At 41.9% G+C, this 143,318-nt stretch overlaps 6 protein-coding genes and 1 long non-coding RNA gene across 21 annotated transcripts in view; 3 read left to right on the top strand and 4 right to left on the bottom strand.

Annotated features, from left to right (window-relative positions):
- Positions 1 to 32,678: 32,678 nt before the first annotated feature.
- LOC311490394 (elongation factor 2b-like) lies at positions 32,679 to 39,251 on the top strand. Its single transcript, XM_084547845.1, has 13 exons — positions 32,679 to 32,764; positions 33,950 to 34,164; positions 34,530 to 34,711; positions 35,189 to 35,400; positions 35,635 to 35,813; positions 35,939 to 36,044; positions 36,338 to 36,590; positions 36,765 to 36,960; positions 37,062 to 37,428; positions 37,528 to 37,881; positions 37,975 to 38,157; positions 38,338 to 38,470; positions 38,879 to 39,251. Exons 1-13 carry the CDS (start codon positions 32,762 to 32,764, stop codon positions 39,070 to 39,072), a joined length of 2,577 nt encoding a protein of 858 aa, XP_084403971.1. The 5' UTR covers positions 32,679 to 32,761; the 3' UTR covers positions 39,073 to 39,251.
- Positions 39,252 to 42,854: 3,603 nt separating this feature from the next.
- Positions 42,855 to 48,446, top strand: hmg20b (high mobility group 20B). Of its 2 annotated transcripts, none has more exons than XM_084547650.1 (9): positions 42,855 to 42,896; positions 43,219 to 43,386; positions 45,340 to 45,540; positions 45,800 to 45,920; positions 46,058 to 46,107; positions 46,197 to 46,263; positions 46,351 to 46,566; positions 46,700 to 46,832; positions 47,757 to 48,446. In XM_084547650.1, the coding sequence occupies exons 2-9, from the start codon at positions 43,306 to 43,308 to the stop codon at positions 47,767 to 47,769; spliced, it is 882 nt and encodes a 293-aa protein (XP_084403776.1). In that variant the 5' UTR covers positions 42,855 to 42,896; positions 43,219 to 43,305; the 3' UTR covers positions 47,770 to 48,446. The 2 variants fall into 2 exon arrangements, with proteins under 2 accessions (XP_084403776.1, XP_084403775.1); XM_084547649.1 differs by having other exon boundaries at positions 46,055 to 46,107.
- A 1,431-nt stretch (positions 48,447 to 49,877) lies between these two features.
- On the top strand, positions 49,878 to 91,282 carry unc13a (unc-13 homolog A (C. elegans); the record flags this gene model as incomplete). Its single annotated transcript, XM_084548801.1, has 42 exons — positions 49,878 to 49,988; positions 55,314 to 55,343; positions 55,428 to 55,527; positions 56,935 to 57,052; positions 58,156 to 58,279; positions 58,879 to 58,949; positions 59,182 to 59,236; positions 59,909 to 59,938; positions 60,494 to 60,689; positions 61,872 to 61,991; positions 63,380 to 64,192; positions 65,137 to 65,230; positions 66,128 to 66,174; positions 66,318 to 66,396; positions 68,045 to 68,119; positions 68,240 to 68,459; positions 69,466 to 69,693; positions 69,947 to 70,088; positions 70,372 to 70,541; positions 70,708 to 70,823; positions 72,412 to 72,575; positions 72,678 to 72,831; positions 72,999 to 73,067; positions 73,418 to 73,507; positions 73,743 to 73,877; positions 75,201 to 75,322; positions 75,402 to 75,487; positions 77,125 to 77,251; positions 77,363 to 77,459; positions 78,143 to 78,286; positions 78,434 to 78,511; positions 78,629 to 78,706; positions 78,860 to 78,948; positions 79,028 to 79,174; positions 79,695 to 79,818; positions 84,206 to 84,262; positions 84,417 to 84,497; positions 85,252 to 85,399; positions 86,208 to 86,264; positions 90,233 to 90,325; positions 90,741 to 90,900; positions 90,994 to 91,282. Exons 1-42 carry the CDS (start codon positions 49,967 to 49,969, stop codon positions 91,280 to 91,282), a joined length of 5,439 nt encoding a protein of 1,812 aa, XP_084404927.1. The 5' UTR covers positions 49,878 to 49,966.
- On the bottom strand, positions 79,069 to 81,207 carry LOC311490985. The gene is made up of 3 exons (XR_014699170.1): positions 80,851 to 81,207; positions 80,298 to 80,383; positions 79,069 to 79,202 (listed from the first exon to the last, which is right to left on the bottom strand). It is a non-coding gene; the product is annotated as an uncharacterized lncRNA (long non-coding RNA).
- Positions 91,283 to 95,363: 4,081 nt separating the features above from the next.
- Positions 95,364 to 109,654, bottom strand: LOC311491060 (unconventional myosin-Va). Its single transcript, XM_084548910.1, has 35 exons — positions 109,542 to 109,654; positions 108,793 to 108,903; positions 108,529 to 108,697; positions 107,983 to 108,127; positions 107,684 to 107,840; positions 107,457 to 107,600; positions 107,275 to 107,356; positions 106,877 to 106,984; positions 106,681 to 106,793; positions 106,329 to 106,597; positions 106,167 to 106,248; positions 103,950 to 104,090; positions 103,679 to 103,810; positions 103,476 to 103,559; positions 103,272 to 103,388; positions 103,086 to 103,183; positions 102,892 to 102,978; positions 102,261 to 102,581; positions 101,851 to 102,007; positions 101,477 to 101,716; positions 101,177 to 101,383; positions 100,988 to 101,081; positions 100,726 to 100,874; positions 100,418 to 100,633; positions 100,222 to 100,322; positions 100,020 to 100,134; positions 99,693 to 99,798; positions 98,640 to 98,753; positions 97,712 to 97,863; positions 97,380 to 97,469; positions 97,146 to 97,278; positions 96,771 to 97,062; positions 96,235 to 96,409; positions 96,061 to 96,141; positions 95,364 to 95,971 (listed from the first exon to the last, which is right to left on the bottom strand). The coding sequence occupies exons 1-35, from the start codon at positions 109,566 to 109,568 to the stop codon at positions 95,810 to 95,812; spliced, it is 4,971 nt and encodes a 1,656-aa protein (XP_084405036.1). The 5' UTR covers positions 109,569 to 109,654; the 3' UTR covers positions 95,364 to 95,809.
- Positions 109,655 to 109,871: 217 nt separating this feature from the next.
- Positions 109,872 to 118,799, bottom strand: mbd3b (methyl-CpG binding domain protein 3b). 4 transcript variants are annotated; one of them, XM_084548914.1, is made up of 7 exons: positions 118,740 to 118,799; positions 115,787 to 115,946; positions 114,632 to 114,769; positions 114,291 to 114,381; positions 113,823 to 114,000; positions 111,968 to 112,120; positions 109,872 to 111,164 (listed from the first exon to the last, which is right to left on the bottom strand). In XM_084548914.1, the coding sequence occupies exons 1-6, from the start codon at positions 118,751 to 118,753 to the stop codon at positions 111,973 to 111,975; spliced, it is 729 nt and encodes a 242-aa protein (XP_084405040.1). In that variant the 5' UTR covers positions 118,754 to 118,799; the 3' UTR covers positions 109,872 to 111,164; positions 111,968 to 111,972. The 4 variants fall into 4 exon arrangements, with proteins under 4 accessions (XP_084405040.1, XP_084405037.1, XP_084405039.1 ...); XM_084548911.1 differs by lacking the exon at positions 118,740 to 118,799 and adding an exon at positions 117,049 to 117,428; XM_084548913.1 differs by lacking the exon at positions 118,740 to 118,799 and adding an exon at positions 117,145 to 117,428.
- Positions 118,800 to 121,491: 2,692 nt separating this feature from the next.
- The window catches only part of tcf3b (transcription factor 3b), a 25,235-nt gene continuing 3,408 nt past the window's right edge, over positions 121,492 to 143,318 (bottom strand). The window contains exons 2-21 of one of the 11 annotated variants that reach the window (XM_084548789.1): positions 143,218 to 143,314; positions 141,376 to 141,448; positions 136,218 to 136,291; positions 135,464 to 135,539; positions 134,916 to 134,956; positions 134,540 to 134,672; positions 134,066 to 134,112; positions 129,885 to 129,984; positions 129,665 to 129,765; positions 129,344 to 129,467; positions 129,134 to 129,192; positions 128,559 to 128,634; positions 128,038 to 128,102; positions 127,640 to 127,828; positions 126,946 to 127,057; positions 126,605 to 126,752; positions 126,232 to 126,285; positions 125,372 to 125,607; positions 125,102 to 125,253; positions 121,492 to 124,998 (exon numbers count right to left, since the gene is read on the bottom strand). In XM_084548789.1, the coding sequence (XP_084404915.1) occupies positions 125,108 to 125,253; positions 125,372 to 125,607; positions 126,232 to 126,285; positions 126,605 to 126,752; positions 126,946 to 127,057; positions 127,640 to 127,828; positions 128,038 to 128,102; positions 128,559 to 128,634; positions 129,134 to 129,192; positions 129,344 to 129,467; positions 129,665 to 129,765; positions 129,885 to 129,984; positions 134,066 to 134,112; positions 134,540 to 134,672; positions 134,916 to 134,956; positions 135,464 to 135,539; positions 136,218 to 136,291; positions 141,376 to 141,448; positions 143,218 to 143,292 (1,929 nt within the window). In that variant the 5' untranslated portion in view covers positions 143,293 to 143,314 and the 3' untranslated portion in view covers positions 121,492 to 124,998; positions 125,102 to 125,107. The remainder of the gene's footprint in view (positions 124,999 to 125,101; positions 125,254 to 125,371; positions 125,608 to 126,231; positions 126,286 to 126,604; positions 126,753 to 126,945; positions 127,058 to 127,639; positions 127,829 to 128,037; positions 128,103 to 128,558; positions 128,635 to 129,133; positions 129,193 to 129,343; positions 129,468 to 129,664; positions 129,766 to 129,884; positions 129,985 to 134,065; positions 134,113 to 134,539; positions 134,673 to 134,915; positions 134,957 to 135,463; positions 135,540 to 136,217; positions 136,292 to 141,375; positions 141,449 to 143,217; positions 143,315 to 143,318) is intronic. The other 10 variants (XM_084548793.1, XM_084548794.1, XM_084548796.1 and 7 more) reach the window with 10 other exon arrangements.

The following is a 143,318-nucleotide window of genomic DNA, read 5'->3' as shown; positions in this document are numbered from 1 at the left end:
TCTGCTGAGAGGTTGAACATTTTAAACATCTATGGAGCGTGACTCGTTTTTGGAATCACCCTCTATTCTTCAGTCCCAGAGGTTGCAGCTTGGTTCACACTGAATAAAATATTCTGAATGTGTAGACCAGCCAGTTGAGGTTGCACAACTTGCGGTGATTGATTTGAATGCTACACTACCCTTTTAATATTCACGCACTATGTAATTACTAACTACATGGCGCACACAGTGTTCTCCATGGAGGTGTAGCAAAAGAAGTACATAGTTTGAGACTAAGAGTCAGTGTTTGACCTGTTCTTCTGATCCTTACTGAGCAGAGGAATGCCTGTACGCCTCTCAGCATTGATGATTCTCCATGAAAAGCTACTGGTCTCAAACATATGGAGTATCTTTATACGTTTGGTCCATTGCTTTTACTGTCACTTTTTTCTAAGTACCAATCACCTGCATCAAGGCCATTTGTACTATCAGCATGTTTATCCTGTAAAGCCTGCGAGGCAGTCCACAGAAAGCAGTTCAGGGTCAGCCTCATTCCAGTAACAACTGGCCTACAGCCAAATGACTCCCCATTAAAATTTATACTGAGTTAAAGCTGAAGTCTGAAAACAAGGAAAATAGCTTATAGCTACTACTGTATCATAAGATGTTTGAAACGAGTGTTTTAAGTCAGTCACATTACCCCGTTAAACAGAGGTTTGTCAGTAGAGGGCGCTCTAAGTCTCACATCAGTAACTGATGCTAGTTTGAGCATGAAGAAGTATATGCTTGTGCGGTAACGCTAATGTGTTTTCTCAGAAAATAAACATGTGCACAAGAGTGAACAACGTCTCATTCTCAAAGGTGTATGCAAATAAGCATGCAAAGATCATAAAATAATAGTGAACTAGCGCCATGCAGAGAACTGTTTAGTTTGCGCATTATTCTTAATAGACCTAGTATTCCCAGGCGGTAGCCCGCGAAAAGAAAACACAGCACATCCCCGGTGTGTTTTTTTTTTTTTAGTATGTCTGACCTACATTTCGCCAGTCTTCCTTTTTTTTTTGTTTTCTGTGGGTAGCTACGTACACCCAAAAATCATTTCACATAGTACTCTGCCTTCAGCAACTCAGTTTGGCTACAGAAGAGATCTTTTCCTATATTTATATTATTATTATATAGCGGCGTGCGCTGCATATGGATAGACCGAGCAAGTGGATAGATTCAAATGACGGATGAATCATAGGACCGGTAACAAGTCAGGGCTAACACAGAAATGTTGAAATGGACAGCTGAGAGAAAATGGAGCAACTTTTAAACCCTCTAGCAATAAAAGCTGAGAAATGCCTGTAGGGAAGGACATAAAGTACTGACAAACTCACAAGGCAGCAGAAAGACTTTGAGCTCTTGTATTTGTTACAGCACTGAGTCTATGACTCTTTACTTTGACTGTAAAAGGACTGAGTGATTTTCTTTCACTCTCTCAGTATGCGCTCAAGTCAGGGTTCATAGTAAATTTAAGAGTCCTACTGGTCATACATTTCTCTTACGAGAAAAAATATCATCAGTGTGCTGCCATGACAGGAGTTTACCAGCAAACTAACAAACATAGCAGCATGCATTTAACTACAACTACCATTCATGTCATGCCGTCTGATCAGTGCTCATTTAAGTTCCCCCTGGGGACCGGAAGTAGTAGTAGAAGGTTGCGCGACACCCTCGGTGTTGACCTTTCTCTGAATCCTAATGAGAGCCTAACAACACACTCTCTGGAACACAGAGCTACACCTCATTAGCTGGTGCACAAACACAGACTCAGCAGAGGCCAAGTTGACTTTTTCAGCCATGGATGGGATATTTAAGAGGGTATGACACATAGCGTGTTAATGCCATGTGGTCTTCATCAAAAGCTCCTGAGGTGAAAGAAACCCCATGCAGCTAAATCGATTATCTATACATGTATATGGCAACAAACTGGGCAGTTCACGAAAAAAGCAGGGTGTACTATAAAATATGTAGGAGACACTGGGTCTTCATTCGTTCACTAAGAAAGCAGAAACATATGGTGTCTGGTGCTCAATGTGATCTCACACACACTTTTAATTACACCATGGATTGTCCCGCTTCATTTCTATTTCTTTTAGCTGTTTCTTTCTTTTCTCTTTTCTTAATATATATATATATATATTAGGGCCGGGACTCGATTAAAAAAATTAATCTAATTAATTAGAGGCTTTGTAATTAATTAATCGCATTTTAATCGCATATAAATATTTGACCTGAGAACAGTGAGAAGTAATTTTTTTCATATGGATTTTTAGTATACCATTGAATAATGACTAAATTTCCCATCCACGGGGCCAACCAAAGCGGTCTCATCAGCTTCTTCTTTCATGTTCACTGTGGTTTGTTGTTGTCTGAAGTAATGAACAGTGTTGCCAACTCCTCAGGAAAGGAAAGTAGCTATTGGCTGTCCTAAAAGTCGCTAGAAGTCGCTAAATGACGTCATCGGCTAATTTGCATAATTTACCTTTTGGATGTAATTGTGATGGACGCTGTATTATTAACGCGCCTCCTTTATCCGGGCTTGGTATTGGCAAAATGACTCTAAAGAGACACTCTGGCACAGTAACTTAAGTTTTTTTTTTAATTTTTTTTTTAGTTTTCTTAAGTTTGGTTTAGTTTCTAGCCTACAAGTCACAGGCACAGAAGAACATGAGCATTTTTTGCCATAACTAGAATATTTTTAACATTTTTTGTACAAACGGTTTTTACTTGACAAAATTAACAATCTAAATGGATTATTATTTTATTATTTATTTTAGTGTGACAGTGAAGAAACATTTACATCCCGCTCTGTAAACCAGGGCGCGATCAGCGGCAGCTTTGCGCATGCGTCATTCGTTTGCAGTCTGGACGCGGTGGCGTGGTTCTCCCTCTCTGCTCTGACCGCTGCTGCGCGGGGCTACTGTGAGACTGACCGCCTGTGAGTGCTTTGGGACGGGAGCACCCGCTGCTTGTTGAGGACACTGGTAATGAACGCTAGTTGGTGCTCCAGTATAATCGGTCCGCCGAAACTCATCCAGTGAGAAACGTTCCGCGGTGCAAAAATAAGTGTGATTAAAATGCGTTAAAAAAATTAACGCGTTATTTCTGTGTAATTAATTAATCTTAATTAACGCGTTAAAGTCCCGGCCCTAATATATATATATATATAAATCCCTTATCTATTCATTTAAATGTTAATCCCTTATTTATGGGCATGTAACTGCTGGGAATTGTGTTCCTAATAAATAAATACACACTGTCCTTTCACACGCCCTCCAGGCTTTGATTTACTCAGGCCGTAACTAATCAGTCACCCAAAGCAGCAATTTAACTTTGCGGAAACTGGTTTTATTCCCCACATATGAATTTGTCACATTTAAGATTTCAGTCTCATCTCAATCCAGTCAACCCATACACGATATGAGTGGCCTCGTTTTGTTGTTTTTTGTTTTCTGATCTTGTTACGCAGTCACACCTATGCCATAAAATGCTCATCATTTATACTTTTCTAATTCAATTTATACCTGCAAAAGAATGTGCTCACCGCTATAACTATGGCGAAGTCTCATGAGTGCTGAGCAATGCCATAGAGTTAGAATCAGAGGCTGACTCTCTTCCCAGCATCAAGCTTTTATGTAATAGCCCCATTTTTACATTTCGCTGCTCTCATTCTGACAGATTTTCTGCCTACTAGGTTTTTTTTGCGGAGTTCACGTATTGCTGCTGTGATCTAAGCAAAAAGGGGACATTTATTCCTTTTCCATATGGCAGACTTTGGTGATTCATTTTACTGCTGCCTACACAGAGAGCACAGGACTGAAGCATATTCTTTTGCAAGAGGGTGAAACTAATGATGGTGGCAACACAAATTCCAGAAAGATTTAATGATATATTCATCAATCCTACTGGTGCTTCTCAGTAAAATTCCTCTGTACTTGCAGCCTCTTTGTTTGCTTGAGTCACTCAAATGTCTTGGCAGCTTTGCTCCCCGCATGATGCCCGTATTCTGCAGGCGCCACGGAGAGATAAGTTTCAAGAATCCTGATTTCTTTTATTGTCCCTGAGGGTAAACAAGTCAGCGTCAAGCAACTCCTCTTTGAACCTGAAATCCCTGCAGATTACCAAGGGAGGCTGGATGGTGTTCAGCGAGCGCCCCGAAAATAGATCAGAAACTTCCCCAGGTAAGTCGGAGGTTACATTCACCAGGAAGTCTTGGGTTCATCGTGAAAAGTCGGTATGTAAGGAGAGCACATGAGAATCCCACATGCGATTCGTGACAAAATTTGTTTGTGGCATGACACGTGCTCAGTTGAATGTGGGAAAAAAAATTATATATTTGGCGGAAGTCATCTTGTCCAGTCCAGCATACACAAGACAGCATACTGCAGATACTCATTTGGGGGGAACAGTGAACAGTAAACAGTGATGTTGCGACAAGGGACACAACTTTGAGGACACAAACTACAACTTTGCCTCGTACCACCCAATTCACCATGCTGATAGCGGACCCGGACCTTTTGGTGAACTCTGATGGATCGGCCAGATTGCCGATGCGAAAGGAAAGGTCATTGGAATTTATAAAAAACTTGAATGGCTGTACAAAAATTCAAGGCAATCCATCAAATTGTCAAGTTGTCAATACATTTCGCTGAAAGCCAAACATGTCAAGAACCTGGTGGTGCTCGACAAGCCAGTCATTGCTATCCCTGAAGATAAAACACCTTTACTTGCGAAATTCCAGTGACCTGCATTAATTTCACAACAAGTCTTTGATTACCTGCAGCAGCCCTGGCGACGGACTGAGCCACATTGGCTGTTGCTGTCTCTGACCTTTCTCTACTGATGATGATCTGGTCCAGCCTTGAGAAACAATAAATAAACTGAAATACCAGCCAGTGATTCAAGCTTTATCTGTTCTTTCTTTCCGTGTTACGACGCTCAGGTCAGCACGCACACACAAAAAACCCTTTAGATACACCAAGCCAAAACGGGACAGATCCTGTCACCCATGTCTGGGGCCATTATTATTATCACACACACCAGGCTACGCTGTGGGGGGAGGAGAGGGGGAAGGCAGGGGAAAATGTCAGATCAATCTCATATGCCTGGAGGTGTGGTTGTCAGGTATGAAACTCAAATTCTTTACATCTTGTCATTTTGTCATCATGTATAAATGCTTAATAAATAAATGTTCAACATGATTATACTGATAAAAAGACAATTAGGTTCGCATATTTACAGCCATGCTAGCGGCATAGCTTTGTAGGCAGTAAAGGACGACCGCGGCGCTGCCTCATGTCGCCTGTGTCTTAACGCAGCGTAAAGACCTGAATCATACTGATAAGTTGGTCTTCAGTGTCTTCCTTCCAGGCAATAGTATTTGTGTGTTGAAATTTTTAGATGAGATAAAGATGAAAAATGAGAAGAGCCTCTGTGTGTTCCTCCTTTGCCATTTCTTTGCTTTGGTTACTTCCATTTCTCATCTTGTGCACTAGTTTGCTGAGCTGAACGGTTAACAATGATTTCTCTCACCAGTTTGCACTGCCACCAGTTCACCACGCTGAAGCAGCCAAAAACCTGCCAACAGGGGTCCGACTAATAAGATAAGTTAAGATAATCCTTTAATTTATCCCACAGTGGCGACATTTGCAGTGTTACAGCAGCATATACACTACTTAAAAAGTCTCCACCTGGATTTAACTAAGCAAATAGGTACAAGCCTCCTATTGAATAGTCACTGCATGGGTGATTATCTTTCAGCTGGCAACAAGTTATTTAACCCCAACTGATGCAATGAATAGCTTCTCATTTCTTAAACAACCATGTTGAAAGACACATCCTGTGGTCGTGGAAAAGATGTTAGTCTGAGAAGGGTCAAATCATTGGCATGCATCAAGCAGAGAAAACATCTAAGGAGATTGAAGAAACTACTAAAATTGGGTTAAGAACTGTCCAACGCATTATTAAAAACTGGAAGGATAGTGGGGAACCATCGCATCAGGGTAAGAAGAGAGGCAGATGAAGTGATGCACCCATCATGCCTAGTGTCACTGTACAAGCCTGTGGGGGCAGTGCTATGATCTGGGGTTGCTGCAGTTGCTCAGGTCTAGGTTCAGCAACATTATGTGTCCAAAGAATGAGGTCAGCTGACTACCTGAATATACTGAATGACCAGGTTATTACATCAATGGATTTTTTTTCTTCTCTGATGTTCACGGGCATATTCCAAGATGACAATGCCAGGATTCATGGGGCTCAGATTGTGAAAGAGTGGTTCAGGGAGCATGAGACATCATTTTCACACATGGATTGGCCACCACAGAGTCCAGACCTTAACCCCATTAAGAATCTTTGGGATGTGCTGGAGAAGGCTTTGCACAGTGGTCAGACTCTCCCGTCTTGGTGAAAAATGAATGCAACACTGGATGGAAATAAATCTTATGAAATTGCAGAAGCTTATCGACACAATGCCACAGCGAATGCGTGCTGTAATCAAAGCTAAAGGTGGTCCAATTAAATATTAGAGTGTGTGGCTTCCATCCTCCGATTAGCCACCACCTCCACCTTAAGAGGGCAGCCCAGAACAGACCCAGCTTTCTTTTTTACCAACATTACACAGAAACTGGAGCCACAGACACTCACCAATTGGCCTATGAACCTTTAGCTTGGTGTGTCACAGCTCTATGGCTGTCTTGGTGGGATGATCTACTACTTTGATCATAAATATATAAATATAAGACCTATGAGTACCTATTGGTACCATGAAAATTGCTCCTAACCATAGGCTGTCAGGAGAAAATCCCATTTATTTTCATTATTTTTTTTTTTTACACTAGCAGTCATATCATCAATCAGCTGAGCTGAATTTTGTAAAAGGATCTGAGGTGTAAGGCACCGCTGTTGCGGCTGCACCATCATCACTCTGTTGCATCATCAGCATCATTAAAAACATCATCGTACACCAAGGGGCGCCTCAGGCGCTCACAGGTGCCATAATGATGCTGTACTCAGCAAGTGAATATCCCTTAGCGCTCTGTACCAAAGTACTTAAATCAGAACCAGTTTGATGCAACGGTGATTAAATTCAACTTTTTGCAAGCACAGAATATGTGAAAAGTTGTCCGTTTGATTCTGTGAACATTTAAAATGATCGTCAAATTATCCCTCAAACAGCGAGTGCACCGTTTAAAAAAAATAAATGTAATTGTGAAAAGAAGTAGTAACTCGTGAGATTTCTACAACAGCAACTGAATGTAATGCAGGCATCATGGATGTATACAAATACAGCACTGTAGCGCTGCAGAGTTCCTTTGTATTAACAGGTGTATACAGCACAATTAATGGAAGCTGAACATTCGAAGGCCATTTTCAGTCCTTCTTATTTGTCCCCAGTGTATATAGACATTGCGCTAAGACCTACGTTGACCTATGTTGAATCTAGTTTGCATTGTGGTGAACGAATGTGCGACTTGTTCTTAAAGTGCTTCCAGCCTTCGGGCATATGAATCACTAATGTCCTCTCATACAACTGATCTTTACAACTGAAAGACAAGAGGGTCATTCAATTTATACGGGTGCAGTCAATATTGAGCTGGCCGACCTTTGACTGAACGTTGTTTTCAGCCGTTCGGATGAGGTTTTTCTGGTCCTTCAGCTTCTTTGTGGGGTTTCAGAAATAAAGATAGATTCACAAGTCAAAATTCTCCAGAGGAAGAAAGCCCTGCAATGTAGGTCAGGCACTGAATGCTGTGAATGAAATTGCCGTCATCCTCTTGAGACTCAGTACAAATCTATCTATCTCAGCTGTGTTATTACTGCAGCTACGATCCATTGTCAGCACACAATCAGGCGTACTTATACTTGTCATGCATGTCACTATCATTGAGCAGGTAAAAACAGAAGTTGGCGTCGAAAAGGAAACTAAATGTAACATACAAATCCATTCCTAACGGGAGAATAATATGTCTATGAAAAGGCTAATGTATAAATAAATATAACACAAACACAGACCTGCTGAAACATTTCACGGGGGGTAAAAATTGAGCACACGAGTCAACTGAGTTTGCCCTTGTTGCGGATTTGTTTGTTATCTCTTAGGAGACACTTCACAGAATGCTGAGACGGCGCCTGGAGAGCGCTCTGTTTTATCTTCAGTTGCCGAGAGAAACCAGATCAGCCAACTGCGCTGTGCAGTGCGCTAACTGGGGAGCTCCGGAGCTCACTTGCTGGAAAGATGAAACAAGGTCACCTCAAAAAATGATTTTTGATGTGAATGGAGATTAAGACAGAAACCTTGTCAGACACCGTGTGATGTTCATATTACTCACCACCACAAGCTGATTCAGTTCGCAGTGTTTCATTGAGAACTCAGCTACAACATGCAGTGTATCAATATCTATGCAAAGGTGAGGGCTGCAACTACCAGTGACTTGGTTACTGAGTAAAATGTTCAGCATTTTCTCATTGAATTATATGAAAAATCCATCACAATTTCTAAAAAACATACATTTTTAGTCTGATATAATGGACAAGGAAAGCAAATATCCAACATTTTAGTTGTTGTTTGCAGTTTTATCTCATTGATATTAACCATCACTGTCCACTCTGGGCTGAATGAAGTTACTGCTGATTTCAACCAAAGCCTAAGGACATCTTTGGCAATTTTTTGCAGGATGTAATGGAACAGGAAGGAGCAGCTGATATAAAAGCTCTAGGCGATTCAAAACACTCTTCCAACACTGCACCAAAATCCAACTTTACCTCGTCCTGATGGTGTGCAGAAAATCTTGAGACCTTTAAAATGTACGGCGTGAGTGTAAATGGCATAAAAACATAAAGACGACACCTTGTTTGAGTTCTCCGGCATTCAGACAAAGTAGCAGCTCAAGGACTGTTTTATGTTACCAAACCCTGACTGTAACTATGGAAACCAACGGTTTTGGTTAAGCGAGCAGGGCTGATCCAGTGTGATGGATTACCATTTGAGTTGTTGACTCATTTCACCGAAATCTACTAATCATTTAATTGAGTAAACATTAAGACTCAGCGTATAGCCTGTACCCATATCACAAATTCAAGCTCTGTCAAAAGAGTTGTGAGTTGTTTATGTATGCTAATTAATACAAACAAAAGAGGCCAAAGAAAGTTAATGAAAAACTCTTATCCATTGTATTTGTCATATCCAGCGCTGTGGCACCAGCATCTCTGTGTTTTGGGCATTTCCTGTATTATTCATCTGTCATTTCAGATGTCTTCACTTCCCACTTGTGTTTGCTGCCGCGCCCTGAAGTAGCTCACCTGTTCCCCTTGTATTTAGTCTCTACGTTCCCATCCCACTTTGCCAGTTTATCACTTTTTTGATCTGTTCCATGTGATTTTGGGCTTTGTCTGTTTCTTTCTAATAAACACTACCTATCCACCACTTGGGTAGTGCAACTGAGTCCTCCTTTTAACAGTTCCTCCTTTCAGTATTACAATAAAATAAATCCTGGAGTCCTTCTTGAGCAACAGGAACAGCTTGAAGCACACGACTGCAGTTAATGCTCTATTAAAGAAAAGAGAGAGCAGCTTGACAGCAAATAGTCCCTCGCCCTCCTCTTCCTTCTTTGTCTGATCTGCACTTCATGAAAATGTGGAAATTACTTTCCCATGCAAATGAGATATTTGAAGATTGAGGTTGAGAGAAAGAAAAGAGGCGCAGCATGAGAGCAGGCAGAGGGGAGGGCTGCAAGGCTGATCAGGGAAATAACTACGCTTTAGACACAATAGCAAAACATTAAACAATCAGAAAGCTTTTGTTTTCTAAAGTTAGCATTGACAGCATTCAATTATCCTGTCTTGTTTGTTGGGTTGTGTTCAAACATTTAAGATGCAATGATGCCTGGCGGCAGCTGATTTAATGTTGCAGGGGATCACCAGAATTTCCCTCCAGCAAAAAATAAAAATTAATGAAAAGTTTGTCCCCTTTATTTGTGCTTTTCATTATATTCTCAGGTATAGTCAGTTTTGTGTGTGTGTAGCTTGTAGGCTCAGTAGTACTGTTTACAAATGCAGCTCCTTGCCTGCATGCCAGCGTGACTGCAAGCTATCTCTTCCGCTGTGACACTCAGCTTCTCAAAGATAGTGAAAAATACAAAGGATTACCAGTCAATATTATATATATATATATATATATATAAAACCCTTCATCTTCCAAAGCTGGGAACGCTTTCTCTCAAAGACAAATTTCTTGTCTTTTGATCTGAAGAGTCTGCTCAGCTGGTGGTTCCAGCTGTGTGTGTACAAAGTGACACAGCAGTTGTTTTAATGTAACCCATAAACTGTGTTCCTGCGATGTGTTTGAATACTCTGTCTCTTTCTACCAGGGCAGCTTTTGTGAAAATTCAGAAACTAAAGGCTTTATTAGCTGTTAATCAGTAACTCAGTGGAAATCCATTACTTAGAGAACCTTTGGGTGGCCAGGCCTGTGTCTTTGTTAAGTGATTTTGCACAATCTGGCCTGTAATTATCATTTATATTAATCATCATCCTTTAGTTTCTTATAAATATGTTCAGATTTGCTGCTTAGAAAGACAGGATTTTGAGAGGGAGACTATTATTTACTATCGTACATTTTGGACCGTTTCCCTTCAAGGAGCATAACTACTTTGGAAGGCACTCACAAGATTGCAACCAACCACTGTGATCATGAATCACTCAATGAATTTGACTTAACAGTGAAATGCCTTTTCAGAGCTGGATGTGTTTGTTGTCTTTCATTTGCATGTTAATATATCAGTATGTAAAACATAAACGCTAACAATAGTTGATCATCAGTGCAGTCATCAGGTCTCTGAATTAAATTTCCCCTCTGAGCTTCCTATTCAAATTGATGCTAAAAGGAGCTAGCTGCATCCTGAAGACCTTCATGCTTTGCTGACTTTCTTAGGAAGTTTCGCTCAAATTTGTTTTTGTTGGCTGTTACTAAGCAGCAGAAGAATGAAGCTAATTCTCAAGTGCCAAAATGTGCTGTTTCTGGAGTGGCCACTCGAGGCTGGCTCTAAAAGTCCATCCCCATAAAACGTCCACAATGTATAAAAACAGTTTTTTCCATCTTTGTCTACAATCCAAGGTTCCTGAGTCTGACCGGCTGAAAACAATAGGGGACACAGCGTCGGCACTTATAGGGCCACACAGCATAATGGAATGATCTGCCCAAGGAAATCATGTTATTTTAGTTTTAATGGAGATTTTCATAAAGTTTCAATTGTTTTTATTGTTTTTATTAACTTTGTTATATGTGTATGTTAAAAATTGCAGATTTTTATGTCTTTTTTCTTTGGTAAGCCCTCTGATGGTAACATAAATGTCACTAAACCGGTTGATGAACGCCCACATTTTGAAAGAAAACTGAGCTATTGTAAAGACACTGTACAAAAGAGATAATTAGGGACAAGACAGCGAGGGAAGGATTGACACAGATTACAATGATCGGACAGTGTCATTTGCATCAACAAATTAGTTTTCTGTAATGGTGTGAAATTACCACATCACTTTTCCAGAGCATGAACAGCTTTAGATATGTTATGGCCAGCAATCATACTGTATGACCTGATATATGGAAGCTTAGTGTTGACACAAAGGGGAAATCTGTGTCTATGAAAACGCTTCGATAAATGCAATTATGTTGTGCGTTCTGAAGAATGCGCTGCACAACCAGAGACTGGTGCCCGGGATGCCAATCCATCTTCTTAATGCTCCGGATCCATTATCCTCCTCTGCTCTTAGCAGAGGCATGTGATTGCCTTGGAATATTAGCATTTTCCATCAGTCTTTTTTTTGTAGTGTGCTTGCAGTGTGAAGAGTGTTGCTTTCTGTAACATAGTTCCACAAACTAAGAATGAAATTGAAGACCTGACACGGCTTTTAGACTCAAGCGTATGTCCAGACAAGTCAAACTGACACTGTTTGAGAAGTAATTATTGCACAGAGCACAGAACAAAGCATTGAAACTGGAGTGAAACAACTGACAAGACAGTTCCTGGTGAGTTCAGTCAGAAGCTGAGGCGAACTCAGATACACTTCCACAGCAAGCCCTCTCCCCTGGAAGTGACATTTACACAGTATACAACAAATTTCCAACTGTAAATACAGTTTGATGTCTTGTATTAATGTGTAGCAAGTAGCAAACTTGTTTATATACCAGTAAAATACAATATCTGTATATATATCTGTAGCAGAGCAGTATTTTCTCATAGTCACGTTAGGTTACGTAAAGATTGTCTTCTTGATGTAATACAGAAAATGTCCAAATCCTTAGACATGATTATCACCGTTTAAACAAACGAACCAAAATGTTTTTTATAGCAGAAGCCACAGATGGGGGTCTTGATATGATCCGAGCCCGTGGAGTAGAGCTTGCACACCCACCATCCACCGCCATGACGCCATTCTTTATTTACAAAGGATGAACTTGACTGTGAACGTAATCCAGGCAGCGAATATGTTTGTCAGCACAGACAATTCAATGACATATAATGTGAGCTGGAGGAGACTCGGTTTGTCTCTAGGTAGTGTGTTGCTACCCCGCTCACAGCTCACATCTGCTGGGTTGGCGCGTTGTTTTGTTGGAGGGGGAAATGTTGCAGAACAAAATACCAGCTTCGCTTTCAGTCTGAATGCACATTCACAGAAAAATCGACAGACACACAGTTGCATTGGACAAGAACAGACAAAGATCCTATTTTATTTGCTCCAGCAATTGTCGACAAATTTGTTTTGGTTTTTGTGTGTTCTTCTGTTTAAAATGCCAAAGAACTGATCGCTGTAATCACTCTTGAGTCATTCTGCGATGATGTGATTTATCTTGAGAGTAAATATAAATGTCAATGGCAATGTCATTATAGTAAACAAAAAACTTGCAGCACTCTATTTTCTCCGGTCGCACTGGAATCCAAAATGGCCACTGTCATCCCTGTCTGAAAGTTAACTGTGATGGCCAATTTCTTCCGTTCCTAATGCATCACATCCCATGACCCTGGAAAGCTGTATTTAACCTTTCCCCATGTTAGACCCAACTGTGACGAACTCACTCTGTCGTGATTCAGAGTGAGGGTGTTAATTAAACCTTGCTTGAACTGACGGCGTCCGATTGCTGCCATGTTTGACCGATACGCTGTCAGAGTGGGCACATAGTCGATGGCCGTCACGGTGTCTAGGGATCAAAGACATTACCATTAATCAACAGTTTGGCTGTGCCGCTCCCAGAGAGTCCACTTCTGGCTGACACACCACAATTTCATCAGAAGGGGTTGTTGTGAATAATATTCATTATGGAAAGGAATGGAGGAATGGAACTGCGATGGCTGGTGAGAGGACTCTAATTTAACCTGGTGTTAACGTGTTCATCATCTGAAGTGAAACACTGCCGTAGTAGGAACATGTAAATCTGGGTGTCTAGCAATTTCATTTCTCATAGTGGTTGGCAAAAGCAAATTGAAATGTCTACACAAAGTAAAGGCTTGTACTGGATGTTATTTACTATTCATAGAAATCTACAGTCCTTGGTAAGTCTCTTATACAATTGCTATTTAGCTTGTCAAGGATGGTGCTTGCACAGATGCTGGCTGGCTGCCTGTCTGGTTGAAAATTGGACCCTCTGGCAAGGATAATGTTTGAGACCTGCTATCCGCTGCACACCAATCAGGTATAACGTTATGATCACTGACAGGTGAAGTAACTAACACTGACCATCTTGTGAAAATAAAATGTTCTTCTGGAGACTTTTGGACCTGGTATTCATGTGGAATGTTACTTAGACATTTAGCACCCCCACCTAGACCAGACCAGGCACCCCCCTATAGCAATGGCACACACAAAAACAGTTTAGGAACAACCCAAAAAAAAACATGAAAAACAGCACAAGGTGTTGACCTGGCCTCCTAATTCACTAGATCCCAAACTGATCAAGTGTCTATGGGATGATCTACAGAGGCCCCTCCCCTCAACCCAAAGGCCCCCACTAACAACATCCTGTTGCCAGACACCACAGGACACCCTCAGAAGGACCATGTCCATTCTCTGATGAGACACAACTGTTTCGGAGGCACAAGGGAGACTACGCAGTATTAGGAACATGGTCATAATGTTATGCCTGATCGGAGTAAATACAAGTTTTCCCAAAAAGAGAATCACGGATGCTAAAAAACATACTGTAATGGTGTTATAGTAAAATTCACAGGACAGTTAAGATTGAACCCAAAAGGACAATCAGTGAGTTTGTCAGACACACTGTTCTTGACTTCAGCTGAATTCAATCAGTATTTTACATAATCAATAGAAATGATGATTGTCGGTAATTTCTTTGACATTCATTGAGATGTGTTCCTATTTCAGTACTTAAACCATTTTATTCTACATGTTTTTGGTTAAAAACGAATGCAAACATGCCAGTGGCACAAATGGAAAACGTCTTGGACCCCCTGCTGTTTGTTTACTCAGCTAAGAGGAGAGCTGTGAACTCAGCCGAGTCTCGCCGATCTGGAAGGCTTAAATTTCCTTGCAAGACTTGTATCTCTTCAGCATTTAATATGGTGTATCCTCAAATTCTGGTAAAAAAAAAAAAAAAAAAAATTTAAAAAGCTGCTGACCCATTTTAGTCACTGTATAACTATTGAAGGATGGATTTTTTCCAAGCAACTGCACGGCAGTGTTTTGCAAAAAGAAGCCAACTTCAATCTTGATTTGCACAGCAGCAATGCTTCTGATTGCTCAGGATGTCTGGTTTTCTGCATGGCGTAGTGACCAGTCTAAAATCAGAATGGGAAATGCAACACAGCTGCAAGTGACACAAGCCATCAACGTGGAAATCAAAATCACTAGAGTGAAATCACCACTACAGGAGCAAATATCTCAGAGAATGTCTCAGCCATGTTGCACAAAAGCTGAATGCAATGAAATGAGGCCAAACAGCTCTTTGGTAGCAGAGATTATATCCAAATGCGCAGTCTATAAAATTACCTAATGATCGTTATTACCTACTGATCTTATGTAGGATGCAAACGTTTCTCCAAACATCATTATTTTTGTGGCAGAAGACATATTTCCTTTCCCCTCTTGGTTATAAACCATCAACTTGCAGCATTCTGCCTGTCTGCTTTCATTGCGCTGCATCTCAAAATAACTCCTGTCGTGCGGCTTTTGATTTCCTTCATCTTGCCGTGGTCTACTCACTATCATCGGCAAAGGCGAGGAAGTTTCAGCTGCTTGCACAAAATGGATTTCTGCTTTGAAGATTGTAATTTTGAACACTCAACCAACTCAGTTTTTTTGGGGGGGGGGACTTACATCCAAAACCTTGGTGTTTTCTCAGATAGTGTGAGAATGAGCTGTTTTAAAATCCATGGTGGAAGCCTTGATAGAAGCGGGGTTTTGCATGTTGTAGCGAGCACGGAAAAAAAGTACTTAAACTACTTAAAATGGCACTTTAACTTTAGGTCTGTTCAATTTTGGCCAGGGATATTTTCTATTTCTTTCTCTACTTTCTACTTTTGAATTGAAATGCAATTAAATGCATTTTTCCAGATATTAAAAGAGCTTGAGTTTACAATATTCATGTCTGTGTCTATTATTTGATTCAGTCGTCACTAAAATTCATTTAAATTAAAAAATGTTGCTTTTTGGGGCAAATATTGTTATACGATTATAATGCGATTAATCGAGATTAATTGATTACAAAGCCTCTAATCAATTAGATAATTTTTTTAATCGAGTCCCACACCTAGTTAAAGTTTAACACAGTTTAAGTAGAATAAGACATCTGTTCCAAGAGTGCATGTGTTCGGAGGATTGCGCATGTGAAATTGGTTCACCGCTGCTTTGGTCGCAATTTGTGCAAAACGGACTTGGTAAACGGCTAAAGAGTCCCTTTCTTGTGTGACATTTTCCTTGAGGTTGATGGATGAAAGTACTGGAGCAGCAATCTCTTTAGTAATTCAAGCACACTGCCGCCTTATTCAGTACAACGATGGGGAGAAGTGATGAGCGTCCCTCGTACTTTGCTGGCAAACAAATTGCTGCTGCTTTTCAAAGCGTGTAAAGTTCAGTACAATAAACCCAAAGAAAGATTTATTGAGCGAAATGTCTCCTGCTAGAATATTAAAACCATCAGGAGACATAAAATTACTCTGGGTCTTAAAATGTGTCAATGGCTCGATTAAATCTTCCGCTCATTTAGTCGTATGACTCTTTGAAGCACTTTTTAAAATTCAGTTTTAACCATGACAGCACATGTCGTCTTATGCACGGATAAATAGATACACTGCGAGTAGCCTCCATATCAGTCCACGATGGAGAGCAGTTTGCCCAGTGTCCTCCTGGCCCTCACTGACACAAGCATCTCCAACTCACCGCCAATAACGTGTCCAGCCTTTCGGATCAATTTGTTGATCCTACTTATGTCTGTGTTGCTGGTACTGCTCCCCCAACAAACCACAGCAAAGTACAAAATTATTCTTTCATCGATTGTCTGTCGAAGCACATTGGCCGAGGATGTTATTAGATCTTGGCAGAGGTCTGCTACCTGAGTGCGTGTACCATGCGATTCTGAGATGCACTGTGACCATCAGAGAGAAGCAGTTGGAGGTGGGGCCCCCTGCTCTGTGCTAATCAGTAACACAACATTGAGACCAATACTGAGAAATGAAAAACAACAGTGCGCCTGTCAGGAGTGAAAACGAAAGGTCGGGCTGAGTGGGGGTGTAAGAGTCTTGATTTAATTAGCCAGCTCCTCCAAGAGTTTTTGGTATGATGAGCAAAAAAAAAAAAGAAAAAAAGAAAAAAACTGAGCATGATGTTGAAAATGTGTCGTATTTCTGTTCCCTCTTTTGTGTGGGTGTATGTCTTGTGTTTTTTTTTTCTTACATAATTAGCTCCATAAGAAGCAGACAGACCTATAACCAACTCCATCATACAAAATTAGCGGATATATCCAATAACACGGCACTGGAAAGTCTGTTGTGACACAGCTATTCGCACATGTTAAATTAATCATGCTGCCATTAAAAAAAAAAAAAAGATTCGTATTGGCAGCCGGATAATGGCCAGTAATTTTCTTTTATCATCCTTGTTTTTCAGTTTGCCTGCTAATGGGGAAATGGAGAAATTACCTCGGAGCGCATTGCCCCTCATTCAGATAGCTGTCTGACTGCTAAATCAATTTATCCTGCTATAAGGAGAGAGCAATCAAACCTTTATTTGCTTCATGATGATTCTATCTGCTGTCCTCTATGTCTAGTATTTGCTACAAACCATTTTTTCCAATAATTTATTATCATGTTCACCATTAGAGGCAAGAGCACTTAAATTTCAAAATGACGTTTTGATGTGATAACAGGAGGCTCTCCAAGAGGACCAAAGAGGACCCTTCATGGGTATGTGATGGGAGGGCAAATGGTCAGCGCAGAATTTCAGCAGATGCAAAGTTAAGCAGCTCCAGTCGGATTTCACATTTGTTTTTTCTCTTATTTTCATACCAAGGAAACCTATAGGCTAGATAGAAGGGGGTCCCTAGAGGGGGTTGTTGTCAATACGCCTAAAAGTAGTTATCCGGTGGGCCGCCTTTATCTCCCTTTTTTTTCCTTCTTCAAGGGGCCCCAAACAATTGCTTGGTTTGCCTGTCCTAATGGTGCACCCCTGAGTTTTACCACCTTTAATAAACATTCATTCATTATCTGTAACCGCTTGTCCTCATGGATGTTGCTGGGAGCTGGAGCCTAATCCCAGCGAAAGGGGGGGAACTCCTTGGACAGGTTGCCAGACTATCACAGTCTAACACAAAGAGAAAAACAACCATTCACACTCACATGCACGCCAACGGGCAATTTAGAATCACCAATTAACCTGTCTTTGGACTTTTGGAGGAAGCTAGAGAAACCCCACAGAAGCACAGGGAGAACATGTAGACTCCACACAGAGAAGCCTTATTATTCCACATTAAAGGAACAGATTGCCTCCAAATCAAACATAACATGTTTTTCCTCCGGCCTGTGGTGCATTGCATCCATTTAGATCATTTTGGTTTGAGTTGCAAACTGCACAGACATATGCATGAGGTCTGTGACAGCATGACAGAACGTAATCATCATCTGGCTGAGTAGTAAGGTCAGCTAAACTCATGGTGCTAGACGATCAGGCAGGATGCCTTAGATCCAAACAAATCTCAACAAGGTAGCTATGATGCACAACTGGGAAGACCTATCGTGCTCACCTACACTAATTTGTAGATGAGGGTGAAAAATTGCAACAGAACAACAGAGCTAGGCGGACATAAAATAGTACCCACACCAACCTGCTCAACACAACTTCCGTCTATTTCCTAGAGTGACAGTGTCACGATTTCTGTAAAGAGGATTTCCAAATGTTAACACTATGATCACTATTCTTAAGTGCAATAGAATTACTTGACATAAATGGGTCAAACACATAAATTATGACAGTTTCTCAGTAATACTGTATTATGTCACCAAGTTAGAAGTGTAAATGGTCAAAGATTGTAGTCTGTAAAAGGCTGTTATCAGTTTATGTCGTTTATGATAGCACCGCTGTCCATGTGCAGTATTCTGACTTACTGTTTGTTTAGTTGGTGGAGATAAATTTTACAACTGTGTCATATAACAACAGCGTGTCCTGAAAACAGGAGGTGGTTAGGCATTTAAAGTCCTTCAGCAAACAAACTCATCCAATTAAACTATAACTTTTTACAGTGAAACGTGTCAGGGAACTGTTTATTGAGATGTTTACATCGTAATATATTGTAGTTGTGGGCAGATATGCATTCTGAAATGTTAATGAATTTGCACCTTTCTTAAAACTGTTCATATCATTTCAACAGGGCTCTCATTGCCATCTGTTAACAGCTATATCATAAAGTGTTATGGAATGAAAAAATAAAATGTTTATACACTTCTTAATTTGGGTTTTACTGGAGAATATTATATGTGGCAATACGTCATAAAAGTGGTGAGAGCCAGTGATAAGCAGGATGAGTACAGTGATAAATAGACAAGATGAATCATGACTCAGATATTGCAGCTCAAAATGGCAATCCATTCTTTGTCGGGCAGACAGATGTTCTCTTGGGTATGCTCTCAACAGAAAGAACAAAGCACAGCAGCGTAATAAATAACACGCAGGAAGCAATACAAACAATTGCACAATACAAATTAACTTGCAAATGAAGCTCCTCCATCGTGCACAAAGACAGAGCAGAGATGGCGAGCACACGAGATGCAGCAGCACCAACAGTGGCAGGGAGTGAATGAAAGCATGAAAACCTTTCAGAAATCAGGTTAGTGAAATGTGATGGGATGTGGCCGGTTTGCTGTCAACTGGCACGGCACAATGTGACATCGAAGCCCCTTTCATCGTCAACAAAACTGGCTTAAATTCAACGTGTCAGCAGCTTTCAGTTTGTCATGAATACTTAACCCCGGCTCCTAAGCTGCCTTTTAGATTTGTCTTTGTTGGCACTGAATACACTGTGATGACCCACCGCAAACGCAACAGATACCACACACAACGTTCATCAAACTGACGTGGCATCCAAGGAGTTCCTTTACCGGGTTGTTTTCAGCTCTATATATTCCGCTAACTAATATTTCTCCATGAATTTTTTATTTTTTTTTTCAAAAGTAAACAAAACTTCCTCCAACGATCAACTCTTTAAGAGCTGATCAGAGCAAACAAATGCTGCAGCATGCCAGCAATGTTGCTTAGCAACAGAAGATGTAAGTAGTTTAGTGTATAAAGGTAAGCAAGTGCAAAGTGACATTTTTCTAAAGTGAACGTGAATGTCATGTAGCCAACCATGCTGCGTTTCAGTAAAGCTTTTCTACCGGTATCATTTTCTAAAAGAGCATAGAGTGTCCTAGAACTGGGCGATGGGCTCACTTTCAAATGTCATTGTCTTTTTTTGTTTGCGATAAGTCACTGAATACCCGCAAACCAAAAAAAAAGTGAGAACATGCAATATGTCTGCTATTGCCACTGACTGCTACTACCTTCATGATCAGCAGCTGCATGGCATAAAAGCTTTGTAAACCGCTGTTATATTTTCCTGAATCTCCTCTGCCTTCCCCGACTGTTTCTCTGTTTCCGTCTCTCTCTTGTCTCTGATCTTGTCCTCTGGTAAAGTCAGGCATGTCTTTTCTGTATCCTCATCCTGTTGGATTTTAACAGGCCTGTCAAATATCTAGCTAGGGATTTTCCTCCGTTCTCGTAACAGAACTTATTTGTCATGAAGGCATGCTTTAGTCAAGGTGAAGCACATGTGTACAACACGATGAAAACACAAATCATATCAGACACTTACTCACTGTTGGGTTTCTGTGTGTTGTGGTGCTAAATGAAAACAACAGCTACTGAATTTTCAATCACAGGCTCCAGTTTCTTGATCTGTGAGTGGGAAGCATTGTCAGAAACATTAATAAAATATGCTATCTATAAATTACCAAACCCAATTAAATTGGGAGAACATACAAACTGTGTCGTCCATGCAGAAATGTGACTTGGAAAGTAGTGCATGACACCATGATGTGCTTTAACAAGGCTACTGGTTATTTTAATGATGGAAAAGGTTTAGAGAGTCTGTATGTGTAACACACACAGGGTTACGGTCATGATGACTGTCAGATGTCAGCTATGATTGTTGGAGATAGTAAATACTTGCATACTCACTGGTAATGTTGCTGCTCTGTATGAGAATGAAACATGCAAGTGTTTGCGTGAGCTTTGAGCACTCGTCCTGGATCAACTATCCTTATTTGAGGTTCTTCTGAATAATATGCACCAGATTCACTGGACATTCAAAAAGACTGTTGGGCCGAAACATTGCCCATAGTTTATTTTAAGAGACTGCATGTAAATGAATTGCTTAATTAAATCAGTACATACCAGACTGAGGCTTTTTGGGTCACTATTCAACAGCAGACTGGTCCCTGATGTCTGCAGCTTCCCTTTTAGCACATACTAATTATAAAATATAATTACTAAAAAAAATAAATCTGAACAATAATAATTATATATATAAACACTTCAGTTTGAGTCCAATTGTTGGTTAAACCAAGCGAACACAAGTTTTCACACTATTTTTTATTTTTGGTCCAAGCAGGACAACGATGGACATGAAGTCAGCAAATTATCAATGAATGTAATGAGCTAAATTAAACTATTTGTATTCAGGTGTAGCAGTCGATGGCACTTAAGCAGGCAAGATGATAATTATGGTACTGACCTTTAAAGAGAGTTATGATTTAATACGTCCCAACACATGTTCCATCAGTGTGGTTCTATGGGTCAAGCTTATTTTGTTCTTTTAATTTATTCAAGAGATTCAGCGAAGCAAGGAGTTGCACCTGACGCCACGTGAATGGCAATAATCAGGCTGAGTTGCAGCTTCCCATAAATGCTCATTTTTACATGAATCGTGTGTGAGTGTAAATGTGTGGAACAACCATTTTGCCAACTGTGTCAGCATTTATTTCCAGCTGAGCTTTCGGTCCGGCCGGTCTTGGACTTTCTTTTCTTCCCGGTAAGCTTTTATCAAAGCTTGAAATTCACATATGTGCACAACTGGAATTACCCTCAGCCCTGGACACATGGACATTTTCAAAGTTTGGCCTCAACAGGTCGTACTCTTTGCAGCAAAATGGAGATAATGCTGATTGCCCATGTAACTACTCATGTCTAGGACTTCAGAGTTAGCAGGACACACATTAATGGGAAATGCACTGGGTTGATATAAACTAGAACCCTCAGTCCCTATCCTCAACACCCTGTACTTTTCTCTGAATCAGATTAATTCAATGGTTGTTGTGTGCACATTCACAGGTACACTGCAACCAGAAACCAACAACAGGCAATTCATCCTGTTCTTAATGGTAGGGTATTATCGTGAAATAGGAGGGACATTCTTGCCTGGATGTCAATGCGAGACAGAGCTGGAAGTGTTCCTGTTTGGTGATTGTGAGGAAGACACAGTGAAAATAAAGATAATAAAGATAGTCCTGAAGAGCAACAATACTGGAACATGACACATCAGTGGATGAAAGAAACCTATTTTCCAAAGGAAAGCTTCTTGGTGTGGCTGAAGGCTGAAAAGTGCCAAAAAGAACCTTCCACGGGAGGAGTTACAGTTTCTGAAAAATACGTTAATAAAAAATGACAACAGCTTGCAATCGTATTAGAGTGTGTCACACATTGTGATATGGTTACATGCTTCCCATAAATAATCAGACTTGGGCCGAGGCCAAACCCGCACCCCTGCTGGTTACCACTTTGGTGTGAAAAATCCTTTTGGCCTATGCATAACCAGCTTTGACTTTAGGCGGACTGAAAGGAGGTCTTGTGAAAGCAAAATACATTCATTTACAACTTGTCACCATTTCAACTTCTCACTTGCTGGTTTACCCTAGTCAAAAAGACACTTAATAAACACTTAGTAAGTACTTCCCGACCTCCATGACTGCAGCTTTGAATGCCTAATAAAAGTGAAAATATAATTTACTTGCTTAATGGTGGAGTCCTTTTTCCAATACCTCATTTAATCTTCTTTTCTAAGATAAATGGCCCAGCAGCAGATTATAAGGGTAATCAGTTTGAAATCAAAGATTTAACTGAGAAGACAGGTCACGCTGGAGGAAAACAAATCTCTATCCATCTTGTTAATGAATATAATACCTGATTCAGCCCTGAATTCTTGTCTTACCTGTATGCCCCTGGAAAGTTCTTAACAACGGGTTTCTGCAGTGCTAAATCACAATAATGATTAAATTCAGACTAATTATTACAAATTATTAATGTATAAGTCACAATGTTTATATTTCACTACAACATACAGTAATGGAAGCAATAGTTCCTAACCTCACCTGAAAACACATCTGGAGCCGAAGCAGATCCCTGCAACTGAGCAAGGACCAGTTAGACCGCAGAGGACTATAAATATCCCATCACAAGTGAAAAATATATTTGCATATTTAATTTTCAAATTTTTTGGAGTGAGCAGGAGTGCTTCCCTTCAAGGAGCCATCCCTCAGGCACAGAGCAGCTACACGAATCACTGAAGACAAAACACTCAAAGATGAATAATCTGTGTATGTTGGTGTAAAGAAAATGGTCAAAACGCCACTACACTGTTGTTCAAACACCTCAAATTAGTATCCTCTTGTGGATGTGGAATTAATGATTGTCCCTTAGACAGAAAGGACAGCATTGGTTCATTGTTCAAACAACTTCAGCGTCTTCAGGGTTGCTGGGGTGGGTGGACTCATGTGAAAAGACTCTGGACACCAGAGACCAGAGTTTGTGTCTTATCTCCTACCAAAGGTCACTGTCTGCTTCCTTTCTGCCACAGAGGCCTGTTCCCTAACCTTCACAAAGTAGTTTAGTTACACAAGTCTGAAAATAAAAAATGACAAGCACTGTGTGTATTCCTTATATTCCTTAAATCTTGTTTGCTGTTGTGTCTGGTAAATGGCCTCTTTGGTCATTTAGTATGAGGATATGCGGTTTCCGTGGTTGAACTGGACGATTAAATGAGTCCCCAAGGCTGTGGTGAAGCATTTACATTTAATTAAATACGCTCATGTAATTGATATTTGTGTTTTGATATGTTTTTGGGCCGTTTTGCCTGTATTTCATAGTCTTAATGGAGACAGGCTTACTTGATACACCAGATGTTTGTTACACAGAGCCATCTGGGAAGTCGTCCTTGGAAACTGTTTGGAAAGGGCAGGCATATAATACATGGCAGGTATTGGGATTAACTTTCTGCCTGTCACTGTCTATCACAAACTAACTCCAACCAAACAGGTTAACAAAACATATGATGAAAGAGAGCACTGAAGACGTACGTTTTGCCGCCTGAGGAGCTTTGGAAGCTACTTAGCAGTCATTGTAGCTGTGTAGTTTGCATATCTGTAGACAATTCTTCCTATCTTTGGAAGGACTGTTTGCACATAAAAGGCACTCTTATGAGTTATCTGTCATCACACCTATAGCTGCCGGTAGTCCCTCACAGGATGCTGATTGGTCTCTGTGGATCGGCCACAAATGTGTAGCTTAAAGCTTGGCAAGCTGGAGCTGGAGGGACAGGAAGAACATGCAAACTCCACACAGAAAGGCCCCAGTCGGCTGGTGGATTCAAACCCAGAACCTTCTTGCTGTGAGGCATCAACCACCGTGCCGCCCTATGGTAGAGCAACCACAAAGAATTACTGTTGTGACAGAAGACATGCACTAGTTGTTAAGTTGTGTACATCTCTCCCCCTTGGCAAGATAACTAAGCGGGTATAAATGAAAGAGCAACATTTCCACTTTATCATTATTATGGCTGAGGTGACATTGAGCAAAGCCCCTATAATGCTTCAGCGCGGCTGTTCAGTGGCCAACAGTTCAACTAGTGTGTATATTTGTGTGAGAGCACTGTTCTTTGCAAAATGTCCTTTTTACTACAAAATAAAAGTAGCATGGGTGTGGAACAGAGATCAGTCACTGAGACATATAACAAACTACTGCAGGTTACAGCAATTTGTCCACGCTGCACATCAGCAGGGTCAGAGCAGTCGGTGCAAGAAACAGCGAGTTGTTTTTAGCTCACCGTCTGAAACTGTTGTCTGTCGGAAGCGGAGCCCTCAAGCAATTTGCTGTCTATTGATCCTGTGTCAACCACGCTGACAAACTCACTTTACTCAGATCACATGCATCTAGGAGTACTGCAAGCATATAATCTCAAGAAACATATTCATATAGTTCACATTTAATAATCCATTACCCATAACCTCTTCTCATTTGCAGCATCTAGGTTGCCTGAAGCCTATCCCAGGTAGAGAATGGCAATTTAATGTGAGGTGGTTCCTTGCCCTGTATAATAATGTAGATTACATGCTTGAAGAAGCAGCACCTGACGGACACCGGTATTACCAAAGCTGTCCTTAAGCTGACTACAAGCACTTTTGAAAGGTGTTTGATGCAGCTGTGATGGCCACAACTCAAAATATTCCAGCCCCTGCACAGCCATGTCCTTCTTTCTGCTTCTAGGTCAAATACAGTTTCGCCATCCTGCCTCTCCTTCATGTCTTTGTTTTCTTACTGGCACATACAGTATATCTGCTTTACTGTACCGTATAAAGTACGGGTGGCAGAGCACAAACATGTACATACAATACATCTGTGACTGTATGATTCCAATTAAGTCATGACTGATGACCTCCTGAGGGTGTGATTTATCATAACCTACAAGAGGGATTCTGTGTTCATTTCTTTCCACTTATATTAAACAAAAACTATTATATCACACACTGTATTTAGAAGTCTTGCACATTTGTTATTTTCTTATTTTGGGATTATTGCAATTATTTTTTTTTTCCTCAGGAAACTGTGCACAGTCGGGCAAGTCAATTCAAAACAGCTTCCTTGAAACAAGTCTAATGACATAGTGCATTTGGTTCTCGACAAGATCATTTATTTGTGGTGTGGGAAAAAGTCAGGTTTAATCATGTAATCAAAATAAAAAGACTTTCTGGCGTCTCCTTTTTGCAGTCTGAAACCTGCATTTAGACCAACTCTTATTTTCTAAAATAAAAAATAATAATTAATAGAAAATACCATCATTTGGGATGCAGTGTTATAGCAGCGACTGTCATGGAATAGATCACTACTGCCATTTCAGAACCAAGAACACTGCTGCTTTGTGTGTGTGCGTTGTAATTTGGGCACACCTGTTAAGTTATTGTTATTTACTGACCTCCGCCCTGACGTTGGTTAGACCTGTACAAAACTCAGATTATAACTCCAACCCTTGAAGTTTCCATATGCACCGTAATCTCTGGTAATAATAAAGGGAAATAAAGACATTGGTGAATGAGGAAATACATGACTTAACCAAGGTGCTTATACTTAAACATGATCACATGCTGATATGTTATTTGATGACAGAATCACACTAGTCCTCTCATATTAAATAATTTAATTTGTTAATTTATTTATTATTTAGTTAGTTAAGAGCTACAAGGATACAAAGTTTTGAAAGGTTATTAAAGGACAGACTTCACTTACGGTGCTCGTTTCTTTCCAGGAGATCAGTAGGAGGTGTTTAATGTGACTCAGGACGTACAGTATTGTGTGTTGTTGACACTACCAAAGGAATGCGGACAAATGTCAGACCACCTCCGAATGTGGTCAGAGATTGGATCTGTCCCAGGTGTGTTCATACCTGCACTTAACGCTGGTCACTTTCAGGTTCTCTAGGACAGTCGAATAAAACCTCCTCATAAAATTATAAAACTTTATCTTTTGTTATGAATAACTAACCTAGTATTTTTTTTCTTTTGGCATGACAATATCACAAGCTAAATCCACTTCTTCTGACCAGTGTGCCTGTGGTTCTTTTAAAAATAATTTAATATTAAAAAGATATTAGGCCTCTCTTTGTGATCCTAATATGGTCACATGTAGCTTCAAAAACTAGTGGGGTTAGTTGTGGCATGTTTTCAAGAGAAATAAAGAAAATAAATTGTCTTGTTGTGCAGTTGTAATTTCTACGGTCATTAAATGAATTGGTTTGGACTTGTCTTCACAAAAGGGGGGGGGGGGGGGGGGGGGGGGGTGTATTGCATGGTTTATGCAGTCTATTGTGTCTGCTTACTGTTTGTCATAATGATACTTTGAAGAAGCTCCGGGGGACATGAAGCTTGTGATCTCTGTATGAGCAACAGTTCTTGTCGAGACACTTCAAATGCTATTTAAATGTGTTTTAGGTCCCTAGGCAGATCATTTCAACAGTGGTGATGATGATGTATGCACTATAGCAGCAATGTTATCTTTAGTTTTGTGTTTTGTCTGACTGTTATTTGTGAATATGCTGCTCTTTGTTATTTTGTAGGACTTAAATTGAAGATTAACATAAACTAATGCATAAAATATGGTTTCCTTGAAAGGCCTACTCTCAATAAGTTGTTGAGTTGTTAAAAGGCCACTGATGTATGCGCTGTTCTGGCTGTCTGGTGAGGACTAAATGACAACGAGGATCAAGGCAAGAGAGCGAGGGTTGGGAGGCCAAGTCGGGATGAAGCACAGATGTTGAAGACTTTCAGGTCTGAATTCATTTTTGAAAGTGACTCTTTCTGTCACTTTAAGTACAAGCATAACATGAAGACTTCTTAGCAAAACAACTTTGAATTTTAACAAGACACGCTGATGGGGAGACTCCTGTTGTGGGAGAAATCATACCCCTCTAAAAGTCCAGTGTCACTTCAATCTATAGTCAATTACTCATGCTGAGCTGCCTGCCCTTTCTTCCTGTCAGTTGTTCTCAGATTTGTCAGCACACCGAGAGCCATAGTGCTCTGTGCTAGGTGGACAGATCAGGTGTGTTAAATGAGAACATTGTACACAGTTTACTTCCTGAGCCCGCAGGTTATTAACTTTGTGCGTAATTGTTTTCTATTTCTGACCTTTTGTTCTCCCGGCATATGAATCACAGAATATTTTTATGCATCTTAACAAGGACATGGTTTGAGACGTAGTGACGAAGTGTGTCACTGGGATTTGTCACATAGGGAAGAATCTGTAATGTGAATCTTCAGGTATACTGCTCTTCCTTGTGTTATCATTGTAAGGCAAAGAAAAATAGATTTCAGCAGTGTGTGAATGGAGATGAGCACAATGCATCCCTTAACACGCATGCACAATAAGGTTGGTCATGGACAGGGCTGACTTTCAAACATTCAATGGGAGACTGAATGTGGAACCTACGAGGTTGCTTCTGAACGGTAACAAGTGTATGAGAGAAACAAAAATATAGTAAGACACTCTTATATTTTTAGGTACAAAAAAATAATTACAAATGTTATTAATGCCTGCATGCTTCTTCACACATCCTTGGACATTCGATGTTTATATGTTCACAACAGCACATTCGCTTGCCAGTTCATTGGGTACACTAGCGAAAATGAATACATTCTAATATAACAGTCCTGCATTAAGTCATGGCTTCATAATATCCAGCATTTATTCAAAATAACTGAGGGAACTGTTGATTTAACTCCTTTGGCGGCGCCAATGCACATGTGAAATGCGTATCACAATTTGTGCTGCACATCTTTATCATCACATATATACATAGAAAATTATTGTGCACCACATCTAGCACTCGACCTGTGGTACAGAATGAGTTGAAATGCTTGCCTTTGATGCAGCCCGGTTGTAAAAATCCTGACACACACTCTTCCGAATTAAATTTGAAGTTACGGTCAATGCCGACTTGAGCAGAATACAAGCAGCTACTATAAAGCCAGCGCTGTCGGGAGACACGATGACTAAGTCTTGTGAATACATCAGATGGTTAACAAGACTATCCTTCACCATACATCACTCGTGTTTTGGATCATTCATATACAAAGTGAAAAGAGCAGAAGAAACCATTCCGCCTTCATTAAGGCCGCAGGTTACTTGGAAGGACGCAGATTACCTGTCTCTTGATGCTTGCATGGTTTATGTGAGGAACAATGATTTAAAATCTAAAGCAAATATAAAAGGACTTTCGCTTGTAAACAATTTAGTATGGTAAATTCAGCCAAAATCTTTGGCCACAGCAAGGAAATATGTAGTCCATACTAACAGATGCACAAATAGAGTGTTATTGTTTATCCTTAAGAGAACAACGGTATGTTAATAAATCCATTACTCAAATAGCGCACGAAAGGTGCATTCGTGACATTCATATAAATTGTTCAGTTCTGTGGTTTTTAATATCATTAGATATAGGCTTATATTGCATTCATTCATTCATCTTCTGTAACCGCTTGTCCTGTGATGGGTCGCGGGGTCGCGGGGGGCGCTGGAGCCTATCCCAGCTGTCATTGGGCGAGATGACACATGCACACCTATAGCCAATTTAGAATCACCAATGATCCTAATGAGCATGTCTTTGGATGGAGGAAGCCAGAGAGAACCCACGCAGACACAGGGACAACATGCAAACTCCACACAGAAAGGATTCGAACCCGGGACCTTCTTGCTGTGAGGCATCAGTGCTAACCACCTCACCACTGTGCCGCCCCAGGCTTATATTTATCTATTGATAATATACGTAGTTATGTATATTATGCACACACGTACAATTTTGTCTTAGTGATGTATTTCTGACATGAGGTGAGGAAGGTCCATCCACTTGAAGAGCCTGGGAGTTACTATTCACAAAGGACCTGCATTTTTACTTGAGCACAGGTTTTATCTACTAGAAAACTTTTGTCAAGAACAATTTTCATCATTCGTGTTCTCTTGTTCATTGTCACTGATAGTCTAAAACAAACATGTCATTTGAAGGTAAACAGAAAAGCTCTCATGCTTATTTTGTTTTTTCTTTCAACTCATTTTCTCCATTCAGATGGAAATATAGAAGAATAAACAGAAGAATACGATTCAGATATACAGCAAAGGTTACACTGAGCAATGAAATTCTTACTTGGAGAGTTCCCTTCACACAACTAAAATAAAATAATTGACGTGAACTTACTCTAAGCATAGAAAATAAATAAAGTGGTAGGACGTTCAGAATATGCAAATATTGTTTAGGTCGTACACACATGCAAAAGAGTTTCTTATTTGGTGACCAGCTGCTAGCTAAATGGGCCATCATCCAGGATAAAACCAGGGTATTTTGTATCATGTTGTTAAAATAACAGCAGCGGTGTTGACTAATTTGCATAAATACAAATTATTTCAACACAACATACAGCGCTTACTTTTACTTCTACGTGAGTGAATTTGTGAGGGAAAAAAACATACTTTTACATGGACACATTAATCAAGCTGGATTTATTTATTATTGTTTATATTTATGTAGTCCATTTCTTTATTTGATTGTTGGTCATGCACTTCATGACAGGATTTTCACTTTACCTGAACGTGACTAATAATATGTTCCACCTTAAGATGGTCTTCCTCAAGTCAAAGTGAAGAAGTGATCATTTTATATTTCCTTCAAAGTTATCTGGCTTACTCTTGCTATAAATGGAATTATTTCATAATTGGAAACGGGTCGACATTTATGACACAGTAAATTCCATAGATTATTTCGAAATCCAGTCAGTTTTGTTTGTTATGTACATATATACAAGAAATCGGTTCTCTGCATTTAACCCATCCAAGTGAGCACACACTGAGCAGTGGGCAGCCATGCCAGGCTCCTAGGGAGCAGTTTGTGGACATTTCAGCCATGGACAAAGAGTGGATCGAAACCAGAGCTGCTTATCTAACCACTAAACCACAGTTTATTATTTACTGTAAGTTATAAGCGTAATCATCTTCTATACCCGTTTAGTCCTGTTAAGGGTCACGGGGGTCTGCTGGAGCCTATCCCAGCTGTCATCGGGCGAGAGGCAGGGGTACACCCTGGACAGGTCGCCAGTCCATCGCAGGGCCAACACAGAGACAGACAACCATTCACACTCACATGCACACCTACGGCCAATTTAGAATCACCAATTAACCTAATGAGCATGTCTTTGGACGGTGGGAGGAAGCCGGAGTACCCGGAGAGAACCCACGCAGACACAGGGAGAACATGCAAACTCCACACAGAAAGGCCAGCCGGCCCATGGATTCGAACCGGAGACCTTCTTGCTGTGAGGCATCAGTGCTAACCACCTCGCCACTGTGCCGCTCGGTATTCTTACTTGAAAGAGTTTTAATCCAACCCAGCGATAAACTGGCGACCTGTCCAGGGTGTACCCCACCTCTCGCCTCTCGCAACTCTTCACAGGACAAGCGGTTACAGAAGATGAATGAATGAATGAATGAATGAGTTATAATCCACAGCTACTATACCCACACAAAATTATATTCAGAGGGATATAGAAGACCAGCTCAATGTAATCACTTCTCATTTGGTTTAGGGTAACATTGTAGAAGGCGTAAGATGAATAGTATGATAGTACAGCTGATTTGTATTTTATGTGACTTCACAAGAACACACACCCTCATACTAACCCCAAAACTGGAACTGAGCTGCCATCTGCTGGAATAATCCAGCAACGAGTCATATTCAATAAAACAGACTGCCCACCAGGTGGCCCACCAGAAAAAAGACCAAGATATGCTTTAAACGCAAACGAGTCAAAGGTATTTAAATAATGTTAAACTACATTTTTTACCCTTTGTAAGACATGTAAGACATGATAGATTAGTGCAAAAGTTCTCTTTTAAAGTCAACAATAATGTTCCTTAGTGACCTCCATGTACTAGTCTATTTATTTGAGATTCGCATTGATTCATGTTTACAAAGTAAACAGGCCTATTTTAGACATGCAGACTGCAATATGACCTAGAGATATTCTGACAAAAGACATTCCACTCCTAAATTGTGCTAAAACTTCCTCACTTAATTTAGGTATAGGGTGAGCTAGGCAGACAGCCAGGGCACCAGAAGGTTTCAGGTGCATGATTATTTTTTAAAAAAGTCTGTCCCTCCAGTGCATCACCAGATTGTTGAAAATCTGCTCACACTGCAGTCAGCGCCTGATGAACGCATTGTAAAGGACACTGTGCTGGGTGCTGACTGTCACATACAGTATACTGCTGTCTGCAGCTTTTCCATCCCTGTGGTTCTTGTCCACGTTGCTGTGTAATAACCAGGTTACTCATGGTGCAAACATTATTATTCTGTCAATGCAGTGCCTTTCAGCTGCCAGATAAATTTAGATTTTTGAAGGGGTCACCATAACTTTTGTAATTCTATTTTATGGTTAAAGCCTATACATTACATAACTTGAGTCAGTGTGTATGTAAAGATACCAAGTGGCATGGCACAGAAGACCGTTAATAATACAGTTAATAAATTGTCTTTTGATAAATAATAAAGAATAATATATTTATTATTGTAACATATTCGAAACTGTTGAGTTTCTTTTAGAAACTAAAATAGGGGTAAAGGCTAAAGTGCTTTATTTGTCATTATACAATGTATAATACACTATACATCATACAGCGAAATTGAAAATGACAGCGGACACACAATATATAATCCTTAATCATGCATTCACTTTTTAAAACACAGTTCAGTTACTGCAAATTAGATATGATGATGTTATTGATCCCCAGACGTATTAAATGAAAAAAATATACACGGAAGCAACATCTTATACCTACCAGCAGAGGACCCCTGAGCAAAAAAAACAAACAAAAACAAAACAACAACAACAAAAACTCATTCATGACTAGGCTTATTGACCTTTTGGATGTAATTTAAATATTGGGTTTGCTAACACACAACAAGGTGCACTTTTAGAATAGCAAAACCACACAAAGACATATCAAAAAAAATAAAAATAAATCAAAATCCCATTTGTTTTAGTTTTTTCGATTAAACAGAAATCTCTCTTCTTAATTTCAAAATATTTTTAAATAGTATTTTTTTTAAAATAACTGGTAATTCACATGCGCGTTGCACATTATTTTATTTTTTTATTAGAATAAAAACTTCGTGCTTGTCTTTTTGTAAAGGTTAGCTTCAGCAGCGAACTAAACAGCGTGCTGCGCAACATTCGGTCACGTTCATTGGTCACGTTACGTGGGGACGCGCGCGGTATAAAACCCTGTTTTCTGACGTCAGCGGCCTCTTCCCTGCCTATGACCTCGTGAGGTGGGCAGTGTAAAATTTCGTGTCTCTTTTCGCCATCAAGAGTATCCGAAACCATCCGGCAAAATGGTGAGTTGATAATACTTCTGTGACTAATAAATGAACGTTTGGTTAGAAATTACACCATTAACCTTCGATACTGATGTGATTATGCGAATATTGTAAGGATGCTCTGCCACTTGCATGTCATTGTCTGGTTTTTGCTCCGATCAAAATGGCAACCATTTTGTCATCCGTACAGCTAGCCATAACGGGCCACAAAGCCTAAGGCGTAGCCGTTTTGATCTGTCAAGGGTTTCTTTGCCTCCTAATGTATCGCATTCGTTACAATAGAAAATTTACAAAGTACAGACAGTCCTTTTAAGAAAGGTTGAACTGTCTAACTTGGGGTGGGGATGCTATGTTCGCTGACGTTGATAAGGATGGCTTCTTGCGCTAACGGTGGCAGTTATGACGAGCATTGTCCTACGTAATTGTTGCGAAACGGATACTTGAGTCGCTTTTGGAAAATATTAGCCATTAGCCGTTGTGGGACGAGTGAAATGTCCAATATGGGGGGTTTAAGTTTGTTTAGAGTTTCAGGAATCATATGCCGGTAGATCGGCTCTGCCGGCGTTAGCATTAGCAAGTTCCAAAGTCTGTACACGTGGCCTGTTCATGCCGACATATAATGCTGGTTTAGATCGGCTGTTATTAATCATCTGTTGGCTACTTTGTCATTTTTAGTCAATATATCTTTGTCGTGAAGTGGATATAGTGTTGCTCCTTGGCTACGGCTGATTAATTTTAAGTTGGACGTAAACGCCGAGAACGTCATGTTTGATGATGGCGGACACTGAGAGCAGAGCAGCTGAGTTTACCTGACGTCAGCAAGAATTTTAGATGGATGAGGGTGCGGTTACCGTAAGAAAGGGATGATTAAGACACGCAAATCTCAAATCAGATTATCTAAATGGACAACTTTACTGATCCCTTTGGGAGGTTCCCACAGGGAAATTGTCATTTCCATCAATCTCAAGTAAGATGATCTAAATGTTAAGACTCACAGGAAGTGCATTTTTAACAACGTGGTTGTAGAGGGTTTGAAATGTCAATACCTTCCTGACATGTTAATGCCCATTGCAATTTTCAAGAGTTACCAAAGAATACTAACAAGTTTGATCATGTAGACATTTTTTTTTTTCAGATTTGTTTTAAAGAGTGCCACATTAAAATGCTTTGTTTGAATGCTCTAATCTGATCTTGTCCCCTCAGGTGAACTTCACTGTAGACCAGATCCGGGGCATCATGGACAAGAAGGCCAACATCCGTAACATGTCCGTGATTGCTCACGTTGATCACGGAAAGTCGACGTTGACGGATTCGCTGGTGTCGAAGGCTGGCATCATCGCCTCGGCTCGTGCTGGAGAGACGCGTTTCACTGACACGCGCAAAGACGAGCAGGAGCGTTGCATTACCATCAAGTCCACGTAAGCATCTTGTTGTGTTTCTGACTGCACGCTTCTGTCGCTCATTCTGGTAGTAAGATGGAAGTTATTTGATAATGTGAGTGTAGTGTAATGTAAGTCAGTATGAAGGAGCAGCTCTAGTGCAGAGTTTTTGTGGCAGGTGTCCAGTTTAAAAATATCTTTGTTCTGCGGTTTCCTCACACGCCATTATTCAGCTAGAGTACAGTTTATTTTGACTAATCTTGTTTTTTGTTAAACATTTGGTTTGGTGAACAAATGCAGATGTTAAACAGATATTTATAAATCAACTAGTTAAATCTAGTGCTTTATAAACAAAAAATTGGATCAATGTCTGGTGTTGCATAACGTGTTTTCCTCACCCACAGAGCTATCTCTCTGTACTACGAGCTGGCTGAGAACGACTTGGCCTTCATTAAGCAGAGCAGGGACGGCTCTGGCTTTTTGATCAACCTGATCGACTCTCCAGGGCACGTCGACTTCTCTTCTGAGGTGACGGCTGCTCTCCGTGTCACTGATGGAGCCCTGGTTGTTGTGGACTGCGTGTCAGGTGAGGACTGACCTGAGCATGCTTTAAAAGCTCTCCCGTGTTCACCTTTTAACCTGTACAGCCTAAGTTTAAAAACAAAACAAGAAATTTAGCAGAAAACAGAGGGAAGTTGCACTGAGAGCCGAGTTTCCATTAGAGTTGTCTGTCAATATAAGGAAACAAGCCAGCCATGCAAGTGAGCGAGTTAACGAGGCTGAAAGCAAAAATCCATATGATGGAAATTAGTTGTTAAAAATCAACAGCAGTACAGCAGGTGCACAGAGAAAAACGGGAAGCGTCATGGTAAGGAACAGATTTTGAGTAGTTCAGTTAGTTTCCTTACTTTAAATTGTACACATGCTTGAAGGTGATGTGAAAGCATTATCCTCGATACTATGTTAACCATAGTAAAGCTCATTGTTCTGCTGATGTGTAATAAGGTTCGTAACTTAAACTGCTATCCCACGGGCTAAATGTCTCATTGTGTATTCCAACCAGGTGTGTGTGTGCAGACCGAGACCGTGCTCCGTCAGGCCATCTGTGAGCGTATCAAGCCAGTCCTGATGATGAACAAGATGGACCGTGCCTTGTTGGAGTTGCAGCTTACAACTGAAGACCTTTACCAGACCTTCCAGCGTATCGTTGAGTCCGTCAACGTCATCATTTCCACTTACGGAGAGGATGAGGATCAACCAATGGGTAACATCCAGGTGAGTGGCAGCCTGAACGTTGAAGTGCTACACATGTGGCAGTATTGACGCAAGATCAGTTGAATCTGATTTGCTCTGGGCAATAAATTTCAGTTTAAGTGATCCACACCAAAACCATAGACAATCATATTTTTTTTATTTAGTTTTTTCCAAATAATATAATGAGTGATATTATATATAATAAACATTTAATGAAAAAGGCATATGTGCTGATGTGGTTGTGATCTTTTCTAGATCGATCCAGTCATTGGAACCGTTGGCTTTGGATCTGGACTCCATGGCTGGGCTTTCACTCTGAAGCAGTTTGCTGAGATGTACGCAGCCAAGTTTGCTGCCAAGGGCAACACCCAGATGACAGCAGAGGAGCGCTGCAAGAAGGTGGAGGACATGATGAAGAAGCTGTGGGGTGACAGGTGAGTTACTAAGACAGAAGGCATGGTTACCAAAAGCAGTGTTGCACAGACGGTGTGTATTAACTAACATAGATATCGGCATTCCTCTAACTCTGTGGGTTAATATTTTGCCTTTGCTATTTTAGGTTCTATGATACGGATACTGGAAAGTTTTCCAAGTCTCAAAATGGACCTGATGGCAAGAAGTTGCCCCGCACCTTTTGTGCTCTTGTCCTGGACCCCATCTTCAAGGTAATGAGACTTTACTGTACCCCTAGCGGTATTTCAGTACATTTAGAAGATGAGGGCGCAATGTTACAAGGACTGCGTTCTATAATTTTTTTATTTATTTTTTTTTACATAAAGTAAAATACAGTAGCTCTTTAAGCCTGCAAATGATGAACTGATCATTCTTCACTTTGACCTGACTATCCAGTGATGATAACCTTCAGCCTGAGCAGGCACATAGTCCAGTGTATTCGTTAACATCCTGACCATACTTGAGATAAATTGCTTTCTGATGGCTGACATTCATTTCCTTCCAGGTGTTTGATGCCATCATGAACTTCAAGAAGGAAGAAACTGCCAAACTGATCGAGAAGATGGACATCAAGTTGGATGCTGAGGACAAGGACAAGGAGGGCAAACCTCTCCTGAAGGCTGTCATGCGTCGCTGGCTGCCTGCTGGAGAAGCCCTTCTCCAGATGATCACCATCCATCTGCCTTCCCCTGTCACTGCCCAGAAGTACCGTTGTGAGCTGCTCTATGAAGGACCTGGAGATGATGAAGCTGCCATGGGTATGAAGCAGTTGTTGTTTTTTCACTCATGCACAGGAATATAAGGGTTAGACATACATTGCATGCATAATGGAAATAATTGCCAATGGTGTGACCAGGGAATTTTAGAAAACCAGATATGGCTTAAATTTGTCGTTGGTTCTTGTAATAATACTGACTAAATTGGTCACCCAGGTATCAAGAACTGCGACCCCAAGGCTCCCCTGATGATGTACATTTCCAAGATGGTCCCCACCAGTGACAAGGGTCGCTTCTATGCATTTGGGCGTGTGTTTTCTGGGTCTGTGTCCACTGGCCTGAAAGTACGCATCATGGGACCAAACTTTGTCCCTGGAAAGAAGGAGGACCTTTACTTGAAGCCAATTCAGAGGTTGGTTTCAACGTCTGGCGTGTTGAACTATTACAAGGGGTGAATTTATCGGGTGCTGGTCACAATTGAATTGTCTGATCTCTTAATCTTGCTTCTTACAGGACCATTTTGATGATGGGCCGTTACGTTGAGCCCATTGAGGATGTGCCTTGTGGTAACATCGTTGGTCTGGTTGGTGTGGACCAGTTCCTTGTCAAGACAGGAACAATCACCACCTATGAGCAGGCACATAACATGAAAGTGATGAAGTTCAGTGTCAGCCCTGTGGTGAGAGTTGCTGTGGAGGCCAAAAACCCTGCCGACCTTCCCAAGCTGGTGGAGGGTTTGAAGCGTTTGTCCAAGTCTGATCCTATGGTACAGTGCATCATTGAGGAATCTGGAGAGCACATCGTTGCTGGAGCTGGAGAGCTGCATCTGGAGATCTGTCTGAAGGATTTGGAGGAAGATCATGCCTGCATTCCAATTAAGGTGATTAATTGAGGCTCTTAAGAAGGATTCATCGACTTACATTTCATACATTTCCGAAGTGATGGACAGTTGTGCTTTAACACTGTGTTTTCTTTTCAGAAATCCGAACCCGTTGTGTCCTACAGGGAGACTGTCAGCGTAGAATCAAGTGTCATGTGTCTGTCCAAGTCACCCAACAAGCACAACCGTCTGTTCATGAGGGCCCGTCCCTTCGAAGACGGCCTGGCTGAAGCCATTGAGAAGGGTGACGTTGCACCTCGCCAGGAGCTCAAGACCCGTGCCCGTTTCCTGGCCGACCACTTTGAGTGGGACGTCGGTGAGGCCAGAAAGATCTGGTGCTTCGGACCTGACGGAAATGGCCCCAACATGCTGGTGGATGTTACCAAGGGAGTGCAGTACCTGAATGAGATCAAGGACAGCGTTGTGGCTGGTTTCCAGTGGGCCGTCAAGGAGGTGAGAGCATGAAGTATGCAGCAAAGTGCTTTTACTAGTTATCAATAAATGTAGTTTGATTCTCAAATGGTTTGCTTTCTGAATGTCGTTTAGGGTGTCCTCTGTGAGGAGAACATGCGTGCCATTCGCTTCGACGTCCATGATGTGACCCTGCACACAGATGCCATTCATCGTGGTGGTGGTCAGATTATCCCCACCGCCCGCAGAGTTCTGTATGCTTGCGAGCTCACAGCCGAGCCCAGAATGATGGAGCCCGTCTACCTGGTGGAGATCCAGGTATGTGCCACCTTTTTATTTCCCAATTACCCTGTAAAACTTGTTCAGCGGGTTTGCCGCTCCTTCTAGCGTTTTGCAGGGCACAGAGGTTTAGCTATCAAAATTTATACTTGACAAAGCCAACTAAATTGTCAATTTCCAAACTTGACCGTTTCTCTCAATATCATGTCTACTCGACAGTGTCCTGAGGGTGCAATTGGTGGAATCTACGGTGTGTTGACCAGGAGACGTGGTCATGTGTTTGAGGAGTCCAGGGTCATGGGAACACCCATGTATGTCATCAAGGCCTACCTGCCTGTCATGGAGTCCTTCGGTAAGTCCTTCTGAGAAGAGCGAGATATTTGCTCTAAAGCCAGTGCTATGTGTGTTTAACTTCATTCCTGCATGCCAACACGTTATCTGATAGTTTGGAGAATTACATTGATTGTCTCACTTGAAGTGTGTTTATATAGGATTGCTGCTTTTAAAACATAATCCCTATTGTACTATGTACTGCAGTCTCAATGTACAACACTCATTCTACACAATGTGGTCAGGGCTGCCCTCTCGTGGGTGTCTTATTTGGTCATTATGTGCAAAAAAGGATTCTTATACTGCATGCACATGGTCACATCTGTTGTACATGGGGTTAAATGCATTCTTTCCCACATTTGTGACTACTTCCATTTACACATAGTGATCCTAATACCCATAATTTAATCATTTCTCCTTCTGTACCCAGGTTTCACAGCTGACCTTCGTTCCAACACTGGTGGCCAGGCCTTCCCACAGTGTGTGTTCGACCATTGGCAGATCCTCCCTGGAAACCCACTGGATTCTACAACCAAGCCCGGTATTGTCGTCACCGATACACGCAAACGCAAGGGTCTCAAGGAGGGTATTCCAGCCTTGGACAACTACCTGGACAAATTGTAGAAGCCTGGACCCCGCTTGGCTCTTGTCTTATTTCTCTCTGCCCAACAAATATAAGTATGTTATGGGACCGGACTGTACAGAACATCGTGAGCACTAATGTTTGCCAAAAGAATCAACAATAAACACCTACAAAAATTGTAAACGATAAATAAAAAAAAAAATAAAGAACTTTTATGGTTCAGGCTTTTTTTTTTTCGTCTTTCTTTTAGCAGGGTTCTCTGATGGAAGTGAAGTTTAAATACCTGCTGAAAATATGGTGGTATGCAAAGACAAATGTTTGAGTTTTGTTTTTGCAGCAAATTGCTTTTGAGGAGCTGACTGGCTTATTTTTGTTTTCAGTAGACTGAAGAGTATTGGTTGCAGCCCCATATACAGTCTTCATTATATAACCTATGGGTATGATGCAGATTTTGATGCCTAGTCACTTAAATGCAAATGAGATCCACTGAGGGTGGATATGCTGTATCCTCTTGGAATCTGCTTTACTTTAAAAAACCAAAAGTAAATAAAAATACTATAAATAAAATAAAACATGAGGGGCTGCAGACATTTTGTTTTTAAAATCGATTCTAAATCAAAATTTAATGAAACCTTAAGGCCAAACTCAATTTGGTGCAAATGGTAGCTCAAAACTTTAACTCGGTTTTAACCCACACTATCCCACAGCAGACACTGTAGCATCAGTATACAGTTAAGAATGAAAATCTATTTAATTTGTGCAAAGCCAATTTGTTTCACTTTCATATAAACCAAATATAGTATTGCATTCATTTTTTTTATACACTGTAGTTTTAACTCTAAAATCCAATGTTAACACATTAAAGAAATGGGTGAATTTATTATACATTCTAACTTTTTCAAAATGACTATTTCACCAAGTAATTTGCAGGGTAGGTCATGGGCCAAACATTACCATGTCTGATATGTTACAGGGGAACCAAATGTATGGATGGAGAATAGTATTTGTTGTATTCTTCACATTATAGGCAGGGCATCTCCTGCTTTGAATGTAATTCTGTTGGCAACTTAAAAGAACAAATTTTGACAATAGATATTTTCTTAGATGACAGAAACACTAAATTGAGACAGAACTTTGCCATGTCCATATATTTTAATGGTTTTGCACATAAAACACCATGTTCCTCTACAGCTGACAATAATAAACACACCGATCAGCCACCACATTATGACTGGAAGTGAGTAATGTTGACCATCTTGTGACAACACAATGTTCTGCTGGGAAGCTTTTGTACCTGGCATTCGTGTGGATGTTGACACAGGCACACAAAAACGAACTCAACATTAGATTTTTAGATTAGATTCAACTTTATTGTCATTACACATGTACATGTACAGAGCAACGAAATGCAGTTTAGCATCTAACCAGAAGTGCAATAGGCAGTAAGTGCACGTGGCATAAATATTATGGTAAATAAGTATGGTACAGCATATGGACAATATTTACAGATTAGAACCTATGTACAGATGAGACCATATATACAGGTTAATGATCAAGATATACATAACGATTGAGTGAGGTACTATGAACATATTATACAGATGGATTTGTTCGTTAATTGTGAGTAGTCTATAAGCAGGAACTAGCATAACATAATTTACAATAGAGGAGATGGCAGATGATAAATTAGGCGATACAAAAACAGATGACGTGAGCAACTTACAGTGCAAAAATAAATAATAGCAGTGGCTATCTAAGTTACTAGACTAGTGCAATATTCGTTACATAGTACTGTGCAAACAGATTGTATAAAGTGAGCATGTGCAGAGTAGTCCAGTAGTGCAGTGGTGATGGTGTAAAAGTCTTTGGTCAGTGATTGAATGATGAGTTAAGGGGTGTGAATTGGTGTGTAGGGGTCAGCAGGGGTCAGCGGGGGTTCGAGTTCAGTAAGATCACAGCTCTGGGGAAAAAGCTATTCCTCAGTCTGCTGGTCCTTGTCCGGAGGCTTCTGAAACGCCTGCCTGAGGGCAGGAGGGAAAATAGTCCATGTGCCGGGTGGGAGGAGTCCTTCAGAATGCTGCGGGCACGACGCAGACAGCGCCTCTTCTGGACGTCCTCAATGGCAGGGAGTGGAGTTCCTGTGATGCGCTGGGCAGTTTTCACTACGCGCTGCAGGTGTTTGCGCTCCGCAGCAGAGCAGCTTCCATACCAGACTGTGACACAGTTGGTTAGGATGCTCTCAATCACGCAGTGGTAGAAGTTCACCAGGATGGCTGAAGACAGATGGTTCTTCTTCAGTGTCCTCAGGAAGAAGAGGCGCTGGTGAGCTTTCTTGACCAGGCTGGAGGTGTTGGTGGTCCAGGACAGGTCCTCCGAGATGTGGGTCCCCAGGAACTTGAAGCTGGAGACACGTTCGACGTCCATTCCGTTCATGTGAATGGGGTCATGCGTGCTTCTTCTCTCCTTCCTGAAGTCCACAATGAGCTCCTTGGTCTTGCTGGTGTTAAGGAGCAGGTTATTGTCGGCGCACCATGTGGCCAGGTGCTGTACCTCTTCTCTGTAGGCTGTCTCGTCGTTGTTGGTGATGAGACCAATCACGGTGGTGTCGTCTGCGAACTTGATGATGGAGTTGGATCCATGCACAGGTCTGCAGTCGTGAAAAACAGCTCAAGGTGTTGACCTGGCCTCCAAATTCACTAGATCCAAAACTGATCAAGTATCTGTGAGATGATCCTCAGAGGCAACTCCCCTCAACCCATAGGACCCAAAGGCCCCCACTAACAACATCCTGTTGCCAGACACCACAGGACACCCTCAGAAGGCCCATGTCCACTCTATGATGAGTCAACTGTTTTGGAGGCACAAGGGAGACCTACACACTGCTAGGAAGATGGTTTTAATGTTATGCCTGATTGGTGTATTTCAAACTGTTTTAGCAGCAGAAGACTTAATTCTCATCATGTAACACAGCACCTCAAAATGTCATACATGATTGTCTGAAAACTAAAATAATTGCCTTATTAACCTTTTCCTGTGATATTCAGATTTCTTCTTATAAACATGGACCTTTTTTGACTTGTGACAGTAGGCAAACAGCTGTGTTAAAGATGGCTGCCCTCCACCTACGCTGCCATTGCTCACTGGGGGACACTGAATGGAAACAAGAGGTCATACTGTGAAAAATGTCTTCAACATTCATAAAACAAGAGGACAGCTCCAAAGAGAGCTGGGAATGGTCTGCTTTCAGATGTGTTGGTTTCCTTTTCTTTAACCCATTGCTACATGTTGAAAGAAAATTGTGGAAAAGAAAAAACAAACTACAATAGGCAAGTATTTCAGGAAGATTTAAAAATGAATAAATAAATAATACTCCTTGTGGTGGGGGCTATCTATATATATATTTGTTTTCCTTTCTGCTTTAAAATTGTGCCAAAATATAAATAAACAGCTATGGGTAGTGTAAAAAACATAATATATAAAAGACATTTATTGAAAAAAATACTGTTAATAAAGCCTATTACAATAACAAACACCGCATTTTTACGTCTTTCAAATTCGTTTAAATGAATTAAGAACAATACATGCCCACAATTTTAAAGAGCCTGTTACTTAACGTTGGCATTTCCGTATTGAGAGTCTTTTTACATGTATTAAAGTACGATAATCGAGTTAGTACGGTTAGTTTTGACCCTCAAGATACGTCTTACTTATGTTTTCCTACTATTTAGAAAAGCGGCACATACTGGTTTTTAATGGGGGGGGGGGGGGGGGTAGTTATTCAACCAACCAATCACGAGTCTCCCTGCCGACCAATCAGGTGACAGTTACACTTCTCTTCCTGTTTGGCCGAGAGGTTCATTATCGGGTGAGTAATAAAACGTTTATCCAAAAACTAGACTTTAATTTTTTAAAACCACCATTCCCCTGAGCGAATAGCCATTTTTAATTGCCTGAATGCCTATTTTGTATGTATACGTATATATGTTTCCACCTCAGTAGTTTGGATTACATTTTTTGTGAGGATTTTGTCCGTTGTGTATGTGAGCGTGTGTGCGAGCAGAGCAGCGACCAGTTAACGTTAGCCACAACGAGCTGCTAACGATCGGGTTAGCATAAAAAAAATCTCGTCAATTAATCATGAAATTTACACCTCGCATCTTCACCTTCTCCCATTTTACTCCGCACAGACCCCTTCCACTGGAATAAGTCTAACGGACTGAGGCTGTTTGTTTTGCACTTAACTGCAATTTACTGAGTTGGACAGACGGGGATCCATGGGGGGGATCAAACAAGAGCAGAGTGATGCTTCACAGCAGCCCAAAGCTTCACACACAGCGGATCAGCCACAAGAAGAGGTGGGTACTGCAACATCTGACCAGAGAGAACAGGATCTGTAAAAGGGTTCAGTTTTGCATCCATACTATGTGGAAGGAGGGTGTCAAGTTTTACAGCTGGGCGTTTGATTGGCCATTTTGCATAGTTACATCGTTACTGTTTAGTAATACAGCCATTTGCCATTTCATAAGGTGCTCTACTGGCTAACTAAAGGTAATTCACACTATTATGAAACCCTCCTTCACAAAGGTTGCATAGAGTTTCAGAAGGGGATAAATATGGAACATTTTACTTTTGTATTTAAACAGATGAGTCTGTCTGAGCTCCTCCACAGCAACATAATGTTATCTGTTGAGTAGACTGGTACAAAATGGAGTAATGAAACAGCTAGAGCCAAAAAAAAAAAAAAAACAAACACAAAAGAATGATTATATTAATAAGAATGACGATCGTAAAGATGACACATGGTTAACAAACACTGCTGCAACGCAAAAACAAACACTGTAACCTGTGTGAAGGCGGTACACACTGATCAGCCACAACTTTAAAACCACCAACCAGTGAAGTGAATAACATTGATGTTCTCATTACAGTGTAATGTTCTTCTGGGAAACCTGGGTCCTATGTGTATATGTGGATGTTGCTTTGACTTGTACCATAACCTTAACGTTGTTTTTCATTGTGGGCGCATTAGCCAATGGACAGGCACCCTGTCTGGTCTGCGGCTACGTGGGTACTGTGGGTTCTGACACCTCTATCAGAACCAGCATATGCATTTTCAGCCATTTGAGCTACAGTAGCTTTTAGATCAGACCAGATGGGTCTAACCTTCTCTCCCCACATGCACCAGTGAGCCTTGACCACCTTTGACCATGTTACCAGTTCACTGCTTTTCCTTCCTTGGAACAGTTTTTATAGATACGTTTGTGGTAGAACGTCTGGGCTAAATGTGCTTGTTAGATCCGTGGTAGTCATACTTACAGTTTATAAAATGTGTAAATGGGTCAAAAATAGAGCCAGGAATAAAAATTTTAGGTTTTCCATGTACGCACAGTTTATTAGATATAATACGGTACTGCAAGAACTGTTCATTTATTGATGCTTTAACTATTTAACTTTGACTTAACTGTGTATGATTTGGCTTTTATGCACAACCATTCACAGGGACCACATTCAGAAGAAGCATCAAATGTCAAAAAGTTGCTTATTGTTCGTGAATATGTGTAATCTGTAGATTTGGTCCTAAACATGTTCATGCAGTTACCTGCAGGTCCACAACATGACCAATACAGCAAGTCAATTAGCCGGTTTAAAATAAATCCCCTTTGGTGTGTGACGGGTGAGGACATGACAAAATATTCAAATGTTAGGGACAACCTGTTCTACAAACAAATATATGCATGCTGAAAGGAGTTTGCGATTCCAACACTGAACTTTAATGGACGACATACTTACTGAATGACAAGAAAATCCTGATATGCTTTAATGCTCTGTCCTTTGAGATCATCAAACTAAGCACGGTGCTTACACCTTTGGTCTGTGCTGTATTCAAATCCCAGTTGAAGCACACCAGAAGTTGCCTGGAAGTGGTCTTGGACCCCTTGAACAAGTGGGTCACAGTCCGCTTGTTTGGTGCACACCAAGATTTATGTGGCAGCTCTCACACTATTTCAAATGGACTGTGCTAGCAACATTTGCATTGCGTTTATTTTAATTCAACCAACCCTGCCAAGTGTGCACTCAACCATAGTCTTCTGTGATGGTAACTTTATTAACCTTTGTGCTTTGGAGTGTTGTTGGACAGAGCAAGCAAGTTGAAGACTTGCCTATTTCTTGATATTTTAATAACCACGTTATTATTTGAGAAAATACAACAGCAGATCTTAACTGATCATTAATATAATCACTAGCTGCAGCTCTGATTTGTGTGTATTTTATGGTGTTCTGAGAGTGCTGTTTCTCCTTCTCTGCAGCCTAAGAAGAGAGGCTGGCCAAAGGGAAAGAAAAGAAAGAAGGTCCTACCAAATGGTCCTAAGGCACCGGTAACAGGATACGTCCGCTTCCTGAATGAGCGGCGAGAACACATGCGGGCCCGGTACCCCGACTTACCATTCCCAGAAATAACCAAGAGACTCGGAGCTGAGTGGACACGATTAGCCCCGAACGACAAACAGGTAGCTTCTTTTTTTTTCTATGTATGCACAGTTAATTCAATACAACACAGTACTGCGAGAACAGAGCTTTAATTATTTAACTGTGGGTCAGTTGAGCTTTTATGCACAGTCATGCACAGAAACCACATTAGTTAAGATGTTGCTGACATTAAATTGTGTAGATGTTTTTCCAAGAGATAACAATTCATATAACCAAGGACCTGTTTCTTGAGACTTTATGTCACTTGAAATTAACGCGACATTATTTGTGTCCTGACAGCGCTATCTGGATGAGGCGGAGCGGGATAAGATGCAGTACGCTCAGGAGCTCAAGGAGTATCAGCAGACGGAGGCCTATCAGATCACCAGCGCCAAGATACAAGACAAGAGGATCAAAAAAGGTGATAGCTGACCCCAGCTTACCTAATGATAACTAAGCTGATTGCTGCTTGTGTGTGATATGTTTGTTCAGCATTTGTCTGCGCCCCGTGAGTCAAATCTATTTAATCCACAAACATTTATTTATTTCTTTCAGAAGACACTCCATCAGTCATCATCAGTTCAGGTTCGGGGTCATCAGTAGCAAAGGTACGTGACACTCCAATATCTGTGTACTCTGCAATGTCATTTTCACATCAATTTTTACAGAGCTAAGTTGCGGATTATGTCTGTTTCAGGCTTCTGACCTCTCCAGCAGATTTGACATCCCTATCTTCACAGAGGAGTTCCTTGATCAGAACAAAGGTAGCAGAGAACCAGCATATCACGATCACACGCGGTGTGTTCGGCCTGGCTTAGTGCTAATGTTACGGTCTGAATTTGTGTTTTCAGCTCGGGAGGCTGAATTGCGGCGGCTTCGGAAGGCCAACATTGAGTTTGAGGAGCAGAATGCGGTGCTGCAGCGGCACATTAAGGACATGTACAATGCTAAAGAACGCCTGGAGGCTGAACTGGGGCAGGACGAGAAGCGTACTCAGGCTCTTCACCAGCACTTGCTGGCCATTAAGCACACACTGGTCAACAGTCTGTCATCAGTCCCTCTACCAGGTCTGTACATTTGGTTGTATTTAGTCAGAAGGAAGGCAAACAGATAGTATGTGGTATCAGATCTCATGTTATCAGGCTTTCTTCTCATAAGAGGTTTGTTTTCATGTGAACTCAAGAATGTTTGATTCTTCAGGTACAGGTGAGACGGCATCTCTCGGAAACCTGGACTCATACCTGAGTCGTCTCAGCGGAGTGCTTGAGGGAAACCCCCACAAACACCGTGCCCTGCTCAACCAGCTATGTGAGGTTCTCTCTAACCTGGACAGGTAACTAATGTTCCCCAGTCTCAATCTAATGGGTTGGAAACTTTAAAATAGAAGATTGGGAACTTTAAAACAGCATATAGAGTCACTGCAATCCATCTTTTCTTATGAACCTGCTGTCCGTTACCTTTCCAATATAAGTAAGTGCAGTAGGTACAAATTGGGTGCAATGTTGTAATGTTGATTTTTTTTTTCATTTTTTAACTTTAGTGGTTAAATTGCTATAAGTATTGCAAACGTGTTTTACTCTTAATGTCTACTCTTTGTTATCAAAAAAGAAAGAAATTAGTGTCTAGTGTAACCTTAAGGGCCGTGACACACCAAGCCGTCGAGGCCAGGAGGCTAGGAAGAGCTCAGCTGGCCTACATTTTCTTCGCTCTAGATGATCATGTCGTTGTGAACAGATAAAGTCAGTGGCCAGAAACAGCTGCCAAAACACGGGGGACTCAGTGCTGCACCTGAACGTATCATTTTCAGACGGATGGAGCACCAGAGCTAATGTGCCGCTCACTCCATGCCTCCTGTGTAGACGCTGGTGCTGCTGATTATTGTTTTAGTAATGCGAAGATTCCACTTTCCACTTAGTTTTGGTTCTTAATAAACAAACAAAATTTAACATTATTTAGTGAGCTTTAAAGTCTTTATGCTAAGTTAAGTTTACTGGCAGCTGACTCCAGATACATATTTACATGAGAGTGGTATCAGTCTTCTCATCAAGGAAGCAAATAAGGCTGTTAAAGTCCAAGGTGTAAGCGTAGAAATTACTGCTGTCGCCAATGAGTCAAAATGATACTGAAATCTGGTTTGACTGCAATCTGCTGAGTTAACTCTCGAGTGTCCATTACCTAGCTGTACGTAGGGAGGGAATATTTTTAAATATCAGTGTGTGAATCTGTTCTCTAACTGTATGCTTTCATACATTGTCAGCGAGAAGTTATGAGGAGATTCCAGTCAGAGAGACGCTCATTCTTGGATCACAGGGACGCATGACAGGCTTGGTGGTTTTAGGTCAAGTCAGTGCCCTTCAACAGAGCATGTAGATTGTGGTAAGGCTGGCAAAGCAAATGGTACAAATTCTTCACACACATCCCCGTGTGTACATGCTTATTGTTCATGAATATGTGTATTCTGTAGAGCATGTGTGCTCCTACACGTGTTTTCTTTTTTTATTTCGTGAATGTCAGTTTCTATGTCAGCGTCACAGGATTTTACAGTTCAGGTATTTCATCAAATATAATGTAATTTTACCATCTGAACTGCCTTAATTAAGTAAATCGACTCTTACTTCATTGTGTAGCTTTGTTTAAGCAGTAATCTACAGGTCTACGACATGTCCAATACAGCATGTCTAACTATCAATGATCCGTTTACAATAAATGCCACTTGGCATGTGGTGGGTGGAGGATGTGTACGTAGTGTTATTTAGAATGCATGAAAAAATGAAAAACTGGAAGGGGTGACAATTAAATATGGGGAGATGCATGTTAGGATTTATACTGAAAATTCCAGGCTGTGGAATGGGCACACATTTTCACTTGTTGTCAGATAATGATATATTTGTGAAGTATATTTGTATTTTTTTTTTTCCAAATGTTCATTAAATCATACTGAACGCACTGTTTCCAACCTAAGAGGAATGTGTGCATTATTGGTTTTTGATTATTTTGTGAAACGCACAGAATTATTTAAAACGCCCGAACCCTAAGTTTAAATCAAATAGCAAAACATAATGCTGATTACAACTAGATTTAACAGTTTAAATATGCTATAATGTGACTTTAGTCACTGTAGAACTAAATAATGCAGGGGACACTATGTTCCAGCAGGGGGAGCTGTTGGCTCACATAACATTGGACCAGATTTAGAGTGGTTCGTGGGTCAGGTCCGATGCTTTTTAGGATGCAGGAGGAAGGGAGGAATGACCTGTGGTAAGTTTGACAAAGTGCGCACTCCCTTTGTTCCATGATCCCTCTTCCTGTTTCTTTCCACATAAAAATATCCAATAAAAGAACAAAAGGCCAAGCAAATAACTTTTTTTTTTTTTTTACTATGCAAGGATTTGTGTTTAATGCCTTGCTCAGGTTTGGTCAGTGGAATACAAATACTATTAAAAAAAGAAGAATCTGACAAATTACTTGTTTTTATTTTTCTGTATTTTGCAAACTTATTTAGTAGCTTCCAGTGAACCTATCCCTCGGCATCAGGTGTGTGCATAATAATTACGTTCTTGCAAGAAAGTCCTTGCACCTCTGAAATGTTTAAATCTGAAACTCCCAATGCCACATGCATTTCAAAAACCGATGTCACTTTAAGTCCTGCGCACAGTGTTTAAAGCTCAGTTACAAAAAAAAAAGTGAAAGCAACTGTTGTAATCCTGTGATTTCCTTTAATAATGAGCATATTAAATATGGTAAAAACAAACTTTCCCATTCAAAGCTAAAGCAGGATACGTGACTTTACACTTTGCATTGTAACAGACACTCTTGGTACCAGTGTGTGTGAAGGCGAATGTCCCCAAACTGACCCATTTCATTTCTAGTAATTATTTTTCCTGATGACTTTTGGAGCTGTGGTGTTTCTTTGCTGTAAACAAAACGCGCAGTGTTTTTATTGAGCGTCTTCGTGAAAACGGGAAACAGGCTGATATCAGGGAGTTTTCCTTGTGATATTTTTATTTGAATACGGACACAGAAGATAAAATCCTGGCGGTGTCTCAGCCCCCCCACCCAACATCACCATCACCACGCGCTTCTACGTCACTGCCAGGAGCTGTCCACGCAGCGGTGATGCTGAAGCTGAACAAGATGGCTGCGTGTTGGGGACCGGAGAGCTGAGAGCGAAAGGAAGAGGGGAAGAGTCTCAAATGAAGATACCACTTTAAAAATAAAAAAATAAAAATAAAAAAGAGAGGACTGAGACGCTGGCGTTCACTCTCCAAGTGGGAACATTTTCATTCCTGTCATTTCTAACTTAACGCTGTCGGCCCCTGGTCCTGCTCACCAGCGACGGTAGGCTTCTCCATCTCCATCCCCAGCCCCAGCCATTCACCCCCGGACTCTATTTATTGCACAGATTGGCTCAGCCAACACAGAAGCTGGTGAAGAAGCTGGACCCTGCACGAAAGGCGCGCATAAGAAATGTCATTGCTGTGTGTTGGAGGTAAGAGGAAACTAACACACCTTGCTCTTGGCACCACTTGCAGACAGTTCCCGTGCAGACTCGCTGCTGCCGTGATCAGCTGAAATAGCTCAGAATAGCGCTTTGACAGCTTCTGTGCGTTCACCTGTAATGGTAAAAATCCAACCATGGATATGTTAGTGTAACCGTCTTGCACAAGGCACGTTGTAAAACTGCTCTTTAAATGTCAGTTTCGGGAAATCTCATCAATGAGGCTCATGTCAGTTTTTGCATTTTCCATATGTCTTCTATTTTTTTTATTTTATTTTATAACCTGGAAATATTGCACCCCTGCCGTCCTCGATGACACACGCTCGTGTTTTGTTTTTTTTTTCTTTACAAAACCTGCCACAGCTACAACCGGATCGATTCACGGAGTAGGTGTATGCTTTTGGCTGCCTCTGTCAAACATAGTAAAGCGAGATGTAATCTCCCCTCAGCTTGGCTCTGCGTGGAGTGTTCATTTCAAAGAAGCAGACAGCATTTGGATTAAAAATTGCCACGAGTGAAGATCTATTATCTGAGAGCTTTTGCAGAGGTAAAAAAAGGCGTGTGCAGCAGCTTACAATATAATTCTTTAAACCACGTGACTCGTTGCAATAATCTTCCATTTCTCCCAATGATTGAGTTACAAAAAATACATAAAATAAAATAAAAACGCAGCTGAATCTGTCTTTAATATGATGCCTTGCTTTCCTCCTACTGTGTACTGTAAACGCCCTGCAGTCTCCCTGCTTGTCACATATCTACATTCAGTCACTTGTGTTATTTATTTATTTTTTCTGGTGGGGATGGGGAGGTGATTTTTCTATGAATTATTTAATGTTGTATATTATCTTTCTCACGTGAGAAACAAATGATCTCAAAATACATTTAGCCTCTAAGATTGAATGGGTATTACTGATTCAGTGGTGAGCCCTTGGCTGTCAGCATGCAGCTTTAGTAAGTGAGCATTTAGAAGATGAGTAGGCCTGTGGTCGTTGGTTGAAGTGGTCATTTTATGCATTTATGGGGTCTCCAAATTTAGAGCAGAAGGCTGGAGACCTCTATTTGTCAAGTCTTAATATGTTTTAATGAACTAATTGAAAATTAGTTTTGATTTAAATTGACCAGCGTAAGGGTCAAGGTGGAAAGTGGTTGGATGATTGTGCAACTACACTGCCTGGCATTGTTTCGATAAGCTTCCGCAATGTCACAAGATTTATTTCCATCCAATGTTGCATTCATTTTTCAAGATCTTGTATTGATGATGGGAGAGTCTGACCACTGCGCAAAGCCTTCTCCAGCACATCCCAAAGATTCTCAATGGGGTTAAGGTCTGGACTCTGTGGTCGCCAATCCATTTGTGACAATGATGTCTCATGCTCCCTGAACCACTCTTTCACAATTTGAGCCCCATGAATCCTGTCATTGTCATCTTGGAATATGCCCTGTGCCATCAGGGAAGAAAAAATCCATTGATGTAATAACCTGGTCATTCAGTATATTCAGGTAGTCAGCTGACCTCATTCTTTGGACACATAATGTTGCTGAACCTAGACCTGAGCAACTGCAGCAACCCCAGATCATAGCACTGCCCCCACAGGCTTGTACAGTGACACTAGGCATGATGGGTGCATCACTTCATCTGACCCTCTTCTTACCCTAATGCGATGGTTCCCCACTATCCTTCCAGTTTTTAATAATGCTTTGGACAGTTCTTAACCCAATTTTAGTAGTTTCTTCAATCTCCTTAGATGTTTTCTCTGCTTGATGCATGCCAGTGAGTTGGCCCTTCTCAAACAGACTAACATCTTTTCCACGATCATGGGATGTGTCTTTCGACATGGTTGTTGACTAGCACGGGGTTGTCAAATAATAGAAACACGTGAAGGTACAACACAAAAGAATTTATTAGTACCACAAACCAAACAAATGTTGAATACCATAACCTTCATGAAGATTTAGTGCAGAACTTTTATATTAGAATGTGTTTGTTTCCACTAGTGTGCCTAATTAGCTGACAAGTGAGTGTATGTAACCCACTTTTATCTGTGTTAATTCCTGCTGACATGCGCGTCTTTTGCTTGTCATCTGTCACTTCCTGGACACTCATAACTGCTGGGTATTCTCTTTAATGCCCACTGAGTGATTTCTGGCATACTTTAAACATTTTTTTTTAAGGTCACAATGATGACTAGATGAAAAAGTGATTTCCTCAAGCTGCTTCTCCACATTCAGTGAGAGGTTGGAGCAGCTTGTAGTATTTGTGAAGAGGCAGCTATAGCTGTTGACACCAGTGCTGATTGCACAGATGTCAGGATTGAGATTCGGGCTCGTTGGTGGTCCCTTTATGTCCTGAAGCTTTGTTGGCATAGCAACCCCGGTGGTATTTTAGGTCTCTGCTGGCATTTTCTCATTAGTTTCTCAGCACTCTGTTATAGCCCGGCAGCTAGCTTTATATCGATACTGTACATTATGTTTTTTTTTCATGGAGGCTGTGCAGACAACGGAGAATTAAAGCGGCTGAGGAGTAGGGCCTTTGGGCTGTGGCAGTCACATGGTATTGAGTTGTGTGTATACTCTACTTCTTGTCTCATGGTGTTAGATGTAGTCTGTGAAGTGATGGACTGTGCCACACAAGCTGAGTAAGCGTGTTCAAGTCTGGCAGCCATCACTACTCTCAGACACTGCAGGAAGATGCCAATTCATGCTTTATAACTATAGAAGAGTGACACATCCTCGTCTAATTAATATATACAGTTGTGTCCATATAGGTTTGGACACAAGTTTGTGTTTTTCTCGTTATTTTTTATTTATTTATTTATTTTTACAGAATATGTGCTCAAAAGGTAGTTTTAATTTGAAGGTATTCACATCCATACTGGATGAACAGGTGTAGGAATCATAGACATATTTACTGTATATACACAGTCTCCTATTTTGACTGTTTGTGTTTCACTTCCATTGAGAGCTCATTTGAACACAAGATGTGGGCTCACAACATATTTTCCCAAATGCAAACGCCACACTAGAAATCACGTAGGTATGGGAATGTCATGCACCTCTCAAATGAAAGAGTTGTAATTCCTAAACCCTTCCTCCTCCTTGGATGTGAATCCCCCTAAATTAAAGCGGTGTGTCCTCACTTTAATGCAATATTCATAATACAACTATAATATGTTTTGGTATGCAGCTAAATGATTTGTCCATGTCCAACTATTACATAGACCTACAGTAAATGTGGGCATCTTCATCATTAGAGTGGAGATTTTTGCAAGTGATCAGAAAGCCTGACATCAGAGATAAATATAATTTAGCCATACAGTCCTAAAAGTCTATTTTACCGTTTCAAACACAATACTACATTACTGCAATAATGACTAGGAGTCTTCATTGGCAAAATGCAAATGCCCTTTTGCTTGTTATAGATTTAAATGCTGTGCACAACAAAAGTATTTAATCATCACTGACTACTGAGTATGTTTACATCGGTCACACTCTAATGATGTACAGCAAGCGTGTGTGAGTGAATTTTATGAGATGAACGGGGCACTCTGTAACTTATTTGTTTATTTGAGTCTCTTTTTTTGTCACAAACACATTTTTTCTTCCCTGAATTAATTCCCCTATAAGACTATTTATACTGTTATTGCTGGTGTCAGTTTAATTGCTCTGATGTGTGGGCACTCTGAAACCTTTCCATTGGAATACACCAGGAAACAAAAACCCCCGTTAGCTCCTCTGGACCAGGACGCAATTGAATGTATTCGTCTAATTTTCCTTGGCAAAGAACGAGAAAATGACATCCTGTATTTGCGGTGGCTGCGTCTCAATATTATCTTTTGAGGGTTTGCGGAAAATCTGTAACACTATTTTTTTTTTTACCTACTCCCCTTCACACTTTCCTCGGTGCTGGAACTGCAGCAGTGTTGGTTTAGACTTATGCCTGCAAGAAGTAAACCCCCCCCCCCCCCCCCCACACACACACACACACACACACTCCCCTCTTTCCAGCACCCCCCCCACCCCTGTCACACTGAAGTGGTTATTTTTAGTGTTGGGGATGCAGCTCACTCTGCATGCATCCGGCTCCACGGAGAGATTAATGGAGCACGAGAGAAAGAGATAGAAAGGGAGCACACGTGCACACTTCCCACATGGCTGGGAGAGCTTGTAGGAGTGAGTGATTGAGTGAGAGAGAGAGAGAGGGAGAGAGAGAGAGAGAGAGAGAGAGAGAGGACCAATGGCTGGCTGATGGTGAGGAGAGGGTAGTGCATGGGAGAGAGTGTTGGCAAGGATGCAGCGGAGATGCATCTGTCAATTACTCTCTATTTGAAAGCAAAGCACTCATTTGAAGGCTTTTGTTAAATGTATTTTCCGCAGAAAAGAACCTTCCTCACCCATGTGGCGCGGCTGCCTTGTCAGCAGCTAAAATATCAAGAAGGGGATTTCACTTTGAAGTCGGCTAAGAAGCACGCGCTTCACCACATGGCTCACTCCGGCACCTGCCTCGTGAATCAGAACAATATTCAAGTGATAAGCATTGTCCCAGGGGTTTGCTGAGGTGATGCTATTTTTAGGAGCCAAATTGTCCACGACGATTATTGCGTCTGCTCTGCTGTCACTGACTAAGAAAATGACTCATCATCACTTTTGCAGGCCTTACGTTTTAGTCTTTTTTGTATGTCCTTCCTTAAGTGTAACATCAGTGGAAAAGAGGTAATCAGAGGGGATTACATACCGGAGATCTGAATATTTATAGCCCATTGCTGAACATGGGTATGATGAGCATCTGCAGGGTGCAAGGTTGAATGAATAATGAATAGACTTTTGACGTCACAGTGGATTTAAAAATCAGTCCACTACCTCCACAGGAGTCTGCTAGAAGGAGTTGGAAGTGGCACCTCAACACTCGCCTATTGTGTTGGAAAAAACGGCAGCGCTGCTCAGTCTTTTATCTTTCCACCTTTTGCTTTTACCTGCACAAACTATCTTTTTGCCCCTCCAAAGAGTGAGTCAGAGACCCTGACATCTCCTGCTGAGCAGGTGCGCTCTTTCATATTGAGATCCTGACATTCTGCCCAAAGAGCATAGAGGAGTTCCTGGCTGAAACATGCAGACCTCCCACCCTCTTTCTTAAATGCCAGACTGCTGTCAGTCACCAGCCAACGATACTTTCATGTACACAAGCTACAGGCAGAGGCTTGTCTGGACTGTACGCTGAAGTCACGTAACACTAAGCCTTTAAAATTGTATTTGCAGCAAGCAAATAATGTGAACTCTTTAAAAGCTAATTTCTTGTTTGTTTTCTTAATGTGTTTGCAGTGAAAAAAGGCAAGCTCGATGGACCCCAAGGTAAGCTGTGATCTGCATTTTACTGAAACAGACTGTTTCAAATGAACACACGATGGCATAACCAGTGATGTTTGTGTTTTACAGAGAAATTTAACACATATGTGACACTGAAGGTGCAGAATGTTAAGAGCACAACCATCGCCGTGCGTGGCAGTCAGCCATGCTGGGAGCAGGACTTTATGTTGTGAGTTCTTTTTATACTTACCTCATAAACCCACTTGTAAGCATTGTCTTAGGTAGGGAGCCGGCCCTTACTGCAAGTCATTGTGGCTTGTTGCGTGGAGCCTGAAAATTATAAGATTGAAAATAAAAAAACTGCATCTCTGTTGCTACGGTAAACCTAATCCATTCCAACCACTCTCCTCTGTTACAAGAGGCAGCTACATTGGCCACTACTAGCATAACACACCACAAGCTTCGACTGAACTGTGGGCTGTTGAGTTGTATTGTGGGTAATGTAGGCGTCAGGTTCTGACAAGGAAGAAGAAGGCGTGAAATAAATAGACAATATTGTGGCATTGATTTGCTAACTGGCCCCTTTGTGCCATCTATTATGCCATGGTGGCATTTTAATTCATTATCATACTAGAAAATGAAGGCGTTTTAAGTTATTCATGTTTGCAATGTGTTTAACATTGAACCAAAAACAAATAGGTTTGCATCTGGTGTTAAAATCAATTGGCTGATTCAAGCGTGTGGTCAATATTTACTGGTATTAAATAAGGATTGGAATCTGTTAGCTCAGGACCACTGGATCAACTGTTACTTTAAGATTTCTTGAAATTAGTTATTTTTGTCTGCCTCCTCTTGCTTCCACTCTTCTCCCATTGACGAGTGTGGGGATAACATCGCACCTCTCTGCTGTCGTTTGCGCTGATCCAGCAGTGTTCACACACCCAGATGCACAGGTTACTCCCCATTCAGGCTTTGTTAACACCTTATAACGCCCGAGCGCCACGTAAAAGAAAAGGTGCCAAACACAACAGCTCTCTCCTTGCGTTTTACTTCAGTTTCCTCACTCTCTTTCCCTCTGCTGGTTATTTCCTCTGCTCCCTCTTTTCTCATTTGTGGTACAGATCATTCAGACAATTTCCTGATTACTTCCTCAACTTCCAAGGAAACAGAAAGATGCATTTTCACCTCAAAGCCATTATTAGCTTTCGATTCATTCCGACTAGTGGACCACTGCTCAGTGATGAGCGGAGCACACTGAGCTGACAATGGGCCAGTCAGAGGTGTAGTCACATCGCAAATCTTAGCCAAGTCCTGACATTAGGTATTTGAGCATGTGAGTGTTGCTCTGTAGGGAAATGAGGCATTGAGTTCATCTTTCCAGCAGCCTTGTTGACAATCACCTATTCTTTTCCATCCTCATGCAGAATGACTCATTTCCCTCAGCAGATTGAATCATGGTGCATATCCATCGCCACATTTAAATGCAGCTCCTGACGCCATACACTGTATTTCTGCTAAAAATCCTCCATGTAAAACATTCAACTCTATATTCTACATTTATTGCATTCATTTTCTCTGCATTTCCTCATTTATTTCTCCTCTTCTAAACCTGCCGCTTCCCCTTTTTGTCGAGCAGCGAAATAAACCGGCTGGATCTGGGCCTCACAGTGGAGGTGTGGAATAAAGGGCTGATCTGGGACACCATGGTGGGCACCTTATGGATCCCCCTGCGCAACATACGGCAGTCCAATGAGGTACGCTACCTCCCTCTCTCTCTCTATCTGGCTCAGACCTCAGGTTTCAATGACTGCATGTACTGTACATGTACTCTAGTACACGGATGATAAATCAGTGCAATTGCCACGCAATGTGTCCCCAGGTTTTGACTAATTAAATGCAACATTAGATACTTAGGTAGAAATTAAATGATATCAGTCAGAGATGTCCATCAGAGATTTGCAATGAGTGGTCAGTTGTCTTTACTAAGTGCTTATTAATTGATTGACAACTAATTGAAAACTGTCTGCATAAGGCCTCTGTAGCTCTAAGTTTTGGATAGCTGCAGGTCTTATGTTCTTCAGGTGCTGCACTTCATGAAATTCGGTTTTAAATAAAAGAGACTAAACACTGTGGTGAAGTGTGTTTACATTAATGTAGAAAGAACAGAGTGAGGAAGCTGGTTTAGTGGTCCAAACCAAAATTGGAAGTTACACAAAACCGTTATAATTAATAATTTGTGGAAGATTTCCTAAATTTGTGATGAACTGATATTGGCAGACACTTTGTACATTACCTGGTGATGCCGACGCTAGCTTGTTGTTGGACTGCTCCTCACCTTGTAAAGCTCTTTGGTAAGTTACCTTTTGGATCATTGTGCCATTCAATGATGAAAAGTCGCCCAATGGGTTTCGACACATTTGGCTCATGTCTGAGAACACAGAATGCCCCTAGGTATCTCTGTATTCGTCCAGTTGCTTCAGTCAGCAGTGAAATCACCACTGAATGACAGTGATACAGGGCATACTCCAGCTATAACTGAGCCACCACCATGTCTCAGTCCAGAGAACCTGAATTGCTTTCACTCTGAAATGAGATGCAAAGATGGTGAAGTTGCCAAATGAAGACATCATGTGATATCTGATCGTTCTCAATGATTCTGTTGCTTTGTGCTGAGGTTCAGATTGGTTGGTTATATTTTGTTAGATTGATTTGCGTCTGATCTAGTAATACATAAGTTGTGGTTTTCTTTCAATTACTTAAAATTATCTAATTTTTACCACTAAATAATCTCAAATATGGGCATTTATCAGTTACTATCGAAGTCATATCTCTGTACCACCTACTCTGTGTTATCCAGGAGGGTCCAGGTCAGTGGCTGACCCTGGACTCCAACGTGATCATGGCGGAGAATGAGATCTGTGGAACCAAAGATCCGACATTTCACAGGCTGCTGCTCGACACCCGCTTCGAACTGCCACTAGGTCCAACTTTCATTTACTTTTTACTACCTAGTGGTTTATTGTTTTCATTTATGTCTCTTAGATTTTAGATGCATGGTTATGCTTCAGTTAAAATAAAAAAAGCTGTTACAAGTATTAGTGCTAGTGCAACATCATACTGTTGAGATGACAAATACTGGTTCAGTCATTATGACTAATAGTTCCTGCTGTCTCCTGCTCCAACCACTAATACTACGACTACTTATAATAACTACATTAATACTGTCTTTATAAGATAACTCCACCACAAGATCCATCAGCTTTCAGTTGTAGGTAAGACATCCTCAGGTCCATCCAACAGTTACATGATAACCATTCAAACTCTATCTGCTGAAGAAGGTCTGTGTGATACGATCACTCCACATTGACTTTTAATAGACCTTGTGGTGAGAATGGTCGTCAGTCTGCTGTCTTTTACCGGTGCACCTCTCGGACCTCTAATACTATTTACATGACATTTATAGAAATCAATATGGATGCTCTATGGCTCTATTTCTGTATTTCTGTAAGAGTATGCAGACACAGAGGTTTACAATGTTCAATATTTGTGTAGAGTAACAAGTGTTTCTATTTTGCTGCAGACATTCCAGAGGAAGAGGCCAGATACTGGGCCAAGAAACTAGAACAACTCAATGCAATGAGAGATCAAGATGTAAGGAATTCATCCTTTGTTGCACAATTTCACCTATTCTTCTATTCATTTCTTCTTTCTTGTAGCATTTTGTTTTGTGATCCTTTCCCTAATCTAAGCTCCTTTCTTCATTTTCTGCACTTCATAGCTGCCAGCAGAATTGTCAATATATTTACTAGCAGTTATCCTCCGACAGAGGCTTGGTTCTTATTTATTTTTTTTACATCTGTTTCTGTTATTCTCTCTGCCTCAGTACGCCTATCAAGAAGAACAGGTGCGACCGCTCCACGCTCCATCCACACAGTGCTGTGAGTGTCAGAAACCTCCTCTGCATCCCACCTCCTCCTGTGCTGTGTCCTTTTTATGCCTCCTCTTCTCCCTCTCCTCACTTCCTTTGCTCGTTCACCTCAACTCGTCGAGAGCGGGACTAGACAGGGGGTATAAATGAGGATAATAGATGGAGCAAAGGATGGACGCATGGAGGGAGGGAAGCGGATGTGATTAATCACGAATGCACGCCTGCATGAACACTAGAATGACTTATAGGTGATAGATGTGAGGTGAGCTGACATACGCTGGGTGTCAGACACACACTCTTCTGTCTGTCTGTCTGCCTGGTGCCGGTGACAGAGGGTGCAGGTGGATACATGTGTATAGTGTAAATCTGGGTTTGCCCGACACTGTGGCGTTCGTGCAAACAGCATGTTTGTGTTTTCTGTTCCTTGTTACTTTTGTTACAGCATCAAAGCCAGCCGCCCTAAAAATCACCTCTAATTGTGTTTTTGCTTCTTTCACACACATGTACATGCGCACTGATTTGACTCCGGTGCTCTTTGCACACACGTTTGACATCGTAAAATAATTCATTCTCCGGGCTACAAATCCGTGCATGTTTGTTTACCTGGCTTCGTGGGCGACTGACGTGTTTAATTTGTGGCCCAAACCTAATTTGGTCTCCACAACCCTTCGTCTCTTTGCAGGTAATTGGAGTCTGTGGGGAGATCAGCAAAGTAAGTTTCTTTCATGCGCTTCTGCAAATGACTCGGAGTAATTCTGTATTTATTGTCCGTGTCTCACTTAATGTAATGATCTCCTTGTGCAATTTTCCTCAGAGACCATTAGCAGCCATGAAAATGTATTTCTTCTCCACACATCCTCTTTGAACTTCCTCTTTGATTATTCCCATTCTTTACACGTTTTAAAAAAGTCAAATTCTAACAGAATAAATATGCATACATGTTACTTATTTGCAAGGCCGTTTTTGCAAATAAGTGTGCTTCTTTAGCATGTGTATATGCTGAAATTTACACCTGCTGACACTAATCAGGGCAGAAAATTGTCCTTAAAAATGTATTTTTCTGGTTAAAATATGTATAGCATCGTTTAATTATTCAGATTCTGTCCTCATCCACAGTCCAAACTTTATACGTTTGAATTTTAAAAGCGTTTTAATTATTCACTTACTATTTACAGATATATATATATGGTGCAATTCTGATTGATCATCCTCTTTTTGCCTCGATCTCCACAAACCATCCCGCTTCCCACTGTGTTCGTGCGAACAGACGAGGACCCAGACAGCGCCGTGGATGACAGGGACAGTGACTACCGCAGTGAGACCAGTAATAGCATCCCACCTCCCTACTACACCACCTCCCAGCCCAACGCTTCCATGCACCAGTATCCCATGAGACACCAGCACTACCAGCACTCGTACAGCGACGACGTCCATGAGCTGGACTACGACCACAGAGCCATGAGGTAACAACTGAAACTAAAGATGAGGGGTTCATTTTTCTTTAGTCTAATTGCATATGTTCACCATGGGGCTGGTCAGAATGTGTATTCAACAGAAGTAATGGCTTTAATCTGGTGAGCTCATCTTAAATAAAATACTCTCTTTGTGGATAAATCCATTCTCTATCATAAAGCCCCGAGACAACTGAGCCCCTGCGGTCTTGTTTTGTTTCACTGTGTTGTACATGGTAACATGTCCCGCTGTGCTCTCCCCCTCTAGAGAATAACCCTGGCCTCAGTGTATACAAGCATGCTGGGGCACAGAGTTCTTGTATACAGGTCATGTATGAAGCGGGCCTTTGTGGTTATCTTTTCTGTGTGAGTGCGCGTGTGCGTGCCTGCATCTGCGCGTGCATGTTGGGTGTGTGAGCATCAGAAACCCCCATGTGATCTCTTCCATGCTACCTTGTGCAGAAAATGAATATTTTTCTGGACGCAATGCACATTTTATGTAAAGGATGAAACCTCTGAATCAGAAAGTTTGGGTGTGTCTTAGATGGAAAATAAAATCTTCAGTTTGCTCAGCCTTAGTCAGAGGTCTTAAAGGATAGGTTCACCATTTTACCAGGCTGTGCTTGGTATTAATCGTTCTTCCTGTTCATATTAGGATGTCCCTTCTTCACTTGCTGCCAGTGTAAATAAAGGAGGATAAACTCCACCTTCCTTGTTCTGTGTAAATGTATTAATCCCACGATACCGTAAACTTTCAGTAATCTGAGTTCAACAAGTCAAACTTCAAAATTTACCATTTTATCAGAGTAAAATTCCCTCTTTGTGTTGCCGTGGAAAGCGATTCCTTGTTGAGCTGCCAAGCAGGGAATGCAAGGAAGGGGGATTTTGCAGTGACGTGACTGCATTATGAACCATTTGATTTGATAAAGACTGCTTCCAATTGACTTTGACGTAAGGCCGGTGGATACATTAGGTATGGATCTCACAATGACCAGAAGGAGGAATTACAACAACAATCAGTCACTCTTCAAGTGGACACCTGACTGTTGTTTTAAGGCAGAATTGTGAACCTATCCTTAACCAGGCAGTGCAGTTTGGTTAGAGCTTTCTTTGAAAGGTTTGCACTGAGCTCTACTGATGCTCCTCTCCCACCTCTTCCCTCCTCCCTGCCTCCCCCCCTGCTCCTCTTACCAGACGCTATGATAGTTTAGAGTCGGCCACCAACGGGCGCAGCGATATCGACTCAGGCTCAGGGTCGAGCCGGCGCACCAGTCGTCAGTATTCTCTAGACAGTAGGCACTCACTGTCCGATAGGTGGGTCTCTGTACCTCATCTCCAACTTCTCCTCCTCCTCCTCCTCCTCTTCCTCCTGCTCAGGCCTGTGACTCCGTCTCGCTGTGACGTCAGTGATGGACTTGTCCCGTCCTCCTCGCTCGCTGTGCTTGCATGCATGCTCTCTTACCCTGTCTCTGTATATGTATACTCTATATTTTTTTTAAATAGAAAAGTACTGCATCTATATTTTCTGTGTTCCTGGTGAAGAATCACAAATAGGTGTCACAAACATTGTATCACATTCGCCACCTCAATCATTAGAAGTTCTGTGTTCTGTTTTTGTGCGTGGGTGAGTGATTGACAGGATGCCTGTGTGTGTGTGTGTGTTGCTGTTTCGTAACAGTCGGAGACAGAGAGGTTAATTATGGGTTGGAGTTTTGTCGAACCGCCCGTGTGAATCTGTGTGTGTGTGCGCGCACGCATCTGTTGTCCTGACAGCTTGTTATTAGAACCTCACCCCGCTTGTGAGACTTTAAGAAGGGCCCTGTCTTATTCTGGGTGTCCCATACTTGGTAATTATACACATTTAATTTCCTCTTGTGAGACAGCAGGAGGTCATCAGCCCAATAATGGGGCCCTATAGAAGAGAGGCGTGATGTTCGGTTCGGTCTTCATTTCATCGTGTGTGTTTTTGTTCTTTGCGAAGGAAGAGTGTAGACTCAAGCGCCGTGCAAGCATTTGTCACCGTCTGTGTCAGTCTTTGTGTTGAACAGGAGAGAGATTGTGAGATAGGCGTTAGGCAGCGATTGAGCATTTGTGTTTCCGTTCAACCCAAAGCCTCGATGCAGTTCACTCTTTCGCTGCTCGTCTACTACCTGCCTTATTGAACCGACATGACTGTAATCGGCAGAGACGAAACAATAGAGTATGAGTCTGTGTCTGAGTGTGTGAAATTGTTTTATTGTGTGTCTTCATACGTTTCATGGTTTGTCCTTCATTCATCACTGTGAATAAATGTTATTCACATATTTTTCTGCCAGTTAGAAAAATTACCCTCAACCTCAAGGTTCACTTGTTTTCTTTGGAATAGGCCTATTTATTTATATTTAATATCAGTTAATGAAAAATGTATTCTTGTCTTTAAGTGGTGTGAACTAGTATCCATAGAAACCTTTCCCATTACTAAAAAGACAATTCCCCTCGCAGTTACATAGATGCATCACTAGCCTCAAGCCCCCACTCTGAGATTCCTTATTGTTTGGTTTCAAGTCACTCCTCTTTTCCCGTTGGTTAGCCGTCTCCCTCCCCGTGGCCCCAAGTTCCTTAATTATCTCTTCCTCAGCGTGAAAGCGTGGGCGCGCCTATAGTTTACTATTCAACCTGTGTTTGTGTATTTATCTAACAGCTCTGTCTCCCCCTTACCTCAGTCCCACAGACAGTCGTTACGCCTCGTCCTGTGAGTTGAGTCGAGGCAGTTCTCAGCTGAGCGAGGAGTTTGTTCCCGAGGATGGCGAAAGCTTGAGAGGGTCAGAATTCTACGATGAAAACGACTCCTACCACTCCTGCCACTCGTCCGTCAGCTACGGCAAAGAAGACTCCCCGGGCTGGGATGGCGAGGAACAGCAGGGCGTCTACAGCGACGAGGGAGGCTACCTCAAAGATGGAGGAGAAGAGGGGGCTCTGTATGAAGAAGAGGAAGGAGGCATATACGCAGAAGAGGGAGAGTACAACTATGAAGACGAGGAGGAGATGCCGTATGAGGAAGAGGAAGATATGTATCCTCTAGACGGCACACTCAGTGAAGACCAGGAGCCTCCGTACACCCCCACACCCACAAGTACCGCCCCCACGCTGATGCCCCCCTCTGATGGTCCGTCCTCCATCAGGCCACCTCTGGAGAAGCAGGCGTCGTTGCATCAGCAGCGGCTTGGCCATGATCAGCTCCAGCCGCCCAGCACAGCTCCTGGTCTACCTCCAGTCTCACAAGACAACACAATGTCCCCTTTCACTGCAGATTCCAACAAGCCTTCCTTTGAACCATCACAGCAAGATCTGTCCATCGCACCTACATCCACGCCCGCAACTACATCACAGGATCCGGCTCTGGACTCCAAACCCTTGGAGCCAGAGCCCAAATCTGAAGTGCCACTGGAGGAACATAAACCTATTGAGCAGCCTCCAGCAGCAGAGAGTGCTTCCTCACCTCCTGAAGAGAAAGCAGAGGAGCCTCCTGTTCCAAGGTGACCACATCTTATATACTTGTCACACAGGGGGAAAAAAACCTTTAACACACTCTGAGTATTTTCGTATAAGTCATCATACAGCTGTTGTATAGGCCACACATCAGCATATGTGCTGCATATTTTAGGAGGTTAGATGGAAACTAATTAAAGCAATCAATAATTCAAAAGAGACATAGAAGTGCAGAAAGGAAATTAAAAAAATCTGTCCAGATAAACCAGCTGCACTCTAATAATAGCTTTCATATGCCTTAACATCTGCAGCCATGCGAGGCACAGCGAGGTTTTAAAAACTAATATGCGTACAGTCGTACCGTCATACCGTTCACATGATTTTATTTTTAGATTATTTCTAATTAACACTAAACCAAAGTGCAACTGAGGCTGAGGGGAACATGATTATTTTAGCAAAGTATGTATTGGTATGAACCTTTTTACCTGACTGTTATCACCATTGCTAGAACATGTTGTATAAAATGAACATTTGGATAATTAAAGGGGAATTACCATTTTTTTACAACCTGGACCTTATTTCTGGCAACTCCGGACTCAACAGGGACTAGCACTAGCGTATCATAACAAAATATTGGTGAAATGAACGAGTTTCGCGACAGATAATGCGTTATTTAGAGGCTGCGTTTCGGTGCCCCATTCACTCCCACTATATGGATATACGCGGCGCTCCGCTGATCTAAATATCGTCCGAATTACTCCAAATGACACCAAAGTTATATGGGTGAGTAAACAATCGTATTTTATGCCAAAAATAAGGTCCAGGTTGTAAAAAACAGTAATTCCCCTTTAAATTATCTTTTTTTTTCTTACCCACTATGTCTGAAAACAGTTTACAGAGATTGTCACTACCTCACCTAGTCTATAACTACAGTACATTCAGCATACTTGCGACTAAATGTCATAGCAGTATCTACAAACTATTATTTCAGCTTCCCTAAGAGGGAAATCATGGAACCCGGTCCTGCCAGAGCCAAGGCCAACTGGCTTCGACTTTTCAGCAGAGTACGACTACAGCTACAAGAGGTACCGTCTGGCTGTGTTTGTGTTTCAGTGCATTCTTGTTGTGTACAGTATGTTCTCTCTGGTGCTGCTTTGCTTTTAGTTGGTAACTAGTTCAACTCACTGACTTGTTGCATCAATCCCTGCATGACCTACTGGTACCGTGTTTATTATTTCCAGCTCTTGTTGACCAGCCTGCCATTTGTTTCCCCCGTTTTTTGGTCACTGCCTTGAATTATTTGATGGTTTCTGTTTATCCCTTGTATTGTTTTGCCATTTCATTATTTTCTTTTCAGTTGTTTCCCCATCCTCGTAGCGATTTGCATGTAGTCCGCTCTGATTCCCCGTGGCTGGAGAAGATTCTCAGGTGGGTGTGGCCAGTGGCGTGTTAATGCTAATGTCGTTTATGTTGTACGCATCCTGTGCGGCTCGTAGATATGAATGGAGGGCCGAGGAGCACGTAGGAAGTCGCCGCAAGCGTTATCAAAGCCGGCCATTTATATCAATCTGGGCTATTTGTGTGCATCAGTGTGACGTTAGCATCAAGGCGTGTGTGTCACACTCTGACAAGGCAAGCAGACGAAGACCATGCATTTCAATAATAGAGCAGATAGGACTAGAAGAATGATTTCATGGATGGCCATCTGGTTGTGATCTTCTTCCACTATGAGCACAGAACTCACTGCTGCTATTAAAAATCACATCACATTGTCAGTTATTGTAGCAGCAGCTGATGGTGAAACCCAACATAAAATAGAACTTTTCGATAAGGAACACAGACTGTATGTCTTGATTTTGATCCAGATATAAAGGTCAAAATAAATAAAAGCACTAACTGTTATAGTGTTACACAGAATCCTTCCAGATATGGCTCCCTGCCTCTCACCACATTTTCCATCACATCTTTCTCTTTGTCCACAGGCCCGAGGAGAAAGTGTTGGCATTGCCTCCCTACTTTTATCAGCAGGGTAAGCATCCGTCACGCTGACCACTGCAGTTATCTTTGACTTACCAACCAAAAAGCAGGCCCTTATTATTAATGTCCAAATGCATTTATTGTGTGACAACAGCTGAAAATATGGCTGATGTTATGTGTATGTTGTGTCTCCAGGATGGGCGGCGCTCTGTATAGCATCGACAGCATGCCAGACCTCAGGAAGAGGAAAGCTATGCCTCTGGTCAGAGATCTGGTGAGTATCTTCACTAATCTCTTTATATTCCAATGACTAAGTGTCTCACATTTCCCCAGTCCATCTATCTCTCTGCTCAGCAGTGAGTGCTCTCGCCCACAAAAACTACCCCTGCGCTCCATCCGATTGTCTGCTTTCCTTTTTTACACATTCTTTTCTTAGTTTGTCCCTACTTTTAATGCTTTTCCTCTGCATCTCATAGCCCACTGTAACTCACCCACTCTGCCAGCCGATAATACGTTTCCCATCTGGTAGAAGCTGACATTTCAAGCTACAAGTCTGAGAGGCCACTGACAAGGCCAGAGATTTTCTCTGGCTGATACTGATGTCTGCGAGATGCTGTCATATACCAGGCCCTTTCTATTACCCCACCCTGCCATCATCTCACTGCCCTCCTGACACAGGCTCCTTATCTTTGCAGCAGAGAGAAACATGCACAAATCCTCTGTAGACACCTGGACCTCATGTGACAAGTACAGAAGGTGGACAGCATTGTCACTTTTCTACCCTAATTGAAATAACAATTGAAATAACAAAGTTTACAAGCATGTGTACATACAATACGGATAGACATTTATACACAGTTTAAATCATTTAAACCTTTTCTGATTCTTATTTGTTCTCTGAGAAGATTAGTCCTGCTCTCGTATCACTTTATTCAGTAAAGCAGCTTATCTTTGCATAAAGACTGGAAAGCAAATAGCGTCCACTTGCATTTATGCATTTAACACGTTAAACAGATGAAGTCTAATATACTAATTAGTGAGCTTTAGAGGTGCTGATAGGCCGAATTTAACATCCCCGGACATACTGTATCGTAACTATCTTCTGGCTGTAGCATTGTCTTTGCTGCAAGAGAGAGGCCTCAGTCTTCTCAGCTAACACTCAGGCAAACAGGCACATTTCTCAAAATGCAAAAGCGACCAAATCTGACTCTTCATAGCACCTGACAGGCGAAGCTGGGTGTGCCGTTTTCCCTAAACACATCCAGTCCGAGCAGCGCCACACACAGTAATTAGCTCGAATGACTGCCCTCATTAATGACATCCATTAAACACTGACAGACGGGTGCACCTGTGTCTCCTTCCTCTCTCTCTGCCTCTGTGTTTGACACAAGCACACACATTCACTTCTTGTCTCAGGTAATTGATTGGTTGGGGCGGGCTACCGACTGAAGTGTTGTTTCATTCAGATATCAAACAATCAGTTGCAGCGCTGCTCCACGTCTCCGTTCTCCTTGTTCAAGTCTGTTGCTTCCCCCGTGCTTTGTGTTCATTCTTGCTTCAACCACTAAAACTACAGTATGTGTTTAATGAATGCATTTCTTCCCCCTTTTTCTTCTCCCGAATTCCCTTCACTGCCACAGGCTATGGTAAGTAGCAACCACACCATCTGCTCCAGAAACATTTACAGCAGGTTGTAATCGTATACTATTTTCTAGTACCGGCAAATTGGTCGCTCTTAACAAATGCAAGCACTACTATATTCTGCAGCTGTCACTACTAGTTTCTAACTATCAGGAAAACATTACCAGACAGGTGGTGATAATACACATAGCCTCAAAGATTGCACTGATATTTGTCTTGATATAAAAAGATATTAAATGTAGGAGGTGAGAGAAAATGACCCCTCCTCTACTGTCACTCAGTCCTTGGTCCAGAACTCCAGGAAGGCAGGCATCACCTCGGCCCTGACGTCCAGCACCCTGCACAATGAAGAACTGGTCAGTCCTCATTATATTACTCAATCAAAGGTTTTCATGTCTTGTCCACACATGCAAGGCTTCGCTCTGAACGAACCGTGCCACTCTGCTGACCCTGCACTAATCTCTCCTACCTCGCAGAAGAGCCATGTCTATAAGAAGACCCTGCAGGCCCTCATATATCCCATCTCCTGCACTACCCCGCACAATTTCGAGGTGTGGACGGCCACCACGCCCACTTACTGCTACGAGTGCGAGGGACTGCTGTGGGGTATTGCTCGCCAGGGCATGCGCTGTACTGAGTGTGGAGTCAAATGCCACGAGAAGTGCCAGGATCTGCTCAATGCCGATTGCCTGCAAAGTAAGTGAAATGCTAAAAAAAACAAGACACTGGATAAAATAGTATGATCGTGTAATCTGAACTTTGCAACCCATGGAGTATGTTTATCCGTAAATGTGGGAACGTTGGTCTGGAGTCACTCCGTTGAGAACTTATTATGCCCACAGGCAAAGATCTGCCGAGCCAATCTCTGTATCGAGTGAAACATGCCCCACAATGAAATGTTACCAGACTCATGTTCTGATAAAAATGTAGTCTGGCAACATCAATCTAGCTTAGCCCGAAGATTTAATACTACGGATCAGCTTGCAATATATAACAGCATATTGGGTTTTGTACAAATTATTGGAGAGGTGTTGGTAGGTTGATCTAGCAATGTTCCCAGTAATGAAGTCCTTTAAATGTGTAATTATGTATTTATTTCTTGGCCTAAAACTGGGTTTACAGAATCCATAAGAGTTCAATCTCAGATGTCGGCCTGTATTTCCGTGGCATTCAGTGATAACATCGTAGCATAAAGCCTCCTTTTGCTGACTTCATGTGTTAGACTTCTTGCTGTGTCAGTTAATAAGAGGAAACCATCGAGTCCATTTATTTCCTCTTACCTATTTGTCAGTGCCGGGCACAGAGTTGTCCTCCTCCTCCTCCTTCTCCTCTCACGCCTGCTTTTTTATTTTCCTTGTTTTCTTGAGAGGATATTAAAAACCATTTGTCTTTTGTTGTCATCCACCTCTCTCCTTCGGCCTCTGCTTTGCTCAGCGTTTAATAGCTCTGAAAATGTGGCCTCCTCTTTGTCATGAAATATGTCCAGGTTTCTCATCACCTACACAGTCTTCCTCTCTCATATTTAAAATTGAAATCTCAGTTTCAAATGGTTCTATAAATGGTTATATTCATGCAATTTTCTGATATTGTTACCGTCGATGACTTCAGGTCCCTTAAAAACACATCTCATATATTTACACTTCGGATTTGGTTTCATGAACCTAATCATTTTCTTTCTTGCCTTGACTTTCTTGCCAACCAGGAGCAGCAGAGAAGAGCTCCAAACACGGCGCAGAGGACCGAACCCAGAACATCATCATGGTTCTCAAGGACCGCATGAAGATCCGCGAGAGGAACAAGCCTGAGATCTTCGAACTCATTCAGGAAGTGTTCACCGTCCCCAAGCCCACACACGTCACCCACATGAAGCAGATCAAGCAGAGCGTGCTCGATGGCACCTCTAAATGGTCAGCCAAGATCAGCATCACAGGTGAGGGTCGTACAGTAGATATGAAGGGAGCTGGCCAACACGGTGAGCATCAAAGTCAGGGGAGACGTAATGTTCCAGGTGTTTGTCTCTCTCTCTATAAAAAGAGACAAGCTGCCCGTTTGTTTGCAGAGAGCACAGGTGGCGTTAATGGGGCAGTAGAGCAGAAGGTCAGATGAGTTAAGAGGCATCTGTTTGCATCCAAGCACACACACACACAGACTAACTAACTTGGCTTTTTTCCCCCTCTTCTTAGTGTTGTGTGCACAGGGTCTCCAAGCCAAGGATAAAACCGGTTCCAGTGATCCTTATGTAACGGTCCAGGTGGGAAAGACGAAAAAGAGGACCAAGACCATTTATGGCAACCTTAACCCTGTCTGGGAGGAGACATTTAATTTGTGAGTCACGTTCTTATGGAAAAAAATAGGAAATATCAGTTTCTCAGAATTCTCAGAATAAATCTTCCCTTTGAATTATATTATTTCATTAGATAAATGACTTAAGCTACTAACTGGTTCTGAATATATGAAGTAATTCTCTGTCAGTCGTCCGTACCTTTCAGCTGTAGCTGTCACGTATTGTTTTGATTGTTGAAGTGAGTCACGATAGTAATCCATCTGCTCCTCTCGTCGTATCTGCTGTTTGTTATCTGTGGCTCACTCTCTGGTTCTGCCTGTGCAGTGAATGCCACAACTCCTCAGACCGCATCAAGGTACGAGTGTGGGACGAAGACGACGACATTAAGTCTCGCGTGAAGCAGAAGTTCAAGCGAGAGTCGGACGACTTCCTCGGTCAAACCATCATCGAGGTCCGCACTCTGAGCGGGGAGATGGATGTCTGGTATAATCTGGGTCAGTTGAATTTATACACCCCTCCTCTCTCATGCTGTAATGATCCCACAACGCCTTTACTGCCCCGGTCAGGTTATCTCATGGTGCAATTGTGCGGCTGGCTTAACTTCGGTAGTTAAAATTCTTTGGGTGACCGTGTTGCTGTATGTCTTTGTGTTCATCACAGACAAGCGTACGGACAAATCAGCTGTGTCTGGGGCTATCCGGATGCACATTAATGTGGAGATCAAGGGAGAGGAGACGGTTGCTCCGTATCACGTCCAGTACACCTGTCTTCATGAAGTAAGCTCAGTTTCTATGTTTAAATATGTGTATTTCTGTGAAAAGGCAGAATATTTATCAAGTTCTGAACTTAGCTGCAATTTTGAGGTACTGGTGTGTTTTGATAGTACCGTTAGACTATACGTTTACTTTGCTATTGTAATTTTTCTTTCGCTGGATTTACCTCTGAAGCTTATGGACTAAGGCCATACACAGAAAGCTTAAATATTCAGACTATCTAACACAGATATGGAAAGACTTTCACCCTGAAATGGACCATGAATTTTCTTCTGTCTGTGCCTTAAAGGTCCGGTGTGTAGGATTTAGTGGCATCTAGCAGTGAGGTTGAAAGCTGCAACCAACAGAATACAAACACTGCTAAATATTAAAAACATTATAGGCCATCTCTGCAGTCGGTGTTTGGTTTGTCGGTTCTGTGCTACTGTAGAAACACGGTGGACTTTGTGGAAGTTTCAAAATATCTCATATTTTTCTTAACTTTCATAGAGATTTGCTACTTTTACTTTTTCCATCTCCTGTGTGTGTCTGGGTGTGTGTGTTAGGCTATGTGCATCTCTGTGCCAAGCAGAGTCGATGCCAAGCTAATGAGCCGTGCTAAACAGGTTAATTTACTTGGCTGATGTGCACTTCCATAATTGATCCAGTCCAACTTAAACCTAAGTTAATACTATAAAAATAAAGACCACTTCCAACAGTGAAGATGTCAGACACTTTTCTGCTCGGGCTCTGTGCAGAAAACTCCGCTGATTGATCGTGGACCAATCACTGCTTTGTATGAGGTTGTTACTTGGCCCATTACTCAACAGAGCATATTAGCTGAACCTTAACTGACGTATGGCCACTTTTATTGCTGCACATGAGTGCTAGTAAACCTACTCAGAGTGTTTTACAGTGGTGTAGCGCTTCATGGCTGAGACAGCGCCTTGTATTTGCCTCATAATAGTTTATGACTCTTTATGTAGCACGGCCGACACACTTAACAGCCTCGGAGGTTTATGATCTGCTCTGTCTTCATACATTTCAATTTAATTCATAATGTCGTAATTCATACATTTTAATTACAACTGAGTGATACATGAACATGATCATTTGAATTTGTAGAATACTTCCTACTAATTTTAAACCTACATTCTGTATTTTTGCACTGATCCGTCCTAAAAGTCTTGAAACAGTTTATTAGTGGTATTTGTATCCAAAATGAATGTTCATTTTTGTGACTTTAAACATTTTGCATATTCATCACAACTGGTGAAATTTTGTGGTTTTTGAGGTCTTGAACATGTGTGGTGGAAAATGGCATGACAACCATCAACTGATTTACTGTACAGCAACATGACACATGGTTAGTGGGTATTCTCTAAGGCCACATGGACAAAGCAAGTGCAGAAAGCGGAGGGAGCGATATGTAACTCCTCCGTGCAATGTCTGAGAAGAGTCCAGGCCTGAGGATATTTACATGCCCTCCATAACAATTGCAACACGCCCCAACAAGCACAACGGTGTGAGGGCCTGATTATCGCTGCTTGCAGCTTTTAAAATCTCTCTTGATTTCTCCTACATATTTTCTCTTCTCTTCTCTTTTCTGCAGAACCTCTTCCATTATGTGACAGATATCCAGAATAATGGTGTGGTGAAGATCCCTGATGCCAAAGGGGACGATGCATGGAAGGTCTATTTTGAGGAGACACCCCAGGAGATTGTAGATGAGTTTGCCATGCGTTATGGAGTGGAGTCCATCTACCAGGCCATGACGTATGTTCCCGTCTGAAGACGTGACAAATGAACGCCATCTATTTGTAACGGCTCTCAAGCTGTAATCCAGTGTTTGTTTACGTGTCCGTTTTTCATTTGCAGACACTTTGCCTGCTTGTCATCGAAGTACATGTGCCCAGGTGTTCCTGCAGTGATGAGTACCCTGCTGGCTAACATCAATGCCTACTACGCCCACACCACCCAGGCAACCAACAACGTCTCTGCCTCAGACCGCTTTGCAGCTTCTAACTTTGGGGTGAGTCACGACAGAAACATTTAGCAGAATCACTTAATTCAACGGCATTCTCGGTTTCAAATAGTTTTTATTTATACAAAAACTGCAATACTATATGCCTAGATCCAAGGCAAAGAAGTGTGTCTGCTATATTTTTAATAATACTGCATGTGTTGTTATGCCCACAGAAAGAGAGATTTGTCAAGCTTCTAGATCAGCTGCACAACTCTCTGAGGATCGACCTGTCCATGTACCGGGTGAGATTGCTCTTCATCTTCATCTGTTTACTCTCTCATGATCCTCCACAATATCTTCTTTAAAATCTGCAATGAATCTCTTTCTCCCTATAGTTCTCTCTTTGCGCGAAACAATAAAACAAAGGAGGCGGACGTGTTAATTAGAGTGACAGTTCCTCTGAAACATGCTCAGACACATTCAGGAAACACTGCACACCCACACAGTGAGACTAGGGTCCGCTGGCTGTGGAAATTGTAACCGTAAAAAGGCTTTTGTACAAATGGAAAAAAAAAGGCCTGTAAAACATTACCTGTGAAGTCAGGTAATGTGATGTGGCTGACTTTATTTATTTTTTTCCGTCTGGCTGCAGAACAACTTCCCAGCGAGCAGTCCTGAGAGGCTGCAGGACCTCAAGTCCACAGTGGACCTTCTCACTAGTATCACGTTTTTCAGAATGAAGGTAAGGTCATGTCTTCTTCACAAACTTGTCTTTTTGGTTTTGTTCTGCGTGTTCTCCACTCTCCCATTAAACTGCTGCTTGATGCATACTGTCTTCAATGTTAGGACAAAGCAAACTTCATCCAACTGCCTCTCAGAATGAAAGAAGAAAATTATGCAGTTCTCATGCATCATTTGGTGAATTAATGGTCTACTCCTTTGTCTCGGTTGACTGTGTGTCTGTTTTGTGTGTCCAGGTCCAAGAGCTCCAGTCTCCACCCAGAGCCAGTCAGGTGGTGAAGGACTGTGTCAAAGCCTGTCTCAACTCCACCTACGAGTACATCTTTAATAACTGCCATGAGTTGTACAGCCGCGAGTACCAGACAGACCCGGTAAGAGGCAGCAGCAGTGGTCTGAATGTCTGTGTAGGTGTGTGTGTGCTAATGCGTCTCTCGCTTCCTCTCGCCCTCAAAAGTTTTTGGCACGGCCGTAATTGAGCACAGGCATGACCAAACAAAATGAAGCCTGCAGAGTCTGCAGTATTACTGTAATGGCGTGTAACAAAAAGAGAAAGTGATTATGCAGCATATTGCTACAAGTACATTGTATGATGCAATAACAGATGGAATCAAACAAAAATCTGCAAATTTTGAAGGCAGTAAGTACTGTTTTGTGTTTTATGCACTGGTTTTCACAATCATTTTTAATTTCTTTAGACTTAAACCAAACTTTATTTGACCAATAAATCTATTTTCAAACAAAATCTCTGCACTTTGCATTGAAGTTTGAAGTTCAAATGATTGATTTGACTGTAATTTGGTTGAATCTCTCATAAGTAAAAGGCAGAGTAAATTACAGTATAAGTTCAAACTCACAGGCGTTGACTTTTAAAACTTAGCCAGCAGTTTTTCTCGTGAATTTACATTACAAAGAGAGACAGAGGAACTGTTTGTTCGGCTAAAAATGTTCCTTACGCAAGAGGATTTCTCCGTGTTGTTAGTCTACCTTCACAACTTAATTACTGCCTATCCTCATTTGAGCCACTGTGACGCTCGCTGTATTCGTGCGAATGCATGTATGTGTTCAGAGGTCTGTTGCTACAGTCCTCACCACCCTCCATCACTCCTGCACTGGATTTCAAAGGGGATTTCTGCAACTTGCTCTGAGCCCTGATTAAAGCGGCAGTCCCATTCATACTCCCTCACAAATTTCAAATCAGCATTTTTTTCCCGTTTGAATAAAACATTTCATCCTGAGGGACGTTGCTTGTGTTTTGTTGAAATCTCTGCAAGATCATTCTTCACTCGTCCAACCCTGCAGCACCCAGCTTATATTTTGTTTTTCCTCGCGGCACATCTTCAGCTATTTCAAAGAAGTCGACCAGGCAGCTGACATTCTGGGTCTGTTTAAAGCAGCAAGTGTTTGATAAGTAGGAGTTGTTGAATTAACAAAACAGCCAACATTTTCACTCTATCAGACAATGTAAATACTATAATTAAATGCTCTCAAGACTCAACACTTTTAGGGTCAAATTACTATTAACTTTAGCTCATTGGTCATTTCATGTAGTATGTGACATAAGGTGTGTATTATATACGATGGCCAAACATTTCACTGCATGTCTTACTAATAAAATGGTCAGCATGCACAACTTTAATGTGTCTAGGCTCCTTGTGACTGTAGTTGTGTCATTTCTTTTCCAGGCCAAGCAGGGCGCCGTGCCTCCGGAGGAGCAGGGACCTAGCATCAAGAATCTGGACTTCTGGTCCAAACTCATCACACTTATTGTCTCCATTATTGAGGAGGACAAGAATTCTTACACTCCCTGCCTAAACCAGTACGTCTCTATATATTCTGTTGGCCCGTCACAGTTTTCTGCACTCTCAGTATCATATACCTTCTCTGTCTCCATCAAGATTTCCCCAGGAGCTCAATGTGGGTAAAATCAGCGCTGAAGTCATGTGGAACCTATTTGCTCAGGATATGAAGTATGCAATGGAGGGTGAGTGCAAATTGGTCCGAAAGCTTCTGAAGATAAATGTAGCTGTTAAGAGCAATTTTGTGGTTCAGGCACTATTTGCACTAATGACCATGCAAAGACACGGAAGACAACATAATGCAGATGATATTCAAAGGCTTGATTGGAATGTGCGCTACTTCCAATTTTAGCTCAGTTTCTAAGGCTTTCCTTGTGAATAATTTAGGGAAACTTACCCACTGCTGACACCGGGACATCCTGTTTATTGGCCTTAATGCTGCTCTCTCTCAGTTAATCTAAAGATATTACAAAGCCTGTTGAAAAGCATTTGAGTTATGGTTGATTTTATGTTATCACATACTTCATTAAACTACAGTTTTTTACAAGCTGGACCTAATTTCTGGCATAAAATACGATTGTTCACTCACCCATATACTTTTGTGTAATTTGTAGTCGTTCGGGAGATATTTAGATCTGCGTATATCCATATAGTGGAAGTGACTGGGGCACCGAAACGCAGCTTCTAAATAACGCATTATCTGCCTCGTAACTCGTTCATTTCACCAATATTTTGTTATCGTATGCTACTGCTAGTTTTTTGCAACATGGCTGAATATTTTTCCGATTCTGAGGTTGTGGACGAACCATAGCAGTAGCAAATTACAGGTAAACAAGTCGACCGTCGCAGGTGCACGCGCCGCTCAGAGATGATATCATCCAGGTCAGAAGACATCATCCGGGGTCTGTAGGTCAATCTACAGACCCCGGATAATAACAACAGGTAACTCCGGACTCAACGGGGAATAGCACTAGCGTACGCTAACAAAATATCGGTGAAATGAACCAGTTTCGTGGCAGATAATGCGTTATTTAGAGGCTGCGTTTCGGTGCCCCAGTCACTCCCACTATATGGATATATGCAGATCTACTATCTCCCAAACGACTGCAAATTACACAAAAGTTACATGGGTGAGTAAATGATCGTATTTCATGCCAGAAATAAGATTCAGGTTGTAAAAACCAGTAGTAATTTTTTCAGGTCTCATTAAAGTCTACATAAAATAGCTAGCATAGTGCTATTTGTCTTCATGTATTTATGTGTCTTTTCTAAAAGCAGAGCTAGGGCGGCTACCCCTATCACCCAATTTTTTAATCTGGCAATCTAAGCAGGCACAACCCATTCATGTTCGAGCTGAGAGCTAAAGCCCTCACTGCTGGGATTAAAGGAGAAACACTGGAGGAGGGAGGGGCATGGGAATTTGTTAATGCATTTCATTGGATGCAAAATTAGTATGTAGCCCCTAGTGCGGAATGAGTCACCAACATTTTTAAAATTATTTTCCAATAAATTACAAAATATAAATTACCATTAACACCCTACAAAACCTTTTTGTCAACATGCATAACGCAAGATATATATTAAAAATGTTGTTTCACTGGTGCTATATTATTTAATTTTAGTGAAATTGTTGTGATTACGCCTCCTTTAGTGTTAATGACAATTATCCAAGACATGATTGTGTATTTATAACCGTCAGCTATATCGAAAAATTCAGTGAGACTGCAGGTCATCGCCTCTTCATACACAATAGATCTGTGGCAATTGCAGGTAGATGTACACAAACTCATCATGTATTTATCTGCTACCTCCCCTTTTTCAGAACATGAAAAAAACCGCTTGTGCAAGAGTGCGGATTACATGAACCTGCACTTCAAGGTCAAGTGGCTGTACAATGAGTACTGCAAAGACCTGCCCTTCTTCAAGAGCAGAGTGCCAGAGTACCCTGCGTGAGTAGCATCTTCTTACGCCCAGAGACTCACATGTAGAAAAAAGAAAAAAAAATTATCTTTAATTTGGGGATTGTAGTTTGCAAACATCTAAAGCGTTTCTCTCTGTAGGTGGTTCGAGCCATTTGTCATCCAGTGGCTGGACGAAAATGAGGAAGTGTCTCGTGACTTTCTCCATGGTGCTTTGGAAAGAGACAAGAAAGATGGGGTAAAAGTTTCCAGCTCTACTTCTCCTTATCTTGCCTTCAGTACTCTGGAAACGCAGAGGCGCTGCTGTTGCTTAGGCAGAATTTACTTTAATCCCTCCTTTGTACTTCCTCTGTCACACTCAGAGTTATCCACAGTTTCCTCCTCCCTCCTGCTCCTCTCTCTCACACATCCCCCCCCTGCCTCTCCTGTGTTCTTCAAAGGCAAAAATAGAAGCATGGACACAGCAGCTCAAACTTGCATGTGTTTAAAGGGGAAGATAAGTCTGTTACAACAGGACGTTGTGAATTAATGAGCTTATTCCTGTTTTTCTGACTGCTGGAAAGCTGTCCTCACCTCATTACTCAGACACCCCACAGTAGCACCTACACACTCACCTCTCACCAATTAGGGACCAGGCGCTAACCAGCAGCCAATTACAAGAAGATAGACAGGAGCTCCCACCTGTCACTGGATGGCTGTCTAACTGTCTGTATGGCTGGGTGGATCTGGTTGGTCTGAGGCTCAGTACATTCAGCGAAAGACATCTAAGGTCCAGTCTGCAGGATACGCTCATAGCTGTGCAGAGGTCACCTCTTGAGAGCTTCCTTTGAATCCCAGCTTCTCACCTGCCACCCATGCTCACCTCTTTCCTTTATTTTCCCCCTGTTTTTAATCTTCCTGCGTATCTTTTCTGCCCTGCAGTTCCAGGTAACATCAGAGCATGCTCTGTTCTCCTGCTCGGTAGTGGACGTGTTTTCCCAGCTCAACCAGAGCTTTGAGATCATCAGGAAGTTAGAGTGTCCGGATCCGCAGATTGTGGGGCACTACATGAAGCGGTTCGCCAAGGTAGGCTCAGAGTAATTTTAATGATGAATAGTGAAGTTGCAAAGTACAACAGAGAGGTCTATAAATATATTTTTAATTCGCGTAACAGCATAGTTTTTTAAAATCTGAAACCGTAACTACAGCTATTCCCTTTCTGACTCTCTTCAGACCATCAGCAATGTACTCCTGTCCTACGCTGATATCATCTCCAAGTTGTTTGCCAACTATGTCACCATGGAGAAAGTGGTGAGTAATCAAAAACACGATGAACTTGCTGTGGAGTTGCTTCTGTTTGAGATAGCCAGTGGCAAAATATTCTATAAACAGAGCGTTTCAGATGTGGATGTGTCATCTTGTTCTCAGCCCTGCATCCTGATCAATAACATCCAGCAGCTGAGGGTTCAGCTGGAGAAGATGTTTGAAGCCATGGGTGGAAAAGACGTGAGTGATTCTGGTCCCGATTACCAACCACAGCGTTTTAGTGTTTGGACACAGATTCCTCTTTCTTAATCTAAATATATCAGCTATTGTTTTAACGTGGCCCTCCCGTCCAGTCACCTAAACCAGCTCTGTGTTTTTATGTTCATACTTCAGCTGTGTGTGGAGGCCAGTGACATCCTGAAAGACCTGCAGGTTAAGCTCAACAATGTCATGGACGACCTCAGCAGGGTCTTTGCCGTCAGGTAGAAACACATTCCTACCCAAACATGCAACGCAAACTAGACCTCTGCAGTACATGCTTCTCCATCTTTCCCTCTACAGTTTCCAGCCTCATATTGAGGAAAATGTGAAGCAGATGGGAGACATCTTGGCTCAGGTGAAGGGAACCTCAAACGTGGGAAACGCCAGCAGCGTGGCCCAGGATGCCGACAACGTCCTGCAGCCAATCATGGAGTTCCTGGACAGCAAGTGAGGCAGTCTGCCATTTTTATGGATTCTAAAAAAAAAAAAAAAAAAGATTGCTCAAACATTTGGAAGATTTTTATTTTTCACTCTCTTTAACTTATGCCAGGCAAATCTGTTTCCTCGTGCAATTTCAGGATGAATCATCAAGTTAATATTGTTAAAGAGAATGCGTAGGAGCGCATGAGCCGAAGTTCAGCTGAGGAGGCGTTAGGCCTACAATTCACACACCGCAGCTGTCATACCCTTGAGAATCATCATCTATGGATTATCATTATACAACATTCAAAGAGCTCATAGAAGCATGGCTTTAAAAGTATGAATTTATCTGACTCTGGATGAATGGGAAAATAAAGTAGTGAAATTCATCAAAATCTTCTGCTATTGCGACGAGTATTTTAGGGTCGCGAGGGGATTTCCAGCAGCCACCACTTTTTCTTTTTTTGTTTTGTTCTTCTCGCTTTGTCAGCCTCCCCTCTCCTGCTAAATATTCCTCTCTTCTTCTTCTTCTTCCCCCTCTTGCCAGCCTGACTTTGTTTGCTAAGATCTGTGAGAAGACCGTGCTGAAACGCGTCCTGAAGGAGCTGTGGAAGCTGGTGATGAACACCATGGAGAAGACCATCGTTCTCCCGCCGCTCACGGACCAAACGGTGAGATCACGCGAGAAGTGTCAAAGCACAAACAGAGGCATAGAGAGGCACACAGTGTAACACGACGGTAAGCTCTAGATTATTTTAACATCCGTGCCCGGGCAAAGAATTATAGCTATTTAGTAGTTTAACACATAAAGAGACTTACTGTGTACCCGTCACTAGTATATATTTCCCAGAAGGCCTGCTGATTATTCTAAATCAGTGTGACGGTTCCTGTGAAGACAGATACATATTTCCTATATGTTCTGATGGTGACCGCAGCAGCAGAGCAGACAGCAGATCTACTAAGCTTGTTACACACATACGCCTACACATGCACAAATACTTGCACGCGCCTCTTAACTGCCAAGGCAACATCAAAAGAAAATGGAGAAGGAGGTGGAGAATTGAGGAAGGGGCAGACATTTTGTGCACGATGCGACTCAGGATCACCCTTGTAGAAACAAAAGATCAAACTGCTTTCGCACCACGTCTACCTGCCGTCCCGTCTTCTTACCGGCCGATAAATCACCCCCCCTCCCCCCTCGGTGCCCTCACTCGTCCGAGCAATCAAGATGAAGCCCTTTAAAAGAGGAAAAAAAAAGGATTGCACCATATCATTCTAACACCAGCTCATGGCTGCTCTCCAGCATGTCAGCCAACATTTATTTGGAGCGTTTCCTGATTTATGATTAACTCACAACAGAGTGGCAGAGATGTTTTTGCCCAAAGGATCTGGCCCGCTTCCTAAAAGAATCATACATTTTGGAAAGCAGCCTCTTTTTTTTTTGTTTGTTTTGAATATATATGTGTTTTTATTTATGTTTGGTTATGAACTAAAGAGCCTCATATCACTGACAATAATAAAGTGATAATCTCTGGTTACTGTGCAATGCGGACCAATATCCTCAGAAGCCAAAAGACATAGGATGAATGCATCTAAGATAAATCGAATTTGATTTGAAATTGCTGTTAAAAGCTAAAACATCTGTTTGCTATACAAACAACAAATCTTTCTGTACTAAGGTATCTTATGGCTCAGTTCTCTACCTGCACTTAGTCCAGGCTCCAGACAGTTGTCAATTGGTCCACGTCCCTCCAGCCCTGGGGCTCAAACTTGTGTTTTTGATTGATGTGGGGCTCTTTGCAGCTTGACTGACCCTTCTCTCTGGTTGTTGTTGTTGTGATTACTATTACATCCTGCTCCCACCGCTCTCCCTCCACAGATGATTGTAAGTACAGCACTCCTGCGTGTCTGTCTGTCTGTCAGTCCACGGTGGTCGATTCTCTGCTATATGTGGCTGCGATCTTCCCCTGTTTTTTATCCCACATTACATCCTCTCCCTTCTCACAACCTCACTTCTCTGACCTGTCCCTCTTCTCTCCTCTCCTCTCCTCTTCTCTTACTCTGTCTCTCGTTTGAGAAGACAGAAGCATGGTGCATTCCTGGTTCGTTCTGATAGGTCCCAATCTTCACCAATCAGTGCCCCCTCCCCCCTTTTTCTGCTGTCTCTTCTTCCTGAACACTTTCCTCAAACAGGAAGTAGTACTCCTCTTTTGCGCCTGGTGTTGCCTTGTTTCTTCTCATGCATTGTGTCCTTTTACTGGGATTCCGGTGGGGTGACTCCGATCTCTCGGTGGCTTGGTATCTGATGTCTTGACCCACCTTTTTGCCCCTTCTAATGCCCTACCCCCCACCCACTCTCCCTACCGTTCCCACTGTTACCTACCTGTTTGAACTGTGTCCTGCCCCCCACCACCCTACTGTGGGTTTGTTGCTTGCATCTGATCTATTTTAACGCTGCAGTCTTCTCTCTACTGTACTACACATGTACTCCACTGTATGTCTCTGCAGACCTGTCATGTCGGTCTGTCCTGGTTTGGTTTCATGTTCTGTTACTATGATTATTGTAAAGATGGTATTCTAAATAATCCTGATGCCCAGAATGTCGAGGTTATCGCTTTGGGTTGATGTTGGTCAAACACTAGATTGTGCAAAAATGCTCACGGTGTCATAAAGCTCTATGGGATGGCTTCTTTCGATACCCTTCACCTCAGGCTGCTTCAGTAGCTGTTGTCTTTTTTTTTCTGGTGTGCTTGATAGCAACAAATATAGTGCTACATGGGAACATTTTTTGTCATTTCTCTTGAGCGGGATTTTGCGCTGTTTCTCAGGCCGCATGATTTGTAATTCTGGTTTATTGTTAAGCATCATAAAAATTTAAACTTTTATGGTTCCAAAGTGGCGCTTTGGACAGAAGTCATCACATAGAGCTTCAGCGTGTTGAATAGTGCATTTTTCAGACTCTTAAAAGGAATAGTTTAATATTTTGGAAAACATGAATGTTAGAAAATAGTTTAATAAAAAAGATCAGTAACGCTTTCATGTCTTTATGCTAAATGTGGAGTTAGCTCGGCTTAAAGACTGAAAACAAGTAGAAACAGCTAGCCTGGCTTGTTGTAAAATTAGAAATTAAAAATCACTAATCAGGTTGTTACAGAAGAGTGCACTCACGTGTATTTTGTATTGTCAAACACACGTCTTGGCATGATGATGCTGCACAGCTTGGTAGCAGAAGTAGATGTAAAATCTTTTTGCTGGACAAACGTGCATTTGTGTCCATTGAAAATGTTCGTACACTAGCCTCTATGCTAAGTTAAACTAATGAGGCTCCATGTTTAATGGACAAACTTCAAGTTTGTTATTCCAAAAATGTTAAACTATTCTTTTATTATGTAATGGGGGAATATTTACGTTGCTAATGAAAAGGATCACATTTGGATGTTCCCTCTGCTGCTTCCTGTTACTGTTTTATTTAGCGTTTAGTGTTAAATAATTGTGGGGATTAGTGCCCCCTCCCCCCATCAGACCACATAGCGTAGCACTATTGTTGCAGTCACACAACTTTAGCAAACATCATCAAATTGAACGTGAACACAAGGCAGTGAAAGCGCCTGCTAAAAACCTTTTTGTCACATCCATTTACTCTCGTCGTCACGTTACTATTCTGCTTCGCCAACCAACAATTTATTCGACATGTCTGTGTGTGTCTGCTGAAGGCACGAAATACATTGTTGCTTTGGAGAGCAAAATAACGGTGACATCTCTAGCAGTGACTGGCATCCTCAAATTTTTGTTTACATTCTGCAAAGCGGCATATTCACCTTTGCCTGCGCGCTCTCGTCTAGCCTAAGAGAGTGAAGTCTGACAGCAGGGACACGGCCACTGCTTGAAGTATTAACCACATGCTCTCTTTCCAGGGGAGGCTGAAGAGTGCTTCTCACAGTGATGTAAGGACTAAACCCCTTTAGATCAATGTGTCTTGTCTCTCTCCTCTATGTCTTCTCTCCTTGTCTTTGTCTCTCTCCCTCAGCTCCACAGTTAAACAAAGCAGCGGAAATATTGAGTTTTCACTTTTGTTTTTACACTACATTCTATTTAAATTGCTGCTAGTATGCTGTGTACTATACCTCTACCAGAGCGTGCACACCCAGCCTCACCGCACGGCACTTACAGATATTTTGTGAGTTAAATGCACCGCAAACATGCAGCGTTCAACAGTAATTTAATTTGGAATTCGGATATTGGTTGCAACACAGTACGCAAGGAAGTTTAGGGTTTGTTGGAAGTTAAGTGGTGCTTTGACTTGAAATGGCAGAAAATCAACATCAGCTCCTGCAACAAAACATTGAGTTAACCTCTCATGACCTAGCCGAGCTAAGCATTGCATCCCCGGCCTGAAATATCAGAAATATAATTTCAATTGACACATCACCGTTTCAGAAGCGCATTGTTTTGATAATAAAGTCCCTCCAAGAAACCTGTATGTTTTTCAGCCCATTAAAATAACCAAATACAGTTTTAAAATCATGTCTATAGCTGTAGCCAAAGACTAGATTTGGAGGCACAGTCAGAAGCACTCAGTGATATATTCTCTTCCGAGAATATTGGATTAGGCCGGACTTCCAGTAAATACCTGCATACACCGCAGCGCAACCGTACAGCTGCTACACGCGTGTGTGAGTGTGTGCATGTGTGTGTTCCCGAGTGCACGAGTGCATCTACCCACACTACGTGCTGAGCCACTTTCCCTTCTCTTTGTAGTGAGATGTCTCACTTTGTGTGTGTGTGTGTGTGGGTCTGTGCAGCAGAGTGTAATGTTTTGGAATGAATAAAACACAAGATACGTGTGATAACAGCACTTGAAGGAAAAAGTACCTGACGTCCGTAACGCGGCTTAGAGTGACTGTTTACGAATGTGTGTGTCAGAAACGTCGCTGTCTTCTGTGTGACACTAGGCCGTTTAGAGCTGCCCCGTTTTTGTCCTGATAATAACAATGCTCCTCTCTTTCTCTCTCTCTCTGCTTGTGCACCTTCCTCCTCCTTTCTTTCTGTCTCTTCCAGGGCACTCAGCTCATCTTTAACGCCGCCAAGGAGCTGGGACAGCTGTCCAAACTGAAGGTACAATATGCGTTCACACAGCTATGCTCTGGGCCTGGCGACAGTGCTCCGGACTGAGACGCTCTCTAATTGCTTAGAAAATATGAAAGAGAGCGTGTGAATGGCGAGATTGGTCATTTTGCTTTCTGCCTGCCCCGTTGTCTTCTTTCTTAAGGAGCACATGGTTCGTGAGGAGGCCAAAGCACTGACACCCAAGCAGTGTGCTGTGATCGAGCTGGCTCTGGACACCATCAAGGTAGAGATTCTCTGTTGGATTTACAATGAAAGTATATCATATATGAAGGAGCATACGCGGTAAATCAGGAAAAGTATGTCAAGTTACAAAGAAACAACTATAATTCAGACGGTGTTTGAGGTAGAAGCCAATGAAAATGGAAACAGGACACCCAAACAAGAGCTAGTTTCTTATGTCTGACTTTGTTTTCATGCTAAAAATTAAATAAATTTTAAGCATTTCTTTACTGTTTAAAACACTACAGGACTTCAAACATGTCAGAGACTTTACTATATATATTTAATAAATTCGTCATAGTCAGTATTGAATTGTTATTTCAAGCAACAGGGACACCAGCCAAGTCAGTTTCTAGTCTGGATGAATCAAGGGGCTACATCTACAGTAGTTACTACATTAGTTTTTGTTACTTATTGACATTTTCCCCTCTACAACATCAGGAAATGGAAATAAAATTAACTTTTGAGAGCACAGGCTTTGTGTTCTAGTCCACTCCATAGAGGATTTCTTTCTTGATGTGTAACTTTTTTTCGTAATTCATTCAAGTCGCTGTTATGTATACCCTGTTCCCACGTTTTATAACCGACCGTGAAATAATCAAATGTTTGATCAGCTGTTTCCAGCTGGATCACTAGAGAGTAGGTTCTCCCATAAAGCTGCAGCTGACGCCACAGTAGCAGTTCACTCTGTCTGCTGTGCTCATTTCATCTTATTCTCCTTTATAATCTTTTCTGTTTTATCTGTCTACCTGTTTTAGCAATATTTCCATGCTGGTGGTGTGGGTCTGAAGAAGACTTTCCTGGAGAAGAGTCCTGACCTCCTGTCTCTACACTATGCCCTGTCCCTGTACACGCAGGCCACAGACAAACTCATTAAGACCTTTGTCCAGTCACAGAATGCACAAGGTAACCTAACAATCTCCACTCTCCTCTGTTTCTTTGCAGCTCCTTTGATTCTCTTTATTTCCCCACATCTTCGTTTGCTAACTCTGAACTTAATTCAGTTACGTAATCCTCTAATGGAGTTCAGTGAATTCCTGTTTCTCTGCTTGGCGCTCTCAGAGGAGCCAGTGTTTCCCACTCCTCCGCTGATGTTAGGATTTCCCAGACGCCGAGCTGTGTATCCTGAAAGTATCTCACATGCTTTGTAGAGCATGAAGTCGAGACAATATTTTCTCAGAGCTCTGAAATTCTGAGTCTCCTGGTGGCAAGCCTCCGGAAACACAGAGACTATTCTTTACATGATCTGACAGCTATTTGCAATAAAAAAATGTTAAAAAAAATACCCACCCCTCCTTTTCTCCCGCTCTTTGATTCCACTTGCACAGTCTCTATCCCACTGTCAGATAGCTACATAACAGTCGTCATCTTCGCGGAGGCTGAGGCTGACACACTGTCCCCGAGCACCGCTGGTAGAAATACCATTTGAACGGCTGATCGTTTAAAACTTAATTAGACAGAATGCCTCGTGGTTTTTAGAGCGTACTGAAGTTTGCTTTACACCACTGATGTTGGAAGAGCATCTTTGCACAGCAGAGAATCACAAGAATAACGAAAGAAATAACTCACTTCCCCCCAACATACAGGAAAATGCTTATAAATAATGATGTTTTTCTTCTCTGTAATTCTTAAACTCAACCTCTGCAAACTTCATATTTGTATGTGTGTCTCCTTTCTCTGTCTACTCCCTCCACCTGCCCCGTCTGTGGGCCAGTGTTCGGCGGGAAGGGGGTGAGGTTCACCACTAGTGAGGATGTTTACCCAGAGAAGGGTATGTTGCACTCATGCTCAAGGCTTGAGACATCCAGGACTCCCAGAAAGCCTCCAGACCAAAGCCCAGTTCCCTCCACCTTCCACCCCTCCACCCCCTCATATGCATCCTGAAACTCCCCTGCCTGCTCAAACTCATCCCAACAGACAAGGGCGATGCACAGACCGAGCATACTTCCTCTCTTTTTCTCTCTCTCTTTGCCTCTGCCTTTTTGCAGACACATACTGTACATGCCCACCACGACAAAAAGGACACTGACTTTGTGCATTGATGCATGAAATGTGCACACTGATGTCTGTATGTAAAGAACTGCACTGAATACATACGCCATGGACGGTATGTATGAGCAGACACTAAAGCATGATGTGCGGACATCAGACAAGAATAAGAGAAATGCATTGAAATGTGGAGAAATCCTGATGCAGCATGATGTCACAGAGAGTGGCCAGAGGGCTAAGAGAGTGTGTGTGTGTGTCTGTGTGTATACACGTGGATGATTGAGTGACTGAGCAGAGCAATGTGACCGAGCTACTGTCCTTAAGGTTGTAGAGGCAGATTATTGTCTGTGTGTGCAAGAGGAAATCCTTTTCTCCAGAGTTGCCGCCCCTCCCAAGGAGAGACGCCAATGAAGAGGAGTGGGATTATTATGAACTTGGCGATGGCTGTGAGCTCAGTTTGCCTGGGAGGGCTCCCTGTCCTTGTCTGCTCTATCGTCGCGCGCAAACACAGGGAGTGGCGGAGGACACATATGAACACCCACACAGCTCCCACATGCAGCGCAAGCCTTCCCTAAAGCAACCATGAGAAAGGGCGTCCAGCTCATTCCCATCCACAGACTGAGCCAATCAGATGCAACCCCTCGGGCCAGGTGGTCTGATTTCTGTCACTTTAGGTTAGGATAAAAAAAAAGATGTGAGTCTTTCTCACATACAACATATTCACACACACGCGTGCACACGGGGAGATACTGGAGGTGTATTCATTTAATTTAGTATTTGTGTCCTGTTTGAGGATTTGATGAACATTTACGATTGACGGACGCCTCAGATGGACAGCTCAGAGATGTAGAAGTGAATCTATAACTCCTCAAGTTGTGTTGTTTTCATAGAGGAAGAAGACTGGAGAAATTATGTAGCGCAAAACATAAAAATATACCACTATAGGTAAATACAAATGAAAGGATGGCAGTAAAATATTTGTGTTTTTAAACCACTGATCTGTATTTCAGTGCTTTGAATTCATCCTTTTGAAACTTCTACCAGCTAACTTCAACTTCTGACATTTCAAAATCCTTGGGCATCTAAATTCAGATAGATGCTCAAGCTGCTCTGTCTTGGATCGTACTAATTACAAAAAAATGATCAGTTCCACTGAGACTCGGATTAACCATGGTAGAATTAATGTTAATGTGGATTTCAAGTTCAAAATGAGCAAATAGTTGTTGTTTTTTTCACTTAAACTGAATATTTGGATCTAATAAACTGAATGAATCAGTATCGTGTTTAAAGGTTTTTCACAGTGAAATTAAAATACCCTGGGAAAAATTCAAACAGCGAGATTTAATTAAAATGTTTCAGAATTGTTCTTTTGCAATTTTTTGCAAAGTTTTCAGTAGTGGTTAAATTTCACAATTAGTTGCTCATTAAATTAAAGTTAGCCCGTGTGCATAGAGAACGAAACAATGGTATTCAGTTCATCCTTACGGCAGCTGCTGGATGTCCTTGACTGAATTCTGGGAAGCAAATGAAACTCTCCTGTCAAACAGATTTCACTCAATAGTTTCTCCAGCTATATTAGAGTGAATGATTAGAGCAGGATGAAGGAACAAAGCTCAGCTTATTCTTAAGAACTCTGCTGGCTGCTGCTGAAAGAGGACTTTGATCAGTGGTGACTGTCATTCTTGCATCCTGCAGGCTGTGAGCAGCATTATTTGCAAGTGAAATAATCGAGTTGTGAATTTGCAGAGAACTCGTGTGGCACTTTGGCACAATCGCAGCATGACTCGGGCTTAACGTCTATTCCGGTGACGGTTCGCAGTATGGGACAAAATGTGCGCAGTGGTTGTTGTGTTTGTTTAAGAAGAAAAAGATGCATTTTCTTGGCAGCATCTTCCCGCCTCGTGGCCAGCAAAGTTTCTTTCTCATCTTTAATGGACGTCCTCCACAGAGTAGACGAGGCCAGATGGATGACGGCTGCTCTCTTTGGTCCTACTGGCAGCGAGACCAACAATCCCATAATGCTCCCTTGAGAGATGCAGAGAGCTGCATGCCAGGAACACTCTGCCGTCTAATTCCCACAGACACCTTGTTTAGTGGGCGGCTGGTTAAAAACGCACGCACACATGCAGGCTGCTGGTCGCCGCCACAAAGATACCAATAACAGAGTGAAGACACTAATTAAAACACTGAAAATGAATGTCCATCTGTCACTGTATCCTTCTGGAGTCGTATGTGGATATAAACCACTTGTTCACATGCAGCACAAAACCACAGAGGAAAGATTTGACCACCATCTCCCTCCCAGACAAAATAGTTAGAGCCTGAATGGAGCCATCAATAGGTCAGCAACCCAAAGACATGAAACTGTGTCGAAGTCTCCATCTGGAATGAAGAGCGAAAATAAGTTTGATATTTGCGGTTAAAATGCATCATCCCAGAGATACTTGATCAGTTTGGGAGCTAGTGAATTTGGAGGCCAGGTCAACACCTTGTACTGTGTTTCATGTTTTTTGAGTTGTTCCTAAACAACTCAGGCTGCATCCTGCTGGGGATGGCTGCTGCCATCAAGGAGTGTCATTGCTATGGGGTGGGGGTGCCTGGTCTGGTCTAGGTGGGTGGTACATGTCTAAGTAACATCCCACATGAATGCCAGGTCCAAAAGTTTCCTAGCAGAACATTGGATTTTCTTTGTTTGTTTTGTTTTAATGTTGTGGCTGATTGGTGTATAACACCCTTTATCTATAGAATATCATCTCAGATGAGGAAAAACATTAACGGGCAAATGCGGAAGAGAACTCAACAGCGATGGACAGACAGACATGCAACCGATACGGGTAACAGATCGGATCATATTTAAAGGGCAGAGTGAAATCATGGATCCAAAACTTGACAGCGCATTATTCTGCAAGTTTGGTTCGGTTGGGCCTGCACCAGATGCCGGGCTGCCTTTCTCTCACTGTATGGTCCTCCACTTTCTCGTCCCACCTCTTACCATGCTTGGGTAAAAAGTCTTTACCAAGGAATGGGCGTGTCCACCTGTCTAGATCCATCCGAGCATGCCTCGACCTGACCTGTGTCGGGGGGGGGGGGAGACCACACTGTCAGCTGACCTTCTTCTCCAACGTCTCTCCTGTCTTCTTCTCTGCCTCTTACTAACCACCCTGCATCCTAACAGACACCACGCGTCTATGAGTGGGCACAAATCACCACCTTCTCTGAATTAAAATGAATACCTCTCATCTGCTGAATCTGTAGAAACACTGTTTCTCTCTAGTCTCACCATCTATCTGCTTGACTGTAGCTGCAGAGTTGTTCAAGACAATCCAAGAACTTAATGTGTCTTGTAGCTATATTTAAAAAAAACTTATGCCCACTCATAGCAGCTTTGTCTGATTGTCCACTTCCAGACCACAACATATGCACAAACAGATCACTATGCTCTATTTTAAGTCCTCCTGTTACAAAAAAAAGATTTTCACATCCAGAAAAGTTTGCATATTTAGTAATCTGACAAATCTCTGCAAGGTTATAGCCGAATCCATTTCAATGTCCGTTCTGTGGAACTGAAATGGAGCTGGTCTGCTTTTTGCGTCAATATGTGCAGGAGGATTTGGAATAGAGGACACAGTGGCTTCTGTTGATGTTTGGTCTGTGACAGGAGCACGAGTAGGCCTAGTTTTTCAGAGTCAAGGGTATTAACAGCACCCTCACTGTCTATCTCTCTCTCTCTTTCTGTCCCTGTGATGTCAGGCTCCGGGGTGGACGACGCCGTGGGAGAAGTGTCCATCCACGTGGAGATTTTCACTCACCCTAACACCGGAGAGCACAAAGTCACAGTCAAAGGTATGGGAAAACACATTATTGATTTCACTTCTGTAAACTGGGTTAATATGGTGAGTTTTTCTTCTTGACACCAGGAATAATTAGACAAAAGCTGTCCCAAATTAAAGTCCACTCCACTGACAGTGGCAGAAAATACTGTGGGTGGTACAACATCGCCATAACTGAGCACTGGCATCTTTTCAGCAGACTGAAAATCTACAAAATAACATCCCAATTGTACTTTAACTAACTTGACTAGAAAGTAGATCTGAGGCCTGAAGGAAAGTACACAGGGTTCTCTTGTTCTGAGTTTTCTGTTCACTCCCTCTCCTGCTGCTCCACATTTTCACATGTTTTCTCCACATAATTCTCTTTCTCACACCTTCCCACTCTCACTCTTCTATTTCCTCTCTCTTTCTCTCGCTCTCCGTCTCAGTGGTGGCTGCCAATGACCTGAGGTGGCAGACGCAGGGCATATTCCGGCCCTTTGTGGAGGTCTACATCATCGGCCCTCACCTCAGCGACAAGAAGAGGAAGTACGCCACAAAGTCGAAGAATAACAGCTGGGCTCCCAAATACAATGAAACCTTCACTTTGTAAGTAGAAGCAGTGATTGGTTGTGTTGGGGTGAATTGTAAGGCTTTGATGGAGATTCTTGAGTAACACCTCTGCGTCCCCCCGCTCTGCAGCACTCTGAGCAATGAGGTTGGTCCCGAGTGCTACGAGCTGCAGGTGTGTGTGAAGGACTACTGCTTCGCTCGAGAGGATCGCACCGTGGGCATGGCCGTCCTCCAGCTGAAGGACATGGCGTCCAAAGGCAGCGTGGCCTGCTGGCTGCCGCTGGGCAAACGCATCCACATGGACGAGACAGGCCTGACCGTCCTGCGCATCCTCTCCCAACGCAACAACGACGACGTGGCCAAGGAGTTCGTCAAGCTCAAGTCCGACCAGCGCTCCGCAGAGGAGGGCCGCAGCTAAGAGGCGATCTAAAATGCACCAAAGCCCAATCAGACGTCGCCACCCGCTCCTGCGCTGGAGCACTCCTGAGCCACCGCGAGCCACTGCCCTGAAGATCCAGTGTTGTAAAAGCACAGATGAGACCACGCATCCAATGCTGTAAATACATTTATGTCAGAGGGAAAGCGACACATTTTCTCCAAAAAGCACCAGTGTCTAGATGTTAGCAGCCATCTTTTTGATTAACAACACATGGAGTTTATTCATAGAGGATATATCTACTTTCTTCTATTCACAGAGGAGGGTCATGCCATTCCACACACACACACAAACACACATACGCACCTCGTTTGACTGGTCAGGGTGACAAATATCTTGTAGCCTTTAATATGTTTGGCTTTCTTTCTCACTTCTTCTCTGCCTTTTCAACTCAACCCCCTCTTTCCTTACCTCCCGCCTCCACTCGTCCCTTCCCTCGGTTTGCACCCGCTTTAGAGAAGGGACCGCAAGTGCCAACAGATAAACGCTGAAATATGCCAAGACCAGCCCTAAGCACAACAGGACCAACTGTCCAACTGACCCATAAACAACAACAACAACAACAACGATGCCTGCACGGCCTCATACATTCCAGATATCGGGTTGGGGGACACACACTAGGAACAAAGCACTATTTATTTACTTACGTTTACTATTTATTTACGTCCTTCTTCCAGATTATATTTTAATAATTCTATATATCATGATAGATGAATATAAATATAATATAAACTATGAAGGAGATATGTAAAGATACATACAGGATACATTCCATGGACATGTGGTACTTGAAAGATTGTCTTTTTCTGTCCGTCTGTCCGTCTGTCCGTCTACCCTGTAACAGAGCACACTGCCTGACACCCTCAATGCCTTCTGTCTTGTTGACCCTCGTACAGTGTGTCTGACTCCGGTGCAGAGTGACCGAATCTGATGAGGGCAAGTCTTCAAGCACTCATCAGAGTACACGTGCAAGACTGAGCGAACGCGAAGGTCTGCGTTCGAGCACAACGTGTGTTTGTACTGTGTCGACCTCATGTAGCCGCCCGTGTTGCCTGTTACCTGTAAATGTAATCACAGAAAGCCATCTCAAGCAAAGAACGTCACACAGGGTGAGGGGATGGAAGGGGTGGGGGGTCATATTTGGATTAGATTATATTGTCTGTTTTTTTTTGCAAGGACAAAACTTTTATTACTGTAAACATTCCTCAGCCATCCTATACTGGGTGTGTGAGCGGCGCATTATGGAGGGACCTTTTATGAAAAAAAAGGCAACTGCCAAATAAAGTCCTGCATGTATAAGGAGATGATACGCCTGTGAGACACTATTTTGCAAAGCGACATCGTCTGAGGTAAAATATCTGCATGGGTACAAAACCACAAAGCGCTAAATGTCCCAACAGCCGTGGTCCCTAACGATCCATGCAGTAAACTGCTGTAAACCCTAAATCCTGATTGAGAAGTAAGACCTCTGCTAAAGGGCTGCAGATCCAGACCAACGCCGAGTCTGGATCTGACATCTAAAAGAGGGCCTATTCATGCCAGTGTTGTAGTCTAATCATTATAGAGTAGTTAGTGGGAAGATTTAGAAGCACAGGGTCTTTGCTGCACCCATAATAACACCTTTTTACTCGTTTCGTTCGTCTCTCTGGGTTATGAGATTACAGGAACTACACTTTGTTTCAAATCATCCGACAGTTCAACGAAAACCTAAAGACACTTTTGTGTGAAACTAAATGTTTTAAACTGATTATTTGCCGTTTTAGCATGTCTATTAATGCCACTTCTATTTTCTCTGAATGCCCTTTTTTATATATATATTAAAAAAAGAGTGTTTTATTTATCTATAAGAGGTTTGTATGCTTGTTGTGAACAAAAAAAAAGAATCCAGGAAAGGAAATGGTGTCAGTGACTGAGAGGAGGAGAAGCAGTGCAACAATAACAGGGTGTTCGGTTGTTTTTCTATTTCTTCCTCGTTGCTAAGTTGCCGCTAATGAGGGCCTTTCCCCCCGTGAAACCGCTTGATGACAACTGAATAATTCAAAAGGCCCCGTTATTTGAACAAGGTGTAAGAACTGAACTCTATGCATCTGATCTATAAAAAAAAATCTACGTAGAGGAGTCGTTTTTGAAGCAGTCTTATAATGTTTACATGGTGGAATATTATTCGAATTATATCAGCACAAGTGTTTGTCTGATATGTTGTAAATGCTGTCTTTATTTATTGTAACGGGCCAAACATCGCAGCCGTAGTAGAGCTGAGTAGAGACTGGAACTTGTTTGTACAGCTTTTTGGCGCAGAGGAAGCTAGTCTGGAACGGAGAATCGATTGTCGTCGTTGTAAATAGCTCAGATGTAACAAACACACGTCAGACTATGTGAAGTGAAGTTTGCTGCTCTTTTGTAGACTTGAATTTTGCTCCGGGTAACTGGGCAGTCGGTAATTATGTGTGCCCAATTTGGATATGTAGCTACTACTGAAAGATGCAGTAAGGCCATGTACACACTGGAGATCAATCGCAGAACGTTTGTGTTCATTTAATGGACCTGATGAGGAGCCAGTGTAGACGATGTGTGGCTTTAAACTGAAAACGACTTGAAGTAAATATGTTGTGTAACTCTCTGGTGTGTGCAGGGTCTTTTATTCAAAGGGGGAATCTGCACAGTTTTTAATAACTCTAAATAACAGGTACACAGTTGTCACTGGAATTGCCACGAAAACTTTATTTATTGCTGTTGACAATGATACTTTAGTCAAGGAAACACAACAATCCACAGGCTCAGTTTGCGTGTTGGGCTATCAGGTTGGCGCATGAGACAGGAATGTACACAGACGTCAAAGGAAGAAGGTAGACGAAGCACAACGATAAGCACACAGACAGGGGCGGACAGACATGCATGATCTGTCCTGTTCTGTCTCGCCGACCGGGCCACCCAGACGATGCCGGACCTGTACTTCCAGAAATGGTGCATGATAGGAACAATAAAACAAAAAGAGAAAATACTGTATTGTGCCAGCACGCATAATTATTTGATGTTAACTGCCAATCGTCGTCTCCTTTATTTTGATATTTCATTATCGTTTTCTATTTTTCAAATGGTTGTGAATATATAAATATGTATTACTGATGATGTGTAGTGGTACAAAGTACTCGCATGAGAATTTTTTTATACACGAGATGGTTCTAATTTTTTTTTATTATTATAATTATTATTATGGTTGTTCTTATTGGGGGCTGAGGTTCTCGGGACTGCACTCTCATTGTGTTTCTGCTTCCAATAAACTATGAAAAAAAAAATAAGACTCATGTCATTCACTGTTACCTAATGAAAAAAAACAACAAAAAAACCCCAATGTGCTCTACATTAGCATTAATCCCATTTTAGTTAGCCAGATCTTTTGCATAAGTAAAAGTCCCAATCAAGTGATGCAAAAATACTGCATTACAAGTAAAAGTACTGCATGAACAGAGCTGCTTAAGATAAAATGCATACGTACACACAGAAAATGTAGTTTAAGTAACTGGTTCGGTTCATTTAGAGTTTTATTTAGCCTATGGAGCCACAAGCTGAGTTTGAGGGGTCATCACATAATTAACGCAGAAGGAGGAGAAGTCCTGATTAACAAATCTGAGTGATTTGATCATTTATTGAAATGCTGTTAACAACTTATAGACAAATGTAACCCAGACCTCACGCTGTTGTCTGAAGCCAAAAAGGCAGGAAACCACTCCCTTTATCTAGTTTTTTAAAACCTTGTGTAAAATCTTCATCCCATAAAATAACTGAGGCTGTCAATAACGGAGTAGATTTTTAAAATATGTCCCTTTGAAATGTTGTGGAGTGGAAGTCTAACGCAGCATAAAGACTGTAGTATCGAATTATGTCAGGAAAAGTATTTTGATTTTTGTAGAAGCTATAATTTTTCTAATGGTAACTGGATTACAGCTATTTGAAATGACTTAAAAATATATTTTACTGAAATACACTGATCGACTGATGACCAGTCTTTAGCTAAATTAAATGGACTGGTACAAGATAGAGATATATAAGAGATGAGAGATTTATTAGAGAGATGTCTCGTATGTGACACCTATTGTGTGTTAGCATCGCTTGTTTTTAGGGGGAAAAAACTGATATAAGATTCTGCTCATAGACTAAACCTTATAAAACAGTATTTTAGAAAATACAGACCAAAAAAAAGTAACTTTCATAGTTAAACACCTCCTCCATGAGGTGATACTACAATCCTACATGTGCAGACCCGTGACTATGACTCTTGCATGTTTCTGATTTGAGGAACTGAATGTATTTAAATCCCCTGACTCAAAAGGAAATTTGCATGAGCAAAAATACATAGTTACTTTCCACCACTGCATTTTATATTATACAGATCATCCACTGTTTAATGACGTTCATGGCACTGGAAGTTATAGAAATCTTGAAGGACTGAATACGATTGAATTTGCTGAAACCCTGATAAATGTGCGTGCTGTTTTTTTTTTTTTTCCTTTAGGCTCTGCGTAGAAAGGAGATCTTGAGGGTGTCTGGGATGACTAACTGCTCAGCGCTGAGGGCGGGAGGAGGCAAGTAGGGGAACGTGACGGGAAACACTCTCCTCACGTCCATGAGGAGGTGTGGAGGCTGGCTCTCAGAGCGGCCTTTCAGAAGCCCCTAGGAGAGCAGAGTCAAGAGACCGCTGACGTGAGACGCACTCTTTAAATATATGAAACATTATGAAAGCTTACAGGTGTACACTGTACCTGGACAGTACGGATGAACTTCACTGTGACTCTTTCATCAAGATCACTATGGGGAGTGTAGAGGGTCAGAATCTTCACAATCTGTCAAACAAAATAAGAGGACAGCCGCCAGTTAAATACATAAAACCAAATGTTTTTTCCTCAGGACAAATAACAACAGCCCAACAGACCCACCTGCTGGCTGGAGAGGGAAGTGCAGGTCTCGACAATGGCTTGTGCATCGGCATCAGTCTTCTTCCCCACCTGCAGCAGCTGAACCGCCTGGATGAGGGGCTCCAGTGTGGCCACAGCGCCCCCTGCATGTAGACCTCGGCTCCGCAGCCACTCCTCCAGGAGGCTCAAATTGTAGCTAAGAGAGGAGATGACTGTTAATATGTTCATCAGTACTTGAGTCCTGACATGCGACGTATAAAACAGCTTTGCATTCAAATTCTCAAATATTGTGAATGGGGGAATTAATATTTTAATGTGACATAAACAAACTTGGCTAATGGATATACTGAAATGGATTTTTCACATTTTTTTAAAATACTACTGCTGACCGGAACGCAAATGACCGAATATGAATTTAAAACCTGGCATATAAAGTTGTTTGTCTAATATTAAAGACAGATTTTCCTGAGAATAAACTGCGTAATGTCAACTTTGCAGACATTTAATGTGATATCATTAAAAGAATATTTAATTCTCGGTGTACTGCATGTTTCTACCGTATTTGCAAGCCACGACTCCAGCTGCACATGTCTTTCCTCAGCATCAGGCTGTTGAAAGCAGAGGCACAGATGAGGTAGGTGAGCTGGTAGAAGGCCTGCTCCATCAGCTTCTGGGGCAGATCTTGGTGCGTCAGGGCGGCGTAAAGCCCTCCGAGCTCCCTCAGCACAGACGCCATGGTGGGCGCATCGCTTCCGACGGGCCGGGGATCTGAGCCCGCTCTCTTCCTGGACAGCTTCATCGCAGAGCCGGACAGACCCGGGATGGTCTCACTCTCCAGCAGGGCGGGGACTGAGGGAACAGGAGGAAGTAGGAAGTAGGTAAGAGGAGCAGCAGAGAGGAGAGCAGCAGCGGCAGTGTCGTTGCGGTGGTACCTATGATGTTTTGCAGACGTGACTCAGTGATGCTGAGGAGCTGCTGATAGGCTTGGATACAGAGGTCACTCAGGGAGCGGAGCAGGTCGCTCAGGTCAGCAGTCAGTGCAACCGGTTCATCCGAGTCTAGGGCCTGAAAAGTAATCAGTCCAGTCATACAGACATATAGTACGAGACTTTTTCAGGCAATCAAAACTACTAGTACCATGATTATGTTGATTAAGTTCCTGCTACCTGTTTTTGTGAGTGCTGGTTCAACAGGTCATGCAACAGACAAGTGTTTTTCAGCCACAGAGCAGTCATCTTTATATCATTACCATATTTCTGCAGAAAGAGATGAGAAAATAGTCATAATGTTATTCACGAATTAACTGAAAAAGATGACACTGTGACAAGATGTGTTTATGTTTATGTGCGACATACATATAGGACAAAACAGTCACAGTAAAAGTTTCAAAGTTACTCGTCGATGTCTTTTCCTAAGTGGCAGTCTACATGACACGATGTGAACTTCCTTTATGCATTAAACCTCAGCCATATGGCGCACAGAGCAGAGCTCAGGTTACCTTCAGAGCTGCCTTCATAGCGGTGACAGCGGCGCCACAGAGCGACCGAGCGCGGGCCTGATCTCCACCGCAGTCGGCCTGGCGAACGCACAGGAAGAGCACGTTGGCAGGCAGGCCAGGAGGCAGAGACAGGGCGATGTCAACGCGGATGTCTGGGAGCACAGACAGCGAGGGCAGCGGTGGCAGAGAGAGCAAGGTCAGGTCATACGTGATGGATATAGAAGTTAGAGTCACAGTAAAAGTTCATGGAGCCACATCACACTCAGACGCTACAAATCGCCATCACTTATAATTAAAGGTTTACAAGACCATCTTGAGACTTTTACTTGGAGAACACAACTCGGTTGGTTAAATATCTATAAGGATGATAATGCAATTCAAGGATCCTATGCAATTGTTGGTATTCATTACAACCAAAGTTTGGTTTTTACTTTCCTGTTCCCGTCTGGTTCTCACAAGATTAAAACCGATGGAACAAAATAACCTACATCAGCGATAAACACTCATTTTTAGCTTTTCATCCAGGTTTACTAATGTTCCTAAAATTATAATGTGCTCTTCTGAATGTGCTTTCTAACCGGTTGCTGCACGAACCTCTGACATATATCCCTGTTCACTCAACTATACTGAAATTAAGTATATTAATACTACGGTTAATAGTACGGTTACTCTAAAAGGTTGTTATTTGTGCCTGTCAGTTGAGACTCTTGAACGGAAAAATATCAGAATTAAAGAATCACAACAATGAATGTGTTCAGTTTAAAGTATGTTCTGATTTCTGTTAGCTGGCATTGGACAATTCTTTAATAATAATCATTAATAATCATTCATGGATAGATGGATGGATGGATGACACAATGGTGCATACATGTCTTTCATTGTCTCAAATACACTAGAACTCATACCAGAGAGAAAAAGGAAATCTCACCTGTGATGAGGTTCTTGATGAGTTTGGTTTCGTCCCTCTTCCTACATTCCAGTAAACCAGTGGCTGCCGCTGGCTTCGGCTGTGACGGACAGGAGCCCAAGCCCATGAAGGAACCTGCTAAGTAGATTGGAGAGTTTTTTCTTTTTTTTGTGCACTCTGTTTTTAATGATATTTCTCCACTTATCATGTCCTTAATGATCAAAATGTATGTCAGCTGAAAATATTACTTTATTTGGAAGGGAAGCATCAATACGACCAAGTATTTTGTTTTGAAAGTGCATAGGAAACCAACATCTAGACAACCCATGGAGATGCCAGTGGTCATAGACGACCAGTGAGCTTCAGTACTTCATATCCATATTTAATACTTTTAGAAGTGGTTGGCCTCCTACTCTTGGATCCTTACAGCCTTGGGCTCTAATACACCGCCTCTTAAATCAATATGGCAAACTGAGGACAAAACTGATTCAATTTAAAACTATAAATAAAGTCTCAACCCCATCCAGGCTAAACAGAGTAGGTTTGATTGACAGCTTGGAGCGCTGGGGGTGCCTTGATATTTGAGGCTCTCTAGTTCACATGCTTTGGAGTTGCACACAAATACAGACATTTTAGTCTGCCACACACATCGCAAAGAAAACTGATGAGACATCCCTTTCACCCCTAGTCTTTTTATACCGGGGGACCCCTAGGGGTGGAGTCATCTGCCTCTACATCAAGCTGATTGAAACCAGAGCCACGTCTGCACATTCACCTCCTTTGCGGTTCACTTCACTCAGTCAGCTTGCTGCCCCAGAGCAATTATTACATAGGCTACTTGATAAAGTGGAGGAGTGCCACCTGAAATGGGGGGGGCAGTGTCCTTTCATATTCACATATTTAACAAGCCATAATAATTAGCACTTTTTACATTTCAATTAAACTCGAAAATACACCAAGGTAGATGCCTTATGAGATGATATTAAAGACCTAGATTACCTTGAGGATTGCCAGGTTACAGTCGGCACATAAAAACACAATCCAGTGTCAAATGTCAGGAAGGTGAACTCTCACCTTGCGTCACGAGTCGTCTGAGTGTGACCGTGTTCCTGAGCTCCCTCAGTTCCCTCCTCAGCCTCAAACACTCTTTCTCTTTGGCCTCCAGCATTTCCTGTAGATCCTTTGCAAAGACACACGTATATATTGGCTCATTATACTAAGTAGCCATAGTAAGAGCCAGAAGACATGTGCAGCTTTACTATGACCTTTGCATAAGAATGAGAAAGCAGGGATTAGATGATTTTTAAGAAATCATCAATATATGTCCAAAGTGCTAAAGCATAGACGGCTTCTTTGGATAAATGTCCTTACAAGTTTTCTCTTTCCTTTTCCAGCTCTTACCTGTCTCTGTGCAGCTGAGGAAGAACCAGAGACGGCTTGACTGAGCTGACGCCTCAGAGCCTCCAATTCCTCCTCCCGCTGGTCGCGCTGGTTACGCAGCTGGTTCTCCAGAAACCTGAAAGATAAAACAGGTCGACTCATGAGTTAATCCGCCAAGTAATAACCAGAACAGGAATGAATGAGTGAGCAGCGAAACACTGACTTGTTGGCCACTCGTACAGCATCGTAGGCGTGCGCCAGGTCTTCTCCTTTCAGCTTCACGGCCTGATCTTTGGCCACATCCATCTTCTCCATCAGCTGGTCCTGTCACCACAAACACGAGCACAATGAAATACTACAGTGCTTTACATTCATGTGGGATTTATTTTAGTAAAATGTTTGTGACTATGTTCACTAACCAATGGAGTTTCAGCGCCCCACACTGATATTTTCCTCTCCAGACAGGGAGATGTCACGCTGATCCTGCGGGCCACCTCGGGTGAAGGAAAAGCAGATGGGAACGGTGACAGGGAGAGCGGGGTGAGAGACATGGGTGACAGCGGAGTCGGGGACGGAGAGGGAGGCTCGAAGCTCAGACTCTGGGCGGAGTCGTTCCTCCTGTGGCCCTTGGTTCGCTGTGTTGTGAGGAGGACAAACACACTTGGTACAAACAAAACAAAACTTTTCTTTTGTTACCAAACTAGTATCTGTAAGTGCAGTCGCGGACCTCCGTGAGCAGACTCATCTCCTTGAGATTGTCGTATCTCTGCTCCAGTCGGGTGAAGTCTCTCAGGAGGCCCTGATACTTTCTCCTCTCCTCGTCCAGCTCCGTCCGAAGAGCTGCACACGCCTGAGACACAGCCTGATTCACACTCTCTGCACACATACACAGAGAAGAAGGGGGGAAGGAGCAGATACAAAGTTTATGAAAGAAGCAAAGAGGAACAGAATAATTCAGACTGTGTGATGCTGGTGAAGTAGAAGCCTGCCTTCTTGATTTTTTTCTTGTTCAAGCAAGCGAGCAGATAGATCCTCTTTCTCTTTGACAAAACTCTCCTTCTCTTTCTGCAGCGCTTGCAGCTCCTTAAGGAATGAGACAGAAGCAGAAAATCATTTAAATTTTGAATTATTCAATACAACATAAAGGACTGAAGTGTTTCTAGGGTTAGGTGGCATACTTGTTTGAGTTGAAGGATCTCCTGGGCAGCTTTCTCCTCAGCTCTCTTCCTGTCCTCCACCTCCTTCTCGCTGATAACTGGTAAAAGCTGACGCTCCTGTTTCTGGCTTTCTAGTTTCTGTATCATCGCCTTCAGGGCTTCCACCTCGGCACTCGAGGCTTCACGCTCTGCTTTCAGGGTCTCTCTCAAAGCAGAGCTCTCCCTTGCCTGGACAGACGCAAGAACAACTTGATCACATGAAGACAAAATGAAACAACCTCCTGAGACATTTCATCGCTAAGATCAACCTCCTTCACCCACCTCCTGGTCTGCTCTCAGCTGCAGCTGCATCAGTTTGACTTCCATGCCCTTGTTGAGCTCTCTGTACTTCTCCACTGAGCGGGCCTCGGTCTTCAGCTTCATCAGCGCCCTCCTGGCAGCCCTGCGGCGCGCGCAGCACTGCATGAACACGACCGCTGCTCGTACTCGCCTGTACGCCTTCCTTGCCAACCACCCGCGCACTCTCGCCTGAAGCAACACAGCGGCCCTCTCTGCCACCAACTGAGGAACGAAGATTTAGATTTTAAACCAAGCTTCCAACTTTTCGGAAAGGTGAATAAAAACACATTGTACACAGGGGGAAAAAAAGGGTTTGGATGTCATTTCTCATCAAGCAGCTGCTATTAAATACTGACCAGCCTGTATCTGCGACGGGCCTGAGTGCCCCTGGTGAAGGCTTGGATGGTGATGGTGGCCTGTCGGATCATGAGGAACAGCCGTCTGACTGCCACCATACGATAGGTCTTCTGGATCACTAAGGCCACCTTGGTGTAGCGCAGAGTCAAAGCCAGTCTGCAGCCGTGTGAAAATACATTTTATGGGAAGGGCTATGTCATAGTGTGTGGGACATTGACACACAAAATATAACAGAGCTGGCACTATTAAATTAAATAATTTTTTGCCACTAAAAGTATAAACTCTGGAGAGCACACTTGAACAATAGGTTATTTTTTCCAATAAAATAAAATAACAGTAAGAAAGTACCTTATTAAGAAGAAAATACATAAATAGACACAGAAAGACAAATATCCATTTTAGTCCTCACCGTCTGGCCAGAGTTCCTCTGCTGTATCTCTGTATGGTGACGGCTGCCCAGAGGATCCTCTTGTACCTGATCCGTGCCAGCAACCCCCTGACCCGACTCTGGATGATCACAGCGGCCACACGCAGCCTCTCGGCCCTCAGCCTCTCCAGAAGAGCCACCTGGCCGGCACGGAAAAACACTTTGGTCTTTCCGAGGCAGTACTGGTCTGGGTCTGTGATGAGCTGAGGCAGGGCTTGTCTGCATGAGGCCTGGGCCTGCTCCGGGTTCAGAGGCCCTCGGAGCAGAACGTGATACCTGCTGAAGAACTCCTCATACGTCCACCTGAGTACACAGATTTAGCACAGAAATCTCTGAGAAAACAGTTTGATGTTCTTGTTGCATCCAAAACTGAAAGTTAAAAGTCCTTTATTTAAAATTGTCCCGTGGTTTGACACATTTTTGGAAATCATGGATGTCAAGTCTTCTGGGCAAACAAAAAAAGTAAAATTAATCGGTTTCAACGTTTTATATGTCATCTGTATATCATATTCAATCAGATACTAGGTTTAATTTCTTTACATGGCTTTCAGTTCTCCACATTGTTCTCATAAAACATGGCGGGCTTTGTAAAGACTAAAATGAATGTCAGTACCTGGATGGATAACCCGCAGCGCTGATTCGTATAGTCTCCAGCACACCACAGGCTCTCAGCTGCTGGACTGTCCTCTTGGGGTCAAACCTAACAAGACAATGACATTACAGGTTGTTTAGTGCACACACCAATACACAAATAAAACACATGCTTAGAGACTTAGCTGTTAAGGGGCACGCCAAATGAGAACTCACATAAAAGGCTCTTTGAGGTCGTTGGGTTTAATACAGCGGACGTAGTGAGGGGTGGTGCTGTTGAGAGTGTCCATTAACATCTGCAAGGACTGACGGAACTGACAGGAGACAAGAGAAGGAACAATTAACAATTATCAGTTGAAAAAATGCTGGAAACTGAAGCTGAAAAAAAAAAGAGAATCTCACCTGGAAGCCTACAGTCAGCCTATGATCTCTGGTGGCTCTTTTCCCAGAACGAACGCTTCCATTGGCCACAGAAGGTTTGTTTCCCTGCTGCTGGAACAACTCAGCCACCAGCTCAGACTGATTCACACACGTAGAGAATGAGACTTTCATTAATTAGAAATGATACGTGGATGAATGTGTGAGACTTCTATAATTAGCACATACCTGACTCGCTTTGAGAATGTTAATGAGCTCCTCAAAGACCGTATCTCGATTCTTGTCTAAAAACCCATCACACTCATATTGAACCTGATGAAGAGAAAGAAAACTGTCACTGCTAACACAGACACACTGAGGAGTACTACACTTTCAAACAATTGCACACTCACTGGAGAGCCAAGTAAGAGATGCAACACCATGTCACTCACCGTGTCAGCAAAGTGCAGAACGATGAAGGCGCTGTTGGACATGCGAGGTTTTCGGAAGTGAGGATGGGGCTTGCTGGTCAGGTGTTGGTCGTACAGCTTCCGCACCCAGCTTTCATCTGAACCTTTAGGCATCTGGATCAATCGCACACAAACACTTGTCACAGGGGCATGAGCTTAGCAGATCATCACTAAAACCCCCAAAAATATTTAACTTGCAAACATGTAAAGAGTTACGAAAACAAAGTAAAGAAGGAGGCACAGCACGACTGACCCGACACTCCTCATCTAACAGGTCCAACATGCCCAGTTGTCCCTCTATGAGGTTGATGCACTGCTGATTGTCGCTGAACTCAATCCTGCTCCAGGCCAGCTCCTCCCGAACGTACTCCTCCTGCTCCAAGTGGAACACATGCTGCAGAAAACCAAAGACAAATCAAGTTATTATAAGGATACACTTCATATACTTATTTCCCGTATTTGTGTAAGCTCTGTCTCTCTGTTTGTCTCAGTTCTAACCTGCCTTCATCCTCTCTGATGTGGTCAACTGATAAATGTCTTTGCATCTATTAAGGCACAGCATTTGTTAAAGCAGCAGGCAATAACTCAAAAAAAAGTTTACAGAGGCAGACAACCTGACCATCCTCAGGATAAAGATGGACTGGAAGACTGCTCATATGTGTCTATGAGTAAATATATGATTTTGGAAACATTTAATATCATAGTAGAGAAAGTCTATTCTCTATTCTCTGGAGTTAATATGAAATGTTTATTTTTTAGGAACAAGTATTCAGCATGAAGTAGAGGTTAAACGACTTCCCTTTTTTTAAGTCAACTAAAATGTGGCGGAAGAGGAGTCGACGTCGACTAGTCGATGATGTCACACATAACACAGTAGAAAGTAACGCTTTGCAATAATGAAATCTATGTGCTTGACCTGAATACATGCATTTCACGCAAAAGAAGCTAAGGGGGTTTTTCTGCAAGGAAATGGAAGCTTGAACGTGGGATACTCTAGCCCAGCCAACACATAAACATTGGTCTGACACTTCTAATATGCGGCTCTCGCTTGGCTGCAGCCTACATCCTATATAAATCGGCAAGTCATTACCGTTTAATAGTACTTCACAGCATGTTGTCGTGTACGAGCCTACATGAAGCCGGGATAGAAAATGCGTTAGGCCTATATCTCCAAAGCCCTTTCTGTGTATAGCAGCCACAGACCAGCAAATTGTTGATGTGCAACCTCCTCTGCTCTGCTAGTGCCATTTCAGATTACTGTGCATTGCAATGGTACTGTTGTATTTCAGGATTGTCTTACATATTCTGCATGTCACGGTAGAATGGGCTTAATTTTGAGTGAAGTATTTCCACACACTTCATGAACCGCTGCTAGTTTGCTGCGATGACTGACTCACCTATTATCCATGTTGTTATAGTCACGTGATCGGCGACTAGTCGACTTCCGCTTAAAGTCGCGGTACAGTAGTAAAGTCGACTAGTCAACTAATCGGCACACCCCCTAGCATGAAGCAGTATTTATAACCTAAGCTAGATTGAAATACCCCTGCGATAGATGGTACACACACACATTGAAACACAAAACCAAAACAACACAGAAACAACACACGAAAACAAAAGACACATAAAAAAATCACACAAAATATAAACTATTAATGAATGATGATACATAAAACAACAACCACAAGGTCTGGACTCTCCTCATGTTACTGAGTAGGCTAAGAGTCTGTGAGAGGAAGGACCATAAGAGCCTGGTCATTAACACTTTTTTAGTTGAGCTTAAAATACATCAAAAAATATCACTGAAATGATCAAGACTTCTAAGAACATGGCAATGGTGTGAACCCATCGGCATCCTGTTCAAAATCTAAGTACACCAGCCACTTTATGTCTGTTTGTCATGTGCCTTAGTTTTTATTCTATTTTTTATATACACTTTATATAGATATATATAATCTTCTTCTTTTTTTAAATCTCAGATTTGTACATTTTATGTTTAAGTTGTTAAACCGTAGGCCTTTGAGGAAAGAAATTTCAATCCTGCTTATGTGTTGCAAGTGTCAGAATTTACAATAAAATTGACTTTGACTTTGATGTTTCCTTGTATGAAGCTTGATCTTTGTAGATGCTACTTCCACAATAACTTAATAAGACAATGAAATCCATGAATATATTTGCAGCAAATGGTACATGGTAAACAAGTCTAACAATTTGAAGTTTTAGGTGTGTCCGGACCTGAACAGCTCAATGCTAGAAGCTATGAAATGAGATAATAATATATTATTTATAGCATTATTCATCTAATGATAAAACCAAACTGTGAAATGTGGAAAATATACTACAAAGGCTGAATTCTTAAAGAGACAGTAAAATGATGTGTCACATGCATGCATCTAAACACACAGGATACAAACACATGCACTGTTCACAACAGAGAAAGAAAGACATCTCTTCCTGTCACATGACTTACCCTGTTGAACTGCTGCTGTAGTTTCTCATTTGCATAATTTATACAGAACTGCTCAAAACTGTTCCGCTCAAAGGTCTCAAACCTGCACCAAGACAGAGAGACATTTGTAAGTCCATGTTAAAGACTAAAGATATTAACCATGTGTTGCTTATGGTCACTCACCCATAGATATCCAACACTCCTATAAAGGACTTGGTGTGTCTCGTCTGTGTGCGCAGGGCTGAGTTGAGCCTCTGGACGGTCCATGTGAACAGCTGACCGTAGATGTGTTTAGCAAGAGCATCTCTGGCTTCTAGCGCCTGCTGACCGGACATGGGCTTAATGAGCATCTCTCCTCCTACGGCCAGTCTACGATGGCACAGCCAGTGAGCCGTCTGTGATCCCTCAACTCCTAACAGCTTAGAGAAGACAGCCAGGGATCTGTCCTCTGCCTGAGGAGGAAAACAAAGAAGTGGTTGCTCAAAACCAAATTTAATAACCAAATTTCAAAACCAAATTTAACAACATTTATTACATCAATTTGACTCCGGTCAGAACTTCTCCCACTGGCTTGGATGTTGACATTGCCCAGATGCAGAACAGCTGACAGGATCCTGAAGAGCTCCATCTGCTGGTCGGGCTGCACACCTGCAATTTCAGCATTCATAAGAATTGTGTGTTTTATCTTCAAACTTGTGCTGTGTGTGAAGGTTTAAAAGCATATACTGTACCCAGAATGGTGAAAGCATTGCGAGTGCGCTCCAGGTCTGCTAAATCATCAGTACCAGGTATCTGCATCTCTCCTCCCTGGTTAGTGTAGCGGAAATGCTCAGGCGCATCTGGAGATAGATAGATAGACAGACAGACAGACAGATAGACAGATAGATAGATAGATAGATAGATAGATAGATAGATAGACAGATAGATAGATAGATAGATAGATAGATAGATAGATAGATAGATAGATAGATAGATAGATAGATACTTTATTAATCCCGAGGGAAATTCAAGCATCCAGTAGCAGTAACATACACTGAGGGTGTTTACAATGAGAATGGTGTAATATACAAAGTAGACATGGTAGTATTTTGAGAATAAGCTCCAGGGGTGGCCTGTAACTGAATCTCACCCAGTCTGAGCGGCCTCATCTCAGGCAGCTCTCTGGAGGCACACAGCTGATAGAAGATGTGATAGTTTCTCTCTGCTGACGCCTTAAAATTTAAAGACAACATTCATGAGCATCTGCTTGACTAATGCAAGGCATCTGTGACACATCAGCTTTAAAAAGGCGTGAACCGTCTTGACCCTAACCTGGAAGACGACCCTTGACTTCTCCAGCAGGTACGTCCTCATGTTTGCCCCGATGATGTCCCCCTTTCTGCCAAAGCCAATCTCGATATACTTCCCAAAGCGGCTGCTGTTGTCATTTCGAGTGGTTTTAGCATTGCCGATGGACTGCAGACACGAAGACAGAATTATTTTTTTGTCTACTTTTTAAACAATATTTATACCTGAGAGGAAAACCGTTAGTCCCTCACCTCCATGATAGGGTTTGAAGCCAGGACCCTCTCCTCCACGCTGGTCTGCTGCGCCGCTCCTCCGACCACAGCGAAGTATCGCATGGTGAATTTGGCTGAGACGGTTTTCCCCGAGCCAGACTCCCCACTGATGATGATAGACTGGTTCTTCTCCTCCCTGCGCACACAGCCAGAGTGACAATTGAATCCTACACAGTGGAGTCATGCTGAGACTTCTAGTGTTGCAGGAAAGAAAGCTATTCTCTGTACAATTAAAGACGTCAGCAGATACTCAGGGCCTGTTTCCAGTGACTCCTGACCTGGTCATGGTGCGGTAGGCTTCCTCAGCCACAGAGAAGATGTGTGGTTCCATGTCGGTCATGTCCTGACCGCTGTAAGCATCTATCACCTCTTCTCCGTATATGGGGAGCTGGTCGTAAGGATTGATGGCCACCAACACAATACCTGGAAGGACAGGTAATAAAAAAAATGTTTACTGACAGGATATACACAGGATATGCAGTAGTGTTCATATAAGTAGCTTTACATTTAAACTAATAATCAAAATTAAACCAACCTCTTTACAATAAAAGAAAGAAGATGATATAAAAATGTTCTAAACAACAAATACATCCGGTAAGACTCTGTGGCATTTCAAAAACCACTCAGCAGATAATCTACATCTACAATCAGTTTTAACCTTTGACCCGCCGTCATACAGACAACGTTATAAGATATAACCGCGCGAACAGAAGCACACAGGAGCTGCCTGTTTCTGGCTCGGTGCCACCAGAGATCTTAAAGATCTGCTCGCGCCGTCCCACTTCTGGCTGAACAAACAAACCTGTCATCGTATCAGTGCTCACCGCAGTACGTGTAAATGCTGTTGTAGTCCAGGAATCGAACCCGCAGGTTGTGCAGCACGGCCGGTTCGTGGAGAAAGCTGAGGGCCGTGAGATCATTCTCACCCTCCAGTATTTCGGGGTTTCCCAGCGGTGGGAGATCAGAGGGTGAGCCAACTGGGTATTGGACTTTCTATCAATGGAAGAGGAAGTAGAAAGATGTTTTTTTTTTGATGAAGACAATTTCAGATGAATCTGTGGCCAGTTTAATGGTACCGCATGTCTTACATCTCCATTGGAGAGCTGTAGCAGCAGTTGTTTCTCCCCAGGCTTATAGTCATGGAGGAGCTGGGCTGAAACCCACACTGCATCTGGGTCAGGAACCCACACACATGCCCCCTAACAAGGAAACAAGCCGAAGTGAGTAAAACCTGGATAAAACGGTTTGACTGAATAAGAAGAGGTTAGAGTCATAGTACAGGATGAACTCAATCTGCATGTGCTGGACACTTTTATTACAGGAAATTTTATTTTGAAACACTGTTCATATAAGATGTCACACTTCCTTGCCCCACCTAGTCAAGAAATTTGTCACCCATCAGCATAAAAGGCTCCTAAACAGTGTTAAAAATTAACGCTGGTCATCCTCTCTCTATGTTGCCTGAATAGATAACCCATTAGTTGCCACCACCTGGCCTAATTCCCTAAATCACTTAGAAATGTGTAGACTTAAAGAGGATTTGGTCCTCACACACTGTGTAGACACTCAGTACGCAGTGAGGATTTAACTGGACACGTTGCTTAAGAAATAAGGTTAAAAGATTTTGCAGATTTTTTCCAGACTTTACTTTAATGACAAAAATAGAAATACTAAGGCATGTGATACGAACTCATTCACAGACAGGCATCAATAGCAGAATTACTTTTACACCTTAAAAGATTTGTCATAGTTAGAGGTCCCAAAAAACTGTTCATTGTTCAATGAATCAACTTTTAAAAAAAGAAAAAAAATCCCAGAACTTATTTGTCCATCTTACCTTGCTGTATAAGTCCAGTGTTGCCATGTTTACTCCTTTAAAGTATGTGAGGAATCATAGTTCAAAACATCGGATAATGTAACATCTGTCCTGTGAAGGAAAACAGCCGGTATCCTCCGTTTTTCTGCCCAGGTGACAGTATTTTTGCACTTTGTTCAGACCCACATAAAGACACGCGGACTGTCGGGTTAACTGTTAATCTGCAGGGAGATGCAGCCATTGGATGCGTACATTTGAAACCAGGTCTGCTTCAGAGACGTCTAAATGAAGGGTTTAAACACACCTTTATCACTTTACGACGCACATAAAAACCACTAGCAGCACATTTTAGTGACGTATCGATGTATTTTAATAAGCCATACAATCAAATTCATTACGGCCATCAGCCTGCGGATAGTGTGAAGGGATTTTCATGATTTAAGCTGGATTCATAATTCATTTAAACGGGGACAGAAAAATAAAATATAATACAAAAATAATAAATGAGAAGACGTCAAGCTCGGTTTTACTGTAATTTGCGGTGTCATCAATTCTGCGTGTGGATTTCACAGGAGGCAGCATGTGTGTGGTAACATTGATACAAAAAAAAAAAAAATAGCTTAAGCTGTGACAGTAACAAAGTCTTAGCTTTGTCTAACAACATCAGAGAGCACCTAAAACGATGATGAGTGTTAAAAACTGTAATAACTGTGCAACCGAAAGAGGTCTCAAGTCATTTCTCTCCCATCTGGCTCAGCACCATCATGTACGCTTATTAGCTTTCTTAGTTTTGTTGTATAACAACAGGGCCAATATACTTAGGGTGAAAACTCTAAAACCTAACTTTCAAAATTACGTGTCTCCTCTTTGGTCAATACTGAACATGACTCATAGGACAATACAGCTGACATTTAAGATAATATTTCCTTGAAATCGCAACAATAAAAACTCTGTCCGCTCCAGTAGATACACAAACTACACAATCTGTATTACATTACGTCGGCTGCCCACAGGTAGGCCCCTATTAAAATCAGCTCTACTCTGTATACTCAGTCCACTAGAAAAGGAAAATCTGCATTCGTTGTTTCAGATTACTCGTGGAGTGCATCGTACAAATTCAAGAAAGAGGTTCCCCCGAAATACAAAACATTTGTTCCCAATCTGCCCGAAATAGAAGAGCAAACCATATCGACCTTCTGCTGACGTGAAACATTTGGGTTTGACATGATTGTCACAAAAACTACAAAGCCTTTTAGTAAAAAATACACTTATTACTGAACACCGAAGCGAACGCACTGCAGAGATTTTTAATATTCGAAAGTTCACTTGATGCGATTTCATGATTCTTAATTTTAGCTTTAAAAAGTTCCTCATCAAAAATTCGTCAGGGCTCAGAAACACGGTCGAGGAGTCCCATCCAGTGGAGTTGATGATGAATGGATGCATTAGGGGCTTGTGTTGTTTTTTTTGGGGGGGGTGATAAAGGACAACAGCTCTTCAAGCTGCAGCGGAGTTAGTCGGGTTTAGGTTTACGCTGGACGTCGATACTGGAGGACAGTTCTTGCGGGCTGGACTGGAATAGGGGTCCTAACTGTTCTTGGTGCCCAGGTGTAGAACACGGCCAGCCGGAGTTTGCTTAAAAACCTACATGGGAAAAAGCAGAAGCGTCAAAGTTGTGCTGGGCTGTTTGATTTGATTCATTCGGCAGAGAATCCTGCGATTTGATGAAAACTGGAACTATGAAGAGTGAGACGCTTTAGCACAGCACGACTGTGCTCCCATAGTAATACACTTAAAGTAATGATATATAATCACAAAACAATGACTTAGTATCTTAAAATAATGTGAACATTTCTCAAAATAATACTGTTTATACTGAAATAATATAGAATCTGAAATAATTACGCAATAAGGAAATGTCTCAAAATGATGACATAGATGACACAGTACCTTGAAAGATGATACAGTACCTTGAAATACTGACGAGGTATTTCTAAATAATGACTTAGCTACTTGAAATAATGAGGAAATTTCTCAAAATGGTGACTCTGTGTTTAAGACAATTGGTATAATGAGATTTCTTTTGAATAGGGTCTTAGTATTTGTATATAATAGCTTAGTATCTCAATATAATTCAATAATTTATACATTTATAAACAAAAGTATTATTTAGTATCTTAATATAATGACTTAATAGCATTAAATAGAATTGCAAACTTTCATAATTTAACAACTAAGTATCTTGAAATAATGACACATCTTCTTAAGCTGGTGAAAAACTTGACTGTATTATTTAGAGCTACTATGCTATATTGACTTACATGATATATTTTTATCACACTGGAAGAAATTGGCTTCCAGATATGAGTTTTGGGTAACAGACATTTTTCACTGCCGCATCTATACGCCCCGAGAGGCTCTAACTGTCCACCATCGTCTCCACCAACCTGTGCTATACGCTCTCCATGTCTTCACTGGCGTTGCCGTCCTCCTTCACAGCTTCTCCTTCGCTGGCAGCCTCCTCGACGTGGGCCAACATGTCAGCCATGAGCGCCTCCTCCAGCCTTTTCCTCACACTGTACACCAGCTCCTCCTGTTTCCTACGAATAAAAACAACAGGAAGCGGTTACAGTTGGCAGTTGCAGCTGCCTACAACAGACACTGAATCAGCACAGAACAGATGGCACGTTCTAACTGGGATCAGTGGTCACTTGTTATGGACTGTGGAAATAAACCGTGTTAACACTGGGCAGGACGGAGATGACAAAAGGAGACAAGTTGGTTTTAACCTGGCAAATCTCTTTGCAGCTTTGTAAGTAATATTGTGTTTTGGCAAATAAAAGCAATCTCACAACTGGTAAGACGGATAACAGATCCTTCTGTACAAGCTGTCATTGGCCTATTATTTCCTATTTTTAAGACGTGCTGAAGGACACGTCCTCACTTTGTCTAATCCAACTGTTTCACAAGCTAATTTTGATCAACACTGAAAAAGCCAAACATGGGACCTGATGAATCTGAGCCCATGATTCATTTGCACTCATTAGTGCCTGGCCAATCACAACCATTTATCCACTTTTTTTTTTTTTTTTACAGAGAAGGCTTGAAAAGACCTGTGATCTGATGGATACAATATCACCGGTTAAAACATGGTACAGGCAGTGGCATGCATAAGAATGCTTGCCTTCAAATGGCACTGGGTCAGTAGTGTTTATTGATGATCTGACAGCAGACTGAAGCAAGTGCGTGGGAATATACCGTCTGCTCAGATTCTGCACAATGACGCAAAGATAAGATCGACAATAACCAACCCAGGAGATTTGAAGGTAAAATGTGGAATATTCATAGTCAGTCAGCTGATCTCAACCCAGTGAAGCTGCATTTCACCTGCTGAAGACAAGTCTGAAGATTGAAAGACCAACGAAGTAACAACAACTGAAGTAGACGGCAGTAACGCTGCAATATAACAGTAAATATAACTAGTCAAAATGCCTACAAGAGTCATATAATATTCATATTTATGTGGCAACACTAAACTGAAAGTCAGCATTTCAATTCGTCGCTATTGTTTTGATTTCAAATATATGGTGGTAGCATACACTGTAGGTCTATCCAACTGAGTCATTTTTAAAGGAAAAGGGGAAATGTTCAAACAGGAACTTCATTTCAGATCCAACTTTTAGGGCCTGTTCAGACCTTGAATTAGTGAATGCCCTCCGGACGCATTGAGATCACATGTCTGGGTCGCGGTTAACCAACAAAATAATAAATAAAATAAAGTACAAATTTACAAATGAAAGTAATATGAGTACATGAGTGTGATTCTGTCATTAAGTAACATATCAGCATGAGGTTAATTATTGATATGGAGCATATAGAAAACATATGGAAACGTCCACTGCTGGAGTTATAATCTGAGTTTTGTGTGGGTCTAACTAACGCCCAGGTGGAGATCAATAAATATTAACTTGTCCGAGTCACGACGCCCACCGCAATAGTAGACATCCATCAGAGATGGCAGCTGTTAAAATATTCTACTACACCCCAGGTTTTGGGACGTAGTAGGTTTATTTGCACCCAGGGCGCAAAATTGAGATCCGATCTGGAGACGCATGTTAATGCCAGGTCTGAACACACGTACCTAAAGCTGGTCGCTTGCGGTTGAATAGCCCAGATCGGATCTTAATGCAAGATCTTAATGAAAAGGCTCCTAGATGCTGTGTGTAGCAATTAACAATCTGGATATGACATTGTCAAAAAGAAATGGTGATCAACACACGGCAGCACTCTGCGATCACCCACCTGATATCCTCATCTGTGACTATGAAGGCCTTGCACAGTGGCTGTGCAGTGTTGAGCCAGACTCCTGGGTTCTTCTCCACCGCGGCAGACAGCTGCCCAGTGATGGGAGCAGCGCTGGTGTGGAGAGCACTCGCTATAGCCGAAAGGAGAGTTTTGTCTGTGCAGCCTGGACCAACACCTGGAGGAGCAGCACAGTGGTTAACAGACATTTTAAGAAACATCAGACTTTCACTGCCTGTGTTTCATTTCAATGAGCTGTGGTAGAAATACTGCCTTGGCAATGTGTCTGTGAAGGTTCTCAGTCATCCAGGTCATGGTATATCCAAAAAGTGTTTAAAGAAAAGGCAACTGGAGGAGAGAAAAAAAAACCTCTACAAGTCCAGCTGCCTTTCTTAAACACGTTGTGGATATTGTCTTGGCAAGAAATAAAGATGGGTTCCCTTAGGAAATACTGTTCAACTATTTCACCTTGCAAGCCTTTAGGTAGTTCCATTGTTTTCACCAGCTCCTCTGCAATGTCAAAAGCATTAAGACCACTGAGTTTCTTCTCCCAGAAGAGCTGTGAACAGAGACAAAGATTATTTTAGCCGCCGGCGGGTTTGATAAAAATTAAACCCAACACAAATAGATACTGTTGCTTCCAGTGCAACGGACAAACCCACCATGAAAACATTTAAATTAAATTCTGGTTTGTCTAGTTCCACATTTCCTTTCAGACTTTGTTCGGCACAAGTCATCTGACACTACACCAGTATCAGGTAACAGCTTCCTGGTGTGTACGGTTGGATAAGAGACAGCCGTTGGTTTACCTGTCTGGGCTGGTCGACTGCTTTCTGAGGATCCGTCTTCACTTTGTTGTTGGGATGGTTGGTCACCTTGGTAACAGGCTGCTTAAAGATGGAGGCCGTCTGCCTGACTGGAAGCGACGTGTTCAAGTCGGGCTTCCCCTGAAAAATACCAAACACACGAGAGAAGGATGAGGACACAAAGGACAAGAGGAGAAGACGAGATAAAGGGCTATGGAGCAGCTGATTATAAACACACAAGAGGACATACAGTACATCTCATGATTCAGCTTTTAGAGCTTAACAAACTAAACCCAGACTGAAAAGAATTACATGTCGTCCTACACCTGTTTAATTTAGAAATATTGAGAAGACTCTATGGGTCCAGAAGAGAGGGACTAGTTCTTTAAAGGGAAAAATCAATGTTTCTTTGATGCTGTATGAGCTATTTATCCACCGTCACTGTATTCCCTACAGTAGATGATGGTCAGCACGCCTCCAGTTTAGAGAAGCGGAGAGGAGTACTGGCATGGAAATAGAGTAATAAACGACTGTGGGTGGGGTTGGAAGCGAGGCTTTACAGCCCACCACTAGATAGTATAGTAGAACATCATTTTGAGTGTACGTCACATTTAAAGTAATATTGCTTCCTTACTTTGTCGTCAAGCAGCCTTCATCGACGGAGACCAGAAGGCGTTATACGACTCTCTAAGCCACCAGACAAAGTTAACAAACCCAGTAAATGCTTTTACTTTGCAGAACATAGGTTATTATTCTTCTGCTGCTGCTGCTGCTTCAGCCTTTTAGTTAGTTAGTGCTTTTGTTTGGATTCAAATGTTAAAACCGCACAGTGGTAGAGCAGCAACTTAGAATAGGCTTTTAATAGAGACCATAGTTCAATATTTTGACTTCAGGTCGCGGTCAGAAAGGGAGGTCTGAGGACAAGCAAAGGTGATAATATACTAGATATAAACTAAATAGCCTTTTTGCTCATTGCTTGGCTTCCATGCCAGTACTCCTCTCTCTGCTTCTCCAAACTGGAGGCACGCCAGCCACCACACAACTGTGACCGACCGTGGATAAGTACCTCACACAGGTCCACCTCGCTGTGGTATCCTCTTCATCCAATCGCTTTATACAGAGCAAGGCCTCCAAACACGGCCGAGTATTCAGTCTCACCTTGTTCTGGTTGTTGTTGTCGTACCGCAGCCTCTGCCGGTTCTTGTTCAGCTTGCTCATCAGCATCTTCCCCGTGCGGAAGTCGAAGGAGCTGAGGTCCATCTGGTTACCGAGGTAACGGGCCAACTGAGGCTTGCTCCGAAACTTCTTCCCAGATGGACTAAAACCAGGTGGGTGGACAAATGAGAAATCAATATATTAACACAAGCTTGCTGGAGAAGGAAGGAAGACATCAAGACTGAGAACAACAACAACAACAACAAAAAACAAGAGGCGAAGGCGGGTAAAAAACAACAACAACAACAACAACAACAACAGACAGGTCACACTTGAACACAGCTGACAGGAGAGAGCAGCACACAACGGGACATGCAACAAGTCAGAAGCAACAAGAAGCAGGAGACATTCAAACGAGCAATGGCGCTGAAATCACATATTACTTTCATGAAATGGATGCAATCTTCATGATTACTTTACAATCTAAACCCTGCCATCTATTTAAAAAGCTCCACACATTCTAGCAAGATGAGTAAACACGTTAAAAACAGGTTTAGCTTGAACTTCCTACCCAGCTCTGATACGGATCCCTACAACAAAATTAGTGGAGAAAAAAAAAAAAAAAAAAAAAACACTTGACCAAATGTTTCTGAATGGAAACGTTGTAGCTCCACGTGCGGGAGCGACAACATCTCGAGCCGGGAGCGATGGCCAAACAAAAGGAACAACTGTAGGTGGATACGTGCTAGTAACTCATGCAGATGTAGCTTACATCACACACCACAGTTAACACCGGTAAGATTGTACAGTTAGCCTACCACAGACTATACAACCGACCCGCCTCCCCCCTCTCTTGTCTCTGTTCCTCATCTTGCTCTTCTCCTCTGCTAAATGAGAACAAATCTGTCGTTGTTGATTCACTTCACTGGGAAATAAAGAGTATTACACTGAGTTTCATTCATCACAAGGCCTCGCCGTGTTGCCGCTGCTACTACTACTACTACTACTACTACTACAACTACAACTAGCCTGCGCGGCTGGACGGACTGCTTCTTAACCCAAGTACTGTGAGAGGAGGTGGCCTGGCTGGCCTTGTTGCCCTGCCGCAAACAAACCCCCCATTCCCTCCCCTTCTCTTCTCGTCCCAAACTTTACACCGTCCCACCGTCCCCCCCCTCCCTCGTCACACTTCTGTCTGTTTCCGCCCGCAAACTTTCTCTCTCGTGTAACTATTAAAGTTTTGCAAGCCTTCGTTCGTTTAGTACCTAAAATAATAGACATCGCTTTTTCCAGCTGACAAACCCGACTTTCTGGTCACTTCTTCCATTTTCCAGCCCTTGGGGAGAGCAGTGCAATCCCACCTTTTCTTCTCCATTTCCCACGCGAGTAGCCTATAAATCCACTAAAGGTTACTGCGATTAGCCAGACTGGGTTTTTAAGAAATGTGTCGATATAGTTTTTGGTTGGCAGGCCAATCGCTTCTTACGCTTTTGTTTCGACCATATTACAACATGCGCCTCCTGTAATGGGATCTCTCGGCTAGCAACATCTCATCTCTTTGTCGTCGCGCAGATCGCTCCGCCGCGGACCTCAAGCCTCATCACTACCTGCCCGTCTCGTCGGGGCACGAGGGCTACATCCGCAAGGAAGAACGGGGCAGCGCGGCGACGTCAAGACACCGCGAGACAGCCGGAACTAGGCGGCAAATTGGGGGGGATTAGGACTTCAACGTAAAATATAACTTCAGTTGACCAGAGGAAAGTTCAGTTCAACTCTTTTGTTTCTAATTGTTTTTATTATTCTGAAATGTTTTATGAACTCTGGTGTCAGTTAAAATTATGATCTTAATTTTCATAGTATTTACCCGATCGGACCGGTAGCAGTTCCATACAATTGTATTAGACACATTTAAAATATGTAATTTTAGTCCGATAAAAGTGGTTGAATAATCAATTTCACATAATTTTAGTGAGATTACGTTTCTGAAATAATTTTGTGAATTTTTAAACCTAATAATAAAAGTAGTTGCTCATTAAACGAAAGTTTACATGATTTAAATTGAAGACTGACGTTTGGGATTGACTTAAACTAACATTTTTCGGTCTTGGGCTTTGACTTTTTAAAGATTTTTGGTATTTAACTATATCTCCAGTTCATGAATAACTGAAGTGAGGTAGGTCTTTTGGAGTTTCGACTTTTATTTTGAAGTATCCTTCCGGAAGTGTCATTTTCTGTTCTGTCCAGCTCGACGCTCGTGGCTGGCGGCTCATCAACGTTAACCTATAGGAAACATAAATTAGGCTACTGCTAGAAGTAGACCGTAAACAGAAATCACGAAGCGACAGTGACAGCAAAGCACGAAACGCCGCCGAACAATTAGATCCAACAGTGGCTGTGAAATAAAAACATTCACTCGAGGCTCGCCAAGCAAAAATGTTGGAAGTTTCGTGCGAGCTGCGTGTAACCGGAGAGCCGTTTCGACCATGACAATGCCGACCGTTGTCATTCAGACTCGAAGCCGGCTTTTATGAATGAACAAAGTAGATTTTCTCGAGCAAACGGGACGCCGTTTAAAAAGCATGTCATGCACTCGTGTTCGGTTTGTGCATCCAACAGCGGTGCATAAGAAAATCATATCTACTTTGCGCGGCTCCCATCTACGTCGAAATAGCCCACTGTCGACGCAGTGTCGACTCCATGATTAATTCCACATTAGCTGTAAATATGAGGGAAATTAAAGCATGCTAGAGTGATGCTAAAAAAAAAGACGGACATCCTGGCTGGAGACCACTGCACTGCTGTTTGCAGACCGCGAGAGCGCAGACTGGATTTTCCTAATCGATGATAAACATACTTTGCAAATATATTAGAAAAACGACATATCACGCATCAAACGCTACAAAAACGACTAAAGCCCTCGCTGGCGGTTTCATTATTCTTTAGACGATGTACTTACTCGTTTTTATCCATCTTGGAGACACTATCTCGTTTTCTCCCTCTCGCTATGTTAAATCCCTTCTCCCCTCTCCTCTTTCAGTCCCCTCCCCCTTCGATGTTAGAAATGAAAGACATTATCCACGCAAATTTCGCAGTCCGACAGATATAAATGAGCATAAAATCTGACCGAAAAAGGCGGATTCTCAGTGTGAATCTTGGTTTACAATACTTGACTGAATGTCTCTAATCTAGCAGAGATTATTCATTATAATGTCAGAGACTGTAAATATGAATTATCTAGAATAACTCTCACATTAAGCACTACTGTTATGTCCCAAATAGTCAAAGATCAGGCTCAGAAAGCCTGTAGCTGCACGATTAAAATATGTCTAAATGCAAACATGATGGAACTGCATATGAAATGTGACAGAAAACCATTTCAGCTGTTGGAAATATACAGAAATGACTGGACACATTAGGGTACAATTAAAGATTTATTCACATTTTGTAAATACTGGGTCAGACAACAACATTTATACAGAGTGCATCCGGAAGTCCAAACTGCTAACAAGCCCTCAGTGACCGACTGTGGAGACAGGGCATCCCACTTAAGCTCGCGCTGTGTAAGCATATCCACCCATGTGCCCATCCCCAAGCTCTGGTCCTGTAGGCAGAGACATGGCCCATTTATTAGCAAAAAAAAAAAAAATGTACATAAATACATTTGATTGAATGAGTGAAAAGCACATCATTCCTGTCTCTGAGGAAGGAAACCCTTTTGAGAAACCTTCATCTGAGGCAACAGGTGAATGATTTCAGGGTAGAGGGTTTGGAACGGGTTGGAGGGCTCCAAAGGTGTATTTACTATTACAAGGGCATGGGATTGAGGTTGGAATATTAGGATTATAATACTAGGCGAAAACTTTAAAAAAATACATATGATACAATATTGTCCCATTATTGATAATGACGTACAAAGTCAAAAAATATTTTGTAAATCTGAATTTGTTTTCATTGAAAACTCCTTTATTCCTGCAACCATGCCAACTAAGAAGCTTACAAGAACAGCTTAACTGCTGTTGTTTCTATTACCAACCTACTGTAAGCTTTGGTTAGTGAGCAGCGCTGATGTTTGAGGGTCTCTTTGGGTGCTTGCCTGTGAAGATGCATGAGAAGAATTTATTGCCAGATGCAAGAGAGAGGTGAGGGTGAAATTTAACCATGACTCAGGATGTTTATCTCAGCGTTCACCTGTCATGACCCACAGGCGCCTGCATCTTATCAGAGGTCCATATTATTGGTGGTGGAGGGGGGTGGGGTGGAGCCAGTGAGCAATCCAACCTATCCAACTGAAACATGTCGGCTGCAGTGGCAGTACACTCACATTTCGGGGTTACTCATCCTTCTTGAACTTTCCTCTAATGAACGGCACATAGTCTAGAACTAATCGCCAGTCTGTGAAGTGAATGACCGCCACGCCACCCACTGTTCCCCATGCAACCATATTTGGTACCCTGGATGGAGGAAAACATTAAGTAAACAAAGGGTTTACTAAAAGAAACAGAGATGTATTCACACAATCTGCTGCAATATACACACTGTATATCGGCACGATTACATTCCTTATTTCTGGCAGCATGGCAATCAAATAAAAAGATATTCAGGACGAGAGTTTTAAGTTTACGAACGAAATACTGACACAGCAAAGGGCTTTTTTTTTTTTTTTTTTTTAAAAACCTACCATTCCTGAAGATCAGTGGGCAGCAGGAGCTTGAATTTAATATACATATAAACCTTGGGTTATTTAGTGATGAGCAAATTTAAAGAAGGTAGCTTTAAAGCTAATTTGCGATATACATGGTCAAAAAAATAATGGCATTTCCAGCTATTAACTAAACAATCTTCATACATTAGTAAGCACACCTATGAGCAAACGAAAACAAAAATAGTCACTGTAAAAAAATTCAACATATTTGAGAATTAAACCATCACATTATCGTAATTTGTCCACTATGTGTTAGCAAATGAGTGTGGGCAGTTTGTTCTTAGTTAAGGGACTGATTTTGATTATAGTTAACCAGAATTAAATGTTTAACACACGTGAAACAACATACTATTCACATTTTTTTAACTGTAATAATGTGCCTGTTTTGCTAAACAAAGTTAGGTAGCATGCTAACTAGCCCAGCTAGCTAAGCCCGTAGGAAATAAACAAACATGCTAAGCTAAAGATGGCTAGCGAGTCAAACGGGTCACACAGAAGGACACACCGATGTCAATAACGCAATTGTTAAAGTGACAGAAGCGTTAAAAGATATTTTCTAATAGTCCAGCGGCCATTTTTTTTTAAACTTACCATGCCCTCAGAATAGAAACGTATTTGGGACCGATGAATTTATTTAGCATATTCTGGATCATTCTGACCTTCTTCGGGCAGCTCTGTGTAGCCTACCATGAACCGTTTTCTTGCCGTTGGCTCTTAAGGACCCCTGGCTGCCTCTTCTTGTGCCTGTTCAAAACAACCAACATGTAAGGCTGCGTGCGCCAGCTCAGGGTCGTGTCAGGCCACCATTTTACAGCCCCATTACAAGACAGCGTTGTTCTTATCAATCTTTTACAACCATCCAGTCCCGTAACATTATAAAATCAATTATATGAGCTGATATCAGTTTAACATGGTGTCTTTGTTGCATAGTCATGAACATGAAATAACATTTGTTCCCTAACCAGCTACTGGAAATGGAAAATATGAACAAATTCATTTTCCAAACTACAATAATCCCTTTATTACAATGGTTTCCTTTATTTTCCTTTTTATGTATACAATATTCAAAAGCCAGACATTGGAAAAGGTATAATCTGTTATTAAAAATGGCACATTTATTGCTACATTACTGTTATATACAGGACAGTTCTCAACTATATATATTTATATATGTATATATATAAAGAGAGATTGAGGGAGGCACTCTGAAGACCCTGGAGGAGTCAACAGTATCCTCACTCCAAGATGTCAAGCTCTGTACCTGTGAATGTATTTAACACTCAATGGTCTCACCCCTTTTTTTTTTTTTTTTTTTTTTTTTTTAGTTCAACAAAGATATGACAAAGCAAGTTTTTCTTTTCAGCGCTTTCTTTTAGAAAAAGAAGTCAAAGCCCGTCAGCTGAAACTTTGCATGCTCCTGCAGTAATCGGGGATGTTTTTTTTCCTGCAGGTCGGAAATCTATTTCGAGGCCTGTGTCAAGAAATCAAGTTGCCAAACCATATAATTTAGTAAGTATGGGATGCTCACAGAATACTAAAGGACATCTAGTCAGATTTTCTCTTGGAACAACTCCGCAATATTCAGCACACTTACTGATATTGTAATAATAGATAAAAACTCAAAATACAACTTTTTGGAAAGAAGAGATCAGTACTTCTTGCAAAAAGTCACTGTCAACACCTCCGAGGAGCTGGAAGAGTAAAGGTCAGGGGTGAGAAATGTCACTAATGACTACATACACTGAAATCACTGCAGCAAAGGGCTTACACTCCGATATACAGAAATTTAAAATGCTTCATATCATTAGACGTTGCATCTACTATGGAAAATAATATCCCCTACATTGGAACCGAAGGAACACATGCTGAAACACGCTTATGTGCATCGAAGGCAGACAATCAGAGTCAAAAGCAACGTCTCTTGAACCCTGTCATGTCAAATGATTAAGCAAATGTAGGGCAGACTAGAAAGAAAACTCATGACCTGGACCCGTGACCTTAACTTAAACAGCAGTTTGGACAATAAAATCCAGTTGAATCATTAGGGGGGGAAAAAAAGGAATAAAAACTAAACAAGATCTACGTAACATTTATTTATTTAACTAGATACACTGAAAGAAAAATCTCTTTATACCATTTAAACTTCTTCCTGAAAATTGAAAAAAGCATTAGGAGAAGGGAGGGTGGGGGAATGAACAAGTACCTCTTTAATCTCCATGAAATGAAATGATATGGTTCACAAAATAAAATTGTCTTAAATGAAAATACAAGTTCAGGCACTGATAAGGTATCACTCTCCCATCATGACATCTTAAGTCTTGAGAATGAAAAGGCCACACTATTGATTTGTATAGGTCTTTTTCTTCATCTCTTTTTTTTTTGTAGAAATTAAACACACACAATTCTCTACCTCCCATTTGTGATTACATGTTGATAAAAAAGAAACCATTCACAACATGACATGGGAACAACATCACAATAACACTGTTTTGTTCTCCACATTATCCATTACCATCCACCAAAATCATGATGTCTGCCTCCAGAATTAATGTGCAGGAAAGCCGCACACCGAGAGCCACTTGGTTTAGGGCAGACATTAGAAAAAAGGTGAAACGAAAACTATCATACTGTACTGACGAAACCCAGGAACACAACTTTGAAAATGAAGGCGATCCACATTTGTATGGTAGCTACATTCAAAAACCAGTTGCATAATTACTGTTAAAGACAAAAATCCCTTCCCGCATTTTGTCGTCAGTGCCTCACTGCCGAAGAAGAAGTACGAACGAACTCCTCAACAAGACGGCGGCATGTACTCTGTCCACATACGTCCCAAATGGAAAGAAAGAATTCATCTGGGTAGCTGATGATACGCCTTACAACTAAAACTGGAATATAAAAGGATACACCAAACGCTTTTCCAAACATTTTCCACCTGACCCTTTTCCTCTGCCATCCCAGTTCGATTTTGAATTGAACAATTTCATTTATATGTCAAATATCCCCTTATACAGCTCATCTACAATACACTCTAAAATTCAAACTAATATTGCCATTTATGTAAAAAAATCTACAATGTATAGACTAACAAAAAATATATATTTTTTATATATATTTAATTTTGAAAAATGAAACAGAATAATGTATGATGTGAATTTACATGTCACACTTCTCTCGGTGAGAAACGTGAGAACACACTTACTCAGGAGGAAGGTGAGGAGCTGTAATTCAGTGGGAATGCTCATTTAGAAAAGAAAAGAAAGCCTCGGTTACACAGAGGCTCGTCTGCTTTAACAACTTCAGACCGATGAGATTCCTCCTGTAAAGTAACCCGGATATTTTTTTTTTGTCTTTTACAGAATATCAATTAAGGGGAAAGACTTGAGCTGTAAAGTCTGCTGGCACTGTCAGTAAACCATTTTAAGAAAGCACTAAGTGGGGCTGATCACTTAGCGAGTGAGTCAAATGGCTTTTATACAAACTTTCAGGGACTGAAATGCAATACAGGTCAACACTTAACTTCCAGCCTAAAACTATACAACTGTGCTTTGTCTTGTCTATGTATGCTTTAGTACATAAAGCAGTACAAAAACCTGGATCTAAAACAAGGGGCTACTGGAGCAACACTAGACTTTGTGGTCAACAAATAGGAAGAACAGTTTTGTTTTGTTGACAGATTCTACCACTTGGATAATTCATAACCTTCAAGGAAGAAGTCTTTAATTCCAAGTCTCCAGATGCCTTGTGGGACGAGAGCGGGCTCCAGTCAGAGACTTTCTCTTGGTCAGAGTTCCCGTCTTTCATGTAAGCTGTGTTTGAACTGTCAAAACTTTGACCTTTGCCTTGCGACCTCTCCGCCACCCTCCATACACGAACACACAAGGAAAAGTCACAGAGCTTGGACAATTCAGCTTCAACTATGGGCTTGGTTACATAACATATGTAAGACTGTACCATCACGCTGGGAATGACATACATTAAAAAAATAATTGCTCATACACATAAGCAATCCCTCACAATAAATGTTCCTCACATGTAAAGCAATTTGCTTAAATGTCAAATAGAAAACATGTAACAATTAGGCACAAATCCTTGATTCAATTTGTGTTTGTTTAGGTCTCCATTTTTTTGTTTCCACCAGAGCACTTCTCGGCAGTGTGTGAAGTCCCAATGTGTGTGGCAGGACAAAAAGTACTCCAGCGTTCCAACATCATGTGGAAACCAAAAGAAAATAAAAATCTTAACATGTATAAAACAAAGCAAAACTTAAAAAAAAAAAAAAAAAAAAAAAAAAGTTCTTCACATTTGAGCTTGTAGTCATGGTTGGGAGTGAGACAAACAGGCTTTGTCAGTTTTGGCAGTATGCGTGTGTACGAGTGTGTGTGAATGTGCATCTTGAAACTTGAACGGACAACACACAGACATGTCCACATATACACACACACTGAGAGTAATGGGTGGAAGAAATCTGTTAAGGCCACATCCTCTGAAAGCCAGGGGAACACCACCAGATCTGTGAAAAGGACCACAAACATTATTTCTAACATAAACTTCTTTAACACCTGATAAAATGTGAGTGTGTGCTTCTATTTCAAAAGGCAATCTTTGCAGCCTACCTGGTGTTACATGTGGCCAACTGGATTGTGGCCCTCTCCTCCCATGCTAGGGTGGCCTCCTGAGAGCTGCATGGGTGCGTCACCCACCACCCCAGACACCTTCTCTTCCTCACGGCGTTTTAAACATGCAGCCTTGGGGTTAAGGTTGCGCTCTGACAAAGAGAAAGGGAAAGCAGAAACAGGACTCCTCAGTATAAACAAATAAAATGGGCTTAACACAGGTCAGGAAAACTATGACTCTGACGCATAACATCTTGCTTTCAGACTGACCTCTGACTTGTTGTTCTAAATTGAGGATGACATTGACAGCTTGGTGAAGTATGAGAAGTTTGGTCTGAGGTTTGTCATGGCTGAGGTGCAGCTGGCACATCCTCCCAAGCTCCTTAAATGCTTCGTTGATGTCCCGTACTCTGAGACGCTCGCGGGCATTGTTAGCCACTCGCCGTTCCCTCTCGCGCTCCATCTTCACCTCAGGGGGAAGGTCCTCATCATCTTCGTCCAGACTACTTAGAGAGAAAAATCAAGTAATGAAGCCGGGTGCAGGAAGGAGAAACTCCAAAACAAAACATAAAACACAGACATTCTCATGCTACAGTGTAGTTTAACGTCAAGAGCCCAGACCGAGAACCAACACTTCTGTACTTAATGAATGCACTAAAAATGAGATGTATAATATTTTTACAGTACTGACTGTAGTAGTAACTTCTCACACAAGAAGCGGTAACTCCCACTCTACATAATCATTTCCTCATAAGACTTAATGCACGCTTAAACTGGATAGATTCACTCTTAATGACATTCAACCTTGTGTGTGAATTGTAGGACTTTACTTTCAAGTTTGAAATCAAATGACAGCAAAAACTGAGACGATGAATCTTTGCCCTTGTACAGTATTGTTTGCTATTGTAATGTCGTCCTCAGAATAGTTGTCTGTAGTGCGTGTAATTATTCACAGACAGGAATTTTACTACCAAGTCTAAAACTTAGGCAGCAAATACATAGTTCAGGTCATAATATAACAAAGACTCAGGTCAAGTTTTTGACACCAGGTCTGTGAACACAGGCTTTGAGTGGCGTCTGGCAACAGCCAACAAAGCACTACAAATTGATTCTCTTTCGGAGAAACTTACTCATCTTTCGGGTCTGAAAGGCTAGAGAGCATCTGGAGGGTCAACGCCTCCTTTCTGAAAACGTGACATGAAGGAAGGGGGATTTTGACATTGTTAAACACCTAACATAGCTTGGGCAATCAGCGGGAAACAAAGGAAAGAAGATGAATTACACTGTAATGGCATGTGTAGCCTTGTGGTGGACAGGTTCCAGCATTAGACGGCTCTCTTTATATTCTCAGACTGACTAAACAATCGCCACTTTTGTAGGATAGAATATTTTAATGAATGGAAAAAAAATGAATGAACACACTTGGATTTTACATCAACATACCATTTTTCGAGTGGAAACACAAACACAGGTACAGAGGGTAAAAAAGTGAATGGATATTACCTTGTTCGACTGCGCGCTGCCTTGGAGTCCTTCTTTTCATCGTCTGATTTGTCTCCAACAGATGAGTTTTCATCGTCCTCTCTGTCTTCTCTTTTGATGTCTGAGCTACTGGAGGAGTGTGTGGAGCGCGCCATACCACCAGGGAGACCTAGGGACGCACAAATATGAAGATTAAATGCTAAGACACTAAAAACCTTCAACTTCAGGAGGGGATGTAATAGGAGTCATGTTATGGAAAGTTAATTCATTTCAAAAGAGACCACACTAGTTTATGTATAACATATTCAGTACCTTCATGCCACGAATAAACAAAATGAAATCGCATTATTTGTCAAACTTACTGCTAAAGCCTTCTGGCTGTCCAGCTGACGGTGTGGGTCCGGATGCGTGATGACCGTGCAGGAGGGTGCTGCTGGGTGGAAGGCCTGTGGGCTCCTCATGTTTCCCTCCCTGCTGATGAAGGTGGACAGAAATCATGTGAAACTCACAAGAACGGTCATAGCAAAAGCACATCACTACAACTCAGACTGAAAATGAAATGCGTTGCGTTTTGCTGGCTGCAAAACACACAAAAAAAAAAAACTCCAAGAACAAATTAAATTAATTATATACTTTGTAAATTCATAATTAACAATATGTATATGTTGTGAGTTGAGATTTACCGATTCCACTAAAATATTAACCAAGTCATGAAAAGTCATTGTCTTTTTTGGCCAGCAGATGGCAAAAATGTTTTGTTCCTTGTAGAAATAAAGTCACAAGCAACTTTTCTTGCAAACAGAGCAACAAATTAATCTATTTAAACAGATTATAGCATAAAATTAAAACACAACCAACATTATCATTTTTATATTTACATTTAAATCTCAATAATGACACATTTTCATAAATTACTGAGCATCTGAATCACATTGAACACAATGAAATGAACTTTAGTTTGCTTCGTGTTGTTGTCAAACTAATCCTATCAAAATCCCAAGTGTCCATCAAACACGCTCAAAAGAACACACAAGTTGAGAAGAGTAGGTGACTCACCATAGCAGTAGGATGTCTGTTGCTGAGGGCAAGGCTAGCATTGGGGAAAGCTGGAGACAGGCCTCCGAGGCCACCGTTGTGTACTGAGGACAGCAGGCTGTGCATGTCAGCGCCCTCTAAGCCCTGGCCCACAGCATGGTTACGGAGAACATGGATGGCCTCTTCCAAGCGGTCCTCCAATTTACTCTGCTTTATAAATACATTAAAAAGGAGCCAAGACATCAGCATAATGAAAGAACGAAAAGGAAATAAGGCTCAGAAAAATACATTGTTATTTCAACAGTGCATTTGTCTTATTGCACATGAAACTATAAAAATAAGCAATGCTAAAAAGACTACATCAATATGGGCAACTTCAGACTTCAAAATTATGCAGCAAGAGAGATTCCTCTACATACCAGTGTATGTGGCTGCCCTTCATAGTTGGGTGTGGTTGGTCTTTGCCACTGAGACTGAGCTCCTCCTGAGAGAAATATTGGAATTGTGTTAAGTTGTAATTCTTGACTTTACACCAGATGGAGCTGCAGACGCATTTTTGAGCAAAAGGCTGTTAAAAATGTAGAGAATCATTTTCATTCAACAAGTTAAACTGATTCATGAGCCAAAAACAAGGCTCCCATCAAACGGAAAAAGTAAATGAATTGGACTAATGAAGGTCCTCCGACATAATCCAAATGTGGGGTTGAATGGCAATTTAAAGCAAACATAAACAAAGATAAAACCACCCTCACTCAGTTTACCAACACTTTGACTGGCCAAATTTTCACAGCTCCAAGGTTAACATGAATCTTACATCAAGTTAAATGCTTGAAAATCCAGATTATTTTTCATGTTGTTTAATAAGACACATCTATCTACAGGTTATAATGTATTCATTTGTGACTGTGTTTATATTCTTTATGTGAGAACTGATCTGTACCTGCAATAGCCTGAGGAGATCCAGGAGTAGATGGAGCCGAGGAGAAATTATTACTGTTGTGGTCCGATGGGTAAATCTAAAAGAATTGGTCAAAACAACACATTAACATTATTTACAACAAAAAATAAATAATTAAAATAAATCTAAGATTTTGAGTGAAAATATGCGACGACAAAATACATCATACAAAATCACAAAATACTCATATGTGTATCAGGAAAACTGCTTCTTGTAAAAAGAGCTAAGAAAAGAGAATAATCATAATAATGATTAATATAAACATATAAGTGTTGTCATCATCTTGAAAATGAGCAAAACCCTATTTTAGCTAATCAAATAACTTCTTATTGTTTGCGGATGATCTGCAAAAAATAAATGATCAAAAACTATTTTATTTACTTATGCTAATGTGTAAAGCACAAAACTATTTTATGTTTAATCCGTCTTGTTTTGGGAGAGTCTGCCATCAGTTTTCACTTTGTCAGAGGAATTAAGACTTAGCCGGGAAAATTATTCAAGTGTTTTACTGCCCAGCACTAATTTATAAAACCAACAACAAACAGAAAAGAACTCACTGAGGCAAGAGCCTTCCCAATTTCATCTCCTGAACTGCCAGCTGTGGTGCCTCGGTTGGCTGCAGAGACAAAATAAATCATGTGAGTCAGATGACCTGTTAATTTGTTCTTGAGAGAAGGAAAAAAAAATAATAAAAATGAAATGACCACGGCAGTTGATTCAATGACAGACGCTACCGTGATACTTTTGTCATTTCTTCTGTTCCTTACCCATAATGCCTTCCCCGTTGATGGCGGGTGTGTGGTTGTAGGTGGTGGGGGCTGAGTGGAAGCCATTGACTTCGCTTCCATGCAGAGGATAGTTCTGTGGGGACAGAGGCAGGGGGTGACGCTTCTGGAGAAGGGATACAAGTAGCTTTATAAGCCACAAAAACTGATCACAGAAAATTAGCCAATGTGAAAAATGAGAGTAGCTCAATTAAAATGTAGAAAATGTTACCAAATTTAAAATAACTGTTCCAGACTTGGAGTTCAATTCTTAATCAGAAATACAGATAAAATTAAAACCGTAATGAGGCCGTTTCTACCCACCATTCTGTCCTGCGGGTTAATTGCAGAGAAGGAGCCTGGCTGTCCGATGTGAGGGGAATTACCCAGCATGGCAGAGTAGCCTGAAGATGACCAAGGGTCTTCTGACACAAGTGAAAGAACATTAAAAAAAATATATAAAAACAGGTTAATGAGGAAAAAAAGAGGAAAAAAAAAACAAAAAAACAATGACAATAAAAATGTATATTTTGTGAAAGATTACCTTGCACGAAGAATGAGCCAGGGTAGACGGCTCCAGGCTTAGCACCAGGATATCCTCCATTGTCTCTGGCATAGTCGTCACCAGATGTGGTAGCATACACCTAAACAAACACACAGGTGATGAGCAGCTGGACTACAATTTCTGAAATAAGAAATCTGTCCTTTGGAAATAATATTTAAGACGAGTCTGGAACTAAAAATATATATGTATCTCATAACCTCAAGCATTTTGATAAAGTAGTATAATGAAATAAAAAATCCACCATATCCTTATGAAGAATCAATTAAACTAGCTTCTAGTGGCCACAAGATGGCGAGAGGGAGTCTGCCAATGGTGGAGGAAGGCCGGCTCCTTGCATGTAGAGGAGAACACAGTGGCCATGGCATGCTGGGCACAGCGACGGCTTGAATCCCAGTGCACAGTGAGCACTTCCTCTAGCTCCTGGGACCCCAGTGACATCGCACTGCCTGGCCTGCAGCCCCTCCCTATTACACACTCAGTATCAGCTCGCACACATACCATGCATTCAGTGAGCCAACACACCCATCCAAGCACAATCCAACAGCTACGTCCTCAAACTAGCACTACAACAACTCTGCATGGCATCGGCAGAGGATTGGACATATAAAAACGACCAGCTCTGACGAATTTCAACTTTTTATATTAGCACCGTTAAGAATCCAATAACACATCTTGTTAAATTATCGGTGATAAAAACGGATACAGGCCCTGAGAATACACAGACTAAAGACAAGCATAGAAGCCCTTAGTTTCCAGACACATTCAGCTGCCACTCAGTCCGTCTTTTCCTCCTCTGTAGTACACGGCTGATAGAGGAAGAGAGAAAGAGAATGGAGGCTATGCTGCAAAGAATGCTAATCCAGAGAAGGGATTTTTTCTGTAATTTGATTTAACAGGGAGAAGTGGAAAGGGAATGGAGAGATGCACTTCTAATTACAGAGCCATCTGCCTGTTCCTGGACCACATCCAACTCCACAGGCAGCTGGGCTGAGGAGAGGGAGCGAAGAGAGGGAGAGAGATGGGGGCTGGGATCCAGTCAGCAAGAGAGAGGGAGAGAGAGAGAGAGAGAGAACGAGAGGGAGAGGGAGAAATTGCAGTGGGTAGGGGGTGGCAAAGGGGCAAGGGGGAGGATTGAGGGGGAAAAAAAATGAAGGCCCTGATGATTTATGAAATGGGCAGAGAGATAAGGGGTGTTGAGGGGGACAGGAGAAGGTAATCTAAATGACTTAAACAAAGCTTGATATGGCCAGGGGAGTGTGAAGGAAACAGGGGATTTAAAATGATCACGGTTAATTCAGGGGAAAACATGATGGAGATGGCTTCATTTAACAATAGGCTTTGAGTTGTTCTTTCACGGGGAACAATGTCGAGTGAATCCTGCTGCTCTAGATGGGAACACAGAACTACACAATGACTAGTGCTGCTGGATAATTGTATTCTCCGGAAGAAAGGGATTTCTAGGGTAAAATCCTCAACTAATAGGGGTTTAATGTAATTCAGGTTATGACCGTGTAAAGGTCTCTACACTAGAAAAACACGGGTTGCGGCAAGGGGTGGGAGTAGATGAAGATTAACATCAAACCAACCTCGAAGCGCTTGATTCGACCACAATGGTTTGTGGTTAGTCTACTGGACAACTAGGGGGCAGAAGAGAAGCTCTTCCATCGTATTTGTTTATTTGTTGCAGATGAGAGGAGGTGAAGGTTCATGAGATTAAGGTGAGGATCTTGAGCACAGGTAGCGGTAGAAGACAGACGTCGGCTAGCTGTCAAGATATGGCATTTATGTTGTGGCTATTATTTGGCCATTTGTTTATGTAAAGTACAATGATTAAAGTATTAAAAGTAGATAAAGGAAAAAAGAAGAGTCCGTTGATGAGAAGTAGGAAGAGACAAGTATAGCAGGGAAGGAAGACCACAGGATCATCATCGGCAGTCATTAATCTGGGCTCAGACACGGGGCTAAGAGGCCTCGCAAGCACTGCGCCTCACAACTGGGTCACTCACAGGGGGAGGCCCACCCAGGCCATCATGTGGTGAAGCGTAGGCGGAGGGCTGGGCGAGGTGGGGGAGGGGGGTTCACACACAGACATCTCATCATTCGCACTAAAACCACGCAGCCATCGTTCACACCGTGGGGAATGACTGAGGTTCAGACAGTTGAAGGAAAAAAAAAAAAAAAAAAAAAAAAAAAAGGGGGCCTCGGCCAGACACGGTGTTCACACTCAATCTCTGTGATGTAGTCAGTATGGCAAAGTGTGTCTCCACACAGAGACGACAGCAGCCACTTCAACACGACAACACCCACAGGTGGAGGACGGCAGCAGTGACGTTACACAACTTCTTTTCTTTGACAAACAAGAAATCAAAAAAATGGGCCAAGCCGAGAGTTAACCAGGTTCAGTCTGATCTGTCCACATACAGACTATTAAGTCAATCTGATAAACACTCGCTAAGCAAAGCAGCCGGTTGGAGTAGTGGCATCAGTTGCAACCGTTATCCCAAACTAAGAGTGGAAAAGCAACACTATTAATGCTTCACTTAATTTCCTGCCAGATTAAGCATCCGTGGCTCTGATCTGGACCTAGTCAGCCATATAAACCCTTCATCCATGCATTAAAAAAAAACATCAGCCTAAGCATTAGTCATCTCAGTCGTCAAAAGTTGGTCAAGTTTTTGTTATTAGGATTTGTGCAAAATATACAAAGATGGCAAAACCAAAGTCAGAGCTAAAAATGGTCAATAACTTGTTTTAGCTGAGGTGTTGCCCTGAAACACGGGGGCACAGATGATGCACGGATTCCATTCCCAGTCTCTGAGGTCACTAATGTCATCTGAGAACTACAGTAGCATGAGGACAGGGTTACAGAAAATGTTTGTGTAATGGCAATATTTCATGCTGATGATCCAGTGGCAGCTAAAGCATCAAGACTGAGCTCTAACAGCAACACAGGCAAATGCCCAGTAGAGTCCTTACTGACGATCAGGTTTGCCTTTTTACAAAGCAACACACGAGTAGGTTCAGATCTGTAGTGAACTTTTAGTTAGTTAAGGTATAAAACAACAAGAAGGGCGTGAAAATTTATTGTGGTATTCAAATCAGGCAAACACCTCTGAGTCATTTTTACCGTTTCTACAGAAGATGAAACTGCTTGACAGCCCTAGTGGGTAATCAGCACAGGAGTCAAACTTAGATTATGCAAATGATTTATAAATATATGTGGAATCAAGCCTTTGTCAAGTCCCTTTAAACCAACAGCAACATCCACTCAGTGCACATTCAAACATGTAAGAATGACGAGTGTTTCTAGCTATGCGGCTGCCATCTTCCACACATCAGCTGCTGGGAACTCTGGGCCCACTGACAAAATCTGACACTTGGTGCCGCAGTGAATCAAAGCACTGAGAGATACTTCATACTGCTTTGACCTCTTTTCATTTTTAAGAAGTGATGTTGAATCTACAAATCTAACTACATGTATTTAAGGGTACTTTAACTATTTTAAGGAACAAAATTTGCAAATAAGTTGATATTGAGGAACTAAAAAATGCCAAGTTTGTTATTCACTTATATTGTTATAGGTGAAACTCTGGGCAATTTGTTATTTAGCCAAACAACTTTCTGACTGGTTTATATAATGCGCTGGCTAAAAAAAAAAAAAAAAAAAAAAAAAGAGAGAGGGTATAAAAAGTTAAAAGTAGTAAAAAGGGGAAACGATTTTCTAGACTCTGAGCTTTACAAAGCAAACTTGAAACTGGATGAAAGAAAATGGAAACATAAATGGAAACATAATTCAAACTGAGCCACTGAAGAAGGTAAGTTAACCGACCTGACAAAGCACCTCAAAATCCTATAAAATAGCTCGTCTGTATGACAATCAGCCCTGCACAGCACTTGAAACCACTTGACCGCAGAGACAACCACAGTGATGATGTTTATTGGGGCCCGAGTTTCCTAACTGTCAGCTAGCCTAGAGCCTGACTGAGCAGAGGGTCTTTACCCCCCGTTTGTCACAGAACTGCTCAACCAGAAGCAGCGTACATGTAGAAAGAAAGAGGGACAGAAACAGAGAGAGAAAGAGAGAGAGAGAGAAGGAAAGAAAGAAAGAGAGAGAGGGAACTGGCTCTAAGCGGTGAAGACGAGCAGAAATAAGTTCTCACCGAGGATGGCAGGCCAGGGGGTTTCCGGATCTTCTTTGGCTGGGTGTCTACATGCAAGCAGCAAAGACAAAGACAAAAAGAGGCGGAAAAAAAAACAACAACAAATAAGGACTTGGCTAAAGATGCATTTGGAAATGTTATGTCAGTTCAGGTGCAGTTTCATCAAGGGCTTGCTCTAATTTCAACTGCAGAACATAGAGCACAGTGTCTGTGTATGTAAATGAAGTCTTGCATACAGCTTTAAATTTATCAAACAGACAAAATTTAAAATGCAAAAGCCGTACACTTGTTGGTACTCTTATTTTAACTTAATATCTTTGAATTTTGGCCCACTGGTCAGACAACATAAGCAGTGTGTGCAAATCGGGGCAACATTAACAGTAATATTAATGAATGAATAATGAATATTAACGTTTATAATATCAGTAGATGGAAAACCCGATTTACTGGGCACACATGCCCCATGCCTTTTACCTATGCCTCCATCAGGCGGCCTTCTCCTGGGGTTGTTGGGGTAAGACGGATAAAACTGAGACCCGGACTTGAGACCAGAGGGGGACATGGCATCTGGGCTGGGCATCGATATGTCGCTAGGAAGGAAACCAGGCTAGGAGAAGAGACAGAGAGACGAGGCTTAACTAATAATATATACACGAGCGTGGGAAAGCATAGTACAACGAAATAGTTTCTCTTCTAAGAAACCATGACTGTTGTAAATTCAAAGTGCTTAACATGAAAAGAGAAGTGAGAAAGCGGGGCTTCCTTTACACTGCCTCCTTACTTTAATTTAGGCCTCATGAATGCAGAGCTTTGCAGTGAATTGCAAGGAACAGGCATAGTGTCAACATACCTGGCTTCCAAAGGGAGGGTATGGTGGCCTCTCGTTTTTACCTGCGAGGTGAAAGTGATGGTTGTATTTAGTGCACATGAAACCCTGCACATTACACATTAAGACGCATTGGTGTGTGCTAATTCAAATGGAAAGTAGGTTTTGAAAAAGTACAAAAAGTCCAGAGATGCCCTCCCCTTTTTCAGTACGCTCAGCTGCATAAAGCCGCCGCCAGCCAAAACCCTAGGGAAGGTTTCTGCTTCAGTGCCTCAACACTCAACGAATGAACACAGGCACGCACATATACATGCATGTAGACACACATACACATTTTGGCATCCAGAAAACAATTGTGCGGTCATAACAAAGAATGAATAACAGTCAGGTCGGCCATTATCGACATGATCGTTTTAAAACTGGAGTGTGACAAAGCAGCATTCCTAAAGAAGATTTAAATTAAATTATATACACTGACACCACTTAAGGGCAACACATATTTCCCAAGTTACATTACCAGATAAGAGTCACATGTAAAAGACTATTTACAGAAATCCAACAGAAGAACTTACTGGCAATTCCTGAACTGATGAATGGAGAGGACAAGCCCTCATGCTCACTGTAGTGGGGTCCTTCTCCATAGCCCTGCTGAAAAATAGTAGACACAAAACAACATGACTAACCTTAAAAAGACCAGAAAAAATGTAAACAAACAACATGTAGAAGACAACATAAGACAAACACACGCCAACACGCTTGCATACCTAAACTACAACCACTCTTGAAGGTCATCTCCATCTTATTAAAACTCCTATATGGCTTAGTGGTTGCCCTCCCTCCGCTTTTCTGTCTAACTAACAGGATCCATGCCAAACAAATCTGCATCAGCTCGGGGGATTCAAACCGACTTTCTTAATTATCAACTTGTGGTAATCAAAGCTTGCTGCATCCATTTCACCCCCCGTTCCTTGTATTTACACAGAGTTGTGCCAAGACATTTATGGTGTATGTGAAGCTGCAATTACCGGTGGGCTTCAACTGAGGTTCTGTGCTACCAGAGAGCTTGCCAATGCAGGATCCTGGGCCAAAGTTGTTAGGTAGAAAGTAAAACTACCACTTCAAATCGAACATGGTTCCAGGAAAATGTAATAAGATGTTGTGGTGGTTAGAGGAGGAGTGGGGGGGACACGTGTTTTCATCTATGGCAGAGTGATTAACTGAGTATGTGTGAGTGTGTGACAATATCACAGCATCTGGTGTTACTGCTTAGAACTGCAAACTTAAAATCATGTCAGACTAAAGCGTGCGAGTGTATTTAGGTCTTACCCGTCCTTGGCTGAATGAGGGGCTGTTCTGTTCTGCGGAGCCCCAAGACCCGGAGCCGCTGCGCTCGTCTATTGCTGTAAAAAGACATATTATTCAGACTGACAGGTAGAGATGATTGGCATGTTAGTGTGAAGTATAAATATTTTAGAAAGCAGTCTGACCTAAATACTAAAATGAATTAGAACATATTATTCTATGCATTTCTGCAGATACGTAGAAATGCTCCAATTTTGGTGAAATCTGTCACCATTATGTAGTTTATACGTTCAATGTTCGTTAGTGGCCGCAATCGGCTAGTCACGAGCCAAACATAAGCATTGCTTTTGATCAAAGAGGTTTCCGTTGCATTCAAGATGCACGCCAATGTTAAACCAGTTCTGGGGAAAACATGTAGGAGATGCTGCTTAGTGTTTCCATTAGTGTTCATTATGGTCACTGAACAGCAGAAAATTAACCATTTACATTCTAATGTAATCCAAGAGGTTAAAATGTCATCTACACCACATTTAAATTCCACTCAGTCAATTCAACACACGCACAAACACATAGGATAACACGAAACCAAAATGTGTAGAGCCAAAAATTTGAACCACACTCTGTTTTAGGTAAAGAAAGAAGCGATATGTGGCACAAAGAAAACACAGCCAAAAGACTGGTGGAGCAGAAAACTCCAAAATACCCCCATCATCCCCTTCTCCCTGTCTAATGCACTAATGCTATCCAGGCTCTCTGGAGACACAAGGCTTAATTGCATGCTGATTTGCATAATTGTGCATATTAATGCGGTTTCCTTATGAATATTCATATTTCGTCTTTGATTTTTGCCTAATTAAAAAAATGTGTGTGAGAAAGCAAAAGAGAGAGAGTGAGCGGGTGGAAGGAGAAGGGGATGAGAGAGAGAGAGGGGCGAGAGAGCGAGAGAGAGAGAGAGAGAGGAAGGAACAAGAGTGAGAGGGGTCTGGGTGAGATCAGCAGCCTGGCTGACGAGTGAGAATGAGTGATGAGACTAACAGAGCGGTGCAAGCACCTACACACGCTGCGACAGCCGTGATCTATGGAGCTGATGCCAGTGGCATGGAGAATCAGGCAAGCAGGGAGGAGAGGGGACCTCAAAAGATCAGTGTTGCTCACTGTCAGATCAGCCCAGCTGAAAGGCCACAGCACTAATAAAGCACTGCACCACCGTCAACCATGTCCAATGGCACAGGACACTGGTGACGAGCAACGCTGCTAAATAAAGATGACAGAATTTGTATGGAGATACTTCAGCCAATGCTCGGTGCCAGGAGAAGTAATACCAAATTAGCGAGAATAAAATCCACTTTAGAGGCGAGACATCAACAAAGAGCCCGTCTTCCTCTAGCCTCGCATGCTTTAATTCAGACACCTTGTTTCCTGTTCGAGACACTCAAGCTTCATCCAACACTTGGGCTAAACCTCAAGTATTTGTAGATGTTCTGAACACATTCGCACTACAATCCCCTAAAAATCTCAAATTATCTCCGTCAACAATAACCTGCACCGCGTAGGCCACCGGCAAGCAGAGTTAAGAGAGTAACTTCACAGCTATTTTCAATACAACACTCATCCTCCTATGAAGCCTCCATTTGGCCAACGGGGGTGCAGCAGATAGAGCGAAAGCACGGCTGCGCAGGAGAAGTCTGACAACATTGTTTCACACTTACTGGAGTAATTAACTCGAAGGCAATTAAAACAAGGTGGAAAGCCGCTGAGGTGACACCGACGCCTAGGAAAGCCCAACTATGCCAGAAGAGAGCTCTTCCTATTGTTGTGATTCAGTCGTTCAGTTTCACCAAAAGGTGTGCCAAATAATAAAACAATGTCAAATATTCTTTAAAATGACGGACAAAGCTTCACATCCATCACAGTGTATACTGGCACTACACTGAAGACAATATTATGAGGATGTGTATGTTACAATTTTCCACTTTTATAACTAAATAATAATTAAGAGAATTAAGAAAAAACTTGTCCCGCAATAGGGAAATTGTGAGAAATTGTGTATAAGCAAGAAACGGCCATTTTTTTTTTAAGTAGGTCACTTAAGTGTTTCTACATCTGCTTTGCTGGCCAGCAAAAAACACTTTAAGCCCTTACTTTAAACCAAACTTAAAACAACAAAAATGAAACTGTTGAAACCGATGAACCCAATCTCTTATTTCAATATTAGGCGTACCATTTCTCTGCTAGCATTGCTCTTAAGCACCTACTTTTTTGTTTTTAAACTGCAGATATTAAATGTTGTTGCTATTATTATTATTATACAATGTGATACTTTGAGAGCAGTGCATTTAGAGGACACTGACGGCTTACAGTTTTCTGCTGTGTTTACATTTTAATTGTAGAAGCAGAAAAGCAATTTTCAGTGGATACAAGCAAAATTAGATTTTGCATTGCATTATTAAAGAAATGCAAAGATCATCTCAGGTTTTCAGAGCCATTTATGAAAAACAACACTGCAGACAACTGAATTACAACCAAATGCTTAATGCTTGTCTTGTCAGTGGCGTTTATACAAACAAAACATCTATGATTACACAGCATCTCAGTACTTGGGCAGTATAGCTCCTGCTAGTTTAGAAGTCACATCATTTCCATTTTCAGAGAATGGACTACTTAGAAAGATAATGTGAACATTACTAATCTACACTACTATTGCCCTAGAAAAGATATATATATATATTCACTCTTCATGTTGTTGAATCTTGCTATGCACCTAGCTAACAATATTGCTTCTAGTAGCTGATCAATACAAATAAATCAACATTAAAAATACCCGTATCCACTAAGAATTAGACCTGAACATTAAACATGTCAACATGGCCTGAAAACAACAGGTTCTCTGGACTTATGTCACATCCATCTAGATTTTGGCATGGTTAGTGTGAATGAACTCACAAGGCAAGACAAATACTGACTTACAGCCCGAGCCCGGAAAAATATTTATTTTCTGAGGCACAAAGCCTTCTCATGGCTGCAGGCTCTGAAAACATCTAATTTAGTTGAAGAAGGAAGCCACTGGACGCCTTTGAGATTTCCTCTTTCTGTGGAGCCTAAGATCTTTCATCTCACCATTGCATAGAAAATGTGTGACAATGCTGCAGCTGTCTGCAGGTAGAGTGCAAAAGTTAAACATGTGGCTAGTAAGTTAGCCACCTAGAGAGACCACATGCGTAAATTCACAATGTTGTTTGTTGTGATCTCAGGGAAGCGAGCCTGTCGCCTCCCGTGTATTTGTTGTTTTTTTTTTTTTATGGGGGTTGGAGACGTTGCCAGCAGCTGCAGAGGTGACAGAGGGGACGCCTGCCTGAAGGCTTGAGGGCTTGGCCAGCTCCCACCACACACCGTCACACTCTGCCTCCCCTACTTCTACAACATCCCACACTTCTTGCCAATCCTCTTTTCTCCCCCCCTTCTTTCCTCTCCCCTCCATTCTTACCGGCACACCCTTCCCCACGCGCGCGCGCGCACACACACACACACACACACACACACACACACACGCTCTGGCCACTGAGGAAGGGAGAAGGACGCCTAATGCAATTAGCACCCCTCTGAGCACTTTTGTGTTGATGAATAGAGGTGGTCTGGTGGGCCACTAGGCTGCTCGCTGCCGTTCCCGCGCTGCTGGGTCCCTGAATATACAAGCCGCCTAAGTGACGTCATAGATGGACATTGTTCTTTAATGGTTATCATTTCTATAATAAATAGGTTGCCAGGCCTGTAGCCCTATAATACTGTTAAAAAGAAATCATTTGGGCTGAGCTTCAAAAAATGGAAGCATCAAGTCTAGTCGAGAAAGCCATATCTAAGAAATACTATATATCCAGTCAAAGCGTGGGGGTTTTATTCCTCATACGTATAGTCTGTCGAAAAGAGACTTGTTCCTTGTGAAGTCTGGACTGTGTTCAAAGTGGTATGCATGTTATAACATGACACAGATCTACAAGAAACTATCACGCTGGAATTTGCACATGTTAGCATTTTAACTTTCTGGTGCTGTTACCGGCTACCTGGAGGTCTCCCAAAGTTAAAAGTGACAGCTTTAAGTATCACATTAAAATGGGCGTCAATGACCGAGGGCCACACTTTGGGATGTGAGGAGGGGGGAGGAATTAACTCCTTACTGCTTAGTAATTACCTGCTGTAATAGAAACAAACAGGATCCTGCCTTCCACGGGCTGATCCCTCTATTCAACAAGCTCTCTCGCTCACTCTGGCCACTCACTGCATGCTGGGCCAGTTTAAGAGGCTGCGAGCTGGGGGTGAGGGACATTGTCTCAGACTCAAGCCATTTCCTGCAGATCAGTGGGGGTAAAAGCCCTGTGCTGTGTTGGGGGAGGAGTGTTTTACACTTCAGGGTGGGGGAGTCGTTTCAAGTCCATAAGCCCCTTCTTTGCCTTTGTTCCTCTGTGGCCAAGTTCTCACTCTGGGGAACACTGGGGAGTGTGACTCGATTTCACACGCCAGGTTGGCAGGGTGACAGAGGAACGAAAGTATCACGACTTACTAATAACCTTCAGGAAGAGAGAAAAGCTCACTCGGAGCATTCAAGTGCTTGACTGAGTTAACTGCAGCTAGTTTGCACTTTAAAATCTGGACACATGAGTAAACAGGAACCAATCAAGCTGTAGCTTTCTCGGTTTGTGAATTAAAAAGAGCACTGTTTCTGGAAATGTATGTACCTGTGGAGTTTTTCAATTGAAATACTGTAAGGCCTTGAGCACCACAAATAAAACTCACCTGAGCAATAGCAGAGACCTTAAAGTCAGTGCAAATAAAACTGAAACTGCGTGATAGATACCGCAAAGGTTCAGAGAAAAAAAAATATGTTTTTCTGATCTCAGTGAGCTGACCTTTAAGTACTTTCTCCACGGTATCAGCTGCAAAAACTGTATTTTTTTTTAAATTCTGTTTCCTAGTTTTGCATTTAACGTAACTACTTAAGACCACAGACTTCTCAATAATACATTTGTATGCCAGCGCTTTGCTCAAACTTACACTGAGCCACAGTAACAAGTTAGTCGGTTAAAAAAAAAAAATCTCAAATGACACAAGAATGAGAACCAACATTAGTGAAGACATGCAGTACATACAAAGCAGGAACACCGCTTTGAGATTAAGCTTAAAAGCTTACCTGATCCACCAAACTGAGTGCTGGCGAGGGTCATTGTCCTGTTTTTCCCATTGGCTACTGGAGGCGCGAACATCTACAAGACAAAAGCAAAGAGATACCATAACTAACAAGGGAAATGATGCCACACTTCACACTTCCTATGTCCAGAATTAACTAACGTGACACACACATATATGTCGATCAGTTGTGTGTTCTTTTCCTTACATGCATTTCAGTTTTGGATCAGAATAATGTGAGATACAAACAATTTATTTCACTACAGGTTAATGGCATCATTTTCACACTTTTCAATAATATACAGTCTGTAGTCAGAGGTACGTTGCTCCAGAACAAAGAGCATATAGCAGCTGAACTTTGAAAATGCTGACAAGACTAACCCACTGTGGGCTTTACCATGAGGTTATGGTGTGTGGTTTAACTATCTGCTATGTGACGTTTTACACCGACATGGCAAAATTTACTGTTCAAATCTTTAAAAACGAAAAAAAAAATGTAATATAACTAGGACACCGGTTGGCACCATTTGACATTACTGCACATATATTTTTTTTCAAATGTATAAACAGTCAAACAGCGGATTTAGACAACAATCTTTGCTTCCATTACACATTATTGCATTTGCCACGAATATGTTCCTTTATTCTACGTCCAATCAGGTGTGCTTTTCTGAGACTAGCCAGCAAATAAACAAAAGGACGAAGGAAATTTGTTTGTACAATGTTCAACAGTTTCACACTCAATTATCAATGTCATATTTAAACGGAACATCTGCTGAAACAAACTGGCAGCTGATCAATCTGAGCTTTTCTAACACAAGCCCAACTGTCTAATGACAACCTCCCACAACCTCCCTTCACAACACAAGGTGCGTTTTTCTTTCATGGGATAAGGTTTCGTTTAAATACCAGCAGTGTGGCAGAGACTATAACTATATTAACAAAGCAGCTAACTGCATCATGCAAGTCGTTATAATGGAGCTCTACCAACAACTAACAAGCTAGTAACTCCTGCTATGATATATATAGAAAAAAACATATATATATCATTTAATTCCGCTTCACGTCTGCTGACAAATATTCATCAAAAGTCAGTTTGGGTTTTACTTCTTGTGCCCCACTCATAATAATGATCCAAAACTGGTCTTACCAGCAACGTTATTGGGAGAAAAAACTAACACAGCCCCACTGGGGCCCTGATATGTTTATGTCGGCTGAAAAAGCCTTCATAACAAAATGAAACGCAGGTAAATAAAAGCTGAACAGAATGGCCCCGTACACTTTGTAGATAATGTCTGGGGATAGCTTCTCCGTGAAAATGTCTTTTATAAAATCTAGAAATGTGACAAAAAGTCACACAGGAGTCGTCTGCTCATCCCAGTTCATGCACCACAATATTCCACTCTAAGATCCTGTTAACACGACAAACAATAGTGAAATTATTTCTACCATTTCCTGCAGTTGTTCCTGATTCACTATTTACATTTTATAGGTCATTAGTGGGATCCATTTCCTTGTCGCCTGCATCTGTGCATCATCTACATATCCTATATTTAAAACCTGAATTCATTTTCACCCATCACCCTGAGGTATAGCAGTATTTTACCTGCTATACTTTGATGCGATCAGCACTACCACTGCATGCCAATAATGAAGAATGGAAACATCTTGAGGTAACGCGAAGATTGAAGATTTTGGGGAAATTTAAAAGTGTCTTTCCTCGCCCCTTAACCCGCTTTTCTTTTTTAGACCTCCAGCTTTCCTCTGCCCATCCCCAAGCCTGTATCGCCCTCTCTTTCTCCCACTGCCACCCCGAACCACCCAGACTGCTCTCCCGCTCTCTTACCGCACTGAAATCCAGGAGGTCGTTGAGTTCCTTGTCAGTTCCCACTGCAGCCATTCTTTGCTGCTGTTCGTTCATACCCTTCAGTCTCTAATAAACCCTAT

The sequence above is a fragment of the Chelon labrosus genome, assembly GCF_963514085.1.
Source record: "Chelon labrosus genome assembly, chromosome: 7".
NCBI classification, from domain to species: Eukaryota; Metazoa; Chordata; class Actinopteri; order Mugiliformes; family Mugilidae; genus Chelon; species Chelon labrosus.
The sequence above is the reverse complement of the archived record's forward strand: the minus strand, read 5'-3'. Positions and strand labels throughout refer to the sequence as shown.

What these genes read in the sequence shown, in the direction of transcription:
- LOC311490394 (XM_084547845.1), top strand. An exon ending in AACCAATGGGTAACATCCAG is followed by an intron (nt 35,401 to 35,634) that starts GTGAGTGGCAGC and finishes GATCTTTTCTAG; the next exon opens with ATCGATCCAGTCATTGGAAC. An exon ending in TCCAGTGGGCCGTCAAGGAG is followed by an intron (nt 37,882 to 37,974) that starts GTGAGAGCATGA and finishes AATGTCGTTTAG; the next exon opens with GGTGTCCTCTGTGAGGAGAA.
- hmg20b (XM_084547649.1), top strand. Translation starts at nt 43,306, where the DNA reads ATGGGGGGGATCAAACAAGAGCAGAGTGATGCTTCACAGCAGCCCAAA. An exon ending in AGACAAGAGGATCAAAAAAG is followed by an intron (nt 45,921 to 46,054) that starts GTGATAGCTGAC and finishes TATTTCTTTCAG; the next exon opens with AAGACACTCCATCAGTCATC. An exon ending in CGGGGTCATCAGTAGCAAAG is followed by an intron (nt 46,108 to 46,196) that starts GTACGTGACACT and finishes TGTCTGTTTCAG; the next exon opens with GCTTCTGACCTCTCCAGCAG.
- LOC311491060 (XM_084548910.1), bottom strand. Translation starts at nt 109,568, where the DNA reads ATGGCAACACTGGACTTATACAGCAAG. An exon ending in CAGCATTTACACGTACTGCG is followed by an intron (nt 108,128 to 108,528) that starts GTGAGCACTGAT and finishes CTGTCCTTCCAG; the next exon opens with GTATTGTGTTGGTGGCCATC. An exon ending in AGCTGAGAGCAGACCAGGAG is followed by an intron (nt 101,384 to 101,476) that starts GTGGGTGAAGGA and finishes GCGTCTGTCCAG; the next exon opens with GCAAGGGAGAGCTCTGCTTT.
- mbd3b (XM_084548911.1), bottom strand. Translation starts at nt 117,158, where the DNA reads ATGGAGAAGAAAAGGTGGGATTGCACTGCTCTCCCCAAGGGCTGGAAA. An exon ending in ACAACAACAACCAGAACAAG is followed by an intron (nt 114,770 to 115,786) that starts GTGAGACTGAAT and finishes GGTATTTTTCAG; the next exon opens with GGGAAGCCCGACTTGAACAC. An exon ending in GTCACAGATGAGGATATCAG is followed by an intron (nt 112,121 to 113,822) that starts GTGGGTGATCGC and finishes TTTTATTCGTAG; the next exon opens with GAAACAGGAGGAGCTGGTGT.